The 144,179-nt window shown below is 40.2% G+C and overlaps 8 protein-coding genes across 13 annotated transcripts in view; 6 read left to right on the top strand and 2 right to left on the bottom strand.

Annotated features, from left to right (window-relative positions):
• Window positions 1–13,792: 13,792 nt before the first annotated feature.
• On the top strand, window positions 13,793–21,976 carry ttc8 (tetratricopeptide repeat domain 8). Of its 3 annotated transcripts, none has more exons than XM_061895347.1 (15): window positions 13,793–14,010; window positions 14,225–14,248; window positions 14,360–14,480; window positions 14,635–14,698; window positions 16,452–16,611; window positions 16,691–16,780; window positions 16,856–16,900; window positions 16,991–17,076; window positions 17,909–17,996; window positions 18,074–18,184; window positions 18,262–18,401; window positions 18,576–18,645; window positions 19,379–19,501; window positions 19,781–19,864; window positions 19,937–21,976. In XM_061895347.1, exons 1-15 carry the CDS (start codon window positions 13,852–13,854, stop codon window positions 20,051–20,053), a joined length of 1,482 nt encoding a protein of 493 aa, XP_061751331.1. In that variant the 5' UTR covers window positions 13,793–13,851; the 3' UTR covers window positions 20,054–21,976. The 3 variants fall into 3 exon arrangements, with proteins under 3 accessions (XP_061751331.1, XP_061751329.1, XP_061751330.1); XM_061895345.1 differs by having other exon boundaries at window positions 13,794–14,010; window positions 18,471–18,645; XM_061895346.1 differs by lacking the exon at window positions 14,225–14,248 and having other exon boundaries at window positions 13,795–14,010; window positions 18,471–18,645.
• On the bottom strand, window positions 21,860–33,822 carry LOC133549681 (C-type lectin domain family 4 member M-like). Its single transcript, XM_061895348.1, has 6 exons — window positions 33,665–33,822; window positions 33,458–33,574; window positions 25,067–25,318; window positions 24,823–24,986; window positions 24,604–24,740; window positions 21,860–22,114 (listed from the first exon to the last, which is right to left on the bottom strand). The coding sequence occupies exons 1-6, from the start codon at window positions 33,765–33,767 to the stop codon at window positions 21,973–21,975; spliced, it is 915 nt and encodes a 304-aa protein (XP_061751332.1). The 5' UTR covers window positions 33,768–33,822; the 3' UTR covers window positions 21,860–21,972.
• Window positions 33,823–41,553: 7,731 nt separating this feature from the next.
• Window positions 41,554–46,978, bottom strand: LOC133548766 (perlucin-like protein). 2 transcript variants are annotated; one of them, XM_061893720.1, is made up of 6 exons: window positions 46,822–46,978; window positions 46,627–46,728; window positions 44,361–44,624; window positions 44,122–44,285; window positions 41,863–42,002; window positions 41,554–41,777 (listed from the first exon to the last, which is right to left on the bottom strand). In XM_061893720.1, exons 1-6 carry the CDS (start codon window positions 46,931–46,933, stop codon window positions 41,618–41,620), a joined length of 942 nt encoding a protein of 313 aa, XP_061749704.1. In that variant the 5' UTR covers window positions 46,934–46,978; the 3' UTR covers window positions 41,554–41,617. The 2 variants fall into 2 exon arrangements, with proteins under 2 accessions (XP_061749704.1, XP_061749705.1); XM_061893721.1 differs by lacking the exon at window positions 46,627–46,728 and having other exon boundaries at window positions 46,772–46,916.
• A 3,598-nt stretch (window positions 46,979–50,576) lies between these two features.
• Window positions 50,577–70,234, top strand: LOC133549682 (serine/threonine-protein kinase Nek9). Of its 2 annotated transcripts, none has more exons than XM_061895349.1 (23): window positions 50,577–51,242; window positions 55,269–55,446; window positions 55,525–55,580; window positions 55,657–55,727; window positions 55,848–55,953; window positions 59,791–59,922; window positions 60,002–60,112; window positions 60,187–60,251; window positions 61,974–62,024; window positions 62,106–62,298; window positions 62,366–62,510; window positions 62,594–62,794; window positions 62,935–62,981; window positions 63,067–63,228; window positions 63,335–63,443; window positions 63,527–63,688; window positions 63,757–63,924; window positions 63,996–64,055; window positions 64,147–64,334; window positions 64,446–64,601; window positions 69,081–69,185; window positions 69,254–69,307; window positions 69,384–70,234. In XM_061895349.1, exons 1-23 carry the CDS (start codon window positions 51,057–51,059, stop codon window positions 69,471–69,473), a joined length of 2,796 nt encoding a protein of 931 aa, XP_061751333.1. In that variant the 5' UTR covers window positions 50,577–51,056; the 3' UTR covers window positions 69,474–70,234. The 2 variants fall into 2 exon arrangements, with proteins under 2 accessions (XP_061751333.1, XP_061751334.1); XM_061895350.1 differs by lacking the exon at window positions 50,577–51,242 and adding an exon at window positions 54,822–55,118.
• Window positions 70,235–70,383: 149 nt separating this feature from the next.
• On the top strand, window positions 70,384–80,282 carry acyp1 (acylphosphatase 1, erythrocyte (common) type). Its single transcript, XM_061895351.1, has 3 exons — window positions 70,384–72,495; window positions 72,676–72,757; window positions 79,934–80,282. The coding sequence occupies exons 2-3, from the start codon at window positions 72,677–72,679 to the stop codon at window positions 80,147–80,149; spliced, it is 297 nt and encodes a 98-aa protein (XP_061751335.1). The 5' UTR covers window positions 70,384–72,495; window position 72,676; the 3' UTR covers window positions 80,150–80,282.
• Window positions 80,283–86,759: 6,477 nt separating this feature from the next.
• mlh3 (mutL homolog 3 (E. coli)) lies at window positions 86,760–103,872 on the top strand. Of its 2 annotated transcripts, XM_061895352.1 has the most exons (12): window positions 86,760–89,181; window positions 96,917–97,018; window positions 97,085–97,164; window positions 97,237–97,341; window positions 97,420–97,489; window positions 97,557–97,625; window positions 99,900–100,008; window positions 102,786–102,945; window positions 103,042–103,065; window positions 103,365–103,443; window positions 103,529–103,680; window positions 103,748–103,872. In XM_061895352.1, exons 1-12 carry the CDS (start codon window positions 86,955–86,957, stop codon window positions 103,817–103,819), a joined length of 3,249 nt encoding a protein of 1,082 aa, XP_061751336.1. In that variant the 5' UTR covers window positions 86,760–86,954; the 3' UTR covers window positions 103,820–103,872. The 2 variants fall into 2 exon arrangements, with proteins under 2 accessions (XP_061751336.1, XP_061751337.1); XM_061895353.1 differs by lacking the exon at window positions 96,917–97,018.
• A 9,955-nt stretch (window positions 103,873–113,827) lies between these two features.
• fosaa (v-fos FBJ murine osteosarcoma viral oncogene homolog Aa) lies at window positions 113,828–116,386 on the top strand. Its single transcript, XM_061893723.1, has 4 exons — window positions 113,828–114,118; window positions 114,450–114,665; window positions 114,897–115,004; window positions 115,090–116,386. Exons 1-4 carry the CDS (start codon window positions 113,966–113,968, stop codon window positions 115,762–115,764), a joined length of 1,152 nt encoding a protein of 383 aa, XP_061749707.1. The 5' UTR covers window positions 113,828–113,965; the 3' UTR covers window positions 115,765–116,386.
• Window positions 116,387–134,585: 18,199 nt separating this feature from the next.
• Window positions 134,586–144,179, top strand: part of LOC133549687 (jun dimerization protein 2-like) — a 28,678-nt gene continuing 19,084 nt past the window's right edge. The window contains exon 1 of the mRNA XM_061895360.1: window positions 134,586–134,756. Within this exon, the coding sequence (XP_061751344.1) occupies window positions 134,642–134,756 (115 nt within the window). The 5' untranslated portion in view covers window positions 134,586–134,641. The remainder of the gene's footprint in view (window positions 134,757–144,179) is intronic.

The raw sequence follows: 144,179 nt of genomic DNA on the forward strand, positions 1-144,179 counted from the left end.
GTTTTTTGGATGAAGCAAGCCACCCATTGACTCCCTTCATCACATCCTGGTGGCTCCATCAATGGGTCCGCATTCCCTTTTGACAGAGCTAAGTTCCTGCTGAGTTCTAGGGGAGCATGGAACAATGTCTGGCAGGCCTCAGAAACACTATCTGCCTCCAGTACCTGGACGAAAACCGTGTGCACAGTGGTCGCTTTGAAGAGCACTTAGAGCACATCCGTCTTGTTTTCCAGCGCTACAAAGAGCATGGTGTTAAGATGACCCCAAAGAAATGTGAATTGTTCTTGCGCAATGTCAAGTTTTTAGGCAAGATGGTTACAGGTGAAGGTTATACAGTTGACCCAAAAGATGGCTTTAAAAGAGAAAACAGCTTCAAACATTGGCGAGGTACGTCAGACTCTTGGTTGTCTATCTTATTATAGACCTTTCATCCCCAACTTCTCCTGTGTAGCCCATAAGTATATAAGTAGAACAAATAATCAGTCTACGGCTGGACTTCCGGGAAGGGGGTCCAGACTAAAGCCAGGAAAAAAACAACCCGCCATAGCACACATAAACAAGTTACAAAGAATTCATAAGACTTGCAACAGAAGGGAGGGAGTGGGAGTTAAGGAGGCAGGCTGCTGCTATGTAAGCACTGCCCAGCCGACCATCACCCCTAATGGATTCAATATCACCCTGGACAATATGCCCATTGGTTGTTGAAGGAGGGAGGGAAGTCAGAGCGTCCATCACTAGAGTGTCCTCGGGGGATGTTTACAGATCAGCCTTCTTCTGTTATCAGCAGCGTCAAGGCCAAGCGAGTCAAATTGTAGATTACGATTGCTGTCTTCCAAGCGAGCAGACATTTTAATGGCTTGTCTGTTCTAATCGTCCCTGCCGGCTCTCGGGGCCAATTTTTGCATTTCAGTAAGCCTCTCCATGATGTGATCCAACATACGATTCAGTTCAAAATTGCCACTGTTTGTGATCCCACAGCTCTACCCATGCTTTTTGTTGCAACTGGCAGCCTTTGGGCTCCTTGAATGCCTGCCATCGTCTTTTGAATTTGACGATACACCAGGTCAATGCCCAGCCCAATCAGCAGATGCCCTGCGATCACGGTTCCTAACAGGTAGATGTCTTCCACGTCCTTGACGGACAGCACTGAGAGAGGCACATGATTCTTAATTTCTCCCAGGAGTCCCTCACGTACTCCACAGCAAGTTCCGTGAGGGCAGCCAGTCTCCCCAGAACCTCTTTTCCTCATCTAGAAGATTTTGTCAATTGAGTGGAAAGTCCAGCTAATCAATTTCCTGTCTGGTGTTTAGATTTTGGAGGACAGTAAGAGGCTCTTAAAAAAAGTGCAGACAGGATGAGATAATAGTGGAAGCAGGGAGAGACAGCCACAGAGATGGAGGAAAAATGCGACCAGATTCTAACTCTAACCATCCTTTCACATCAGACCAGATTCACCATGCAAATTGAGTTCTGTCAAGGGTGCCCTGGTACTAGTCACAGAATTGAAGACCAAAAACAGGGCAAAGGTGAAGGCAGAGCAGCCCGCTGTAACTGCACTGCTCAAGCAATGGTTGAAGCCAAGGGAGTAGGTTTGATTTTGAGATTGGTGGGGACACAAAAGTGCTCCAAGGCAGCACTCTGAAAGTTTCCTTTTTTTTTTTTTTTACATTAGCAATCAGAATTTCACGTCATGCAGGTGTTATAGGGTAAAGCAACTAAAATGAAAGCAAAGGACACAACTTGGAAGAGTTCTCATCTTTACTCTTAAGTGTAGAGCTGTAGTGCAACTGTGCATCATACTGTCAATTAACATAGCCTACTGTCCATCAACAACATCAGAAATACATTCATGCAATACAACATTGTAAATAAACATAAATGAACTGTAATAATCTTTTCCCCAACTTGTGTTTAAATCACTCACAATTTTTCCCTTCATCTACTTCTTTCTATTGCTGCTTTTGTACTGTAAATATGTTTGTCACCAATACTCAAATACAAGCAGATTAGTGTCCACTGGTTGTTCCTATTTGAAAGAGCCAAACACATGCCTCCGCCGGTCTGTCACAGAAATGAACTGCTGGCCAAAAATATGCTGATGCATGACAGATACATTAAGGACAATGACCATAGAGCTTGATGGTACATTTACTGCCTGAGCGAAAAGGCTTTTACTAAATATAAATATTACTTCATATTAATGAATTATATTTTGGCATTGTAAAATCACATGATCATCTAGTGAGGTTTTATTGTATTACCACCACATTGGTATTTTCAAACCGTTGCTCACTTCTACACAAATACATGAAACTAAAGAATAATTTCAAAAATAAAACGGAAAGGTGAAATCCGGCGATCTGATTGGCTGTTAACCGTGGTTTAAATATTCTAAAGCCTTATCATAGCGCAGGCTATCACTCCGCCTCAGACACGTATGACTGGTATGAATGGAAGTTGTTGTCATGTATCCATGACAACGGACTGTTGCAGTCCATAGTAAAAGACAGCTGATGATTTTACGCTGTTAAAAAACGGACTAAAGTAGTTGAATTCACATGTTTAAGGTTAACTTTCACCTCCGGGGAGGGTTGACAATGGTGGAGGGGACTGATCATTGACTTTCACCTGAAAAAAAGCGGAGTAAAAGACGAGATGCAGTGCTAATTTGGAGCTAACGTCTGGATAGGTGGGACTATTTTTTCCACAGTGAGGCTATTTTGTTGGATAATATGTATTTCTGGTTGAATAAAACTACATTAAATTGATTGAGTATTCCTATTTCATAATGCCTTTATTTGTAACCGTTTAATAAAAGCAATATATCACTCCAGTCCATGGTATATGCTCATTATAGCCCTCTAAAGGGCGTGACTGGAATGATATGTTTAATTATTCAATATTGTTGAGCCTCTATACACCCTTGAAGTAACTTACAGTTTGACTCCTAAAGAAGTCTCTTATATCAATCAATCAATCAATGTTTACTTATATAGCCCTAAATCACTAGTGTCTCAAAGGGCTGCACAAACCACAACACAAACCACTACGACATCCTCGGTAGGCCCACATAAGGGCAAGGAAAACTCACACCCAGTGGGACGTCGGTGACAATGATGACCCAGTGGGACGTCGGTGACAATGATGACTATGAGAACCTTGGAGAGGACAAAAGCAATGGATGTCGAGCGGGTCTAACATGATACTGTGAAAGTTCAATCCATAATGGATCCAACACAGCCGCGAGAGTCCAGTCCAAAGCGGATCCAACACAGCAGCGAGAGTCCCGTTCACAGCGGAGCCAGCAGGAAACCATCCCAAGCGGAGGCGGATCAGCAGCGCAGAGATGTCCCCAGCCGATACACAGGCAAGCAGTACATGGCCACCGGATCAGACCGGACCCCCTCCACAAGGGAGAGTGGGACATAGGAGAAAAAGAAAAGAAGCGGCAGATCAACTGGTCTAAAAAGGAGGTCTATTTAAAAGCTAGAGTATACAGATGAGTTTTAAGGTGAGACTTAAATGCTTCTACTGAGGTAGCATCTCGAATAGCTCGGTTGGTAGAGTGGCCGTGCCAGCAACTTGGGGGTTGCAGGTTCGATTCCCGCTTGTGCCATCCTAGTTACTGCCGTTGTGTCCTTGGGCAAGACACTTTACCCACCTGCTCCCAGTGCCACCCACACTGGTTTAAATGGAACTCAGATATTGGGTGTCACTATGTAAAGCGCTTTGAGTCACTTGAGAAAAGCGCTATATAAATATAATTCACTAACTGTTACCGGGAGGGCATTCCAGAGTACTGGAGCCCAAACGGAAAACGCTCTATAGCCCGCAGACTTTTTTTGGGCTCTAGGAATCACTAATAAGCCGGAGTCTTTTGAACGCAGATTACTTGCCGGGACATATGGTACAATACAATCGGCAAGATAGGATGGAGCTAGACCGTGTAGTATTTTATACGTAAGTAGTAAAACCTTAAAGTCACATCTTAAGTGCACAGGAAGCCAGTGCAGGTGAGCCAGTACAGGCGTAATGTGATCAAACTTTCTTGTTCTTGTCAAAAGTCTAGCAGCCGCATTTTGTACCAACTGTAAAATTTTAACGCTAGACATGGGGAGGCCCGAAAATAATACGTTACAGTAATCGAGACGAGACGTAACAAACGCATGGATAATGATCTCAGCGTCTTTAGTGGACAAAATGGAGCGAATTTTAGCGATATTACGGAGATGAAAGAAGGCCGTTTTAGTAACGCTTTTAATGTGTGACTCAAAGGAGAGAGTTGGGTCGAAGATAATACCCAGATTTTTTACCGAGTCACCTTGTTTTATTATTTGGTTGTCAAATGTTAAAGTTTTATTATTAAATAGAGGTCGGTGTCTAGCAGGACCGATAATCAGATTTTCCGTTTTTTTGGCGTTAAGTTGCAAAAAATTAGCGGACATCCATTGTTTAATTTCATTAAGACACGCTTCCAACTGACTACAGTCCAGCGTGTTGGTCAGCTCTAGGAGCATGTAGAGTTGGGTGTCATCAGCATAGCAGTGAAAGCTAATACCGTATTTGCGTATGACGTCACCCAGCGGCAGCATGTAGATGCTGAAGAGTACAGGGCCAAGGACCGAACCCTGGGGAACTCCACACGTTACCTTAACATAGTCCGAGGTCATACTGTTATGGGAGACGCACTGCACCCTGTCAGTAAGATAAGAGTTAAACCAAGACAGGGCTGAGTCTGACATACCAATTCGTGTTTTGATACGCTCTAATAAAATATTATGATCAACGGCATCGAAAGCAGCGCTAAGATCGAGGAGCAGCAACATAGATGACGCATCAGAATCCATCGTTAGCAATAGATCATTAGTCAATTTTGCGAGGGCTGTCTCAGTAGAGTGATTTGCCCTGAAACCGGATTGAAAGGTTTCACATAGATTGTTAAACGCTAAGTGTTCATTTAGCTGCTCTGCAACAATTTTTTCGAGGATTTTCAAAATAAAGGGAAGGTGAGACACCGGTCGGTAGTTTACCATGAGGTCAGGATCGAGGTTAGGTCTTTTAAGGAGAGGATGAATAACCGCTTTTTTTGAATGCTTGGGGAACAGTGCCTGAGGAAAGTGACAAGTTTATAATATTTAGCACTGATGGACCTAATAACACAAAAAGCTCCTTGATAAGTTTCCCAGGAAGTGGGTCAAGTAAACATGTTGTTTGTTTTATTCCATTTACACGTTGTAACAATTCTTCTAATGTTATTTCATCAAAACGAGAGAAACTATGTTGGATATTTGCAGTATCCGCCGTATATACAGTCGTATCTGTGTTACTATACCCCAGTTGTAGCTGGGACGCATTGTCTTTAATCTCCTTTCTAATAAGTTCAATTTTCTTAATAAAGAACTTCATAAAGTCATCTGCCGAATGGGTGGAGCTACTGGAAGGAGTCCCTTGTTGGGTTAGCGATACTACTGTACTAAACAAAAATGTTGGATCGTTTTTATTAATGCGGATGAGATTTGAGTAATAATTAGTTTTAGCTAAGGTAAGCATGCGTTTATAAGTTATTAAACTATCACTCCATGCTTAATGGTGCACCTCAAGTTTAGTCGTGCGCCATTTGCGTTCCAGCTTTCTACATAATAATTTCTGAGCTCGTTTTTTCAGTAAACCATGGCGTACGCCTTTTTGGAGCCTTTTTTAACTTCAGCGGTGCTATATTATCAATGGTTTCGCGCAGAGCGTTGTTAAAGTTGTTAGTGAGGTTATCAATAGAGCCCACATACTTTGGGAATGGTGCCATTACCGAGGGCAGTAGGCCAGCAAGAGTCGTCGTTGTGGCAGCATTAATGTTGCGGCTGCTATAGCAGTTATTATTATTTTTAGCTTGCCGGACATGAGTCTGACCTTCGAATTTTATAAGGTAATGATCGGACATTACTTTAGTATACGGGAGTATCATAACTTTGGAAACGGTGATACCTCTGACAAGCACTAGGTCTATCATATTACCGCTGCGATGCTTCGGTTCATTTATTATTTGTGTAAGACCACAGCTATCAATTATAGTCTGGAGCGCCACGCACGGTGGGTCCAATGGGGTATTCATATGGATATTAAAGTCCCCATTATAATTATATTATCGGCGTGCGTCACTAGATCAGCAACAAACTCTGAGAATTCACCAATAAAGTCCGAATAGGGCCCTGGGGGGCGGTAGATAACAGCCAGGCACAGAGGCAGCGGTGTGGCAGACTTCATAGAAAGCACCTCAAACAATTTATATTTATTATTTAAGTTAGGACTAAAGTTAAAGTTTTCGTTGTATATTAGTGCGACGCCCCCTCCCCTTTTAAGGGGACGGGCAATATGCGCATTCATATAGTTAGGAGGGGATGCCTCATTTATCGCAAAAAAAGTCGTCTGGTTTAAGCCAGGTTTCGCTAAGACCGATGAGGTTAAGGTTGTTGTCTCTAATGACCTCATTAACTAATAACGTTTTGGGAGACAAAGATCTGATGTTTAGAAAGCCCATATTATAGGTAGTGGGCTGTTTTAAGGAGTTGTTGATAAAATTATCCGTAGTAGCAATATTAATAATGTTGCGTTTATTATGCGCAGTGTACTTAAAATAATTATGACCATATCTAGGAATTGATATGACGGGAATTTTCAGATTGTCTACTTGGTGCTGCGATAAACTGAACGCATCATAATTTGCCACCTCCGTAGAACGCATGTCTAACTCTGACGTAGTCATAGTCATAGCAGAAAAACCATTATGTGAGTTGTGTATTATTCTAAGAAAATTGCTATGTGTACAGGGATCATCCAGCCTGGCGCTGGCTAGTTCTAACTTAACTGACTCCATACTCCTTTGCTTTGTGTTTTTCCCCAAAAGACGACACCCAGTCATTCTTCCGATTCAAACATGGTTTATTCTGGTGATAACAATCATAGTGAGTCTCCAATCAGCCTTCTTTACATTCATAAACCGTCACGTGGAAGACAACAGACTGACTAACACATTAACATACGATAAAAATAATACACAGTACCTGGTGAAAACAATCATAGTGAATCTCCAATCAGCCTTCTTTACATTCATAAACCTGTACAGAAATAAAACAAAACAAAACTTAACATAAATAACAGCTAGCCTGCTAATAAGTTAGCTGAAATCTAATTCAGAGAGCGCCAGAGAACACAACTTACCGTCACGTGGAAGACAACAGACTGACGACACACACGTGTCTCAGCCTGTAAGTCTGCTGTGACATGTGACGTTCATCGACCATAAAAAATGTAGGAAATGACAGTACTGAACTTAGAATAATAAAAATTGCGAAATAAAGAGTCACATTACATAATGTGTGAATGTAATAAATTAGATAAAATGACATGTGTTTAGGGCACGTCCAGCTGGTAGGAGGCCACGGGGAAGACCCAGGACACGTTGGAAAGACTATGTCTCCCGGCTGGCCTGGGAACGCCTCGGGATCCCCCGGGAAGAGCTAGACGAAGTGGCTGGAGATAGGGAAGTCTGGGCTTCCCTGCTTAGGCTGCTGCCCCCGCGACCCGACCTCGGATAAGCGGAAGATGATGGATGGATGGATGGATGGACATTAAAATAAAATGACATCAAAACAAGAACAGTAAGCAATTGAGATCATCAATTACCTCTGTTACACTAGCAACTAGCATGTAGGCTAGTTTTTACAAGCAGAAGGAGTGACAGCGGAGACAGCCAATCACACGTAAGTCAGCATGAAAGCGGCAACCAATCAGGGAGCGATATTCAGGTTAGAGGCGGGACTTCTAGCAGAGACCGAAATTTAACCCTTTCTGTGCCATAATCGTTGACTAAACATTACGGGCAGCGCTTGTATTGATAGTGACTACACAGTAGCGGCTGGATATTGGTAGGGACGTGTCCCTATAGCGTCCCCTACCCAATTCTACGCCCTTGGTTGAAGCTTCACGATGACCATGATTGTATCCTGCGTCGCCAAACAACACGCCAAGAGCAATTGCTAGTTCCTATAGCCCATTGTCCCCTGGTTTTTAAAGAGCTCAATCAAGAAATGGGCCGTTTGGGGGTGGACTAGACGCTTGACCTCATCCGAGAAAGGAATGTCAGAGTATAAAGAAAAAGCCAAGTCGACAGACCCGTGCACCTTTGATTACGATCATGTCTACTTACCCATTCCAGCTGGTTCATAGACTTCCTCCCCCTGGAAAAGTGTAAGCATGGTTATGAGTATATACTAGTAGTCATGGACAGCTTCACAAGGTTTGCACAGGCCTACACGATGAAGAACAAAGCAGCTAAAACTGTTGCTGACATGCTCTTCAATGATTTCACACTCAAGTTCGCCTTCACAACCAGATAACACCACAACATGGGAAAATATTTTAATAAACAAGCTAATGGAAAGATTGAAAGAACTTTCAGGCACACGACACATTACAACCCGCAGGATAATGGACATATGGAGAGATTCAACCGTAACCGATTGTCCATGCTATGGACCCTGAAAGTCAAGGAGAAGGATGATTGGTAAGAGTCACTGGCTAAAGTTGTTCATGCAAAAAACTGTACAAAGAGCGAGGCAACCGGCTATGCCCCATATTACCAAATCTTTGGGACATTCCCATCTTCCCCATCATCTGCTCTTTGAGTTTAAGAAAAGGGATGCCCTCGTGGACTATGATGAGTATGTCAATTGTTTGAAGAAAAGAAAGCAAGAGGCCAACACGGTGGCTTCTAAAACTGCTACAAAAGAAGCTGCTCGAGGAACAGTCTACTATGACAAGAAAGTTAAAGGAAGAGAGCTTCAATCTGGACATAGAGTCCTCCTGCGAAATCTCACTCCAAGAAGTGAACCCACAAAATCCCATCCTACCAGGACCAAGTCTACACAGTGAAGGAGAGGAAAGCGGCTGACAGTCCAGTGCTTCTGATTCTGATCAGCCCTGAAAACGGACGGCCAAGGAAGAGAGAAAGTGGTGTAGAAGAACCTCTTTTTGCCTTGTGACTTCCTACCCCCTGAAATTTCACCAGCACAAACTGCTCAGCAATGGAAAGACTCTCCAACTGTCATGGAGAGAACATTTCGACCTCCACATAGACAACAACAGCTAGAGAAAGACAACACATTGAATGACAAGGACATTGGTGCCTACCAATGGTACCTCAGGGCTGTTCCAGGAAGACGTCAAAGAAAGACTTCACTCAAACCTTCAGCAGAGCCTTTCCAGCCTCAATCAATTATTTACCACCAAGAAGAGGATTTGCCACAACAGAGCGAAGAGGATGGGCCAAGACAGATGCAAAAGTCTGAACCTGACCTTAACAGACCAGACGGTAGTGAGCCTGAGATTGACATTCCAGCTGCAAACGAAAGTGAGGCTGACCCTGCGAGACAGCGACCTCAGAGATTCAGGCAACAACCCACAGTACTGAGTTATGACACCTTAGGTCAGCCGACTCTCTGAGTCTGCGCACTCCATAGTTCAGAGAGACTATAAGGTAACAAAGACTCATCTTATTGAGGGTAATACTTTTTGGAGACCACGGGCTGTTGAAGTAATTGTTGAATATATGATGTGTGCAGAAATGTCAGGAGAGAGAGTGTGACATTATCTTATAGTTTCACATTTTATTTTTTATATTAAGGTAACTCCTGTTCAGTATTAATACTGTTGCTTATTTTGCTGTAATATAATGTAATGTAGGTGTTCTGCTGCAGAGTGCACCTTGTACCTTCTGCATCATTGAAGCTCACCGGAAGAAAATCAGTTCGTTATGCGGAAGTGTACAAGCAACACGTTGAATCTGCTTCTGTTTCCTGTTTTGCAGGTGCGCAAAGTTTATAAGAAAATGAATGTAATATACAATAGTAGTAGTAAATTGTAGGAGCCATAGAGTGCAAAAGATGTCAAGTGAATGAATGAATGAACTTGTTAGAGTGACGTGCTTTCTTGTGTTCCGAATATGGCGGACGTGTACTTCGCAGCGATCTTTGTTCTTTGCCAAATACATTTTTCATGTTTGTATATGAATTTAAATGATACAGTATAACTTCTAAGAGGTCCATATAACTAGTGTTGAAGCATATGTGGGTGGGAAAGAGCTGTTGAGCAGAGTATGTGTGTATATTGTCATGTAATGCTCATGGCCATTGAAATACGATGCAAATTGTATAGCTAAGCTAACGAGTTCACTGTTTTCTCACCATTGCTAATAAGCCACACTAAGTAATTGCTGTGTACTCACAGAAAGTCTACAATCATATATGTTTATTTCAATAAGGATAAATACACATGATTATAGAAAATACATTATGTTAAAATATATTTAGTTGATAGAAGTCATAGAGAAGATACAAATGTAATTAAAAAGGATTAATAAAAAACACTATTAACAGTATTTTGAGGTCATTAAGGTGTTTGTTGATAAAGTAAAATGTATATTGGGAGTTTGTCAATCAAAAGGACGAATGTGGGTAAACACTGTACAAATAAAGCTAAAGTGATTGTTTCAGTACAATATTGTGTTTTGTATGTAATGTAATACGGTAAAAGAGAAAGTCAGTTTGTGCTGAGGTATTGTACAAGCAACACGTGGAATCTGCTTCTGTTAACCTTTTCCTGCTTTGCAATGTTTAGCAAAAATAGATATGTTGCACGGGAAATGAATCGGCGCATCATTCTCTGCAGTGTAACACTTGCTTTTAATTTGTTTACTTATTTTGCACTGACCAGGTAGTCATTGTGCGTGCATGTTTTAATGTTTTGCAATTACTGTAGGTATGGGATTCATATGGCCCCATTCCTGGGTGGATCTCAGGTGAGAAAAAGGGTAATCATTTTACAATGAAGTCTGTTGAAAATGATGGAAAGTGCCACTCTATGTAGCGACTGGTGCTGTGGTCAAAGTTGGTATTGCCACAAAACACATTTTAAGATATTCAATGGTCTACTGCCTTCTGGCAGTTAAAGTGGATAGTGCCCACCCGTTTCATGTGTCAGGTAAATTGCGATGAATGGGGCTATATGAATCCCCTTTCTTATTGTATTCTGGGGGATTGAAAGCCATGGCCCTCTTTTAGAGACTCTCCTAGGAATATTTTTTTTTTTAAACCATCCATCTATTTTCTACTGGGTTGCGGTGGGGCTGGAGCCTATCCCAACTGCACCTGGGCGGAACACAGCGTACATCCTGGACAAGTGGGCACCTCACTGCAGGGCCAACATGGGTTGATAGACTGGCAAAAAAAGTTCTATAATTTGTGACTGGGAAGCTGTGAAAGTATACTGGCTCAATCTTGGCTTGTGATTGGATGAGCACAAGGAACAAGAAAAAGGAATGGGGAGCCTGTGTTTGTCTGCGGTGATAGATATGTCCGCACAAGAGATATGTTAGCCTTTTGAATGTTCAACCCCCAAAGTAAGCTCATCAAACATACAGAAAAAAATTAAAATGTCAGTAGAAAAACTAAGTTTAATTCTGTATGGACAAATATATTAAAGCCTGTAAAATAAAAAAACAACAACAACATAAAACTAACCTAGTTTAAGGTTACCATCAGGATTCCTCTTCCGCCTATCTGGGAAATCGCAAAAATACGCTGCCTGACCAAGGCTCAGAAAATCAGTAGAGACTCCTCCCACCCCCACCAAGGACTGTGGGGGTGGGAGGATCACTGCTAGATTCTGGAAAGAGGTTCCGCAAGGACCCCTTAACATCTCAAATGGGATGTCGAAAAAAGCGCTCGACCACGTATGTCGATCTGCATCGACTTAAACACTCCAATCTTACTTACATGGTGGTGCTGGACTTGATGAGTTTGACATAAGCTATACCTACTTATGTGGGTAACACTGTACATGGTTTACACCAGATTGATTGATTGTCAATTGTGATAATAGTAATCTGATTACAGAATAAATAGCACTTTGGACATGAAAAAATATTGAGACATTTCTGTTGATTTCTAGCAGCAAGAATATCACACATGGTGAACATAAGCGTTAGATCCTCTAAAAAATCTAATTCTAAATTACACACAGTGCTGAAGCTGCAAAAGCCTTGTGGGGGAAAAATAATCAGGTGGACCCTGAGACACGCTTACCTTATTTGCATAAACAGGCAAACGAAATACATAAATAAAATGCAATCAATATATATAGGTCGCTCAAAATTATGCAAAGTGCACACAATAACAACGTTTATTTTCTTCATTGTATATGTTTTTCCGAGATGGCACCGCTGGAGTGGCCGATGGTTTTGGAGCTCTGTACTCTTTTGTATCCTCCTTTGATGTTCTTGATGTTTTGCTCTTTTTTTCATGTGTTTTTTGCCTTTTGGTTCGGGCTCCTGTGCAACAAGTGGTGTCACTTTTGCGGTGCTATCCGGTGTTTTTTGTTAACTTTTAGATCTGCCACGGGGGAGCCTTTTGGCCATGGCCATGTTAAAGTTAAGTTAACCCCCAATTCCAACCCTTGATGCTGAGTGCCAAGCAGAGAGGTAATTGGTCCCATTTTTATAGTCTTTAGTAAGACTCGGCCGGGGTTGGAACTCACAACCTACTGATATCAGGACGGACACTCTAACCACTGAATATGTTTGCACAGCTGCTGGCTCTCTGCCACACCACAGTCCTCACGGAAAAACCGGAGGAGATGCGAAGGAAGGGACGGGGCTGCGGAGCTAGTGTTGAGCGTCAGGATGGGCAAGCTTCAAGGAGCCTTGGCTGAATGAACAGACACTTTGGTCTTTCTGGACGAATTCTCACTCATTCATGAAGACTGGACTTTGGCCGAGAGCTAGTGGGCAGCCGAGGACAGAGACGTCTCTCTTGGTTGCTTTGTTGGGTCTGGCCGTGCTGCCCCCCACCCCAGCAGAGGATGGCGTGCAGCACTGCAGAGGTCACTACAGTATACGTATGGTATGTAAAAAGTTTTGCTAGAGGAGAAGTCTAGCAAAACTCCTTGCTATTATGGACAACACCTCCCACCCACTACACTCGGACCTTGGCGAGAGAATGAGCACGTTCAGTGGAAGGCTCAGACTCCCAAAATGCAACACGGAACGACACAGGAGGTCCTTCATACCGACAGCCATCAGACTGTATAACGCATATGTTCATTGACTGCACTTAAATGTAGAATATATGTAGAATATATTTATATTATTCATATATTATACATATAATATATTATATTATTTATTATAACTATTTATTATTATCATTTTCTATTGTGAGCGAACTGTGGTGCTGAATTTCCCCCCGGGAAAAATAAAGTATACTTTCTATTCTATTCTATTCTAGGTGTTGAAATTGTTTTGTTGTGTTGTCTATGCATGGTGCAATCGTGTATGCTCATCATGTATTATTCATTGCAATTTTTTTTCTTTTTTGGTTGTTTTGCTTTTGTAGCTGTATGTACTAATGGTGCAGCTAATTGCATCTGCTCTTTTTAATGTATTTTATGTCATTTGTGTTCTTTAATGTTTCCCCTCTTGTTTTCATGCGGAGTTTTTTTACATTATTGTTTGTGGACTTTTTTTTACCTGCACTGCAACTACATAATTTTCCCAATGTGGATTGCAACTTGTCCAGGGTGTATCCCGCCTTCCGCCCGTATGCAGCTGAGATAGGCTCCAGCAGCCCCCGCAACCCCAAAAGGGACAAGTGGTAAAAAATGGATGGATTGGATAAATAAAGTCTGTCGTGTCCTATCCTATTTTAAACAGGAAGTTGCGTGTAAAAGACCCGCCTTCGTCCGTCGTTGCCCAGCAACTGAAGAAGCTTTGGATCCGCCACAATCAGCTTCACTTTAAACCCTATGCTAAGTGTTTTGCCACGACAGTATTTCCCATCTGGCGACGCGATGGAGGTGTCAATGGACCCTCTTTTCCTGGCGTGGAGCTATTTCAGGAGACGGAAACTACAACAATGTTCAGATATTTGTTCGAAACTATTGCAAGACAGCCCATATGACCAGGTAATGTGTAGCATTTAATGGGCTAGCAGCTAGCATAAACCACGAGCTTGGCTTGGCTATTATTGAACGCTACTAAGTCCGAATAAGTGTGTTTTTGTTAAAGTTGAATGCTTTCCTTCTTCACATTTCACCTTTGCTTTTTTTGTTTGCTTTTATCTCTTGTTTTGTTTCTTTTATTTACGTTCCTCTTTTCACATCTTGAACGCTGTCTTAGGATTCCTCCTTGTCTATTGCCGAGGTAACAATGAAAATGTCTCTTAACATTTTTCATCCATTTTATACTTCATCAGCAGTCTACCCGGTGTTTGTCAGAGAAATCATTCCAGGCTGACTACTTGATTTTTCCTAGGCTGCCTGGAGCCTAAAAACACGGGCTCTGACAGAGATGGTTTACATTGATGAAGTCGAGGTTGATCAAGAAGGGATTGCTGAGATGATGCTGGATGAGAACGCCATTGCTCAGGTTGCACGTACGTATAACTCTTTAACTGCCCTAAATTAAAATGAGTATTTAATTAGTTCATGTTACTGTGACTCTTCAGGTTGCACGTACGTATAACTCTTTAACTGCCCTAAATTAAAATGAGTATTTAATTAGTTCATGTTACTGTGACTCTTCGTAAGGCCCTGGAACATCTCTGAGACTGCCTGGAACAAGTCATGGTGGAGGTCCCACACCTGCTGTCAGGTGCGAACAATGCATGTGTGACTAAAACTTATTGAAATTACTTAAAACCAACCAAATCAATTGGTGCCCCCCACACCCAAAGATAAACAACAACAACAACATTTCAACATTAAACATGCATTTTAAGAATTAAAAAACTATATAATAGATTATAGAACAAACAAATTAGCAGTTTTATGAAGTTACGTAATAATAGTGTACAGAATTTACCTTGGAGAGCAGATTTCTGCGGTATCTCCTCCGAGCTGCTCCTCCATCAAACACACCATCAGCAGCTTCTCCATATTTTCGGAAGAGCCAGTTCTGGTTGCTCCGGCGTCTAGTCCGGATGGCTCCATGACGCCTTCCTGGTGAATTTTTGCGGACATGCAAGCTGCAGGGTTTATGTGTTATATGTTCCTCCCTTGAATGTGAAAGAGGTGGCCTGGTTCTGGGCTTCCCAATTCAGACTGCTGCCCTAGTGACTTCAACTCGGATAAACATAGGAAAACGGGTGGATGGAAAGTGCCCCGCGACCCCAAAAGGGAATAAGCGGTAGAAAATGGATGGATGGATGGAAATGTGTGCTGTTTAGAAATAATTTTACCATCCTTGGCTGGTGTCTTTATAGTGCAGACTAGCAGTGCTATGATTGAACTGCTTTGCCATGTTTGCTGCATGGTTGGTAAAGCTGCACGATTCATCATTAAAATATTGTGATCTTGATTCACACATGAATTGATCCTATTTTTAAACATAGATGATTGTCCACGTGCTGCATTACAAACAAACGCAGCACCGGTTCTGCCCATGCATTGTTTTTAAACAAAATGTATATGTTTTCCTTTTCGAAGTTCCGTTATGGGACTAGTATCGGTACAAATATAAACAATACCCATCCCTAGTGTTAATGGTGAGAGTCACCTTCTCGACTTGTGCCCAAAAAAGGTTCTAATTCGGTGCTGTGGAGTAATTTTGGATCATGACGACAAACTGTTTGAGGTCCATCTTAGGTCTTTTTCATTGTTGCATCATAAGGAAATACTACAAAATCAATTAATGCCACCACAAAGTACAGTGAAACCATACAAGACACACAAAAAAAGGAAAACGGAGATTAATAGCCGCAATCTTGTGCAACGCCACACTTTACCCATCAAACTCCTATAGATACGGGATATGCTGAACAATAATAGCAATATGCAAAGTTCCTTCTGCTCATTTTACTTGGATACACAGGAGAATTTTCTTTGTTTGCCTTACAAAGTGAAATAAATCTGTTAATGAACTTTTTGTGAAAATACAAAATGTCAAAAAACCATGAGCCCAATTATTATAAAGAAACTGGTAATTCCCATTGTGCAGACCTAACATTTGATTAAATTTTGATAATTATATATTTAATTAACTGACTATCATTCGCTTCTTCTTCACAGTACTGTCCTTCACATTCCTTTTCTCAGTTCCAATGGTTGGAAAACAGTAATTTATGTCAATGGCTAGCTATAAGCTAATGCTGGCAAATAAGACTGGATGTTTTGGGTGGCTCTTATGGGGTTCACTGTGACTTTCGCTATGCCACCTAACGGCGGGGAGTTTTGTGACTAAATATTTGCTTGCAACATAAAGCATAACAAATAGCCGAGAGACAGCTTTTATCCCGAAACCCTCGTAAGTTGGGGCACTTGTAAGTGGAGCCTCCACTTACAAGTGCCCCAACTTGGTACCATTGTAAATGAATTTGGTCTAATCAGATTTTACCCCACATTTCTAGGCCTATGACTCAGTCAGGACGTCCCGTCACAGGATTTGTGAGGCCAAGCACCCAGTCAGGGCGTCCTGGGACGATGGAGCAGGCCATCAAGAACCCACGCACAGCAAGTACGGCTCGACCAGTCACTAGTGCTTCTGGTCGATTCATTCGTCTGGGAACGGTGCATAAATATGACAAGAGACACATGTGACAGAAATGCATGTTCACAAACTAAAACATTTTGACTTCTGTTACTTCAGGCTTCGATGCTAACCAATCCAGAAGGACCGTTTATAAACTTGTCAAGGCTAAATCTATCAAAATATTCCCAAAAACCCAACCTGTCCAGGGTAAGACATACTTTGTGTACAACATTCTCCAGCATGATGACATAATTTTTAAATAATTTTAATGCTCCTTTTTAGACGCTGTTTGAGTATATCTTTTATCATGAAAATGATGTAAAAAATGTAAGTGACTGGTGAGCGCTTACAGCATTATTGGAACCACTTAAAATATTAATTCTCTTATATTTTTATTTAATTTGTTTCCCTTTCCAGGCTTTAGATTTAGCTGCTCAAGCAACTGAGCATGCTCAGTTCAAAGACTGGTGGTGGAAAGTACAGCTGGGAAAATGTTACTACAGGCAAGTGGCACTAAAACATCTACACACATAATATACAGGGGAAACTTTGTAAGGTCAAACATAAAGTGACCTATGATTTGTTTGGATTTTAAAATGAAACTCACCTTTTTTAGATGATCTATTACTTATTAGGGTTGTGAATATTACATCAACTCAAGATTTGTTTTGATTCCAAATTTGGGGTGACAATACAGAGTTGATTCTTAATTGATTCTCGCAATATATTATTACTTAGAATAAAACCTTTTTGAAAGAGGTTACAGCCTCTTGGCTGCTCACATATTACGTATATAATTTATAATCAGAATAAATAAGAATCTTGATTTTGGTGTAAATATATCGATTTTATTCAGTATCCCTTTTAATTAGCAATTTTTAATCCTGTCTAACATGTTCAATATTTAAGCTTGGCTACATTTTAAACATAAAACCATGTTTTTAGTCATAACAATAAAAAATTGTACCTTTTAAAAAAGGACAGTCATCATTTGTCTATTTCATGTTTTTGTTTTAATGGTTTAATGCAAACTCCTGCAGGTTTATAAACTTTGAAGATAAATACAATTTACATTTATTGGTACTGCTTTCTTTGTGTGTTTATTGTATTCTTCTTCTCTTTGCACATTCTTCCTATCCTAACAAAAAAACTGAATGTAAGTTAATAATATCGTTTTGAAGTTTTGTACAACTCAAGAGGCATATTTTTCAGGATTGTTTTGATAGAATTCTGGAATTGTACAACCTGATAGCTGTTCGACTTTAGATCTTCCACTGTAGTTTTAGTTTTCTCTCTCATAAATCTGCTAAAAGCTGAATACTGTGGCCCTTGCAGGCTTGGTTTGTATCGAGAGGCCGAAAAACAGTTTCGATCAGCTCTAAGCCAACAAGAGATGGTGGATACGGTCCTCTATCTGGCAAAGGTAGTGAAAAAAGCATCCAAGACAAAGTGTGTCACTCAACTAAGTGTAATTAATCAGGCAAATACGTTTTCCATCAGCTGTATCAGCGCCTGGATCAACCGGTGACAGCTCTCAACCTATTTAAACAGGGCCTGGACCACTTTCCTGGTGAGGTCACCCTTTTGACCGGCATAGCACGCATTCATGAGGTATAGTATGCGCCGAGGGGTTCACTCAGCTGCATTAGCTACAAACCTCATGTCCATCCTATAACGTGTTCTCACAGGAGATGAACAACATTGCCTCAGCCACAGAGTACTACAAAGACGTCTTAAAGCAGGACAACACACACGTGGAGGCCATAGCTTGTATAGGCAGCAATCATTTTTACTCCGATCAACCTGAGATCGCGCTGCGCTTCTACAGGTCAGACAAAACCTCTTTGCGTCATGTCGTGGTCATTGCATGTTGATGATGACCCACTTTCCTTGCTAGGCGGCTCCTACAGATGGGGGTGTATAATTGCCAGCTATACAACAACCTTGGCCTTTGTTGCTTTTACGCACAGCAGTATGACATGACCCTGTCGTCTTTTGAAAGAGCCTTGGCCCTTGCGACCAACGACGAAGAGCAGGCTGATGTGTGGTACAACGTGGGACACGTCGCTGTGGTGAGTTCATCATCAACACGTATCTTATTCTAAAGGTCCAAAATGATTACCCTATTTTGAAAAAATATATAAATAAGCCCCAGGCGTCGCACAGTAGTGTATTTGAAAATGTGTTGGGACAAAATCTATCCTTGATGCTGGAATGTGTTTAGTAAACCGTACTGGGAACTAGTCTGTGTCTGTAGCTTTAATGCTAATAAGCTGTGTCAGCTTTTGCGCATTTTAACTGCTTTATACACTGTAACTCCAACCTTGTCCAATATAATAGACGCCATCCAACACATATAACATAACATTTAGAGAGTGGGACTGAAATACAAAGTAGCAGCACTAGCATGTGAGCAACAGTTACTTTTACCAGCTTAACCTATTCGCTGAAGAAAAATTAAATGATTGAATATACAACTCCCACATCTATAGCTGAATGTCGGATTGTTGGTAGAGCTTTATTTCAAGATGTGGTGAAGCCTTTTTTTTGACAGCAATGTCCTGTGAAGTGGTTGGCGTATACAAAAAGCAGGTTCATCAAGCTGGGGCCGGGTCAAAAGTGGTAGTATGTCCATGAGCAAACAAATGAGGGATATAAGAGTTTTTTTTCACCTTTGGTGGGCATACACCGGCTCTAAGAGACATTGCAGTTAAATAAAAAGTCAATTTTGCATTTTTTATAATGAGTGTATCACATGTAGTGAGGGTGATAACAAAATGCAAAGGCTGTATTCTGTGTTTGCAGGGTATAGGAGACCTGACTTTGGCCTATCAGTCTTTTAAACTGAGTTTGGCTTTTAATAATGACCATGCTGAAGCTTACAACAATCTTGCCGTGCTGGAGCTGCGTAAAGGCCGTGTTGAACAGGTAAACACACTGTCTGGATGCATTTAGGTTTGCAGTTTTTAGACCCACCGATGTGATATGACATAGCCATCCAAAAAATATCTTCACTCTGCCTTTTTCAAAGAAATCTATCATTTTATATCTATCTGCTTATCTTGAGCAGAGTACTAAGGGCAGTTTAGTAAAGTGGTATCCAGGCAAATTGCAATTTGATGTCAAGATTGGACATCTATCTCTCACATAATGAAACAAAACTATTCTGAATGCAATCATAATTTGTTTCCGTCCTCTTGGCTCAAGTCTAAAGCCTTCCTGCAGACGGCTGCCACATTGTGCCCTCACATGTATGAGCCACACTACAATCTGTCCATTCTCTCGGAAAAGGTAATTGATATCCTTCCCATGTAGTTTATCGTGTTTTTGTTAAAATTATTAAACGTTTTGTTTGCTTTCCAGATCGGAGACCTTCAAAGCAGCTACATGGCAGCCCAAAAGTCTGAAAATGCCTTCCCGGAGCATGTCGACACTCAGCAGGTCCTGAAGCAGCTTCGCCAGCATTTTGCAGAGTTGTGAATTCTTAAATCTTGTACGTATTAGTAAAGATTTGTGTTACACGCAAAAAGATTAATTAGAATGATCAATTATATTTAGCTATGCTTGAGTCAGAAAGCTGGCCAACATGATCAGCATACTGTATAATACAGTTGTGATCAAAAGTATTCAACCCCCACACAATTTTGATGTTTTAGCAAGTTGGACACTTATTCCGTATTATTTTTGTAGTCATATCATATAAGGATGTGTCAAATAGACAAATGCAACTTAAATTGTAACACTGTATTTTACAAAATACCAAAAAAGGACATTTTTCTTAATATCTCATTGACAAAATTATTCAACCCCCTAGTTACATGCATCTTTAGTACTTAGTAGAACACCCTTTGGCAGTAATTACATCCTTCAGACGTGATACATAACCGGACATAAGCTTCTTGCAACGATCTACAGGTATTTTAGCCCATTCCTCTTGGGCAAAGGCCTCCAGTTCATTCATATTCTTGGTCTTCAAGTCCCACCACAGGTTTTCTATAAGATTTAGGTCTGGTGACTGTGAAGGCCACTCCAGAGTCTTCCAGCCCTTCTTCTGCAACCACTCTGATGTTGATTTGGAGGTATGCTTGGGATCCTTGTCCTGTTGGAAGGTCCAACGTCTCAGAAGCCTCAGCTTCGTCACTGACTTCATGACATTTGCAGTTAATATATCCTGGTAGGAAAAATAATTCATAATGCCTTGAACGCGCTGGAGATTCCCGGTACCTGAGGCAGAGAAACTGCCCAAGAGCATGATTGACCCCCCACCATGCTTAACAGTAGGAAAGGTGTTCTTCTCTTTGTAGGCTTAATTTTTTTCTCCTCCAGACATAACGTTGATTCATAGGCCCAAAGAGTTCCAGTTTTGTCTCATCACTTCATAGAACAGTTTCCCAAAACCTTTGGGGTTTGTCCAGATGATTTTGGCATACTGGAGTCTATTTTTCTTTTGCCTGGTAGTCAGAAGTGGGGTGCGCCTGGGAGTTCTGGCATGGAGGCCTTCATCTCGTAGTGCGCGCCTTATTGCCTGGGACGAAACCTGCGTTCCCCTCTCTGCAATGTCCTGTTGTAGTTCCTCAGCTGTTCCCCGGGGGTTTTTCACCACTGTACGCTTCAAATACCGGACAGCTGTTGCACACAGCATCCTCTTTCTACCACACCCAGGTAGTGTTTCCACTGTGCCTTTAGCTTTAAACTTGCGAATTATGCTCCCAACTGTTTCTCTTGGAATGTGTGATGTCTTTGCTATTTTTTTATATCCATATCCTTTCCTATGAAGAGAAATTACCTCCTCTCTTGACTTCTTTGACCACTCCCTGGACTTCACCATGTGGCAAATACACCATTGACCATCTACAAGAAGCTGAGCGTCACAGTCTTTTTCAATCAGTTTAATTGTTGCTCGTTATGGTTCTAATCACATCTACAGGTGTTTTCAACACGTGATTGAAAAGACCGTATTCAAATTCTGTTCCTAAGAGTTATGATCTTCAAGGGGTTGAATATTTTTGTCAATGAGATATTAAGAGAAATGACACTGTTTGGCATGTTACAAAATATAATGTTGTAATTCAAGTTGCATTTGTCTATTTAATGCATCTTTATTTGATATGACTATAAACAAAATATGGAATAAATGTCCAACTTGTTAAAACACCAAAATTGTGTGGGGGTTAAATAATTTTGATCACAACTGTAACAGCTCCAATGACCTGTATGCATTTTTTGCCTGGTAACACAATATACAAACTTGTAAAGCAGTAATATAATATACACATGTACTGTATGTAGTAAAGAAAAAAAAATGTTTATTAATGAATTGAAATCTATTCACTTTAACTTTTGTAGGTAATTATTTGTATTCCGTGTCAATAAAAATCAGAGATGAAAAAAACAAAACACTAACTGACTGGCTTTTCACAAATCCATTTGAGATTGTAACTGCACGGTGCATCATTCCAGGCCTTAAAAGGGTTGTCTCTCGGGTATGTGGCTGCACAGTCCTCACCGCCACTGTTATTGGGCTCCCCATCATTCCAGTAACTGAAACAAATGACAGGTCATATTGTTCCGTGTTAGAACCCACTGTGTAGCTGCTGGTTATTCTTCATTTCACAACACATGGAAATTATATGGCTAAATTAGTGTTATTGTAGGAGGGAAATATATCAATAAAATATTATTTTTTTAATTTGAGCATCCATTAAAATCAATGGCTTTGCCTTTAGTACCTGACAAATGCAATATTGTGTTTTTAGCATGCACTATAATGGTAAATAAATGGTGGTTATGCAGCACTTTTCTACCTTTTATTTATTCAAACACACACTGTTAGCCCCTTTTTATTTGGTTTACTTATTAAATTCATCATTGTTATTACATCCATCATTCATCTCACTGGCAAAAATTATGTTTTCAGTGCTGCATGCTCACTATGATTGTGAGCGCAAAAAATTAGTTTCACAACAAATTGCAATTATTATAATCGTCAGTCTTACTCGCTGCACGTTTACATCAAATGTCAGCAGCCAGATGGAGCTTTTCTAACCTGTATTGAAAAGTTTTTTTTATCAGTTTCATACCAAATTAATAAGAGAACTGATTTTGAATTGAATCGTCACGCCATAGAATCTAAATCTAATAGAAACATGAGTTATTACAAAACCCAAAGCCTGGGAAGTTGGCACGTTGTTTAAGTCATAAATATAAACAGAATACATTTTTTTGCAAATCCTTTTCAACCTATATTCAATCAAATAGACTGCAAAGACAAGATACTTAACGTTCAAACTGGTAAACTTTTATATTTTTTGCAAATATTAGCTCATTTGGAATTTGATGCCTGCAACCTCTTTAAAAAACCTGGCACAAGTGGCAAAAAAGACTGAGAAAGTTAAGGGATGCTCATTAGACACTTATTTGAAACATTCCACAGATGAACAGGCTAATTGGTAACAGGTGGTGGCCATGATTGGGTATAAAAGCAGCTTCCATGAAATGCTGAGTCTCTCACAAACATGGTTGGCGCAAGGGTCACCCCTTGGTGAACAAATGCGTGAGCAAATTGTTAAACAGTTTAGAACAACATTTCTCAATGAGCTATTGCAAGGAATTTAGGAATTTCACCATCTACGGTCCGCAATATCATCAAATGGTTCAGACAATCTGGAAAAATCACTGCACGTAACAATATTGAATACCGGTGACTTTTGATCCTCAGGCGATACTGGATCAAAAAGCGACATCAGTGTGTAAAGGATATCACCACATGGGCTCAGGAACACTTAAAAAAACACTGTCAGTAACTATAGTTACATCTGTAAGTGCGAGTTAAAACTCTACTATGCAAAGCAAAAGCCATTTATCAACAACACCCAAAAACGCCGCCGGCTTTGCTGGGCCTGAGCTCATCTGAGATGGACTGACGCAAAGTGGAAAAGTGTTCTCTGGTCTGACGAGTCCACATTTCAAATTGTTTTTGGAAACGGTGGACGTCGTGTCCTGCAGACAAAAGAGGAAAGGAACCATCCGTATTGTTCTAGGCGCAAAATTCAAAAGCCAGCATCTGTGATGGTATGGGGGTGTATGAGTGCCCAAATACCGGACAGCTGTGTGCAACAGCTGTCCGGTACACAGCTGCAGGCACAGACGTGTAAGTCTGTGCCTGCACAGACTTACACGTCTGTGCAGGCACCATTAATGCTGAAAGGTACATACAGGTTTTGAAGCAACATATGTTGCCATCTAAGCGCCGCCTTTTTAATGGACGGCCCTGCCTATTTCAGCAAGACAATGCCAAGCCACATTCTGCACGTGTTACAACAGCGTGGCTTTGTAGTAAAAGAGTGCGGGTACTAAACTGGCCTGCCTGTAGTCCAGACCCGTATTCAATTGATAATATGTGGCGCATTACGAAGTGTCAGATACCAAAAGAGAGCCCAGACTGTTGAACAACTTAAGCTGTACATCCAGCAAGAATGGGAAATAATTCAACCTGAAAAGCTGAAAAAATTGGTGGTCTCAGTTCCTAAACATTTACTGAGTGTTGTTAAAAGCAAAGGCCATTTAGTACAGTGGTAAAAATACCCCTGTGCCAAATTTTTTGCAATGTGTTGCTTCCAATAAATTCTAAGTTGATGATTATTTGCAAAAAAAATTATGTTTCTCAAAACATTGAATATCTTGTCTTTGCAGTGTATTCAATTGAATTTAGGTTGAAAAGCATTTGTAAATCATTGTATTCTGTTTGTATTTATTATTTACACAACGTGCCAACTTCACTGGTTTTGGGTTTTGTAGAATCCAAACCCTATTGTGTAGTTCTACTCAATATGCCTTGCTCATGCAACTGCATCAGAAAGAATAAAAATCAATACCGATAAACAGAATGGAATGCGCTAATCTAAATTTATAGTACCTCACAAAAGTGAGTACTCTCCTCAGCAACAGTTATATGTTATCATGGGATAATATTATATAAATACTATATACATTTCACTTAGATGTAACTTGGAAACAAATAAAAGCTTTACCCTTCAGTTAGTCTCATTCCTTCCAACCACCTCCAAACTCCTTCCTCTTCCACATCTGTCAATCCAATCCAGAAGCCGCTCTGGCTCGTGGATCTTGATGGGTCTTGATGGTGGTTTATTAACTGATTAAATGTCATCTTGCATGTGAAAAAAAATATACGCCTTTACTCTGCATATATTGTAATAGTGTTAAATAAAGCTGCTGCAGATTAGTCTTACCTGCTTCTCAGAGGTATCTACCACCGCCAGGTCGGCGTCATGCTTCTTGCAGAATTGCCGGGCTTCCTGCCACGACCTGCGAGAGTATGTGTCAGAGAAGCTGAAGAAGTAACACACAGAGTTTATGAAAGTCCATCCTGGTGAGCAGTGTCTGCAGCCCTCCTCTGCAGCAAAACACAATTGCATTACTATTGCTGCTATGTTCAAAGACTCACTAGTCATTTAAAAAACAAAAAGGTTTTACCTATCATTGGTATGTGAGATTTTAGGACTACAGTGTCGAGTAGAATTTTGTCTGCCTGCTGTTCGTAGTATTTGTTCCTCGTAGTCTGGTGTTCAAGCTGCCACTTGGTCACTTGCTGCTGTTTGATCTCTTTTGCCAAACGTTCCTGGGATTCATCTCGTCTTTGCGAGGCAGCATAGTAGTTCTTGTGAAGTGTGACCAGCTCTCGATTGATGCTTGCCACCTTTTGGGTCTCATCTGTGAGGTTGTTGTCTGTTGTCATGGAAAAGGTACATTATTAAGTGACTGTCTCAGGGCCAGCAAGGCCTTCTTTCCTGACCTAACATGACCAGAAATCAGGATAATAATTAAGAATAAAATTATTTTTTGATGTACTTTCCCTGAATATCAAAGTATTCATATTCTCTTCATGTCACATTATGCTCGTTCCAGCGCTGTTGTTTTTAGTTTTAGTTTGTATCCAATCGGAATTCAGCCAGCTTATGTTGCCATGCTGTACAATATCTACCCGAGGCCTTCAGAATCAACAATGTGGGCGTCTGTGCACTGTAAGTGAACGAGGACATACAGTGATAGACAGTTGCCATAGCCAATCAGATCATGAGTTGTTGTCAGTAATGCCTTCTAGTGGGCCACACATTGAACGTGACATTTACGCGTCCTGTGATTGGATACTCATCGGAACAGTTAGCGAATGACTTTGAGAACACAGAGTTGAGAGATAGTTGCGATAGCCAATCAGATCACAAGTTGTTGACAGTAGCCTCTATCTAAGTAGCCTGATGTTAATGAGATTGTGATTGGATACTCACTTGTTAGTATCCAATCACAAGTTTCAATTTAGCAGGAAGTGTTGCGCCGTAGCCAGACCGGGATAGCAGAGGAGGAGAAGAAAACGTTGATTAGGTGGCAGATATATATTTGCAAGGCCATTTTCAAGAAAGATATTTACAGCGAAATTACATCTTGTGAGACGATGTTGGCCAACCAAGTAAGCTAGCTCAGCTGTTCTGGCGATGAAATGGGGAAATGCTCGCCATTTCCACTTGAATAAGCAGACAACGAGGGGTTCCATTGGCTTAAACATTGTCGAATAGGTGCTATAAATTGGGAGTTCAAATATATATTTTTTCACTTTTAATATGTTTTTTGCAATTTCAATTTTGACAGTACCACAAGAGATATGTTTTAAATTTCTGATGTGTTTTAATTGTTTTTTAAAGTACGCCAGAAAATAACCCGTTTTGTACACTGTTCAATGCACAGTAGAGCGTTGTTCCTGTATAGTATTTCTCCAGCAATGGTCATGTGGTGACATCAATTATGGTATTTTGAGAGGTAATTATTAAAGTCAGACATCACCGAAGGCCTACGTGGGAAACACACGGCCCGCCACTACTATCAATACATACATATTGCCATTTTTGAAAATATTCCAATGCAAGTTAATTCTCGCCAACAGATCAACCTTTTAATCGAGAAATGTTCCGGAATTTTTACAATGGGTATATTCAATTATTATATAATTATCTTCAAAATCAAACAGGACATACAAGTCCTTCAGTCTTTGAAGAGTGTAAAATGCTTTAGAATAATACATTTGGCGCAGTGGCAGAGTGGCCGTGCGCAACCCGAGGGTCCCTGGTTCAAATCCCACCTAGTACCAACCTCGTCACGTCCGTTGTGTCCTGAGCAAGACACTTCACCCTTGCTCCTGATGGGTGCTGGTTGGTGCCTTGCATGGCAGCTCCTTCCATCAGTGTGTGAATGTGTGTGTGAATGGGTAAATGTGGAAGTAGTGTCAAAGCACTTTGAGTACCTTGAAGGTAGAAAAGCGCTATACAAGTACAACCCATTTTCAACTTGTTTTGCTCGAATGTCTTAAATTTCTTCCTTACGACCTAAACAAAAATATAAAACATGTTTTTTTTTCTTATTAATCATGACTCATTTGAAAGGCCTTTTAATCAGATGTCACAGGTTTAAATTAGTAAAAAAAATTGCAGAGTTATACTAATGGTCAAGTGTGACATAATTTGATCAAAGGGCCTTCAAAGGATTAAAAAAAATACAACTTTGGTATTTTTATATGGGGCTGAAGTTGATACTAGATTCAAATACTCAGTGCGCTTTGTTGGCAAGCATGAGCAAGCCCTGAGAGCAGACTCTATGGCGTGGAAACTGCTGGACAGCAGTGACAATGGCTTCTTGAAGGAAGTTAGAAATATAAATCGGGTTAAAGCAGCATTCCCACGTACCATTGAGGGTGTATCTGGTTGAGGAAATATAACTGAACTATGGAGGCAGCACTATGCTGCTCTATTCAACTGTGTCAGAAGTGAGCTATGGTGTACATGCTACATAGAGGAGGAAGTGGTACACATCAGCCCCAATGACATTTCCTAAGCCATTAGGCAACGAGCTGATAACAAATCTTGTGGCATGGATAATAGTCCTGCAGAGCAACGGAAGCTAGCAAGCCCTATGGTAGCTGTGTTGCTCTCCATCTGTTTTATGGTGTTGGTAATGCATGGCATCCTGCCAGATGCTATGCTGACAGTTGTTTTAGTACCTGCCATTAAAGACAAGGCTGGTAAGGTAGGGAGTATGGACAATTATCGACCTATGGCCCTAGCCAGCATACTACTGTATATCTACAGTGCTGGGAAGTGTGATAGTATACAGTGTTGGGGATCTTATTTGCACCACAGACGACCAATTTGGCTTTAAGAGTAAGCATAACACTGACTTGTGCATTTATGCTTTAAAAGAAGCAGCAGAAAAATACAGAGCGCAGGGCTCCACAATGTTAGTAGGTTTTATTGATGCGTCTAAGGAAGGGGTGTCCAAAGCACAGCCCGAGGGAAAATTTGCGGCCCACAGCTCGGTTTTTATTGGCCTTCGACACATTCTATACAGAAACTAAACAGGTCCCAAATTAGAACAAAAAACTGAAATATTAAAAGGGACCAAATCCCCCAACAATGGGACCTGAAAACCAAAATAGCTGACAACCTGAGCGTGTTACTGTATAAGGTCTTTGATGATTTCCATGTGTCCTGTCATGATAGATAGATAGATAGTACTTTATTGATGACATGACTTGTGAGACATGATATGTTTTTGAGTGTACTAAAGCTCTCAAAAGTGTTTTAGTTGACCGTATAATAGCAATTTTAGTAAATACAAGCTTACTTTTGAGCACAGTTAGAATCATCTGAGATAGGCACCAGCGTCCCCCGCGACCCCAAAGGGAATAAGCGGTAGAAAATGGATGGATTAAAATAATCATGAATTATTTCATTGCTTTGTTATCTATAACACAAAGCCAAGATTTAGATTTTTTTTTTCAAATGGTAGCATTTGCCTACATTGTTTTGACTATTTTTCACATAAATACATTTATAAAAGTGGCCTTCGCATCCTTCAATTTTTCTCTATGTGGCCCTTGCTGTAAAATGTTTGGACACCTCTGGTCTAAGGCAATTGACAGAGTCAACCATCACAAACTCTTTACCAAGCTGAAACATAGGGGTGTTCCAAGTACCATCATACCTATTCTGGCATATTTGTACGACAGGCAGACAATGCAGATAAAATGGGGGAGTAGTCTGAACTTTCCCTTTAGAGTTGGCAATGGGGTACGGCAGGGTGGGCTTCTATCACCAGGCCTATTTAGCCTGTATGTCAGGGGGGGTCAAACTCGTTTTAGATCGGGGGCCACATGGAGAAAAATCTACTCCCAAGTCCCTGCACGATAACTTAAAAATAAAGACACCTTCAGATTGTTTTCTGTGTTAAAAAATAGAAAAAGCACATTCTGAAAATGTACAAATCATAATGTTGTTGTTTTTTTACACTTACATGTTGCGGTTAATAGTATTCTATCTTTATATTTTCTGAATGAATGATGTGATAATGTTCATCAGTCAATTCAATGGTGTTCATTTTCAATCCATCAAGATAAAAACATATCAAAATCAAATTACAGTATGCCATGTATGTAGTTTGATCATTTTCCTTGATTGATGTACTAACATCATGTGGTTTATTTTGTACATATGTACCATCATTTACAGCAGGGGTCGCCAACCTTTACCACTCAAAGAGGCATTTTGACCCGTTTCACAAAATAAAGAAAACTATGGGAGCCACAAGATTCTTTTGAAATTTTTAATGAAATAACACAGCGTAAAAAGCTTTTTTTGCTTTGTGCTATGTATTAACCAGGGGTCTCAGACACGCGGCCCGCACCTTAATATGAAAATGTAATATTAGTGCGGCCCGCGAGATTTATTTGAATGCCGCTTGACATCACATTTGCCAACTATCTCAATTTTTCCAGGAGACTATCGAGTTTCAGAGCAACCTTTCTCTCGACTGTCTGCTGGTTTTCACCCCAAAAACAATAATGAGGGCGTGCTATGATAACAATGCGTTTACCGCCCTCCACATCCGTAACAAACAGCTTATCAGACCGTTCGGATACTGTATGAGGCATCTGCAGACACACATAGACGACTGCAAGGCATACTTACTCAACAGCCATACAGGTTACACTGAGGGTTGTGACATAAACAACTTTAACACTCTTACTAATATGGGCCACACTGTCAACTCACACCAAACAAGAATGACAAACACATTTCGGGAGAACATCCGCACTGTAACACATTATAGACGCAACATCACAAATACCTAGCTAGCACCAAACCTGGCCCCCCCAACCCCGCCCACCTCAACCGACGCACGGTGCCATCATGGGAAGAAAAAAATGTAAAAAGAAAAAAAATTGTTTTATTGTTACATGTATCCAGTGATTACCGTATACTCCATCCATCCATCCCTTTTCTACAGCTTATTCTCTTTGGGGTCGCGGGGGCGCTGGCCCCTCTCTTAGCTACAATCGGGCGGAAGGCGGTGTACACCCTGGACAAGTCGCCACCTCATCGCAGGGCCAACTCAGATAGACAGACAACCTTCACACTCACATTCACACATTAGGGGCAATTTAGTGTTGCCAATCAACCTATCCCCAGGATCATGTCTTTGGAGGTGGGAGGAAGCCGGAGTACCCGGAGGGAACCCACGCAGTCACGAAGAGAACATGCAAACCCTGACTACTCAGGACCTTCGTATTGTGAGGCAGACGCACTAACCCCTCTGCCACCGTGAAGCCCGTGATTATACTATAAAGTTATTTTCCATTTAGCTTCACCAGTTTTAAATTATGTTTTATTCAAAATCGCTTAATTTTCACATTTGCCGTTCAAATACTGAGAATTACTTTTGGTGAGTCACAACCAGCTGAGTCTCCCGTGGATTGCGCAATAACTCGGCTAACTGCTGCCTGCTGTGCAGTGAGACCGTATTGCTATATGAATTATATTATAAATTTCCATAGTTTAGTTAGCTAAGGTATATAATGTACAGTGTATTTTGTCAACAACTGTATGTGTGTAACGTATTTCCTGTGCTGGGCAATCATAAAACTGCTGCGAAGACGTACAATGTGAGGCTCCTGTTCCCCGGCCTCCTGGTAGTAGAGGGCGCTAGTGATCCCAGAGATCATTCTTGCACTACTCGGCTAGGCCGAAGCCGGTATGTTTAAAGTTTTTGCTTGCCTGCATATCGTAAAAACAACCGTCCATAATTTTACAACTAATTGTAAACTCTTAGGTGCCGACCATCAGGGCCGAGTTGCGACGAAAGAGTGTGTCGATGTTGAGATATTAAGCCGAGTTGGTAAGTGAATTTGTTTGCTAATAGTAGCTACTAGCCGTACCCATGTATTTTCTATGGGCGGTTAGCATTGCGTTTTAATTCCGTTTCCTCCAATGTTTCTGATCTTATATTTATGTCAAATTTTTATTTTGGGTACTTAAATATGGTGACTTAGTATTTTGGTGTTTTAAGGCCATCTTCATTTTTTATGCTACAATAAAGACAATGAATGAACACGGCTGCTGGAGCCCGGTTACACCTGTCATAGTGCCAACACTGTGTACTGTCATGTTTGTTACTTTCTACATACATGTGATTATTTAATATTGTTAATGTTAGCAGTATTATAGCTAATAATGATAATAATAAGTGTAATTTATTTATACTATACTATACTAGCTAAAGTACCTGCTACATTAAGTTAAAGTACCAATGATTGTCACACACACGAGGTGTGGTGAAATTTGTCCTCTGCATTTGACCCATCCCCTTGTTCACCCTTGGGAGGTGAGGGGAGCAGTGAGCAGCAGCGGCCGGGAATCATTTTTGGTGATTTAACCCCCAATTCCAACCCTTGATGCTGAGTGCCAAGCAGGGAAGAATGCTGGTATGAGCTTGTAAACATAACCAGTTAACTGCTACCAATCAAATGGTGAATAAGGTACTCTATAGGGTTCATATGTTTATAAATCTGACTGTGATGAAGCCAGTGCATCACCAGCCATGAACCTCACCGCACGTCACTGGATCTTATTAAATAGATAAGCAATCCTAGGTGTAGGTTTATTATGTACAGGCTCAGGTACACTTCATAAAACCACTGTCAGAAACTACATTTGGTCGCTACATCTGTAAGTGCAAGTTAAAACTGTACTATGCAAAACCAAAGCCATTTATCAACAACACCCAGGAAAGCCGCCAGCTTCGCTGGGCCCGAGCTCATCTAAGATGGATTGATGCAAAGTGGTAAAATGTTCTGTGGTCTGACGAGTCCACATTATAATTGGAAAGTGTGGACGTGGTGTCCTCCGGAGCAAAGAGGAAAATAACCATCCGGATTGTTATAGGCGCAAAGTTAAAAAAGCCAGCATCTGTGACGGTATGGGGGTGTATTAGTGCCCAAAGAATGGGTAAATTACACATCTGTGAAGGCACCATTAATGCTGAATGGTCCATACAGGTTTTGGAGCAACATATGTTGTCATCCAAGCAACGTTATCATGGACTCCCCTGCTTATTTCAGCAAAACAATGCCAAGCCATGTGGTACAACAGCGTGGCTTCGTAGTAAAAGCGTGCGGGTACTTTCCTGGCCCGCCTGCAATTCAGACATGTCTCCCATCGAAAATGTGTGGCACATTATGAAGCGTAAAATACGACAGTGGAGACCCCGGACTGTTGAACGACTGAAGTTCTACATAAAACAAGAATGGGAAAGAATTCCACTTTCAAAGCTTCAACAATTAGTTTCCTCAGTTCCCAAACATTTATTGAGTGTTGTTAAAAAAAATATGATGTAACACAGTGGTGAACATGCCCTTTCCTAACTACTTTGGCACGTGTTGCAGCCATGAAGTTCTAAGTTAATTGTTATTTGCATAAAAAAAAAAGTTAATGAGTTTGTTACATCAAATATCTTGTCTTTGTAGTGTATTCAATTGAAAATGGGTTGAAAAGGATTTGCAAATCATTGTATTCCGTTTATATTTACATCTAACACAATTTCCCAACTCATAAAGAAACGGGGTTTGTATATATATATATTAATATATATATATACATATATATTTTTTTTTTGAAGAAGAAGAAATTGCTTATTATATATATATATGTGTATATATATATATATATATATATACACATATAAATATATATGTATTACCATATATGGTATATATATATGTATATATACACATATACATATATATTTATTACCATATATATATATATATATATATATGTATTACCATATATGGTATATATATATGTGTATATACACATATACATATATATTTATTACTATATATATATATATATATATATATATATATATATATATATATATATATATATATATATATATATATATAGAAGCAATTTCATCAAATTATGCTATTGAATAACAAAAAAACTGGATTAAATAAAAATAAAAAAATTCCAGAAAAACCCGATAATACCATGCTCTTTTCTCACTTTGTCAGAGGTTGCCAGAGCAAGTCAAGCACATCAATGTTTTGGGCTTAGTTTTTACACCGAATGCCCTGGCCTCTTCCTGACGCAACTCTAGCAGGGAATCGAACCCATGCCATCTGCCATGAAAGGCAGACGCGTTTATCACTGCACAACTAGTAATAATACAATGTTTGTTTGACTCTCATAAGTTGCTGTAAATATCTGATATATCTCATACAATCCTGGTAAATTCCTGGAATCTCCCAACCAGATATCCAGGTTGAACTGACAATGAGGATCTAAACTGTTAGGACAACAATCCCACTGAACTTTAAACTGAACAAGCTTGACCAAAACATAGCAGCTGTGTTGTAAGAGCATAGTTACTGTAAGCCTAAAAGATTGCTTGATTAGAACAACTTTAAATGCAATGTTTTGCCTTTACTCTGTCTTTTATTGGTCACTTCCAAGATGTTGTTGGTGCATTGGGACTTACAAAAAACTCCCAGGCCAATGACTACAGCCAGAAGGACTGCGGCAAGCACAGCCAGGGTGATTTGAAGCACTCTTTGTTGGTTCCAAGTAGACGCAGGCCTCACCATTGACAGGGATACTCCACAGCGACAGCAAAGAAACAGTAAAAGAAGCTTTGAGTAAAGTCTAAAACAGAAATTGCCACTTTTGTATTTATCACTCAGCATACCTTGTTGTTTCTCCTGGTTTGAGAAGTTTGACGACTCGTCCTCCCTCAAGTCCTCCTGACTTATCAGCTTGTTGTAGGTGCTGTCAAATGCGTTCGTCTCCATGTTAGCTGTCGTCTGTAAGGATTATTTGGGAGGACATTGCCACATTGCTCAACATTACAAACAAACGGTTCATTTGGTAAATATTGACATGGGATGGAAGAGGGGGGACTTTTACCTGAATCTTGCACAGGTAATGTTCTTAGATGTTTGTGTGTTTGGGACATGCTTATCAAGTTACATTAGGGCAGCGTTGTTCAACCTTTTTTGAGTCAAGGCGCATTTTTTTCACTGAAAAAATCCGGAAGCACACCACCAGCAGAAATCATTTAAAAATTAAACTCAGTAGACAATAAAAAGTTGTTTTCGCAATTGTTGGATATGAATTTAAACCATAACCAACCATGCATCACGAAAGCTCTTGTATCAAAGTAAATTAAATTATTAAATTGGTTGTACTTTGTAAAGCGCTTTCCTACCTTCAATGTACTCAAAGCGCTTTAACGCTACTTCCACATTTACCCATTCACACACACATTCACACACTGATGGAGGGAGCTGCCATGCAAGGCGCTAACCAGCACCCATCAGGAGCAAGGGTGAAGTGTCTTGCTCAGGACACAACGGACGTGACGAGGTTGGTACTAGGTGGGGATTGAACCAGGTACCCTCGGGTTGCGCATGGCCTCTCTTCCACTGCGCCACGCCGTATAGTAGGTGTATCTGTCACGGTCTGTCACATCACGCCGTGACTTATTTTGAGTTTTTTGGTTGTACTCCTGTGCATAGTGTTTTAGTTCTTGTCTTGCGCTCTTATTTTGGTGGCTTTTCCAGTTTTGTTGTTTTTTACCTTTTGCAGTTTCATGTCTTCCTTTTCGCGCTATTCCCAGCACCTGCTTGGTTTTCGCAATCAACAATATTTAATTGGTTGCTATCTTTTTTTTGCGTGGACTTTTTTGATTGTCATGTCATATTTAGATGTACTTTGTGGACGCCGTCTCTGCTCCACACGCTGTAAGTCTTTGCTGTCGTCCAGCATTCGGTTTTTCTTTATTTTGTAGCCAGTTCAGTTTTAGATTTGTTCTGCATAACCACCCCTAAGCTTCAATGCCTTTTCTTAGGGGCATTCATCTTTTGTTTATTTTTGGTTTAAGCCTTAGACACCTTTTTACCTGCATACTGCCTCCCGCTGTCGCCTGCATATTGTAATCACGACACACCATCGTCGTCTCACACGACGTGTTCCCGACATCTACAAAGCAACTACCTACCGGCTTCCACCTACTGATATGGTATGGTATAACATGGTTACTCTGCCGAGCTGTAGACAGCACAGACACTCAACAATGGCACATTATTTGCAGATTATAATTACTGGTTTGTAAAAAATATTTTTAACCCAAATAGGTGAAACTGCATAATTTCCCACGGCACACCAGACTGTATCCCACCGGACACAGTGTGCCGCTGCACAGTGGTTGAATAACACTGCATTAGAGAACAGGCACATGCACAAATAGACCCCTATAGTGTTACTTAAGCCCAAAATGACACTTTCTGCTGGGGCCCAATTTTCTTCTTCATTCATTTAAGAATAAAAAAAATATTATGTTTCATCAATTCACGACAATTATGTTTTGATATCTGATGGGGAATATATGTGAGTTCTTGGAGAATTCCTCCCCAAACAGCTCAATGGCGCTCAAAAGCACCTTAAGTCTTCCCTGTGCTTGTGTGTGCTGAGTACCAGCAAATGGCTGTAGTCTACATTAAGTACAGGCAATAACAATGTTTGTTCAAATCAACCACAACATTCACACATTGGTCCAACATTTCCTAAACAAAATAGAAAAACAAGCTTAAAAATAACAACTTCAACGTTTTAAAAATAATTTTGAAAGCAATTATCTTGAAAACTACTAAGTCTAGATCAATGGAATTGAACAGTTTAGATCAGGGGCCTCAAACATGCGGCCCGCGGGCCAATTGCGGCCCGCGAGACGTTATTTTGCGGCCCGCAGTTTGAAATGACAATTTAATGTATGTGCGGCCCGCGAGTTTAATATGAATGGAACTTGGCAGCGTCATTCATCCCAACGTTCCCAATTTTCACAGGAGTCCTCTTGATATCAGGGTATCCATTTTCTGGTAATCCTTGCCGATTTTTACCCAATCAACAATACTCAGGGGGTGACGCAATGGCACTGTTCTTAACGGCCTCTGAATCCTGTACAGACAGCGTGCAAGCCTATTTGATTGTTACATTTGGCAGAGCAGTACACATGTGTGATGTTGCAAGACATATTTGGTCAACAGCTACACAAGTCACACTGAGGGTGGCCGTAAAAAAAACTTTAACACTGTTACAAATATGTGCCAGACTGTGAACCCACACCAAATAAGAATGACAAACACATTTCTGTAGAACATCCGCACCATAATACAACATAAACGCAACAGAACAAATACCCAGAATCCCATGCAGCCCTGACTCTTCCGGGCTACAATACACACACCCACGCCACCACCAACCGCCCATGCCCCCACCCTCCCTACTTGCGTTGGTTGAGGTTGTGTATATTGTAGCCCGGGAAAGTTTGGGCTGCAAGGTGTTCTGGGTATGTGTTCTCTTGTGTTTAAGATGTGTTAGGATGGAGATTTTCTCCCAAAATGTGTTTGTCATTCTTGTTTGATGTGGGTTCAAAGTTTGGCGCATATGTGTAACAGTGTTAAAGATGTTTATACGGCCACCCTCAGTGTGACATGTATGGCTGTTGAGTAAGTACTGTACGTCTGGCAGCCACTAACGTTGTTCTGCACAAGTCTCACACAACATGATTTAGAGTTGTTACTTTAGTTGTGTTATGTGCGCAATGACGAGTTGTAGAGCATTAGTTCTCTTATAGATTGTACGCTATGTGAAGGTAGTATGCCAATGGTTAAGTGAGATTTATCAAAAACATTCTAAAAAAAAAAGGAGTCAGTAATAAATACTTAATAAATATATTTATTGGATAACACTTCAACAAAATATGAATGTAAGTCCACAAACTGTGAAAACAAATGCAACAATGCAATATTCAGTGTTGACAGCTAGATTTTTTGGTGGACATGTTCCATCAATATTGATGGTAAAGATTTCTTTTTTTGTGAAGAAATGTTTAGAATTAAGTTCATGAATCCAGATGGATCTCTATTACAATCCCTAAAGAGGGCACTTTAAGTTGATGATTACTTCTATGTGTAGAAATCTTTATTTATAATTGAATCACTTGTTTATTTTTCAACAAGTTTTCTAGTTATTTTTATATCTTTTTTTCCAAATAGTTTAAGAAAGACCACAACAAATGAGCAATATTTTGCACAGTTATACAATATAATGAATCAGAAACGTATGACATAGTGCTGTATTTTACTTCTTTATCTCTTTTTTCCAACCAAAATGTTTTGCTCTGATTAGGGGGTACTTTAATTAAAAAAATGTTCACATGGGGTACATCACTGAAAAAAGGTTGAGAACCACTGTTGTAGAGGACGTTAAAGGCAGTGCAGTCACGGCAGCCCTTAATAATGTCGGCAGGGTGAAAATTGGGACCAATTGGGTAAAATGGTTGCACCGGTAGATTGTCGGGAGGTGCACTGAAATTCAGGAGTCTCCCGGAAAAATTGTGAGGGTTGGCTTTCATTCATAGAAGGTGAATGAATTAAAAAGTGCATGTTAGATTTTTTAAGAAATCTTTTCTTGCGGCCCAGCCTCACCCAGGTTCTGCGTCCAGTGGTCCCCAGGTAAAATGAGTTTGAGACCCCTGGTTTAGATGTTGAACATCATATATTTATTCTGAAACCTATGTCCCACTCTCCCTTGTGGAGGGGGTCCGGTCCGATCCTGTGGCCATGTACTGCTTGCCTGTGTATCGGCTGGGGACATCTCTGCGCTGCTGATCCGCCTCCGCTTGGGATGGTTTCCTGCTGGCTCCACTGTGAACGGGACTCTCTCTGTGTTGGATCCGCTTTGGACTGGACTCTCGCGGCTGTGTTGGATCCATTATGGATTGAACTTTCACAGTATCATGTTAGACCCGCTCGACATCCATTAATTTCGTCCTCTCCACGGTTCTCATAGTCATCATTGTCACCGACGTCCCACTGGGTGTGAGTTTTCCTTGCTCTTATGTGGGCCTACCGAGGATGTCGTAGTGGTTTGTGTTGTGCTTTGTGCAGCCCTTTGAGACACTAGTGATTTAGGGCTATATAAGTAAACATTGATTGATTGATTGATTGATTTCTTAAAGTGTTTAACAGGTGCACTGCCTGTGACATGGCACACGTCAAGTGGGTAGTTAAGCTCTTGCCAAAGACTTTGTAGCATGTCCCCAGTAACATTTACGAACGCGGAAGAGGGAGGACATAGTCCAAATATCGATCTGTTTACACATTCTGTAAAAATTTGAGGTTATTTTAGCTAAAATTTTCAAAATGATTGGCCTGTGAAATTATGTCATTTTTTCTGGGAACCCTGTACATTTAGATACAATATAAAGTTTTAAACTCCAACTGTATTAAGCTGGCAACAGACTGTCTTTCTGGACTTGCTGACCTGTCACCCGGAATTCTAACAAGATCTTTCTTGCCGTAAAAGTAATGAAACTGTTATGGCCATATCTAAACACTGTACAGGACTGTAAGAATGGGGACGGTGTGGCAACACTAAATTGGCCCTAGTGTATGAGTGTGAATGTTTTCCGTCTATCTGTGTGGCCCTGCGATGAGGTAGCAACTTGTCCAGGGTGTATGCCGCCTTCCGCCCATATGCAGCTGAGATAGGCTCCAGCACCCCCCGCGGCCCCAATAGGGACAAGCGGTAGAAAATGAATGGATGGATGAATTTTGTTTTCGTAAACTCAAAACTAAAATTAATATAATAATTACACATCTTTAAAGGCCTACTGAAACCCACTACTACCCACCACGCAGTCTGATAGTTTATATATCAATGATGAAATATTAACATTGCAACAACACATGCCAATACGGCCTTTTTAGTTTACGAAATTACAGTTTTAAATTTCCCGGGAGTTTCGTCTTGAAAACGTGTAATGATGACGTGTACGCAAGACGTCACGGGTTTTAAGGAAATATGAGCGCTGCACACACACACAGCTAAAAGTCGTCTGCTTTAACGGCATAATTACACAGTATTTTGGACATCTGTGTTGCTGAATCTTTTGCAATTTGTTCAATTAATATTGGAGAAGTCACAGTAGAAAGATGGAGTTGGGAAGCTTTAGCCTTTAGCCACACAAACACATGGTGATTCCTTGTTTAAAATTCCTGGAGGTGAAACTTTACTATGGATCAGAGCGCGGTCAAGCAAACATGAATCACGACGGAATGTCAACCAGCAGGTTTCGGTGAGAAAATTGTAGTAAAAAGTTGCTTCTTACCGGAGAAAAGCTGAGCTTGTGCCTTCCATAAAGCTGCCGTCGACTCCCCTGAGACACTGGCGTCAAGACACCCGTGGACGTACACCTCCGACAATCAGGTACTATTTAACTCACTAAAACACGAGCAACACAATAGAAATATAAGGGATTTCCCAGAATTATCCTAGTAAATGTCTCTAAAAACATCGGAATCCGTCCCATTGCAATCGCGTTTTTTTTTTTTTACTTATTTTTTATAATCATTTTTTTTTCTAGTCCGTCGCTATCAATATCCTCAAACACAAATCTTTCATCCTCGCTCAAATTAATGGAGAAATTGTCGTTTTCTCGGTCCGAATAGCACCTTTTGTTGGAGGCTCCCATTAAAAACAATGTGAATATGTGAGGAGCCCCCACACGTGTGACGTCATCGTCTGTGACTTCCGGGAGAGGCAGGGCATTTCTCTTGGGACCGAAAGTTGCGAACTTTATCATAAATGTTCTCTACTAAATCCTTTCAGTAAAAATATGGCAATATCGCAAAATGATCAAGTATGACACATAGAATGGACCTGCTATCCCCGTATGAATAAGAAAATCTCATTTCAGTATGCCTTTAAGTTTTAATTGGATACACAAGTTCCTCTTATCAATCGATGGCTCCCCTCTGACGTACAGTATCTGGATGGCTTGCTTTGGCACATCTCTTCATGTAGTATTGTTGCTTTTTCCCCTACATTCATCCCTTGCTTGACCATGAATGTGTTTTTTTGGACCACATAGACTTTTTTTTTTTGGTCATTAACTATAAGAAGAACAAATAATTATTGATTGAGGCTGACTTTTTGCAGGTCTTCTGTGAGAGAGAGACCAGTGCTGAAACATTTCCCTGTGACCTTTGTGGAATAAATGTTTAAAATATGCAGAAAGACCTGGACTCTGACTGTTCAGTTGAAGACCGCACTTAGAGTCTGAATCTTTGCCCAGCTGTTACTGATGCTTGTCATGTTTAGTGATGGGAGAGACGGCAAACCTGTCAAGATTTCTATATTGGATATATTTTCGGCTAAAAATGGGAAAACAATAAAATGTATTAAAGTTATTTAAATCAATCAATCAATCAATGTTTATTTATATAGCCCTAAATCACAAGTGTCTGAAAGGGCTGCACAAGCTACAATGACATCCGCAATACAGAGCCCACATACGGGCAAGGAAAAACTCACCCCAGTGGGACGTCGTTGTGAATGACTATGAGAAACCTTGGAGAGGACCGCATATGTGGGCAACCCCTGAAAGCAATGGACGTCGAGTGGGTCTAACATAATATTGTGAAAGTCCAGTCCACAGTGGATCTAACATAATAGTGAGAGTCCTGTGGGGCCAGCAAGAGACTATCCCAAGCGAAGACAAGTCAGCAGAGCAGAGATGTCCCCAACCGATGCACAGGCGAGCGGTCTGGACAGCCAGCACTTCATCCATGGCCACCGGACCTGTGCCCCCCCATCGCCCCAAAAGGGAGAGGGGGGCAGAGGTGAAAAGAAAAGAAACGGCAGATAAACTGGTCTAAAAAGGGGGTTTATTTAAAGGCTAGAGTATACAGATGAATTTTAAAATGGGACTTGAATGCTTCTACTGAGGTAGCATCTCTAGCTGTTACCGGGAGGGCATTCCAGAGTACTGGAGCCCGAATAGAAAACACTCTATAGCTCTATAGGCCAGAGCAGGCAGGGGTGTGTCCTGGTACGCTTACAACGGAGGTGTCAGCTCAGCCTCCAGCAGAAGGCTTGAGGGTTTGCGCAAGCGCCGTGACTAAAACAAAGTGTGACCTGTACACATTTATTTTTTTGTCAATTTGAGTTTGTATTGGTTGGTTGTTATCATACTTCTAATAGTAATAATAATCTTATGAGTAATTTTCACGATGGGTGCCACTTTTTTCTGGCTTTATCTCATGTCCCCCAAAATGTGCATTACTTGCACAAGTCAGCATGTCCGAAAAGGTGTAGAAGGAAGCAGGATTTATGTAATTCTACCCCTTTTCTATCGCTCAGCTAGTATTGATTGTTTGTCCACCTCATGCATTTGGTCATGTTCACATATTCTCCTTGGGAAAAACAAAAAAAAAAGAATGTAATCCATCCATCCATCCATCCATTTCTACCATTTGTCCCCTTTTACATGTAACAATTAGGGATGTGTAAAATAACTAATTTAATTTATTATGCTCCACCCAAAAAGGGACAAGCGGTAGAAATGGATGGATGGATGGATTTTAAAACAAATTTGAACGTATTTCGGACAAAGTTGCAAATGCTATTTAATCTTGATTAATTAATTTGTATACTGTGATTTGATTATTCGATAACCCTTTCAATAAAAGAAAGACTGCAGTTAATTCCTTGATGGAAAAAAAAAAGAATGACAATAATGCAGATATGTTTATTTTAACATTTTTCCTGGGCGTAATGTTTTAAAGTTGAGTTTCAACTACTCAAAAGGCTTTGCCAGCATCTCGCATATCCAGTTGAACTGGTGCTCCTGGCACTTTCCATTATACCATACTTTGCTGGTATCGGTATAATAAAGAAAAGCTGCACAGTTCCCAGTCTGAGGTTCACTGCTGCTTGGCTGATCATTTCTCCAGTACCTGAAGTACATAATGCAAGATGGATTGTGACAACTAAACTGTTGTGTTGAAGAAAAGTGAGCATTTACTGTAGCTATTTGCATACCCTGTTTCAATCTCAGTCGTATTGTTAATCCACATCCATGTTCTCTGGGACCCCATCACTCGCAGGCCCATCCAATATCCGTTCTGCCACCATAAAACTGAACTGAAGCTGGTTTTCGGAGCATTTTCGCTAACAAGTACCTATGAGACACAAACATTGGAATTGAGTTGAAATGTGCTAAAAACTAGAAAATAGGATTTTCAGGAGAAATTGTGTGTCAATGCTGAAAAGCGGACACTAAACTGAAACACCAAATGTTAGAATGCTCGCCAGATAGTGCCAAGTAGTAAAAAAATATGCGGAATATGTGCATATTTGTGAAATTTACTAAAATAGCAGTTACCGATAAATTAAAGTACCACTGATAAGTCACACTAACACAAGTTAAGCGTTATCATGTGTCAAATAGCAAAATATATGTACAGTATTTGAGGTGAATAACGACAGAATTAGCATTAGCATGCTAACATTTGTATGGCTCAAGTTACAAAATATTGCACTTTGAGATGTATGACTGTAAAACTAGCTATCAATATTAGCATGCTAAAAGTTAACATGCCCTATTGGTATACACTCCATTTGTACTGGGAAGTCAGAAATTTCAACTGGAATGCCCCCAGAAGTAGGATTTTTCCTACTTGGATATATAATAGAATAATAGTAATAGAGGGCAGCACGGTGATACAGGGGTTAGTGCGTCTTCCTCACAATACGAAGGTCCTGGGTTCACTCCTGAGCTCGGGATCTTTCTGTGTGGAGTTTGCATGTTCTCCCTGTGACTGCGTGGGTTCCCTCTGGGTACTCCGGCTTCCTCCCACCTCCAAAGACATGCACCTGGGGATAGGTTGATTGGCAACACTAAATTGGTCCTAGTGTGTGAATGTGAGTGTGAATGTTTTCTGTCAATCTGTGTTGGCCCTGTGATGAGGTGGTGACTTGTCCAGAGTGTACACCGTCTGCAGCCCATTTGTAGTTGAGATAGGCTCCAGCGCTCCTCGCCACCCCGGAGGGAATAAGCGCTAGGAAATGGATGGATGGATAGTAATAGAAGCGTCTGTAATATCTGTTTTAGCACTTTTAACTATTTTTGTCGCACTACATCAGCCATCTACTATATCTTGTTGTACGTTTGAACGTACATGGTATGTAATGGTAGCATAAGGCATCGTTTACACTGGAGGTCAATTCCAATTTTTTTGGCCACATGTGAACTGTATCGATTTTTGTAATGTCATTGTGAACATTGCAATTCCAAAGTTTTCATATCCAATTGGGCCTCTGTCATAGGTGGATATAAATCGGATATGTATGCAATGTGATGCGACTGCAGTGTGAATTAATTCAAACAGAACATCATCAAAAAGTGTCAACCGTCATACTTCTAAACATTTCTCTACCTTGGGGGAAACATGACAGAAGGATAATTGAGAACCCTTAATGGAATGGAACTAATTAAGACAGATTTCAAACTGAGGGGCGGGGTCCCAGTTTTGGCCTGCCATATCTTTCAATGTGCCCCATAACAGTCTTGAAATTACATGCATCAATACAGTATTTTTTATCTTTTCTTACAAAATGTATTCGTCCTTGACAGTCTGAGAGAAAAAAAACATATATTGCATGCAGTTCAAATTTTCTTGATTGAACTCTGCTAAAGGAATCAATAAAATACTATCTATCTATTTATTGCATATCTTTTAAACTTACTGTAATATTATCTAATAATGCAACAAATACCATTACATACAAACTTTTTGTCAGCTCAAGTAAAAATTATAAGATCAAATATCTGCTTGACTTATGATTTCAAACCAAGTGATCAATCAAATTGTACAAAAATGACAATATATTTTATGGTAAAAAAAAGGGCAGCTCAGCTGCCAGAATTTTACTGTAAAAAAACTATAGTATCGTTTTTCCACTAAGAGTAATATGCAGTAAGAAAACATTATGGTAAAAGTGTGGTGACGGAGCTGCCAGTTTTTTACTGCAAAATCTAAAAAAAAGTGTGTACAGTGTATGTAAAAAATATATAATAATTAAATGCATATTTGAATTGTATAATAATATGACAAGGTAAATCCCGATACATTTATATTCATGAATTATTTACTCTGAGGGCAGCCATAACTGTGATGTGGCCCTCACTGAAAACAAGCTCGACACCCTTGAATTAAGGTAAATGTTTAAAGTACCTCACAGTATGTTGTGGTGCACTTTTACGCAGATCATTTTAAAAGGACTTATTTGTCTTCTGACCTGTTCCTGCAAGTTATCGATCACCAGCAGGTCTGCACCCCGACCAAGACAGTTTGCTCTGCTGTCTGGCCAGTTTTTCTTGGAGTCGTGGTCAGGGAGAGAGAAATAATAGCAGGTAGATTTAAGGAGGGTCCATCCTGCAGGGCATCTGCCACAGCTTTGCTCTGTTACAGCAAGAAACAACAAAGATCCTAAAGGTCGACTGTTCGAGAATTCCTTTAGAATGGTCACGGACTTACCAAGAGCATTTTTTTTAGACTGCAGAATTGCTTTTTCACTTTGAAGCACTTCAATCTTGTTCTGAAGGATGTCACTAAGTCTCCTTTGCTGCTTCAGTTGGAGCTTCATTTGAATGAGGCTGGTCTGGTGCTTGACTATTGCTGACTCAGCCTCCCGCTCTGCTTTCAGGATGTCAGTATGGTTGCGGAGATAATTACGCTCGATGATAAGGGCAGAGACAGCTGAATGAGGAGTCTGAAGGTGATCGTCGTTGGCATTGGCACCTGAGGGCCACAAACACATCCCATTATTGGTACATTTGCTTAGGTTTAAATTCTTGTTGATGTTGGTCTACAAGTTTGAGGTAGCACATGTTTTAGCAATACATTATACGTTATATTTCAATAAGTTAGCCACATTTCTGAAAAAGTGCAGGGAACCTCTGAAGGTCACAATGAATGCAAACGCCACAACATAACAGTACGCCACAAAACAACAACATAAAGCCACAAAAGAACAACATGAAGCGACAATGAAAGGGACAGTGGACCAAGTGGACCAGAAAGTGACAACACTCAACCACAACAGCTTACTTTCACTTACTTTTGCTCCTTCTTTATTTAAATTTCAACTTTCCGTCTCAGTCACTTGGTCCGTCAGCAAAACTTGGTCCGCTTTTGTTGTCGCTTAATGTTATTGTGTTGTGGCTTTATCTTGTTGTGTTGTGGCCTAATTTTGTTATGTTGTGGCTTTATGTTGTTGTGTTGTGGCTGAAAGTTGTTGTGTGGTGGCATTTGCATTTTTAGTGGCTTTTGTAACTGTGTTGTGACTGAAAGTTGTTGTGGTAGGGCTATAGGAATATGACGAAAAGAATAATTCAAACTACAGTTATTGTGACAAAAAATATCACGGTAACCATTATTATCATGGTCATGATGACTTTGCTCAAAAAGGACTTATACATTCTAAACTATTTGTTGTTCGTAATGGGGAGAGACGTTAATATCTCTTTGTGGAGAGGGGCGTGGTCCACGCGTTCCCTGCGGGCGGGGCGTGTGCAGAGGCCGGCCATGAAGCAGCAGACAGGGGAGTAGACACCTCAGCTGGAAACGAGTTATCTTATCACCTGTTCTCTTTATCAGCAGCGTTGGAAACCATGAGACGGGGCTGGCAAACAAGAGTGAGGGCCAGACGAAGGAACACGCTGATGAGAACCACATGCATGAGCTGAAAAGCTAAAAAGGACTCTGATCATTTTGTATATTGTGAACTTGAATTAAAAGATTGTAACCACTGCGCCAGGGTGTGGTGTTTCCTGCAACGCAACCGAGGATCTGGGTCGGAGACCTTCCACACTCTTGTATCCATGTTAACCTTTATTGAATTGCAAGCTAGCGCAAACTTGCTTGTCCAGTCAAAAAGCAGTGTCAACAATCTGTGAGTTTATCAAAGTTTGGTACTCATTTACGGTTTTATCATAATTTTAGGTGATGCTAACTGTCCAGATTTTTATCACCATTTATTGTTACATCCCAAGTTGTAGCTTTATGTTGTGTTGTGGTTCTAAGTTGTTGTGTTGTGGCTTGATGTTGTTGTGTTGTAGCTTAAAGTTGTTGTGTTGTGCCTTTATGTTGTTGTGTTGTGGCATTTGTATTTGTTGTGACACATCCCGATCACCGTGGTTTTTAATGCTTTAACAAAGTGTTTTGATGCTGCCGGATTTTGATAAATCCTATAAAGGTTGTTTACATCTACTGTATGTAAAAATCACTCGCATCTTAAGTGTCGACAATTGGTCGCCAAATTAAGAGACCACGATTCTATTAATTTCCAAACTTGCAGTAGTTTGCAATAGACCAACAAAGCAAAAACAATCAGAACTGAGCATTATTATCTTTGTAAAGACATACAGTAATATTTAATGCATATTTTAAATTGGATCTGATTGTGTGTGTACCTAACACTGTGGCCGGTGGGTTTATGTCAGAAATTTGCTCTAGCCAAATGGCCCCTTAGAATCAAAACTACACATTATTTATGATTATATAATACTATCTTTAATTGGTAGAATTTACGATATTTGTCAATTGGTTGATCACCAATTAGAATTGGTGCCTCTGTTAAGTTTTCCCCCCTGCGTGATACATCAGAAATGCCAAGCATTTGTATTGCTTTTCCAGTTTAATCAATGAAGAATAAGGTTTACGACCAAGCAGCACAGCATACACATGCAATGTATGTACTGTATATATGTGCTCTGTCACACTTATCCATGGATTTACTCACAGTAAATGGCGATGACAACCGCCGCTATTAGCAGAATAGCAGTGAGCATGCCCAGAAGCAGGACAGTTAAGCGGTGGCGTGGAATCCCACATGCAGCTCCCACTGAGTTGGCAAACAAAGCCACAGTCAGACAAAATGTACTCACAGGTTGTGTCCAGAGAGTGCAGCATGTTTAAATGTCAGTGTTACTTATACTTTGTTGAAATTTCTGAGCATGTGAACGCCGATTTCTGTTGAAATCCTTGACAATCTTTTGATCCACTGGAGTTTCTTCTTCTTGTTCTGGGTGCGACTGAATGTTCTCCATTGTACTTTTATGCAAGTGCTGTTTATTGATCGGTGCAACTCTTGTTTATACTTGTGATAAGGTGTGTGTGTGTGTGTGTGTGTGTGTGTGTGTGTGTGTGCGTGTGTGTGTGTGTGTGTGTGTGTTCATACAATGCAGCACAGTCCTGATGATCATTAATATTTGATTCTGCATCTACCCAAAACTTAGATGTCAAAACATATGCATACATTTTTGGTTTTTAGAGTTTAAGTGGGTAATATTGATCATTTACAAACAAAGAAAAATTATTATACATTTTGAAATAAATTCTGCTTTGAACACAGTACATGCCGCTTCTATACTTATTTGTTTGGATTTACAAAGTATATTTCCATCAGGAAAAATAGTAATACAAAATAAATGACCTGTAATCAGCCTCTTGCTTGATTTGGCTTGGAATGTGTCCACTCGAGATGCAGACGTTGGCGAACAACTCAAGTCTTTTGAATGGCTCTTTTGAAGTGAACGACAAGAACCGCAGTTGTGAGCTGTTCATTTGCAAGCTGTATGTAAATGCAAATGTGTGGGCCACCTGACTGGACTGGAGTCACACTGTCTGAAAAACTCCACAAAATGAGCCAGCGTCAACAGAAACGTAGCAACATGTGGATGCACTTTTTTGGGTCATTGTTAGTGTGAATGTTGTCTGTCTATCTGTATTGGCCCTGCGATGAGGTGGCGACTTATCCAAGGTGTACCCTGCCTTCCGTCCGATTGTAACTGAGATAGGCTCCAGCACCCTCTGCGACCAAGAAAGGGATAAGCGATAGAAAATGGATGGATGGATGGATGTTTTGTTAAGTAGGGTGGGGTAGTGCAATTTTGCATTTGTTAATATGCATGTGTTTTTTTAATTTAGTCATCTATATATTTTATCCACAGAGTATAATCAGCTTGGATTTTTCCCCTGTATTGTTAAAATGCTCATATATGGAACATTTTACAGTAAAGTTGGTTTGCATTAATCATATCTGTAGCCTGTGGAGTTTCTATTGTACCACAGATGTTCCTAGATTAGATACATTTCAAAAATAGTGATCTCACTGTCAAAGTATTGGTATGATTATAGATTGTTAACAATGAGACTACAACCCGGATTGAATTATGATGAACATTTTACAATATTTCCTACAAATAGTGTAGAAATTGGTAGAAATTAGAATTATTCAGATCCAAATTGTATCTTATAATTTACATTAGCGATGATCTCCTTCTTGAAAACAAGTAACTTCGGAAAAAGAGAAATTCAACAATGAGCCAGTCTTTTAACGACTCTTTTAGTGAAGTGAAGTGAATTATATTTAAAAAGCGCTTTTCTCGAGTGACTCAAAGCGCTTTACATAGTGAAACCCAATATCTAAGTTACATTTAAACCAGTGTGCGTGGTACTGGGAGCAGGTGGGTAAAGTGTCTTGCCCAAGGACACAACGGCAGTGACTAGGATGGTGGAAGCAGGAATTGAACCTGCAACCCTCAAGTTGCTGGCACGGCCACTCTACCAACCAAGCTAAGCCGGTTTTTACTGGGACAACTCCTAAAGATCCGGCTCCCTTCAGAGATCCATAAATCCCACTAGTCGTGTCCAGTACCTAACAATTGCGGTCAGATGCAGGCTAAAACTAGTGATGATAACATGAAAAAATATAATTTGTCAATTGAACTGTGTTAAATGTATTTTCTTTTACGATCCTAATATTTTTTTTTAACCATTTTGTTGAATTAAAATTGCTGTGTGTGCACATTTCCTGATCAAACACTGGGCAGAAATAAAACTGAGATGAGGCTTTACTTGCTGATCCGACCCTCGGATTGCGCAAGGTTCAATGGCTTGTGCCTGTTTGTTTGTCATCAAAGGACACAACTAATTTAATGTTAATGTTAATGTCAATGTTAACTATTTATAATAACTTTATTCATTGTTAATTTATGTAATATTTATTTACTTAGTCATTTGTCTATTTATTCATTTACTTATTGTTTTATTATGTTGTAATGAGAAACTGGAAAAATGTGTATGTATGGATATTCTAAATAAACTAACACAATAACCATAACTGTAACTTGCAGTTTTTAAACAAAACCATAAAACAACTATGGATGGATAGATAGTACTTTATTGATTCCTTCAGGAGAGTTCCCTCAGGAAAATTAAAAAAAATGCATTCATTATTGCATTCATGTTAGCATTTAAAATAGCAACCAATTAGGACTCTAGTTGCAAACTAGCAATTAGCACTCTAGTTGCCAGCTTAGGATTTGTGCTATAGTTGCCAGCCAGCGATGAGTCCTCTAGTCGCCAGCTAGTGATTTGCGGACTTGTCGCCAGCTAACAATTACCACTCTAGTTGCCAGCTAGCAATTAACATTCGAGTTACCAGCTAGCAATTTAGTACTGTAGTCACCAGCTAGCGATTTGCAGACTGGTTAACAGCTAGCAATTGGCGCTCTAATTTCCAGCTAGCGATTTGCGCATCATTTGCCAGCTAATGATTTGCGCATTAGTTGCCAGGTAACGATTCACATTCTAGTTGCTAACTAGTGATTAGCAGGTACTGGCTAGCTACAGTAGCGATTATCAGTCTAGTTGCCAGCTAGCAATTAGAGCTCTTGCCAGCTAACGATTTGCGCATTAGTGGGCAGCTAGCGATTTCACGTTCTAGTTGCTACGTAGCAATTAGCAGTCCACTTGCCAGGCAACATAATGTTTGAACAAGAATGTACTTGAATATTTGTGTGTATTAATGCACAGCATGCTCTGGACTGTGAGTGTGCATGAGACAGCGGTTAAGACAGCCCGAATGTTTGACAAATTACTTGGGTCGATTGGCATATTAATTTCAATATACCGTAGTTCCTTGAATTGCCGCAGGGCATATAGTATGCGCCTGCTTTAAATTACTGCCGGGTGAAACTCGCTTCCCAAAATAATTAGCGCATGCTTAGTATTACCGCCTGGTCAAACTCGTGACGTCACGAGTGACACTTCCCCTGTCATCACTTTCAAAATGCAGGAGGCTGATTTCAATACCGGTCATTTGAAATCGCAAAAGGGAAGAAGATTAAGAGCTATTCAGTAGGATTAAAGGTCCAAGCTTACATCACACTCAATTTTTTACTGCGTACCTTTGGTAAGTGCCAGAGTGAGAAGAGGTTTTAAAATAATTAACGCATGCTTACTTTTACCGCATGCCTTTGGTAAGCGCAGGAGTGAGAAGAGGTTTTGAATTAATTAGCGCTCCGGCAGCAATTCAAGTAAATACGGTAATTAGTCATTGTAAAAAATATAGAACTTTCCTAAAAATTCATATGTTCTGTTAAACCGCTAATGATAAAATAACTTAGCCGTTGGTGTTCTTGGTATATTTAAATTGCAAAAGGCCCTTTTAATTGATTTTCTAAGAGTTTTGTATCATTTTACCAATAGAACCAATTAGAAGACTTGTGAATGGAAAATAAAAAAGTCTATTTTTAGGAAAAAGTCTTATTTTAAAAAAAAAAAGTTTAATTTTATGTCCATAGGAAGTTACCTTTCATAACGGATGTTAACCAAAAATCAACTTCCGGTTACAAGTCAAGTTGAGTTGTTGAGCAAAGAAACCGTCTTATCTTTTTAGACTCGAGATATATGAGTGCGCGTGATCCTTACACTGCCACATTTCTCTTCTTAAACACTTTCAGCATTTAAGCTAGTGAGGGGGAACTATCAAGTTACAAATACAGAGGTACCTACTTAACAGGAAATGCATTTATCTTCCTTTCATCGTAAAAGAAACAGAAGTTGATCGAACGTATTTTATTTTGAAAGCAAACATAAGTTGGTCTAACTTATTGTTTAATGTGTCACGCTTGATGCTTGTGCAACTTCAACGCTTTATTTTACTACGTCGTTTCCTCCCTTCGGTGTTGGGAACTGTAGAAGTACTTTAGCGACAAAGTTCTACTTGCTACAGTACGTTTCGAGGTTTATTGTCGCCGTCGAGCCGGATGACATGTCCGACTAACGTTTCAGTGGGAGTCTTTTAGTCAATAGTTTTCAAGTCCGGCCTGTGCGTGTGTTGTTCCCCATCAGTGCAGCTGGTGGCTAACAAGACACCAAGCAGAAATGTCACTGACAGAATATGAGAGACATTTCGACTCGCTAAATTCAGATTTGGCCGGCGGCTCCGTGTTGAGCGAGCGAACGGGGTCGGCCACGTTTAATGGCGAAGAGGAGAAGTTGCATTACATTCCCATCCGGATCCTCGGGAGGGGTTCGTTCGGTGAAGCGACGCTGTACAGAAGAACTGAGGTGAGCTTGAAAACTTTAACAAGTTTTGAATTGTCACTAAAGACATGTAGTCAACATGTTGCCAGGCAACAATCACGCTTGCTGTCAAAAACCCACGGAGACATCCGCAGGACAGGTAAATAAACCTCTGTTTTTATACTCCCAATGCAGAGGTGCCCAGAGTGCGGCCCGCAGCTGTTTTTTATTTCATAATTCTGAATAAAAAGGTTCAAGAAACCCTCATTTAGAGCAGTGATTCTCAAGGGCTCCATCTAGTTGTATGCCAAACAAAATATCATTGATTAAAGTTCAGAGTCTTATTTTCCTATATTCAAGCACAGTGTTAATGTTAAAACTGTGTAATGTTACAGTGGCCAATCATATTTCATATAAATGTTAAATAAAACCTCTGCCTTTTTTAATGAATACTAAGAACCATTGTTGGTCATTATGGTGGTACTTGGTGAAAAAAGTTTGAGAACCACTGTATAGCTCAGGGGTCGGGAACCTTTTTTGCTGAGAGAATGTATTTCCATGAGAGCCATATAATATTTTCTAACACTGAATACAAATAAATGCGTTCATTTTTAAGGAAGACCAACATTTTTAGTGTATAATAAGTCTCTTCTTGTTTTAATAACATTGTTATTCTAAAGCTAACCAATAATAAATAAAATACTTCTTACTATTATCCGCTTTGGACTGGACTCCTGCGACTGTGTTGGATCCATTATGGATTGAACTTTCACAGTATCATGTTAGACCCGCTCGACATCCATTGCTTTCCTCCTCTCCAAGGTTCTCATAGTCATCATTGTCACCGATGTCCCACTGGGTGTGAGTTTTCCTTGCCCTTATGTGGGCCTACCGAGGATGTCGTAGTGGTTTGTGCAGCCCTTTGAGACACTAGTGATTTAGGGCTATATAAGTAAACATTGATTGATTGATTGATTGATATTAATGCGACTTCTTGAACAGGTGCGGTAGAAAACGAATGGATGGATTAAAATGCTTCACGGTGGCAGAGGGGTTAGTGCGTCTGCCTCACAATACGAAGGTCCTGCAGTCCTGGGTTCAAATCCAGGCTCGGGATCTTTCTGTGTGGAGTTTGCATGTTCTCCCCGTGAATGCGTGGGTTCCCTCCGGGTACTCCGGCTTCCTCCCACTTCCAAAAGACATGCACCTGGGGATAGGTTGATTGGCAACACTAAATTGGCCCTAGTGTGTGAATGTGAGTGTGGATGTTGTCTGTCTATCTGTGTTGGCCCTGCGATGAGGTGGCGACTTGTCCAGGGTGTACCCTGCCTTCCGCCCGATTGTAGCTGAGATAGGTGCCAGCGCCCCCCGCGACCCCGAAAGGGAATAAGCGGTAGAAAATGGATGGATGGATGGACTATGTTTTTGATGTCGATTTTAACACTGTGATTACCAGCTGAATTATTTATTACTTATTATGTTAAGCAATGTCAGCTAAGATTTATCTGAGCGCTAGATGCAGTCATCAAAAGAGCCACATCTGGTTCAAACGTTCCCTATCGCTGGTTTACAGGTGCTGTTCATATTATTACAATATCATGAAAAAGTTGATTTATTTCAGTAATTATATTCAGAACGTGAAACTTACATATTATATCAATTCATTACACATAGTGATCTATTTGAAATGTTTATTTCTTTAAATTTTGATGATTAGTACTGACAATTACTGAAAATCCCAAATTCAGTATCTCAGAAAATTAGAATATTAGTTACGACTAGTACCAAAAAATATTTTTTAGAAATGTGGGCCAACTGAAAAGTATGAACATGGAAAGTTTCAGCATGTACGGCAATCAATACTTAGTTGCAGCTCCTTTTGCCTGAATTGCTGCAGCAATACGGCGTGCCATGGAGTCGACCGGTCTGTTGCACCCCTCAGGTGTTATAAGAACCCAGGTTGCTTTAATAGTGGCCTTCAGCTCTTCAGCATTGTTGGGTCTGGCATCTCGCATCTTCCGCTTCACAATACCCCATAGGTTTTCTATGGAGTTAAGGTCAGGTGAGTTTGCAGGCCAATCAAGAACAGGGATACCATGGTCCTTAAACCAGGTACTGGTAGATTTGGCACTGTGTGCAGGTGCCAAGTCATGTTGGAAAATGAAATCTTCACCTCCATAAAATTGGTCCGCGGCAGGCAGCATAAAGTGTTCTAAAACTTCCTGGTAGACTGCTGCATTGACCATAGACCTCAGGAAACACAGTGGACCAACACCAGCAGATGACATGGCACCCCAGACCATTACCGATTTTTGAAATTTGACACTGGACTTCAGGCAACTTGGATTCTGTGCCTCTCCTGTCTTCCTCCAGACTCTGGGTCCTTGATTTCCAAAGGTGATACAAAATTTACTTTCATCTGAAAACATAACTTTGGACCACTCAGCAGCAGTCCAGTCCTTTTTGTCCTGAGCCCAGGCGAGACGTTTTTGACGTTGTCTCTTATTCAAGAGTGGCTTTACACAAGGAATGCGACAGCTGAAGCCCATATCTTGCATACGTCGGTGTGTGGTGGTTTTTGAAGCACTGACTCCAGCTGCAGTCCAATCTTTGTGGATCTCCCCCACATTTTTGAATCGGTTTTGTTTGACAATCCTCTCCAGGGCACGGTTATCCCTCTTGCTTGTACACTTTTTTTCTACCACATCTTTGTCTTCCCTTCGCCTCTCTATTAATGTGCTTGGACACAGAGCTCTGGGAACATCCAACCTCTTTGTCAATGACCTTTTGTGAGGGAAATCTCATTTAAAACATTTGTATGCATGTACAACTCTTAAAACCTCTAGCATATCAGTATGTAAAATTAAATTATGGAATGGATTATGCAAAGAATAGTTCTAAAATGATCCAGTTTAAGATTAGAAACTGTTCAAACTCAATGTGTTTGCAAAGTACAAATAAGAAGAATCCTAATAAACATCCTGAACCTTATTAAAAAATGACATAATCTTATCAGTCTCATTATGTGAACCGTAAATGACTTAACTATTTATTTATGACAACTTTATTCATTGATTATTTATGTAATAATTATTTACATAGTCATTTGTATATTTATTCATTTACTTATTGTTTTATTATGTTGTAATAAGAAACTGGGAAAATGTTGTATGTATGGACATTCTAAATAAAATAACACAATAACCATAACTGTACCTTGCAGTTTTAAAATAAAACCATAAAACTATTTTTGCATTTATGTTTGTATTTAAGATAACTAGCAATTAGGACTCTAGTTGCAAACTAGCGATTAGCAATCCAGTTGCCAGCTTTTTCATTGATTGATTGATTGAAACTTTTATTAGTAGATTGCACAGTACAGTACATATTCCGTACAATTGACCACTAAATGGTAACACCCGAATAAGTTTTTCAACCTGTTTAAGTTGGGGTCTACGTAAATCAATTCATGGTAGTGTTCATGTGCTATAGTTGCCAGCCAGCGATGAGTGCTCTAGTCGCCAGCTAGTGATTTGCACTCTAGTTGCCAGCTAGCGATTAACTCTGTAGTTGCCAGCTAGTGATTACCACTGTAGTTGCCAGCTAGCGATTTAGTGCTGTAGTTGCCGGCTAGCAATTTGCGGACTGGTTGACAACTAGCAATTGGCTCTCTAGTTTCCAGCTAGCAATTTGAGCAGTAGTTGCCAGCTAGTGATTAGCGGTCTAGTTGACAGCCAGCGATTTGTACAGTAGTTGGCAGCTAGTGATTCATGTTCTAGTTGCTACCTAGCGATTAGTGGTCCACTTGCCTGGTAGCGATTAGCCGTTTAGTTGCCAGCCAGGGATTTGCACGGTATTTGTCAGTTAGCTAATAACGGCTAAGTTATTTTTTTTAATATCTTAGTATTGCTTAATAACAAGGTACTTTCATGACCAGTTTAATATAATACACATGTTTTTGCAAGAAATATACGTGTGGGTTCTCCGCTATATCAGTTTGGGGTTCCTTGGCCTAGACAACGTTGAAGACTTCTGCTTTAGTTGCAGCTAACTTGCATTGTGTTTCGTCAGGACAACTCCCTGGTAGTGTGGAAGGAGGTGGAGCTGAACTCCCTGTCTGAACGTGAACGCAGAGATGTCATGAATGAAATAAGCATCCTCTCTATCCTGGAACACAACAACATCATTGCCTACTTCAATCACTTCATGGACAAAAACACTTTGCTCATTGAGCTGGAATACTGCAATGGTAAGAGTAGAAGTGTGTATTTGATTTGATATCCGTGTTAGTGTGTGAGAGGTAGGCTTAATGACATTGTTGCCCCAGGGGGGAATCTGTATGACAAAATCGTCCAACAGAAAGGGAACCTTTTTGACCAGGAGGTAAGAGCGGAACAAATAATTCATGTGAACTGCAATTTTCTTCTAGATTGCGTTCACCCTTGATCTTTCTCTGCAGGTCGTTATTTGGTATCTGTACCAGGTCTCTTCAGCTGTGGCCTACATTCATAAAGCTGGCGTTTTACACAGGTGAGTGAGATCAAAATCCTTGTGTGGTAAACATACTTGGCCAATAAATCTGATTCAGATTTTGATGAGGCTCTGTCCGTGATCTCCATATTGTGTCGTCACCATTTCGTATTTTTATAGGGATATCAAAACGCTGAACATTTTCTTGACCAAGACTGACCTCATCAAACTTGGTGACTATGGCCTGGCAAAGAAACTCTGCTCTGAGTTTTCAATGGCAGAGACGGTATGTGTTTATTTGTGTTAGTACCTGGGGGAATACATTAGGATTCTCTCTGCTGATCAAATAAGTTTTATTTGGGACATGTTGAAATTTTAATGAAATCCTTTATATGTCAACATAGACCATAAATTCTGTCTTTCTATATCTTCAATTTTGATCCGAGAAGTTTAATTTCCAATTTCCTCATAACAAATTTTGCTCTGATCCATTTGAATGCTTAAGAAAATCCAACAAGTTGTGCTTATTTAATTGTACTCTGTTCTAATTACAAAATCTACTGACCTGTCACCCAACTAATATACAATTTTGACTTTATCATATCTACTTAGCTTGCCGCTATGGACGCTATATGGGTCATATTATGCAAAACTAAAAATCTTTACCTGTTTGCACCGATTTTGTTATGTTATTGTTAGGGGTGTAACAGTTGATCGTTACTGTTATATATCGATATTATATTATATTCCTAAATTTCAAGTACATCGATTTGTCTTCGGCAAGTTTGCCTTCCAAGAGATAGGTATTGATCCAAGATCATTCAAAAAGGTAATTGATCAATTTTTTTTGTTACTAGAAAAAGGAAAACGTTTGGTTTAGGAACGGCAGATTTTGTATAAGGTTTAGCACTACTAAAAAAAAAGCTCTTTTAAACGTTGACTTTATTGTCACGTCTATGGCGTTATCAAAACATAAATGGGTGGGGGATATCTACAGTGGTTGAGAAAGGTCATAAATGCACCTAAAATAGACCGTGCGACTTGAAGAAAAAAAGGCTTGTCGCACATGTAGGGCTTTCAACTCTTTCATCGCGTTTTGCTCCTAAAATAAGTCCATCCAAATTTGGTCATTTGAGAGTAAAATTCTCGCCCATCTGTATAGCATATTTGAAATAAAGTTAAACCATAACACTTAACAAATGGACAATTGATTGACATAGAAGTGTCACCCTGTGTGCGTCTCTCCCTCCTGCGCCATGCACAGAAGGAAGAAAGGCTGCAGCACACCTCCTTGCCCTCACACTCAGTCTTCCAATGCGGAAGATACAAGATCTTAGTTGAAAGAACTGGTCAGTAGAAGACAACGGTTTTTTTTTACCACCTTAAAACCTGACACAAACTACACAGCGCCCTAGTAACTACAAGAGCCGGAGGGAATATTGAACAACAAATCAATGATTGAAGTGACAAACTTGCCATTCAAACAATAACCCGTTTGTTGACAAGAACATACAGCCATGGAAGCACATTCAATCTATTTATTAATCAGAGGTAACACAAACCAGTGAAAGATTCAGAGATGACAATCTGTCACTGCTAGCCTGCTAACAAAAACAGCCCAAGCTAAATGCCTGTGAGACTCAGACTGAGCGTGGACTCACTGACGCACACGTCATTAGGCAACAAGCACAGTCTTTTAAAGGTACACAGACTCACTGACTGCTCTCATATCTATACTTTTTATGAAACTTAATCTCAACTGCATTATGCCAGATGTTTCCTTTTTAAAAAAAATGTTTTTAAGTAATGCATTAAATACTTTCCTTAGTAATTAGTTACATTTTTTAAAGAATAACTTTGTTAATAATTCAATTACTTTTTTGATAAAGTAAGGAGTAACTATGATTAATTACTTTGTGAAAGTAATTTTTAGAACACAACTTGTCACACAGTATCCTGAAGCAGTTGGCAGGTTGGCGTTCCTGGCTAAAATCTTTGTGTGTATGTCCTATAATAATGCTTACCTGTAATAACACCAACATTAAAGGGCAATTATTTTCATGTTGCTGCTGATGTTTAAACATGTCCTCTTAAACCAGGGCCCTTTTTTCACCTTTTGTTCGTTTGTTTTTGTTAGCTGAAAATTGAGCACAGTTAAATGTTTTTAAAGAAAATTGGAGATTATATTTGACTTTTCTTCCATTATTTTCAATTTTTTTTCTTTTTTCTTGTCTTAAACACCCCAAGTTGGGATCCTATTATGCAGAATTAATCATTAATCATGATTAAGCCGCATGCACAAGTAAATATGTCTGAAATTTTCACTATATTGGACATAATTATATATATTTAACATTAGTTTTGTTTGTTTATTAACAGCTCTAAATCAAATCAAGCAAAAACATACTACTCATTAGTGCTGTCTCTGACTAAAGATTTTCATAGTCGAATCTGATTCATTAGATTTTCCCATCGTCAGCGATCAGTCAAATCTACACCTTCGAAGCAAGGCGGTGCGTGGCGGCATCAGTACCATTTCCAATTTCCGGTGATCCATCCCACCTGGGCCAACGGCAGGATGGCACGGCGAGGTCTGTGTGTGACAGCAAAGTGGACAGTCAAATCAGAATCCCTGCAAATTAAATCGTTGAATCTTTGACTTCTGGCAATGACTCTTGCATGTCTTTCAGCAATTCCTCTGAACCATTCTATAGGTTGGACTTAGGGGTATTTAGAACATTGTTCTAATTTACAAACTCAGTATGGTAGGTATTGTCAAACCCAGACATACCACACTTTAAATCGAACATAATTAAATTGGGCCATATCTACTTTTCTTACTTGTTGGTACCAGTTTTTGTAAATTTGAGTTCCCCATTAGTCTCGGAAATTTTAAATCAAGGCAAGGTATTAAGATATGTCAACAGATATTTCCATTTAAGGGTTAGTTTATGGGCCAAACTATGTTGCCCTGTCCTGCACCCATGTTACCGGCAGTGCTAACACAGTTTATGGATGTTATGTGTTTAATTGAGCATTACAGTAGACCTTAAGATGGCGATTGTGTTTATGTGTATAAGTGCACATGTGTATATTGTTTGTTTCAATAATGGACTGGACTCTCACACTATTATGTTAGATCTACTATGGACTGGACTCTCACAATATTTTGCTCGATCCACTCAACGTCCATTGCACTGGTCGCCCATCTGCGGTCCCCTCCAAGGTTTCTCATTGTCATCCCATTGGGTTGAGTTTTTTCGTGCCCTGATGTGGGATCTGAGCCGAGGATGTCGTTGTGGCTTGTGCAGCCCTTTGAGATACTCGTTATTTAGGGCTATATAAGTAAACTTTCATTGATTGATTGATTGAATTGTGATATTTATGACATTTCATATTGCTACCAAATGTTTTCTGTCCAACAACAAATTGTCTTTTCTAAATTAAATTTGAATACATGACTAGTTTTGCCTAGTTAGCCTCCCCGGTTGCGACGGGCCTGCATGCACATGCTTCCTAAAAACCCAGCTGTTACCATTGCTAATAAACAAAATAGCAAATAATTCTAACTTTTATATGTCAGTAGACCCGATTTGAAAGCGCTAAAAATTACAAAATGTCTGACGCAGTCGAAGGAGGCATGGCCTGAAGGACTACTTCAGCATGTAAATAAGACAGCCCACAAAATGCAGCACTCTGAAGAGACAGTCAGAAAGCGGCTTGAAGATGACCTGTAAAATTAAATGTATGCAACATTTTGACCAAAGCACCAACATTACATGTTATGTAGACCACAAAGGAGTGTTTTGTAAATGTAAAAAAATATATAATATGACCCCTTTAACGCAAGGGTGTCAAATGTTTTTCTACCGAGGCCATTTAGGAGTCTTTAGAAATGGCAGGGAGGATACTGATAAGCGTGGAGTTGGTCAGATCTTGACACTTGCCTGATTTAAAAATATATGTTTTATAAAATATATGTTGTCATATATGTTGTCAACATTATAATCATTGGTGTTGTCACACGTTATCATCTTGGTTACAACCAGTTGACGTTGGATTGATATGGTTAAGCTTACTTGCACATGATTCTATTTCACCTCTATATTTTAAATGCATCCAGTGCGTTGGAACTCCATATTACATGTCACCTGAGCTGTGCCAGGGAGCGAAGTACAACTTCAAATCAGACATCTGGGCCATGGGCTGCGTGATTTATGAAGTTTTAACCCTTACAAGAACGTTTGATGCAACGGTAAGATTAATTCCTTGTTTGAGTGAGTCATCAAAATTATTAATAAGTGTAGTTACATATGCTGTGTGTGTCCTTACAGAATCCTTTGAATCTGTGTGTAAAAATAGTCCAGGGAAACTGGACTAAGGATGTGAACCCTGCCGTTTATTCCCCTGAGTTGATCAAGCTGGTCTATGAGTGTCTTGATCCAGTAGGTCATTGTTTGCTTTAGAAATGATGCTATGATGAGCAGGTGTTTCAGTCAAGTTTCTGTGATAATTTCAGGATCCAACAAAGAGGCCAACGGCAGACCAGATTCTTGACCAGCCAGTCATCTCCTCATGCCGACAGTAAGTTATTAGTTTAGAGATGTCTCCATCACGATCATATTATATCTGATATTTGCCTTTTTTAAACTATCGCTACCGCTATAGCTACCAACCCGAGTCGATCCTTACCGCAGCTCTGTCCCAATGTTTACAAGGCCAAAGATTGTACTCATGTGAAATATTCCTTTTAAAAAGGATGCATTCTCACTGAGACACTATTACATTTACTGTGTTCTTTGTTACATATATACAAGTGGTGTGTGTATGAATTCTAGGAGGGTGCATGTCTTGCCAGAACACCGGCTCAATTTTTTGAGCAAGATGCATGTGTCAAACGTGTCGTCGATTCAAAGTGCAAAGCCACTTCTAACATACTAATCCTCACCGCCATGGCGGAAAATAAACTAGATTTCTTTCAAGTAGCATTATCATTGCAGGACTAGAGAAAAAGGAATAGCAATGCATGCTACAAACACACACTTAGCAGGACGACACAAAAAGCTAATCGCTAAAACCTCAATGTAAATTTGGGGTGATCAATCCAGGTGTTGATACTAATCTATCAATCTATAAACGATACTAAAGTGATCAGATCAATATTTTTTTCTTACTGTTATTACAAAATTATTTTCTGGGTCATTTTTGTTTACAAACTTAGGGAGTAAGTAAATAAGTCTAGCAAATTCTATATAAAAATTTTACTTTGACATTAGATTATGGAACTGAAAATGTTTTACAACAAAGTATAGGATCATACCTTAAAATTGGATCGGATTTCAGGCCAAAAAACCAGATTGGGATCGAACGCCAGAAAAATTGATCGGGACATCCTATTTAAATTAATCAGAATACAGATTAAATTAATTATGATTAAGCCACATACACAAGTAACTGTCTGAAATGTTCACTGTATTTATATTTTCACTGTATTAGACACAAATATATTTAACATTAGTTTTGTTTGTTTATTTACAGCTCTAAATCAAATAAAGGAAAAACATACTACACAATAGCGGCGAGTTCTGTGTGTGACAGCAAAGTGGACAGTCATATCAGAGTCCCTGCTCATGAAATTGTTGAATCTTTGACATTTGGCAATGACTCTTGCATGTCTTTCAGCAATTCCTCTGAACCAGTCTATAGACTTAGGGTATTTAGAACATTGTTCTAATTTACAAACTCTGTATGGTAGGAATAGTAAAACCAAAAGATACCACACTTTAATCGAACATAATTAAAGTGGGCCGTATTCACCATTGCCCTTGTGTGTGCAAAATAAAAGATTGCTTGAATACATTTTAGTATTTATTGTGGCTAACCGACGTCCAGTGTTCTTTACAATGACCTGCTTGTGCATCTTGCGTTTTTGGGACCTTGTTTTGTCCCTAACAGGATGTTAAGTACCCAAGGTTTCTTTTGAATATAGGGACCACGCTGCTACTCAAACATGAAAGAGGAGGGGTCGTTGCGAGTGTCGAGAGGATGGAGAGCGGTGTGTGCGAGTTGCTAATATGTGGGTTAGGACTGAGTACTGCTGTTGATGTATTAAGAACAGAGTATCACACTTTGTGTGACTTTGTCAGGACGCTACATTATGCTACGTCTGTCGTCATGCCAGAGAGATTTTAATTACCTTAAAAATGTTAAATATTTTTTTTCCCCGCCATAATGTGTTATTTTTGACAGCCTTAGTAAAAAAAATACACCCACAATACATTTCTAACAACATTCTCTTTTTGACAGGGAGCTTAAAGAACGAGTTGCTTTGCTGAATTCAGTAATGAAGAAACCAAAGTAGGTTTCTTTTTTTTTCTCCTGTAGAATCTTTGTCCTCTTCCTGCCTCAAAGTGTCCAACTGATGGTTCTTTGTTGTAGGTTTGGTACGGCGACGGAGACTCCTGTTGCTGTAGTAACCACACGCTCGAGGGAGGTGTATTTCTGGGGCGGTGGCAAGTTCACGCCCCAGAAACTGGACACCTTTAAAGGGGGCAGCAGTGCCCAACACGTCTGTGCCGGAGAGTGTCACTTTGCGGTGGTGACGGTAGAGAAAGAGCTCTACACTTGGGCTGTGAGTTCTGGATTAAGTATAGAAGATCCACTCTTTTTCCTGTTATAACTAAAAATAATCTTCTCAGAATGTTCAAGGCGGAGCTAAGATGGTGGGCCAACTCGGGCATGGTGACCAGGCTTCCTACCGACAGCCCAAGAGGGTAGAAAAGCTGCAGGGCAAAGCCATCAGACAGGTGACGTGTGGCACCGACTTCACTGCCTGTGTCACTGGTGAGTGCAAAACCTCCTTACAAAAAAGGGAACATGAGAAATAAACAGCCACTCCTGTTCGTAATGTGTTCTCTTTAATGCAGATGAGGACCAAATGTACATGTTTGGTTCAGACTATTATGGCTGTATTGGAGTGGAGGGCGTAATGGGCATGGAAATCTTGGAGCCAGTGCTTCTGGAGTTTTTTGAGGAACGGCCCGTCCGTCAAGTTTCTTGTGGAGACAACCATGTTGTAGTGTTGACCCACAGCGGCGACATCTTCTCATGGGGCTGCGGCGAGTACGGTATGGACTGATGAGGCAATTAGGTATCTGCCAGCAATTGTTTTGGCAGCTAAACATTTTGCCAGCAAAACAAGCTCATAACATACAAAAAATCACCTTCCTCTAAAAATTAGCATGTTTTTTTTATTTTTTATCTATAGGGCGTCTGGGTTTGGAATGTGAAGACGATTTTTCTTCTCCAATGCAAGTAAGTCTTTGGTCCCTGTACAATTATTATATATCTGTTTGTGATCACTGTTATTACATCCTTTAAATGAATATATTTTCCGCAGGTGGACCTGCCCAAGGGCGCTGTCATCTCTTCTGTGTCATGCAGCAGTGACGGAACCTTCTATTTGACAGACACTGGCAAAGTCCTGGCTTGTGGAAACAATGAATTCAACAAGCTGGGTCTGAACCAGGAATTTTCGGGTCTCAAAAACCACACTGGAGAGGTATTTGCACTTGTAGAAAGTCAAACTATCATAGTTAAAACACTTTTTTTTCCAAAATTAATGTGACCTGAGACACGGCACAATTTTTTTTTTTGTATAACATTAGGGTTATCAGGGAATCCCATACATCACCACACTGACGTTGGCGAAGCAGCTGTCACGTTTCAAGATTCAGACCATAGCGCCAGGGAAGTCCCACACCGCTGCGATTGACGGTACTCCAGAAAAAGACAAACACTCACTTGTTATTGGAAATTATTACCAGGTTGTTGAATCGCCTTTCAAACTAACTTTATAGAACGTGGTCGCCTCATCACTTTTGGCTGCAACAAATACGGTCAGCTTGGTGTTAAAGATTTCAAGAAACACCAAGGTGTACAACTCCTGGTCGGTCCTTTTGGGGGGAAGATAGTCACTAAAGTGTCTTGTGGGGATGGCTTCACCATCGCAGCCACTGAGGGTAAGCACACATGCTCATCCATTTTGACACAGAAGGCGTGTGAACAATTAAGATTCATTTTATTGCAGACAATCAGATCTTTGCATGGGGAAATGCAGGAAATGGACGACTTGGAATGCCCGCTGATAAAGGATTTGGTTCGGAGGTTTGTCCTGCTATGCCAAGGCCAATCTTTGGATCTCTCCACCACGTACCAGATCTTTCTTGTCGTGGGTGGCACACCATCATCATCATGGGTTAGTCACTGTGACCATTCACATCAATGATAGAGACGTTTTGGTAGCTGTTTGATTTGTTTTCTTCACAGAGAAAGTGCTTAACTCCAAGACCATTCGCTCTAACAGCAGTGGACTCTCAGTTGGTAGTGGTAAATACTTCTTAGCTACTGAAATTATACCTTGTAATGAATTTTTCCTGGTGAGAAGGATGTCTGTAAGTATGTTTGTGTATAAATATAGGGATGGAACAGGACAGTTCCATGTCTAGTGGGTATCTGGAAATAAATCCGGGTTCAGAGACGGAGTGTCTTGACAGAGGCCTTGGTGGTACAGCGGAGGTTGATCCGGAAGCTTGCAACTTGGAGACACCAATGATGTCCATGGCAAATCAGACTGGAGACAGTTCATGTCCTCTGTGGCTAAGAAAGGTTACCTTATAATGCAATGCCGCATGTTTAGTGTGATTAACAGCTTTTGGTCTTTCCATCTTCATGTGGCTTCCAGAATTTAATTTGTTCTTGTTGATTCTATTCCAATAGGAGCTGGAGGACGCGGAGTTCATCCCAATGCCGGAGGGGTCCGAGTGTCCTCCCGATCTCCTCCCATCTTTTTCAGAGAGCACCACTCAACCGTACGAAAACCTGAAGGAGCTAAAGGCTGTGGCAGCGGCTGTCAGCAGTCAACATGACTTATCGGTAATGTCAGTGTTCCTTATTTTCCGCCTGTTTTTTTTTCAGCCTACATTTTGGTTGTGGTGAAAAAGTGATTGGACAAGCAGGTAGCCAGTTTATTTTTCCTGAATGAAGGTGGTCATTAGGCAGTTCTGATAAAACTGCTTGTCTTTGTGAACCACCCTCTTTACAATCTTGCATGGCTTGTATAATTTTCTTTGTATAGACATAATGCTTGAATGTGAATTATCAAACATAAGCAGCAAAAAAGTCACTATACACATATGTATGTATGTATGTATATATATATATATATATATATATATATATATATATATATATATACATATATATACATATATATATATATATATATATATATATACATATATATACAGTTGTGATCAAAATTATTCAACCCCCACACAATTTTGGCGTTTTAGCAAGTTGGACATTTATTCCCTATTTTGTTTATAGTCATATCAAATAAAGATGCATTAAATAGACAAATGCAACTTGAATTACAACATTATATTTTGTAACATACCAAACAGTGTAATTTCTCTTAATATATCATTGACAAAATTATTCAACCCCTTAAAGATCATAACTCTTAAGAACAGAATTTGAATAAGGTCTTTTCAATCAGGTTTTGAAAACACCTGTAGATTTGATTAGAACCATAACGAGCAACAATTAAACTGATTGAAAAAGACTGTGACGCTCAGCTTCTTGTAGATGGTCAATGGTGTATTTGCAACATGGTGAAGTCCAGGGAGTGGCCACAGAAGAGAGGAGGTAATTTCTCTTCATAAGAAAGGATATGGATATAAGAAAATAGCAAAGACATTACACATTCCAAGAGACACAGTTGGGAGCATAATTTGCAAGTTTAAAGCTAAAGGCACAGTGGAAACACTACCCCGGCGTGGAAGAAAGAGGATGCTGTGTGCAACTGCTGTCCGGTATTTGAAGCGTACAGTGGTGAAAACAGCTGAGGAACTACAACAGGACATTGCAGAGGGGGGAACGCAGGTCTCGTCCCAGACAATAAGGCGCGCACTACGAGATGAAGGCCTCCATGCCAGAAATTTCAGGCGCACCCTACTTCTGACTACCAGGCACAAAAAAATAGACTCTAGTATGCCAAAAATCATCTGGACAAACCCCAAAGGTTTTGGGAAACTGTTCTATGAAGTGATGAGACAAAACTGGAACTCTTTGGGCCTATGAATCAACGTTATGCCTGGAGGAGAAAAAATGAAGCTTACAAAGAAAAGAACACCTTCCTACAGTTAAGCATGGTGGGGGGTCAATCATGCTCCGGGACTGTTTCTCTGCCTCAGGTACTGGGAATTTCCAGCGCGTTCAAGGCATTATGAATTCTATTTCCTACCAGGATATATTAGCTGCAAATGTCATGAAGTCAGTGAAGAAGCTGAGGCTTGGGAGACGTTGGACCTTCCAACAGGACAACGATCCCAAGCATATCTCCAAATCAACATCAGAGTGGTTGCAGAAGAAAGGCTGGAAGACTCTGGAGTGGCCTTCACAGTCGCCAGACCTAAATCCAATAGAAAACCTGTAGTGGGACTTGAAGAAGGCAGTTGCAGCATGCAAGCCCAAGAATATGAATGAACTGGAGGCCTTTGCCCAAGAGGAATGGGCTAAAATACATGTAGATCGTTGCAAGAAGCTTGTGTCCGGTTATGTATCACGTTTGAAGGATGTAATTACTGCCAAAGGGTGTTCTACTAAATACTAAAAATGCATGCAACTAGGGGGTTGAATAATTTTGTCAATGAGATATTAAGAAAAATGTCATTTTTTGGTATTTTGTAAAATACAGTGTTACAATTTAAGTTGCATTTGTCTATTTGACACATCTTTATTTGATATGACTATAAACAAAACACGGAATAAATGTCCAACTTGCTAAAACACCAAAATTGTGTGGGGGTTGAATAATTTTGATGTCAACTGTATATATGTATGTTTTTTACATACATACATACATACATATATATAGAGAGAGAGAGAGAGAGAGAGAGAGAGAGAGAGAGAGAGAGAGAGAGAGAGAGAGAGAGAGAGAGGAACAAAGGGGAATGTGCAAGGGTTTTCTGCAGAACTATTAGCACATTCTATCGTACAATCTCAGCAGAAATTGAAAATTGACACACAAATGGTGTTTGCAAGTTCTTTCTACATGCAAGAATTGTGTATTACAATAATTAGATAAGCATAATAACCTGCTTGTGGTATGTTGTTTAAAATTCCAATGATGAATACACCTCGCTGTGAGCGTGATTGGAGGATATTCAGGAAGTTAATAAAACTGAGCACTGCTCTTTGTGTTTTGGATCAGTGTAGGTGCAAGCTAAAGTTATTCGTATTATTTGTGATATATTTTCTTTGCATGACTGATTGGCTTATCATAAGTGTATTGTGATTGGTGGGGCAGGTGGGATGTGGTACATCAGCAGTAGTATTATCTGCTGTTCAGTTGGCATTCTAATGGAGGAAGTGAGAGGGGGACAGGGGATTTCCTACTTTGCTAAGTGCATTTAGAACGCATTTACAAAACCCAAAACCAGTGAAGTTGGCACGTTTTGTAATTAGTATATAAAAACAGACTACAGTGATTTGCAAATCCTTTTTAACTTATATTCTATTGAATATACTGCAAAAACAAGATATTTAATGTTTGAACTGAGAATTTTATTTATTTTGCAAATAATCATTGACTTATAAATTCAATGGCAGCAACACATTGCAAAAAATTTGGCACGGGCATTTTTTCTAGTGTTACATGGCCTTTCCTCTTAACAACACTCAGTTAACGTTTGGGAACTTAGGAGACCAATTTTTGAAGCTTTTTACGTTTATTTCCCATTCTTGCTTGATGTACAGCTTAAGTTGTTCAACAGTCTGCGGTCTTCGTTGTCGTGTTTTACGCTTCATAATGCTCCACACATTTTCAACGGGAGACAGTTCTGGACTACAGGCAGTCCAGTCTAGTACTCTTATTCTATGAAGCCACGCTGTTGTAACATGTGGCTTGGCATTGTCTTGCTGAAACAAGCAGGGGCGTCCATGATAATGTTGCTTGGATGGCAACATATGTTGCTCCAAAACCTGTATGTACCTTTCAGCATTAATGGTGCCTTCACAGATGTGTAAGTTACCCGTGCCTTGGGCACTAATACACCCCCATACCATCACAGATGCTGGTTTTTGAACTTTGCACCTAGAACAATCCGGATGGTTATTTTCCTCTTTGTTCCAGAGGGCACAATGTCCACAGTTTCCAAAAACAATTTGAAATGTGGACTCATCAAACCATAGAACACTTTTCCACTTTGCTTCAGTCCATCTTAGATGAGCTCGGGCCCAGCGAAGCCAGCGACGTTTCTGGGTGTTGTTGATAAATGGCTTTCGCTTTGCATTAGAGAGTTTTAATTTGCACTTACAGATGTAGTGACGAACTTTAGTTACTGACAGTGGTTTCCTGAAGTGTTCCTAAGTGCTTTACACGCTGATGTTGCTTTTTGATGCAGTACGACCTAAGGGATCCAAGGTGACAGGCATTTAATGTTACGTGCAGTGATTTCTCGAGATTCTCTGAACCTTTTGATGATGTTACATACCTTAGATGGTGAAATCCCTTAATTCCTTGCAATAGCTCGTTGAGAAATGTTGTTCTTAAACTGTTGGACAATTTGCTAACTCATTTGTTCACAAAGTGGTGACTCTCGCCCCATCCTTGTTTGTGAATGACTGATTGGCACCCACCGGTTCCCCACCTGTTCCCAATTAGCCTGTTCACCTGTGGGATATTCCAAATAAGTGTTTGATGAGCATTCCTCAACTTCCTCAGTGTTTTTTGCCACTTGTGCCAGCTTTTTTAAAACATGTTGCAGGCATCAAATTCCAAATGGGCTAATATTTGCGAAAAATAACCAAGTTTTCCAGTTCGAACGTTAAGTATCTTGTCTATGCAGTCTATTCGATTAAATATAGGTTGAAATTGATTTGCAAATCATTGTATTCTGTTTTTATTTAAGATGTACACAACATGCCAACTTCACTGGTTTTGGGGTTTGTATATTGATAGACCCATTTAATCTGGGAAGTTATTTTCACTATTGTTTCAAGCAAAGAAATACTTGAAATTCAAAACTTTGACGCGATAATTTTCGGACAAACCAGTGTGTCTGGCAGGTACTGGTTTCCCACCAATTGAGTCTATCTGCAACTATATTTGCCTTTTTTGTGGATAGTCGCCTAACTGTCAGCAATAAATTTAAGGACAAGCGTCAGACTCTCTCTCTCTGTGTGTGTGTGTGTGTGTGTGTGTGTGTGTGTGTGTGTGTGTGTGTGTGTGTGTGTGCGTGCGTGCGTGCGTGTCTTTAGGGACGCTTGAGTACTCAAAAGCGTTTTTTTCACAAAATATTAACATCCTGTTCTTTCGCTGCGGCTTTGTGTATGGTTATTTTCACACAGACTACACGAACTAGTGATGATAATCTAAGCGGACTGGAGGTGGCAGAGCTGTACAAAAAAGAAGCATCGATCACATGCTGCAGTGCAATGGCAGAGGTCGCACAGGTAAGCCATCAGCCCGCTTTAAAGCGTTTGCACAAGATTCCTATGTAACACCAGAATTTGCTTCCTAGCTGCGAATGATGGTCACTCAGCAAGAGGTGAGGATCCAGATGCTGGAGAAGCAGGTAAGATCTGAGACATTTCTTCTGTACCTCAGAGCAAATGTATGTTCTATGTGAGTGAGTTCATGTTTGCGTTTAGGTCAGTGGCCAGCAAATGGAGCACGAGAGGTTGTTGGCGGCATTTAACCAGCTGATGGAAGCAAGAGGCGACAGTAATGGCAACCATTGAGCCGGTCATAAGTCTGAGGATGGAGGAGGAAGAGGGAGTGGATTCACACTGCATGGGGAAAGATCTGCGGGGGGCATTATTTGAGGCTGTAAGTTGTGTAGTTGAACTGGCTTGTTAGGGGAGAATTGACTTGCGGTTGAGGTGGCTGCCTCACACAAAACAACCTACAGTATTTATTTACCAGAGCACCAGGTTGCATCATAATGTTTTGTCAATGCACACTGGTTGTTTGCCGGTTTTCTACAGACTGAAATGTTGGCTGGTTTCAACATGAGGCGTTACACACAGTCAAACAATCTTAGTGTTATTCCGCAATGTGAATATGAAGTCCTTGTTTTAGTGATGTCATGGCGATGTCATCATGAGGCACTGTCTTTTATTTTGAATCAGGTCTAACCTTTTTTTTTCAGCGGGAATTTGTGGCCTTCAAACCGAGGTTTGTGTTTGAGCAAGATTACCCAATAACAAGTTAACCAATGTTAATAAACTTTGTTTGCATATACAGAATAGATACCTGATATTGGCTAGGTCTGCACTCTTTGAGTGCTTGAAGTTATATATGAAAATAGCGGTAATTCTTCAATAGTTTCCAGAGTACATAATTTATTTTGTAAACTTGTCAGAGTCTCATTACAGTATATGAATGTGTTGTGAATACGTTCACCCTTTTAATGAGTTAATGGTTTCCGAGCCTAATTCACTGTTCTCATAAATGTGTGATATTTTAAACTTGTAATGCAAATATATGCTTTTAAAATGTGCATGTATTATTTTTATGTATTCTTTTGTGAGACTACTGATGACTTGTTTCCCAAAAGGTTTCTCTCATTGCCCTTGTGCGGCATGTTTAAGTATGTCGTATTTAGGACATACCATGACACTTGAATCGTGTTTGTCTTTTGTCTTTGTGTAGCCGGGGCGGGTCTGCCGCATCCCGACTACGCTGTTAGTGTGTAGTACTCTGCGTTCATTCAATGACATGGGACACGGGGCTGGTTCAACTTCTGACATTCACTTTATTCCTGTATGACAGTGACATGAGACACAATATGAGTGCAATGGTCATCTCCTCTCCACATAACTCCTCTCGCAGTGAGGAACGGCGAAGACTGGCTACTCACTACTACATTTCTCATTCTTTAAAGTAAATAACATTTTTAACATGGCGGCCAATAACACACATACCTGTATGACAGTGACATGAGACACAATATGAGTGCAATGGTCATCTCCTCTCCACATAACTCCTAACACACACACAAAAATATAAAACACATTGAGAATGTAGGCTACAAAATGGAAGACCCACGCCCACACACGCGCACGCACGCACGCACGCCCACTCATTCATTCACGCACATACAGGTAAAAGTCTCGGCCAAACAAACTTTCCTTCTCTCGCTCAAAATGGCTCTTTAAAACACGCCACTACACAAAGACCTCCATAACACATCTCTAAACATTTGCACACCAACATTATTCTGTTAAGTTTGCATTTAAACTCAAGAAATATGATTTGTTATTCCCATACCTAAACAACATACCTCTCGCAGTGAGGAACGGCGAAGACTGGCGGGAGCGGCAGCTACGCAAGGTCATATCCTCAAACTTTCAAAATAAAAGCTCAGATTTGTAAGAATAAAGGAAATACAACATTAAATCCACAAAAACTTGAATTATATTACTGACAATCCATATTTAAAGTAAAAAGAAAGTAAAACACATCATGTGATGGATTTTGGTGAAATTAACAATATGAAATAAATAAAAAATACCAGAATATGCTGTTTCCTTTTGTATCGGTTACATTTGCTACTTGTAGCGGTAAAGTCCTATACTATTACTGCTACTGGTTGCCGAATATAAATGAAGCTAGTTCAGACGTGTGCAGCCGGCTAATAATTGATGTCCAAAATTGTGTCCATATTTAACAAAAATATTTAATTTCATAAAGTCACATTTATATAACACAGGTTGTACAAAAACAGAAAATACACGAGAGCAAACAAACTAGGCTGGCACAATCAAAAACTGTTGCGCCTCTACTCAGCAACCCCTGAGCAAGATCCTGACTCCTCCCTAAATAGACAGGCACTTGGCCTTGGAGCCAACCCCTTTAATGACGTCATCAATTTGACAGAAAGTGTATTTGGCTCTAACACTACTTAATGTGTGGGCTTCTCGGTGGCAGAGGGGTTAGTGCATCTGCCTCACAATACGAAGTTCCTGTAGTCCTGGGTTCAAATCCAGGCTCGGGATCTTTCTGTGTGGAGTTTGCATGTTCTCCCCGTGAATGCGTGGGTTCCCTCCGGGTACTCCGGCTTCCTCCCACTTCCAAAGACATGCACCTGGGGATAGGTTGATTGGCAACATTAAATTGGCCCTAATGTGTGAATGTGAGTGTGAATGTTGTCTATCTGTGTTGGCCCTGCGATGAGGTGGCGACTTGTCCAGGGTGTACCATCTTTGAAAGCAAACTGTTTATATTGTTGGACTGTTTTTGTGTCTTGTAGCAAATTGACATAATGTCTAAACACAGCTATATTCCGTTTTTTGTGTTCTATAATTCGTTAAATTTTGGTGAACAGACAAATGTAAAAAAAAAAAAAAAGAAGTAATGTTTTAGCATGACACAGTACTTGCAATGTAAATATGAATTTTGTGCCGGTACATGATTTTTTTTTTTTTTTTAAACAGTGGGGTTGCATTAAATGAAGAAACCCACTTGTGTAATCCCTTGATGCTTATAAAGCGCATGTAATATACATCAATACAAACTTTATATCGTGTTAATAATAAAGCTGATATAGTTTTCTGTTTTTCTGCATTTTGCAATTGATAAATGTCGATAAACTTATTTTCTACCTTAAGGCACCTTTGTATCGTCTTGTGTGGATTTGTTGTCAGGACACTGAACGTCGCGATTTAATGACGTCATCAGCGTCACAACCGGTAGATGCCGCTAAAACAGCTGGAGAATAACAGGTTTTTCCCACCACGTCCTGTCAGTTGTAAGATTCAGGTAAATATGAGCGGTCCCAGACACACTGTTTCATTGTTAAGCTTTAGCTACATAACGCTAACACTTTCATGTCATGTATGTTTTTGTACGTGACGAAACAAATGTAAACATGCTAGCCTAGCAGGCGGCAATTCCTAAATTCTATAACTTAATGCCATATCTTTGTTTTGCTTTGTCCAGCATGTCCGATGGTGACTTATTTTCTGTTGATTATGAAGTATTTGGAAAAGTCCAAGGTGTCTTTTTCCGGAAATACACACAGGTAAGTTAGCGTTGCTTTTTTAAGGTATCGTACTCCTTGCAGGGGTGGACAAACCAATAATTTCGATACACAAAGTGTGCCTTAAGTTTTGGGTTGACTTGAAACCGGTGTTATTGCACAATTGACTTTATTGTGCTCAAACAATTGTTTGTAGTAAAATTGTATAATTGTACTGTGTAATTGAGTTGTTATTGTTATATTGCCTTGTGACGTGATCCAATACATGTATTTTAAAAATATGACATTTTCTTTAACTGTAAGAAGCTCATGGGTGGATGGATGAATACATTAATAAATGAATGCATCTGATACCTATCGTTGTTTTGGTTTTAAGAATTTTCAAACTGAACATTCACAAATAACTTTACCAAAAGTACCCGAAGTACCAGAGATGGAGTTATGGTGGGGGTCCATTTTCAGTGAAGAGTTGATTCCAGCTGCCTGAACATCTATCTATCTCTGGCTAGGATGGTCGTAGAGACATGAAACTCACCCTGGTGACTCATCCTTACCCCCCCCCCTGCATACTGTGAAAACCATGTGATGATTGGACCTCCACAGGCGGAGTTAGGGGGGGGTGCTTTTTCAGGCAGCACCAACAGCCCACCTGCCGGGAAATGCACCCCCTAGCTATCTCTGGCTAGGATGGTCGTAGAGACATGAAACTCACCCTGGTGACTCATCCTTACCCCCCTCTATACTGTGAAAACCATGTGATATTTGGACCTCCACAAGCAGCACCAACAGCCCACCTGCCGGGAAATGCACCCCCTAGCTATCTCTGGCTAGGAAGGTCGTAGAGACATGAAACTCACCCTGGTGACTCATCCTTACCCCCCCTCTATACTGTGAAAACCATGTGATGATTGGACCTCCACAGGCGGAGTTAGGGGGGGGTGCTTTTTCAGGCAGCACCAACAGCCCACCTGCCGGGAAATGCACCCCCTAGCTATCTCTGGCTAGGATGGTCGTAGAGACATGAAACTCACCCTGGTGACTCATCCTTACCCCCTCTGTATACTGTGAAAACCATGTGATGATTGGACCTCCACAGGCGGAGTTAGGGGGGGGTGCTTTTTCAGGCAGCACCAACAGCCCACCTGCTGGAAAATGCATGTTTTTCCCCTCTAAACTCTCTCCCTTTGTTTATAATGCCAATTTTTTTGCTGGATTTAGTCTCTATAAACTCCAAGGAAAACAATACCCGCCGGGGGACTATTTTTGAAATTGGTCTCCAAACTAGGGCACGCGGGCCGAAAGCGGCCCGCCGGCATCCAAAATCCGGCCCCTGGATTTTTATTCATTTTTTGAATTTTTGGGACAACGGGGACTTGTGGGAATCCATCCCAGGTAAGATTTTTGAACATTTTGAGGACTTTTGCCTACTTTCCCCCCCCCACTTCCAGTGTGACTTTGCGGTGTGCGCTATGGACATGCTGGGCATCCCTTGACTCAGGTGGCCAGCTGCGGGACTTGTGTGATTGATTTTTTAAAACTTTGAGGACTTTTGCCTACTTTCCCAGCTTTTCCCCCACTTCCAGTCAGTTGTGGTGTATCGCTATACATGGGCTATTATTAGGAGGAGGCGTTTATTTGGTAATATACAGTATATATATATATATATATATATATATTAGTATATTACCAAATAATCGCCTCTTCCTAATAATAGCCCATGTATTAGGAAGAGGCGTTTATTTGGTAATATACTATATATATATATATATATATATATAGTATATTACCAAATAATCGCCTCTTCCTAATAATAGCCCATGTATAGCGATACACACACACATATATATATATATATATATATATATATATATATATGCATATATATATATATATGTATATATATATATATATATATATATATATATATATATATAGTATATTACCAAATAAACGCCTCTTCCTAATTATATATATATATAATTAGGGACGGCGTGGCGCAGTGGGAGAGTGGCCGTGTGTAACCCGAGGGTCCCTGGTTCAAATCCCACCTAGTACCAACCTCGTCACGTCCGTTGTGTCCTGAGCAAGACACTTCACCCTTGCTCCTGATGGGTGCTGGTTGGCGCCTTGCATGGCAGCTCCCTCCATCAGTGTGTGAATGTGTGTGTGAATGGGTAAATGTGGAAGTAGTGTCAAAGCGCTTTGAGTACCTTGAAGGTAGAAAAGCGCTATACAAGTACAACCCATTTATATATATATAATATATATATATATATATATAGTATATTACCAAATAAACGCCTCTTCCTAATAATATATATATATATATATAATATAATATATATATATAATATATATGTATATTATTTGGTAATATACTATATATATATATATATATATATAGTATATAGTATATTACCAAATAAACGCCTCTTCCTAATAATAGCCCATGTATAGCGATACACCACAACTGACTGGAAGTGAGGGAAAAGCTGGGAAAGTAGGCAAAAGTCCTCAAAGTTTTAAAAAATCAATCACACAAGTCCCGCAGCTGGCCACCTGAGTCAAGGGATGCCCAGCATGTCCATAGCGCACACCGCAAAGTCACACTGGAAGTGGGGGGGAAAGTTGGGAAAGTAGGCAAAAGTCCTCAAAATGTTCAAAAATCTTACCTGGGATGGATTCCCACAAGTCCCCCATTTCCCAAAAATTCAAAAAATGAATAAAAATCCAGGGGCCGGATTTTGGATGCCGGCGGGCCGCTTTCGGCCCGCGTGCCCTAGTTTGGAGACCAATTTCAAAAATAGTCCCCAGGCGGGTATTGTTTTCTTTGGAGTTTATAGAGACTAAATCCAGCAAAAAATTGGCATTATAAACAAAGGGAGAGAGTTTAGAGGGGAAAAACATGCATTTTCCAGCAGGTGGGCTGTTGGTGCTGCCTGAAAAAGCACCCCCCCCTAACTCCGCCTGTGGAGGTCCAATCATCACATGGTTTTCACACTATAGAGGGGGGGTAAGGATGAGTCACCAGGGTGAGTTTCATGTCCCTACGACCATCCTAGCCAGAGATAGCTAGGGGGTGCATTTTCCGGCAGGTGGGCTATTGGTGCTGCCTGAAAAAGCACCCCCCCCCTAACTCCGCCTGTGGGGGTCCAATCATCACATGGTTTTCACAGTATACAGAGGGGGTAAGGATGAGTTGCTAGGGTGAGTTTCATGTCTCTACGACCATCCTAGCCAGAGATAGATAGATGTTCAGGCAGCTGGAATCAACTCTTCACTGAAAATGCACCCCCACCATAACTCCATCTCTGGTACTTGGGGTACTTTTGGTAAAGTTATTTGTGAATGTTCAGTTTGAAAATTCTCAAAACCAAAACAACGATAGGTATCAGATGCATTCATTTATTAATGTATTCATCCATCCACCCATGAGCTTCTTACAGTTAAAGAAAATGTCATATTTTTAAAATACATGTATTGGATCACGTCGAGTGAAGCAGCAAACATTTGTTCTCCTTGATGTCTCTAAAAAAGTACATATAGAGGCTTACTTTGGTGTATATACTCTTTAATACAATACTTCAATACATTTTCGGGACAGCAAATATTCCTATATTAAATGGTTATTGTTTTCGCCTTATCTGAATGGTGGCGAAATCATTAAAGGCTCACAATTAATCCATCCATTAATAAATACAAAGTAAACACAACTTGGATTATTTTACCTTGTTATGTACATTTTTCTGCCGAAAGAGGCGATTGAATGACGACGAAATCATTAAAGGCAATGACGGCGAAATCATTAAAGAATCACAATTAATCCATCCATTAATATATCCAAAGTAAAGACAACTTGGATTATTCACCTTGTTATGTACATTTTTATGCCGAAAGAGGCGATTTTAGCCGAGTTTAGCTACTTTTCGAGACGGGTGACGCAACCGAGTGACGTAAGCGCGCTCCCGCCAGGGGGTGCATTTTACGGCGGGGGTGCATAATTCGGCACAACACCGGCGTTATACCGAAATCTGTTACCCATCGGAATTTGTAACTCCAGGGGGCGATGTTCCCATGGCGTTTGTTTGATGTTTAAACGGCAAGGCCAAAGAGGAGAAGAAGAACGCTTGCGTAAATGGCGTAAACTATCCTTAATGCTGAAACGTCAGTTGTCAGAATTTCAGCATTAATAAATTACACATATTCTTGAAATCAATGACGTGCTTTCATTATAGGAATTGGGAACATACAGTCATAACAAACAGAACAACCGCATGTGCATGTATAGCCTTATTTATATTGGAAAATGTATGTGTGTGAGAGAGAATCAACAGCTGATGCAATAGACTCATACTATATAGAAAGTAAGTCATTGATTACCAGAATATGTGTTATTTATTTATGTTGACATTCTGACAACTGACGTCTCAGCATTAAGGATAGTTTATGCAATTTACGCAAGCGTTCTTCTTCTCCTCTTTGGCCTTGCCGTTTAACCATCAAACAAACGCCATGGGAACATCGCCCCCTGGAGTTACAAATTCCGATGGGTAACAGATTTAGGTACACCTGTTTGCCTGTGACGCTGCTGTGACGTCACATCTGGTTGCTGCTGCCTCAGACAAGGGTTTTTAATCTCTCTGCCTCAGACCAGGGTTTTTAATCTCTCTGACCTAGGGACCTAACTTTTCCACTACAAAGGGGACCAAAGCCCACTCAAATATTAGCACTGAATTAGTAATTTCACTCATAATTTTAATCATATTCAATAATTTTATCTAATTTATACTTACAGTTTACAACCTTGACAAATGATATGAAACCATGTTTCAATCACAAAGACTATTTATTTTACACATAACCCTTAGGCATAGGGGAGGCTGATTAGAAAAATAAGTACGAAAAAATATACTGCATAAGAAGGGATTACAGAATAACTGACGAAAAATACATTTACATACGATTATCCATCCATCCATTTTCAACTGCTGGTCTTATCAGGGTCACGGTGGGGCTGAAGCCTAGCTCAGCTGCACTCACCTGGACAAGTTGCCAGCTCATCGCACCATAGATGGACAGATACTATGTTGTGCTAAAATGAGTAGACTAAATTAAACTGTCAATTAAATTTAAAGTGCAAATTAAAATACAGCTTCACCACCTTAGTCATCATTTTTACGCTTAATACAATTTTCTATGACTTTAGTGCTAGACTTCTTTTTTTTTTTTATATTGTCATTACTGCCACAGGTTTAGAATCCTTGCACTTGAACATGGTGGGCAAACAAGTGTATTCCTAGCAATAAGTAATTTGGAAGCAGAGAGAGAATGCCATAAAGATGCACTGTCCTCTTGTGTTGAAATGGTTCCAATTGGGTTTTTGGTAAAGGTTATTTTAGAGTTAAAATAACATTTGAGGTGCGAGCATCCCCCGCAATTAGTTGGCAGAGCAAATGCCACAGACTGCCCAAAACAGGTCATATACGCGAGCATTAGGTAATAGCTAAAGATTGCTATACCTTTGTTTTTTAACCATGGTAAGGAAGGAAGTGAGTGTGAAGGACAGTGCTAAAATGGAGTGGATGTCATTCATTGAAATAAAAAAATAATTATCAACATGAGAGAGCATGTCACCAACTTGGTGAAGCAATTCAAGCGTATCACTGCTAGTTTGCACCATAATGAATCCAAATGAGTCTAATGCCAGCTAATGTTAAAATAATATTTAAATGGAGGACATTTATCCATAAAAATATAGAAACGCTGAGATTGACAAAAAAGCGTCTGGAAGGAGATACTGTTGATGTACGCTCTTCAATGTAAATTTTGTACATTATTATTACATTACTCCATACAACTACTTAAATTGTTAATAGTACATTATATATTATTGTTTTTATGCAATGTTTCTCTTCTAAAAGTTTTTTGAAGGCATCTTACATGTTAAAATTGTGCAATTGGGGGTGAAAATCACCAATTAAATGTATTTAAATTAATTTAAATGGGAGATGTTGATTTGAGATACATGTTCTTTGAGTTAAGAGCTCTGTAACAGAACCAATTAAGCTCCTAAATTGAGTCACTACTGTATAAGCGAATTGGCAACACAAAAACTTACGTTGATAAACAACTATCACACAGCACCCCTGTGATCCAATGTGACTTAATAATGCTTAATGTGTCCACCCATCTAGATGTAAAGAAATTATGCACCTCCATTTTTTTGCAGTTCTACTTTTTTTGAGTGTAGAAGGAAGTGTGGTCAACCAGATATCTTCAATAGTCAATTTGAGTGATGTAAGTGTATGGATCCACTTCATCCATCATATTCAGCTATTTTTTGATGATATCTGGCCCACATCTGCACTGCTACCGGAAAATAAAGAGAAGCCATATTGAATGTTGTTGAATTCCATATGGGAACATTAAGTCAGAGGGATGGTCTCTCGGGACGTTGTAGCTTGGTTGGTAGAGCGGCCGTGCCAGCAACTTGAGGGTTGCAGGTTCAATCCCCGCTTTACCCAATCCTATTCTATGCCGTTGTGTCCTTGGGCAAGACACTTTACCCACCTGCTCCCAGTGCCACCCAAACTGGTTTAAATGTAAAAATTAGATATTGGGTTTCACTATGTAAAGCGCTTTGACTCACTAGAGAAAAAGCGCTATATAAATATAATTCACTTCACTCTCGGTCCCGTGGTTGCAGCGTAGCAATTGTTGTATTTACGTAGTGTTGAACTGTTGTTTTTTTGCTTAGAAATTTTGTCCAGCGTTCTATTTGGATTTTAACCATAGCCAACAAATAAAAGACAAAATACAAGTAAAATGCATTTGTATGAGTACGGGCAATACTGGAAATTTTCCCACTCCTACTTTGTAGGTCAACAGTATCTAAAGTTATCGACTCACGGTTAATTTTTGTTGGCTCTCAGCATATTGTGAAAATAGAATGAAATAATAATAAGATATACTACATGATGTTACATTCATTTGCTTTGTTTGAGCCACAATAAGGTCAATAATGATTCCATTTAATTTACGAATAAAGCGTTCCATTTTAATGTGATGCATGTATAAAGATTATCATTACTCATGTAAACATTAACAAGACTTGGAAATTTTCCTGTACAATAACTATTTCATTGAGCAGGTAATTTATATTTACACATCCATCCCAGTTCTTTTGTGTGTTAATGAACCACATGTTTGACTTTACAGGCTCAGGGGAAGAAGCTCGGTCTTGTAGGGTGGGTCCAAAACACGGGCTCAGGAACCGTGCAGGGTCAACTCCAGGGTCAACGTAAGAAGGTGAAAGAAATGCAGGAATGGCTTAAAACAACCGGGAGCCCCAAGTCGCACATCATCAAGGCAGAGTTCAAGAACGAGAAAGCAGTTTCCAGTTTAGAGCACTCAACTTTTACCATTGTGAAATGACATAATGGGGTGCTATTAACATACTTATTTATTTTGTCTGTGTTATTTTTATGTGTTGAAAAGTATTGCCGGTAACACATTCCTTAACATGTATAGAATGTGGAAAGGCTTTAATAAACAAGAAAGCAAAATATATATATAATTAATTACAAGCTATTATCATAAGTGTGCATACTGTAATTATTGATGTAAGTTGTAAATTTTTAGTCTTGCATCCACACTTTTTATGGGAATTAATGTTATTATTTTTGGACACTTGATAGATAGATAGATAGATAGATAGTACTTTGTTGATTCCTTCAGGAAAATTAAAATTCCAGCAGCAGTGTACAGAGTTGAGATCAATTTAAATAAAAGTAAAAAGTAAATAGTGGGGGTTTAAATGGAAACAAAATAGAGAAATATTAGAATAAAAACTAAAAAGCAACAATGGGAATAAAAATATAACAGTAAAATAAGACTATAACAAGACAAAGTAGGCAGTAGTGACAATGTTATGAAAACGATTTGCACTGTTATTGTTTTGCATCCCCTGTCATCCTAGTACCCCCCGCTCCCCGCCCCAGAGAGGAGTTGTGCAGTCTAATGGCGTGTGGGACAAAGGAGTTTTTGAGTCTATTAGTCCTGCACTTGGGATGAAGCAGTCTAGCACTGAACAGGCTCCTCTGGCTACTGATAACGCTATGCAGTATGTGACTGGCATCATCCAGGATGCTCACTAGTTTGTCAACAGTCCTCTTCTCTGCCACCGTCACCAGTGAGTCCAGTTTCATTCCGATTGTAGAACCGGCCCGCCTGATCAGTTTCTCAAGTCTGAAGCTGTCCTTCTTAGATGTACTGCCCCCCCAGCAGACTACCATGTAGAACAGAACACTGGCAACCACAGACTGGTAGTACATCCACAGGAGTTTTTTGCAGATGTTGAAGGAGTGCAGTCTCCTGAGGAAGTACAGCTTGCTCTGTCCTTTCTTGTACTGATGGTCCGTGTTAACAGTCCAGTCCAGCTTATTGTCCACCCAAACCCCGAGGTACTTGAATGAATCCACGGTCTGTACCTCAACTCCCTCGATCACAATAGGTTGTGACCGTGGATTCGACCTCCCAAAGTCAATGGTCTTTGATGGATTGAGCTGCAAGAGGTTCGTGTGGCACCAGACAACAAAGTCCCTCACCAGATTCCGAAACTCCTCCTCTCTGCCGTCCCTGATGCACCCGACGATGGCTGTGTCATCCGCGTACTTCTGGATGTGACACAGCTCTGAGTTGTAGCAGAAGTCAGCGGTGTACAGGGTGAAGAGAAACGGGGCCAGCACCGTTTCCTGCGGTGCTCCGGTGCTGTTGATCACAGTGTCAGACGTGATGTCCTTCAGTCTGACGTACTGTGATTGATTGAAATGCCCTTTTTCTTGGGTGGAATGATATAGAATTTAAAAACATGCATTAAGTAGACAATTGAAAATGAAACTTGTCAAATTTACCCAGGTTCAAAATTACATATATAGCCTCGTATGTGTGTGTGTGTGTATGTATGTATGTATGTATGTACATATATATATATATATATATATATATATATATATACACACATACACACACACACAAACCCCGTTTCCATATGAGTTGGAGAATTGTGTTAGATGTAAATATAAACGGAATACAATGATTTGCAAATCATTTTTAACCCATATTCAGTTGAATATGCTACAAAGACAACATATTTGATGTTACAACTGATAAACGTTTTTTTTTTTTTGCTAATAATAATTAACTTCTTCCTCCAAACACGAGGAGTTGAGTTTACACCAAAATGGATACATGGATGATACAGCAGAGGATTGGGAGAATGTCATATGAAATAGAACTTTTTGGTATAAACTCAACTCGTCGTGTTTGGAGGAAGAAGAATACTGAGTTGCATACCAAGAACACCAAACCTAATGTGATGCATGGGGGTGGAAACATCATGCTTGGGCTGTTTTTTTGCTAAGGGGACAGGACGATTGATCCGAAGTAGAGACAAGCAACAGACAAGTTGAAGTTATGTTGTTGCTATTATACAATATACATTCAAATATTGGTATATTTAGTATCAAACGTTATTTACTTAGCAGTTTCCATACACAGACAAGTTCAAGACGAACACAAAGTGCTTTACACACAAAAAAAAAGGAAGAGAAGAAAAACACTGATACAAACGCTCGTGCGCACACATCACTTCTGACAATAACAAAACAAAATATATACATATGTATATATATATATATGTATATACACGTGTGTGTGTATATATATATATATGCACTTTTGTGTATCTATATTGTATGCACATGTGTATATACACAAAACTATATTTATACGTGTGTGTTTATACAAACCCCATTTCCATATGAGTTGGGAAATTGTGTTGGATGTAAATATAAACGGAATACAATGATTTGCAAATCCTTTTCAACCCATATTCAGTTGAATGAACTACAAAGACAAGATATTGGATGTTCAAACTTATAAACTTTATTTTTTTTTCCAAATAATAATTAACTTTGAATTTCATGGCTGCAACACGTGCCAAACTATTTGGGAAAGGGCATGTTCACCACTGTGTTACATCACCTTTTCTTTTAACAACACTCAATAAACGTTTGGGAAGTGGGGAAACTAATTGTTGAAGCTTTGTAAGTGGATTTCTTTCCCATTCTTGTTTTATGTAGAGCTTCAGTCGTTCAACAGTCCGGGGTCTCCGCTGTCGTATTTTACGCTTCCTAATGCGCCACACATTTTTGATGGGAGACAGGTCTGGACTGCAGGCGGGCCAGGAAAGTAGCCGCACTCTTTTTTTTTTTTTACAAAGCCACGCTGTTGTAACACTTGTCTTGCTGAAATAAGCAGGGGCGTCCATGATAATGTTGCTTGGATGACAACATATGTTGTTCCAAAACCTGTATGGACCTTTCAGCATTAATGGTGCCTTCACAGATGTGTAAGTTACCCATGCCTTGGGCACTAATACACCCCCATACCATCACAGATGCTGGCTTTTGAACTTTGCGCCTATAACAATCCGAATGGTTATTTTCCTCTTTGTTCTGGAGGACACCACGTCCTCTGTTTCCAAATATAATTTGAAATGTGGACTCGTCAGACCACAAAACACCTTTCCACTTTGCATCAGTACATCTTAGATGAGTTCAGGCGCAGCGATGCCGGCGGCGTTTCAGGATATTGTTGATAAATGGGTTTGGCTTTGCATAGTAGAGTTTTAACTTGCACTTACAGATGTAGCGATCAACAGTAGTTACTGACAGTGGTTTTATGAAGTGTTTCTGAGCCCATGTGGTGATATCCTTTACACACTGATGTCGGTTTTTGATGCAGTACCGCCTGAGGGTTTGACAGTCCGTAGTATCATCGCTTACGTGCAGTAATTTCTCCAGATTTTCTGAACTTTTTGATGATTTTACGGACCGTAGATGGTAAAATCCCTAAATTCCTTGCAATAGCTCGTTGAAAAATTTTCTAAAACTTTTCGACAATTTGCTTACAAAGTGGTGACCCTCACCCCATCGTTGTTTGTGAATTACTTAGCATTTCATGGAAGCTGCTTTTATACCCAATCATGGCACCCACCTGTTCCCAATTAGCCTGCACACCTGTGGGATGTTCCATATAAGTGTTTGATGAGCATTCCTCAACTTTATCAGTATGTATTGCCTTTTTTCCCAACTTCTTTGTCACGTGTTGCTGGCATCAAATTCTAAAGTTAATGATTATTTTTAACAACAACAAAATGTTTATCAGTTTGAACATCAAACATCTTGTCTTTGTAGTGCAGTCAACTGAATGTGGGTTGAAAGTGATTTGCAAATCATTGTATTCCATTTATATTTACATCTAACCCAATTTCCCAACTCATATGGAAACGGGGTTTGTATATATATATATATATATATATATATATATATGTATATGTATATGTATATATATATATATATATGTGTATATATATATATATATATATATATATATGTGTATATATATATATATATATATATATATATATATATATATGTATATGTGTATATATATATATATATGTATATGTGTATATATATATGTATGTATATATGTATATGTGTGTATATGTATATGCATGTATATATATATATATGTATATATATGCACGCATATACACACACACACACGTGTGAATATATGTCATTATATAGACACTTAACTGTACAATATATTTTTAAAAACCAAGTCAAAAAGAACGGGGAAAAGACCTATTCAATATTCCCTATTACTACTCAAGTTCTTACTGTGGGAGTGGGAACGGGACAGTTGTGAAAATTCCCTCCCTTGTCACCCTCTATTTTGCAGCAGTAATTGTTTCTCACATGAATTGGTTAATGTGGACCCCGACTTAAACAAGTTGAACTTCGGGGGTTACCATTTAGTGGTCAATTGCACGGAATGTGTACTGAACTGTGCAATCTACTAATAAAAGTATCAATCACTCAATCAATCACAAGTAATGAAGCCATATCAACGCGCAGTATTACCATTTGGCCAGTAGATGGCGTGCTTGGACTGTGAACGTGAATCCCTCAGTTCCTACCGACAGTGCTGCCAGAAGTATGATAAATATTTCATTCTGCACATGTGAAAATTCCATAAAGTAACTTGACCCGACGTGTATATGACTATCATTAAACATACAAGAAACGTCCTTTTTTGTTTAAAGTGCCTCTTTAAAGCCAGGTATGGTCAACTGCAGTGTAAGTTACCATAGTATAGCATATGTCTGTGGTTATTTTTTACTGTAGCAGATGGTCATAAGCAGTGTAAAATTATATGTATGTGTATGTATGTATGTATGTATGTATGTATATGTATATGTATATGCACGCTTTGTTTGTTTTGTGTTTGTCAGACACACATTCAAAGTAGGAACTACGCATGCCTGCGTTTCACCAATCACATGCAGTCACTGGTGACGTTGGACCAATCAAACAGAGGCAGGTGGTCACGTGACCGTCTCACGTAGAACCCGACATGTTGAAAAACTTATTGGGGTGTTACCATTTAGTGGTCAACTGTACGGAATATGTACTGTACTGTGCAATCTACTAATAAAAGTTTTAATCTATCAATGAATCAATCAAAAGTGTAAAAGAAAAAAGACACTTTTTATTTCAACCGTACTTCCAAACCTAAGCCAAAAACTGATCGCACAGTTCCTGTCTTCACAATAAAAGTGCGGCTCCATCGCGCCTGCGCTAACAAAATAAGAGTCTCCGAAAGCCTGCACTAACAAGCGAGCAAGCTACGGAGTTTGCCGCCAATGTATTTCTTGTAAAGTGTATAAAAACGAATATGGAAGCTGGACAAATAAGATGCCAAAAACCAACGACTTTCATGATGTATTAGACAGGAAGGAGGAACTTTTCTTCTCCTCCATTTGAAAACCGGGACGTTATCAGCACTACTGTCAGGTAATACACAAACTTATATTTTTGTCTTCATTAAAGATAGGAATCTATATGTTAAACATGCATGTATATTCATTAAAACACCATTAACATGTCAACAAAAACGGCAAAATAAATAAATATAAATTATATACTGTATATATAAAGGTATGTATATATATGTGTGTGTATGTATATGTATATATGAGGCAGATCACCTCGACTTGGTCATTTATCAAGTAATTGATAAACGTTGAAAATCTTATTGGAGTGTTACCATTTAGTGGTCAATTGTAGGGAATATGTACTGTACTGTGCAATCTACTAATACAAGTTTCAATCAATCAATCAATCAATCAATGCCTACTGAGCCTATGGTGCTGTAAAGTTATTGTGGCTCAATTTGCCTTAATTTTTATTTTGTTTTAATGTATTATTATTTAATATATAATATTGTTTTAGTTGCTTAAGAGATATTCCTGGCTGTGAATTTGCTCATTGCTATTTTTATGTTTTTGTGCATTATTTGTTGCCGTAATCATTAAACAAACAGGTGCCTATCTCAGCTACAATCGGGCGGAAGGCATTGTACACCCTGGACAAGTCGCCACCTCATCGCAGGGCCAAGACAGACAGCACTCACATTCCCACACTAGGGCCAATTTAGTGTTGCCAATCAACCTATCCCCAGGTGCATGTCTTTGGAGGTGGGAGGAAGCCGGAGTACCCGGAGGTAACCCACGCATTCACGGGGAGAACATGCAAACTCGATCCACACAGAAAGATCCTGAGTCCGGGATTGAACCCTGACTACTCAGGACCTTTCATATTGTGAGGCAGACGCACTAACCCCTCTGCTACGGGTTAAAAAAAAATATATATATATATACACACAGTATATGTATATTCATACAGTATACATGTATATATATACAGTATCTATATGTATATTCATACAGTATACATGTATGTATATATACCGTATATATATATGTGTATACATACAGTATGTATATACATATACAGTATATATAACTGTGTGTATACATACATTCTTACACACACATGTATATGTGTGTAAGAATATATGCAGTATATGTATGTATGGCAACGCTGACTCCCCAACACTAGATGGCAGTAGCTTTGGCTGTTAGCTAACAGTGGAGACCGTCTTCTGTTTACGTTGACACCCGGTATTATTTGGTGTGTTTTAAAGGGAAATATGTTACTGGCACCGAATGATGGCGGTAGGATGCATCATGCTCGAGTAATAAGACGTAAAGAAGCCGCGCGAAAGCTTATTAGCGACGTTAATAATGTCAAAATGAACGACCGTCATGATTAAATGTCTGCCTGAGGATGTTCGAGTGAAACTTCGCTCCGGTGTCGCCATCCCTTCTCTCCAACAATGCGTCGAGGAGCTCGCCCTCAACAGTATCGACGCCGGGGCGACCTGTGTAGGCGTCCGGATGGACCTGGAAGCCTTCAAAGTCCAGGTGATCGACAACGGCGCAGGGATGAACGTCGAGGACATGGCGTGTGTTGGGAACAGATACTACACTAGTAAATGTAACTCACTGGGAGACCTCAACAACCTCCGCTTTTATGGCTTCAGAGGTGAGGCCATTGCCAGTATCGTTTCTTTAGCCACTCTTGTTGAAATCTCTTCAAGAGCTAAAGGCACAGGCAAGACCCTCGTAAGGATATTTAAGGATGGCAAGGGGATGGATGTTTTTGAAAAAGACACATGTCGACCCGCTGCTGGTACCACCGTTGTCATTTGCAACTTCTTTCACAACATGCCAGTACGCAGGAAAAGGATGGACCATGTCCTGGAGGGTGAGAGGATCAGACGCAGGGTGGAGGCCATCTCTCTAATACACCCCTCCGTGTCCTTCACCTTGAAGAACGACTGCACAGGAGCCATGTTGGTGCAGCTTCCGAAAGCAAAAGATACATACCACAGGTTCGTCCAAATACACACGCTCGCCAGAGCGCAGAAGCTGGGAGAAATCCAGTACACCCGTGTTCAGTTTGAGGTGATCGGTTACCTCGGCAGGGAGGGCCATTACAACAACAGCTTGCAGTTTTTGTACATAAATGACAGGCTGCTTTTAATGACACGTATACACAAGTTGCTAAACTCCCTCTTGCGTGGAATTAGTAGTCCTAATCAGAGGAATGACATCCAGGACAAACTGTCAGCCACGAGGAGCCCAAAGCAAAAACGCAGTCAAGAGCTTCATGGGATTTACATCATTAATATTAAATGTTCTTATGCGGAGTATGATATTTGTCTTGAGCCTGCCAAAACCCTAATAGAATTCAAAGACTGGGATGGTGTTTTGCTGTGCGTAGAGGAGGCCGTAAACGCGTTCCTGCACAGGGAAAACTTGGTACTCTCCCAAGATGACTTGCAGGAGGCATCACCGAGATTATATAAAGCTGACGGTACCGAACGAGAAAACAACAGAGATGATGGGTGCGTCCATGCGGCACCTATACCGCCACTGGCGTCGTCGTCTGTTCATCGTAAAGAGAAGGGCCACATTGCTTCTGATATGGGTGTTTGTCAAAAGGCATCTCAAGAGGAGATAAGTGGACAGAAAGGATGCTTTGATTATCAGTCTACACTGGATGCTGATTACACGAAAAGTGACAGCATCATGAAATACATTAAATTGTCCAAGAGAAATGTAAATTCATACGCCAGCCTCAATCAAACAAGTGATGATTCTAACGTTACAAACCAAGTTGACTGCCAGGTTGCTGCAGTAAAAGAAACGACGCTGACCGCTAACAAAAAGATACGTCTGTCTTGTCCATTCATTCACAAATGTCTGCAGGAGCCCTCCTTGAACAGTAGGACAGATTTTGTCCAGCTGCATTTAAAACGCAAGATCTCACTGGGCGCAGGCAAAAATGGATCCTTAAAAGGAACGCATACAATTGATCCTCCTGCTGTCTGCTTGAAGATTCCTAAAGTGGTATCTAAAGAATTGGGATCACTTGACAAGTTCAGGGGAATTCTTGGAAAACCTGCTGAACCGAAAGTCCCCTCATTGGACAGTCAAACCCACACTACACTGCTTCAGACAAACTTTGTAGCGGATCACCGCGAGGAGCGACTGCAGACTGACTTCAAAGACACACAGGAAGAAGAGGATGGATCTCAAAGCATAACAACGCACTCCGAATTCACCAAGCTAAAAAACGCCTCTGGTCAAACTGAAGCCAAGCAGTCTCTTGCGGGGAAACTCAACCATCTGAAACAACGCAGGAAAGAAGATGCAGAAGTAGAATCCTGTTCAGTTTCTCAGGAGGATTCCAGTCTAATTAGTAACAAAGGCTTACAAGACATCCATAACAACGCCTGTGAGATGGTGTCTGAGGAAGGGCCATGTATGGACTGGATCCATCACTATGATGCGAGCTCGGGAAAAACTGTTTACATAAACAAAGTGACGGGTATCAGCAGATATGAGGAACCATCAACAGAGGAAACGCGGGCCCGCTGTACATCTGATGTCACCAACATGGCCATCAGTGTTGTCTCTAAAACAGGTGAGTTGTTATCCAGCACACTGTTACTAGCCCAGAAAAATTTGATGTATAGATTTTTAAAATCGTCAATTGTGGAGCAGTGTACACATGGTAAACAGAAATTAAACCAGTGCACTGAATGCTGTACAATATTAATAGTGCAGGGGTTTCCAAAGTGCATTCCGGGGGCCATTTGCAGGCCCACAGCTGGGTATCTATTGTCTCTCGACATATTTTAAACAATACACTAATTGGGATATAACAATTACAGTCGTCATGATAAGCCGTGGTAAAATTCTTGACGGACTTTATTAATGTTTAAATTTTTGGTTTGAGTAAAAGCGTGATTGATAACCTCCAGTTTTAAAAACTGACGGAGAACTATCTAGCGCTAATCGCTAGGGAGCTTAAATGCTACCATAAATGAAAGACTCATTAACATCTTTCCCAATCAGAAACAATTTTTACATTTTGTCTTTATCATTAAGAATCATTCGTAAACCTTTTGCGAGTTAAAATGGGAGAAGATAGATTAGATTAGATTAGATTAGATAGTACTTTATTTATTCCGTCAGGAGAGTTCCTTCAGGAAAATTACAATTTTCAGCACAATCTCATTCAAGATCAGACAAACATTACAGGGAGACAGAACAGGATCGCTGACGGGTCTGCCGGCTTGCAGCGCCCCTTACAATAAAGATGACATACAGGTAAACGGGGGGGGGATGGGAGAAAAGAATAGAAGATTAAAATAAAATTTAAAAAAAATCGGTTTTAGCCTGGGCCCTGGAGTGGGGGTGCAGACTGAGGCCAAGGGGAAAAAAATACAAAATAAAAAAAAAATAAAAAAAACAACTCATAGCCATAGTACACATCCCTCTTACATGTGTGTAAGAGGGAAACATCAAACATCAAAGAACACAGAGGACATTAAACCAGCAGATACAACCAGACACTTCTACATAAAGCTATGAATAAAAAGTAAAATAAACATATACACTGTGGTGGCCTCTGCGGTGTTCCACGCCATTGTCCGCTGGGGAGGAGGGAGCATGGCCAGAGACAGAAGCAGACCCAACAAAGCAACCAAGACAGCCGACTCCACTCTCGGCCAATGTCCAGTCCGCATGGATGAGCGAGGATGTGGGAAAATAATAGATTTTTAGATGCATTGCAATTTGGACTCGAACGATTATAAAATTGATTTGCAAACATCAATAATTGATAATCGATTTACTTATTGGAAATTTAAGTAATGCAGACAGTTCTAAATCTGAACACTTTCTAGTAATGGAGATGCCTAAGTATACCAAGTTATCTATAGAGACTTTAAAGGGAAGGTCCGAACGGGCATATGTCGTAGCTGCAGAATTGACAGGCATAACTTCACTTTTTTAGATATTTAGCTTATAACATCATAACTTCCCGAACTTATCCAAGAATATCATCAGTGGAGGAATGGATCTACCAGGTTTGGACATGAACAATAAGAGGTTATCCGCCCCCTATAGTTTTTTAACAGTATTATCCACAATACTGGACTTGGACCTAATTTTTCCCCAAAACAATTCATTAACTCCCATCATCATCTCTAACAGAACAATACAGATCACATTTACACAACATTGAAAAATATAAATAACTTTAAACAACTTTCAAAAGATCACTACCCATTCATTATAGTCACAAATACGCCAATCACTATTAACATGGCACTTTTTAATCCTTGTTCTCTGGTCAATAGGTCTTTTATTATTAATGATTGGATTTTACACCGTAAACTAGACTGCTTGCTTTTAACTGAGGTATGGCTGGGTACAGATGCATCAGTTGTTCTCACTTAGGCCTTTCTATCCAATTTTAAAACATTGCTTTTTCAGCCAGAAGTGGTGATCACTACACCAGTTTTTAATGTCATGCAATTGTTTTTAGCAGATCCCCAGTCTTGTGCATCACTGTTTATAAATCCACCAAAGAAATGTGCTGCTTTCATGAAAGATTTTTTTGAGTTTTTATCAATCATTCATTAAACATATAATATAAGACATTTTAGCTCGGAATTTTAATCTATACTCTGATAATGTTTTAGACCCTGTTTCAAGGGAATTTTTTCAAATATGTTAGATTTTTATGGATTTTACCAAACATGTCACACAGCCGGAGGTCGCTGGTGCCTATCTCAGCTATAATCGGGCGGAAGGCGGCAGCGCCCCCCGCGACCTCAAAGGGAATAGGCGGTAGAAAATGGATGGATGGATGTCACACAGCCAATTCACAACAGAGGACACACTCTGGATTTGGTCATTACTTATGGTCTGTCCACCTGTGTCCTCTGTGGTCGACTTGGTTGCGTTTCAGTATCACAGCTTTTATCCAAAGGGAGACTTCAGTGCGAACTGTGATTAACCACTATCTAACTTCTGAAATAGCTGCAAATTTTATTAGAGTTTTTAATAAAAGTTTTACCTGCAACCTGTGATTTTACTGTGGATAATTGTAATAAAAACTTCTAAAATCAAGAAAGGCCATTTTAAAATCAATACCCTCATGAAGAAATGATGAGGAAATCAAAAAAACTAAAAAAAAAAAAGGCTAACAGAGAGGAAATGGAGGAAATATTTACTAATGAATAACCATCAAATTATACGTGAACAGCAAAAATTATACAACACGGCTTGTTAGAACGCAAGAAACACTTTCTCCACAGTAATTGCAAACAATAAGAATAACCCCAGACTCCTTTTTTGCTATTAATCATTTGTTTAACCCTGATTTTAATAATACACCTCTCACCTACAGACTCCCTTTGTGAGCAGTTTGCAGACCACTTCATAGATAAAATAAACACCATCAGATGTGACATTTTATATTCTCACAGGGCTTTTAATCCATCTTAGTGTCTGTTTTACCTGAGGAAACACCGGACAGTTTTGTCCTGGTTAATACTGAGAGAGCTTGACAGTTTTTTTTCCACAATAAAACCCACCACATGTGTTTTAGATTCAATTCCAACCAAATGTTTTGTAATATTTTATTGTTCTTTGAGAGAGGAAATTTTAGACATCTTAAAGTGCTCACCTTAAACGGGGATCTTTCTTGCTGCTTTTAAAATAGCGGTGGTGAGGCCCCTGCTCAAGAAAATCAATTTGGATGCTGACAAATTTAATGATTACGGACTGGTATTAAACTTACCATTTTTAAGTAAAATTTTAGAAAAACTTGTTTTTAAACAACTCTTTAATTTTTTAGATAAGAGCAATATTTTAGAGAAGTTTCAGTCTGGTTTTTGGGTGAACCACAGTAATGAGACGGCCCTTTTAAAGATCATGAATGATCTCAGGTTGAGTACTGACTCTCGGAAGCTCTCAGTCTTGGTGCTACTGGATCTTAGTCCTGCCTTTGATACTGTATATCACCTTATTATATTAAATAGGCAGAAAACCTTGGGGCAGCACGGTGAAAGAGGGGTTAGTGTGTCTGCCTCACAATTCAAAGGTCCTGAGTAGTCCTGGGTTCAATCCAGGGCTCGGGATCTTTCTGTATGGAGTTTGCATGTTCTTCCTGTGACTGTGTGGGTTCACTCCGGGTACTCCGGCTTCCTCCAACTTCCAAAGACATGCACCTGGGGATAGGTTGATTGTCAACACTAAATTGGCCCTAGTGTGTCAATGTTGTCTGTTTATCTGTGTTCGCTCTGCAATGAGGTGGCAACTTGTCCAAGGTGTACACCGCCTTCCCCCCGATTTTAGCTGAGATAGGCTCCAGCGACCCCAGCGGTAGAAAATGGATTGATGGATGAAACACCTGGCGGGTGTCTCTGGTACTGTTCACAAATGGTTCACTTCTTATATCTCAGACAGAAAATGATTGGTAAGTATAGATACATGCTCCTCAAAGACCCATGAAATCACATGTGGTGTGCCTAAAGCAGGGGTCGAGAACCTTTTTGGCTGAGAGAGACATGAAACCAAATATTTTAAAATGTATTTCCGTGAGAGCCATATCATATTTTTTAACACTGAATAGAACTAGAGTACAATAAGTCTCTTATTCTTTTTAATAACAATTTTATTCTGAAGCTAACCAATAATAAATCAAATACTTCTTACCGTTAATGCGACTTCTTGAACAGGTGCGGTAGAAAACGGATTGATGGATTAAAATGCATGAGAATGATTTATATTTTGAACATTATTTCTAAAACTGTGATTACCAGCGGAATTACTCATTACTTATTGTGTTAAGCAATGTCAGCTAAGATTTATCATAGAGCCAGATGCAGTCATCAAAAGAGCCACATCTGGCTCTAGAGCCGTAGGTTCCCTACCCCTGGCCAAAAGGATCAATTTTAGTTCCTATTATTTTTAATATTTACATTATTCCACTTGGCAGTGTCATCAAGAGACATGGAATTAATTTCTGTTATGTTGATGACGCATGTACAGTATATCTCCATGTCCCCCGATGACACAAGACCAATTGATACTTTTTTTAATTGCATTTCAGATATTAAGTCCTAGATGGCAGATAACTTTTTACAGCTTAACCAGTACAAGACTGAAGTTTTAGTCATTGGCCCTGAGGCTTTGAGAGAGAAACACATATCAAAACTACAATCATTGTCTTTAACTCCATCACTACAAGTGAACAATCTGGGTGTTGTTTTCGACTGTGACCTTAGTTTTATACGACATATAAAATAAATATAACAAAAACAAGTTTTTATCATCTCAAGAATATATCCAGAGTTCACCCAATTCTTTCTCAGGGCAACACAGAGACGCTAATGCATGATTTTATTACAAGTCTTATAGTTTATTGTAACGCCCTGCTGTCCGTTCTTCCTATAAAGATTATTGCACTTTTGCAATTACTCCAAAATTCAGTGGCACGTGTCCGGACGACGATCAGAAGGCGGGCTCACATTCACCAGTTTTAAAATCTGTGCATTGGCTCCCTGTGTGTTACAGTATCCATTTTAAGGTTATTCTTATGGTTTATAAATGTTTTTTATGGTATTGGGCCTCCTTACATTTCTAATTTGCTTTTACCCTAGAAACATTCACGGGCCCTGAGATCCTCTGGCACTCATCTCCTAATTATTCCAAAAGTCAGGACACAAAGTCAATAGATGCCATCTTTCCACCATTATGGCCCCCGTCCATAGAACAGCTTGACGGAGAACCTCAGGGCTGCGGAACATGTTTATGTTTTTAAGAGCAAGGTTAAGACACAACTTTTTGATTTGGCTTTTATCTAATATAAATTATTTTATTCAAGTCATTCGTACTTTACTTTTTATCTTATTAGTCATGCAATATTTTATTTACTTTATACAAACCCCGTTTCCATACGAGTTGGGAAATTGTGTTAAATGTAAATATAAACAGAATACAATGATTTGCAAATCATTTTCAACCCATATTCAGTTGAAAATGCTACAAAGACAACATATTTAAAGTTAAAACTGATAAACATTTTTTTTTGCAAATAATCATTAACTTTAGAACTTGTTGCCAGCAATACGTGACAAAGAAGTTGGGAAAGGTGGCAATAAATACTGATCAAGTTGAGGAATGCTCATCAAACACTTATTTGGAACATCCCATAGGTGTGCAGGCTAATTGGGAACAGGTGAGTGCTACGATTGGGTATAAAAGCAGCTTCCATGAAATGCTAAGTAATTCACAAACAAGGATGGGGCGAGGGTCACCAATTTGTAAGTAAATAGCCAAACAGTTTTAGAACAACATTTCTCAACGAGCTATTGCAAGGAGTTTAGGGATTTTACCATTTTCTGTCCGTAAAATCATCAAAATCTTGAGAAAATCTGGAGAAATCACTGCACGTAAGCGATGATATTACGGATCTTTGATCCCTCAGGCGTACTGCATGAAAAAAAGACATCAGTGTGTAAAGGATATCACCACATGGGCTCAGGAACACTTAATAAAACCACTGTCAGTAACCACAGTTGGTCGCTACATCTGTAAGTGCAAGTTAAAACTCTACTATGCAAAGCGAAAGCCATTTATCAACAACACCAAAGAACACCGCCAGCTTCGCTGGGCCCGAGCTCATCTAAGATGGACTGATGCAAAGTGGTAAAGTTTTCTGTGCTCTGACTTGTCCACATTTCAAATTATATTTGGAAACCGTGGACGTGGTGTCCTCCGGAACAAAGAGGAATATAACCATCCGTATTGTTATAGGCGCAAAGTTCAAAAGCCAGCATCTGTGATGGTATGGGGGTCCATTAGTGCCCAAGACATGGGTAACTTACACACCTGTGAAGGCACCGTTAATGCTGAATGGTCCATACAGTTTTTGGAGCAACATATGTTGTCATCCGAGCAACGTTATCATGGACGTCCCTGCTTATTTCAGCAAAACAATGCCAAGTCATGTGTTACAACAGCATGGTTTCGCAGTAAAAGAGTGTGGGTACTTTCCTAGCCCGCCCGCAGTCCAGACCTGTCCCCCATCAAAAATGTGTGGCGCATTATGGAACATAAAATACGACAGCGGACACCCCGGACGTTTTAAATGACTGAAGCTCTACATAAAACAAGAATGGGAAAGAATTTCACTTTCAAAGCTTCAACAATTAGTTTCCTCAGTTCCCAAACGTTTATTGAGTGTTGTTAAAAGAAAAAGTGATGTAACACAGTGGTGAACAGGCCCTTTCCCAACTACTTTGGCATGTGTTGCAGCCATGAAATTCTAAGTTAATTATTATTTGCAAAAAAAAATAAAGTTTAGGAGTTTGAACATCAAATATGTTGTCTTTGTGTGCATTCAATTGAATATGGGTTGAAAAGGATTTGCAAATCATTGTATTCCGTTTATATTTACATCTAACACAATTTCCCAACTCATATGGAAACGGGGTTTGTATTTATTATATTTCTACTGTATATTCATTTTATTTTTATCTTTATTTATTTATTACTATGTATATATATATATATATATATATATATATATATATATATATATATTTTATCTTCATAGGTCTTAATTGTATTTGATCGTTTACTCATGATTCTAACTATTTTACAGGTTTTATTATTTTTACTTTCCAACAAGCCATCTGCATCATGGGTTATTAGCAGTGCTGGTGCCCATGGTCTGATGACCTCCTGGTGCAAATGGTTCCTGTGATAGTGTTTTCTCACATGTCTTCTCTGTACTCGGCCATGCATTTATTTGTTGATATAGTTGCGTGCGTGCGTGCATGTGTGGTATTTGTGTACATGCGTATGTGTTAATGGAGTATCTGGGTCATCGGGGTATTGTTTTTAAGTAAAGCACTTTGCGTTGCATTTCCTTTTATGTATACAAAGCAATTTATAAATTAAGTTTGATTGATTGATAATGTGTGCAGCACTTTGAATAACATAGAAGTGTAGAAAAACAAAACATTAAACCTTTTAAATAGTAAATTGTTGACTCACTATCAAATTGCTGCTTGTGCTGGAAGTAAATCTTTTCACTTACAACTTTTATTTTGTTTCTCTTTTGGGACATCTGAGCTATTTTTTTACTGAACAGCCAGGACAGATTGCTTTGTATTGCATTTTTTTTTACTATGGCACAACATTCTGTGGTCATAGCGAGTACCTATAGGTGATAATATCACTTTATGAAAACAAAAATAAGTTAGGTTGAATTCTTATATGGTGATGTCCCACAAGAAATGTTGAAGTTTTCTGAAAGTCTGTGATTATTATTGTATCACTGTGTGATGCTGCAGGGATAGAGTACAGGTGTTACCCCTTTCAGGCAGACCTAGTGCTGCCCTTCCTGCCTAAAACCAGAAGTCAAAGAGTGCTTAGTTCAGCAGCAGATGACGCAGGTACCTCACTAACAAAGTGCTTGTATATTGTACTATATTAAGTCCACCATTTTATGTTTTTTCCAGCTGACAATGTCAACACCAGTGACTCACTCTCTTCTATGTACTCAAAATGGAACAACCCGGTATTTGTGTGTCCTCCCGAGGTAAACCAACGTCCTGTGTTCTTTTTGGATTGTTTGAGGCATCTACAGATTTATTGTGCCATGTAATAAAAGGTGGGCGTGGACATCTCAAGTGGGCAAGCTGGCGGGCTGACTGTGAAGGTCCACAATATCCTCTTTCCTTACCGCTTCTCTAAGGCCATGATACACTCAATGAAGGTAACTTTACCAACACTAAGCTGCTTTAAATGATGCAGCATTAAAAGAATATTAATACAACTTTATTTAAATTTGAAGGTGATAAACCAAGTCGATAACAAATTCCTTGCGTGTCTTATCAACACAACAGATGACATTGATGGTGAAGGTACAGCTAGAGGTTTTTATTATACAATATTGTTGTGGGTCTCACAATAATATGGTTTGACTCTCAGGAAATCTTCTGGTGATGTTAGACCAACATGCTGCACACGAGAGAGTGCGTCTTGAAAACTTGATAGCAGGTAAATATAAAAGGAAAAAAGACAAATACACAGTAGACGTATGTTGGTAATCAGGCATGGAAAAATTCCTGTAAACGCGGAAATCCACGGTTTTAAATATGAATTATTACGACAAAACATCAAATGCACGTTAAAAAAAAAGAAGATAAATATCAATACAAATACGAGCTAAACACAATTTGTTGAACGCTCTCCTCAGCCGCAGGTACTCGCTGTTCCCCTTGCCTGAATGCCGCATTGAGTTGCAGGACGGAGAGACGATCAGAAGCGCCCAAACAAGCTCCCTAGCTAGCTAAACAACTAGCTAGCTTACAGTACTTGTCATCTCCATTCTCTGAGCCACAACGTTCACAGCTGTCTGCTTTTGCTGCTGATCATATTTGGATGATTACAATCCGAACACTGTTAGTTCCAAACCAATTGTAGTTTTACAGTATTTATTTTTAGCCAGCGAGAAGGTGTATCTTTGACCTGACTGATTGTAAAAAGAGGTCACAACACCTGAAGTATATTACCCAAGGGGGCGCGGCTACAAGATAGAGTTGCCAAACGGGTAATGTTTTCTGAGGTCTTTGAACGCTTGTCTTAGAATGTCACATTAGACTTTCAATGATATTGTTAATTAAGTTACCTACTAAAAAAACAACCCCTGTATGATCAATGTCAGAGCTTGGTCCGCATTGCCGGCAGTAAGTCGGACCCGTTTCCAGTCAGGGTTGGACTCTGCCAAGGCTGCCCTTTGTCACCGATTCTGTTCATAACTTTTATGGACAGATTTTCTAAGCGCAGTCAGGGCGTTGAGGGGATCCGGTTTGATGGCAGCGGGATTAGATCTCTGCTTTTTGCAGATGATGTGGTCCTGATGGCTTCATCTCGCCAGGATCTTCAGCTCTCACTGGATTAGTTTGCAACCGAATGTGAAGCGACTGGGATGGGAATCAGCACCGCCAAATCCGAGTCCATGGTTCTTGCCCGGAAAAGGGTGGGGTGCCATTTCCGGTTTGGGGAGGAGGTCTTGCCCCAAGTGGAGGAGTTTAAGAACCTCGGAGTATTGTTCACGAGTGAGGGAAGAGGGAATCGAGAGATCCACCGGCAGATCAGTGCGGCGTATTCAGTAATGCGTATGCTGTATCGATCCGTTGTGGTTAAATAGGAGCTGAGCCGAACAGCAAAGCTCTCAATTTACCGGTCGATCTATGTTTCCATCCTCACCTATGGTCATGAGCTTTGGGTTATGACCGAAAAGACAAGATCACGGGTACAAGCGGCCAAAATTAGTTTCATCCACCGGGTGGCGGGGCTCTCCCTCAGAGTTAGGGTGAGCAGTTCTGTCATCCGGGAGGAGCCTGAAAGTAAAGCCGCTACTCTTCCACATCGAGATGAGCAAGGTGAGGTGGTTAGGGCATCTGGTCAGGAGGCCAGCCAAACACTTCCCTTGGGCACGTCCGACCAGTAGGAGAACACGGGGAAGACCCAGGACACGTTGGGAAGACTATGTCTCCCGGCTGGCCTGGGATTGCCTCGGGATCCCCCGGGAGGAGCTGGACGAAGTGGTTGGGGAGAGGGAAATCTGGGCTTCCCTGCATAGGCTACTGCCCCCACGACCCAACCTCGGATAAGTAGAAGATGGATGGATGGAAAAACAAAAAAAAACAAATCTGTGGTACAGTACATGAGATATGTAAGTGTCAAAAAGACAGCCTAAAGAGGTTGGTAGATGATAATGTATTCGAAAACATTTCTATGCATCGTATAACAGAAGTTGTTTTAGTCAGGAACGAACCTAACTTAGACTTAGACTCAAACCTAATATATGACGCTCTAATCTTAAGAGAACTTCATGTACAAATGTACAATGCTTTAGTCTTTGAAGGTTGTTCAAAGTCCTCGACATCTGCTTAGTCATTTGTTCAGTGATTACTCCCTTCCTCTTGCTTGAATTGTATAAAAGAATGACACATCTGTCACTTTGTGTTTTTTGCCTTTCATACCTGCTGTGAATGCGAACTGTGTCTTTTGAGATTCCCGAGCTTCTCAAAGTTTGACTGTACTTAATTAGAAAATGTCCAATACAACTATAATTATAAGGGTAAAATATAGTGTTGAAATGCTCTATATTTCTGGAAATGTAGTCTTGATTTTCAACATTTTATTTCGGGGGTTGCATGGCAGCACTTTGTGCTGATAGAAATGTTTTGTTTTTTTTCTTAAATTTTCCTCTTACCTGTAAGGGTGCTCACATCCTTGGTAATGCAGCACTTTCTACCATTATAGATTCCTTTGAAGAGAATCCAAACGCACCTGGGGAGAGACTGCTTTGTTCATCCACCATTTTACCACCTATTCACGTCTGTGTGACAGAAGAGGAACGAAGGCTCCTGAGGTATTGTATATGTTATTGGACAACATAGTCAATGACACTGGACAGTTCATTAGGTATCAGGGAAAGGAAAAACTCAACCCAGTGGGATGACAATGATCAGAATTTATGAAACATATTTCTCAGATGGCCCACACTTGGACGATTCTGCTTTAATGATGACCGTTCTCTTAGAATGTGTCAAAACTTCTCCTCTGCTGTTTGTTAACTTCCACAACATCTCAATCGGTTGGCTTCCTCCTTCCAAGGACCTAGCCCATGCGGTCAAGGAAGTGTGGGTCTTGGAGAGAGTCCTCCAGTCGCAGCTGGAGTGATGTGAATTGGGACAGTCTAGCCTTCGCCACACTTCATAGTTGTGTCACGTGTTCACAACCTCAGGCTTTCGATATTGCAGTCAGGTCCACAAAGTGGAAACAAGAAGACATAGACCTAACAAAATATAAAATTATGAAGCAAAATGATTTTAGATTTATCATGTGCCTGTGTGTTGCTGTCGACAGATTTATCTCCTGCTCAGATAGAAATCTTGTATTTTTTAACCACAATATAGTGAAGCACTTTATTACTTTAAAAATTATTCCACAAAAATTACAATTTTATATATGGTTTATAAAGAACAACGTTAAACAAATTAGAACTTTGCCAAGAGTAAGATACACCGTATGCATTATAATTTCAAACTACTAGTTTTTGATTAAATTAAAAAAGCTTGTTGTTTTTCGTACAGCATGGCAACATATGCTAGCTGAATTCTGACTGGATAAAAACTCTATAACCTAAAAACAACAGCACTGGAAGGAGCATAATATGACATTCAGAGAATATGATTACTTTTACATATTTTGGTAAAGTAAATCAAGAAATACTTTTAATTATGATCATGATTTAGGCCAGCAGAGAAGGCATTGCTGACTCTGACGGCACACCACTGCTATATACAATATACTGTAAACCACATCAATTTGGCAGACAATAGATATTTTAATACTATCATTATATCGTGATAACACATTTAGATGAAAAATTTTAGCTGTGTCCCACAAATTTGACAAGGACAAGCGAACGTCCGTGTCCTCAACGCAATGTAGTATCTTCGCATAAGCTCGCGGCTAATCTTCCTGTGCAGTGCAAAGCTGCTTCTAAGTTACTAATCCCCATTTTCATGGCATTAAATAGACTGTTTTTCTTACGAGTACTATTGTCATTAGACAACGAGGAATAGCTTAACATCCTATTCCTAACCGCTAAGATAGAGCTCTTGAAAGTAAACAGAGGTGGGCGGATTGATACAAATATCGACAGTAACAATACGAAGTGTAATATCCATGTAATGTTGACACTACTTATTTTTTTTATCATCACAAAATCTTTTGTCCTTTTCGCTATTGTTTACTAACTAAGGAAATAAGTGCCTGGACACAGGAGGGCTTAATGGACAAACACCAAAGGAATTAAATCCGATCCAATATTAGAAAATAATTTCAACATTAAATTCATATTGTTACACCACCATCCTGTGTTTATGTATGATTAGAATTGTGATAAATTTTGGAAATTTTAAGTATAATTGTCAGCATTGGTATGACCAACATCGCACCTATAATTATTGGATCGATAAACAAATTTGTCATATTGCCAAAAACTAATGTAAAATATCGAAGCAACAGAAGAATAAATGATAAATAAATGATAAATGGGTTGTACTTGTATAGCGCTTTTCTACCTTCAAGGTACTCAAAGCGCTTTGACACTACTTCCACATTTACCCATTCACACATACATTCACAAACTGATGGAGGGAGCTGCCATGCAAGGCGCCAACCAGCACCCATCAGGAGCAAGGGTGAAGTGTCTTGCTCAGGACACAACGGACGTGACGAGGTTGGTACTAGGTGGGAGTTGAACCAGGGACGCTCGGGTTGCGCACGGCCACTCTCCCACTGCGCCACGCCGTCCCATATATAGGTGCTTATTACATTTGAACATCATTGTAAATACAATCATGTTACAACCGAAAGTAACCAGATATTAACAGTAAATGCGCAAGTAGATAAATAATAGTTTTGCTAAAAAAATACAACCGGGAATGAAGTATTATGTTATTGTCAGCAGCCAAAGTGGAAGCCTTTGTAACTTGTTTTGAAGTAGTTTTATTACTATTTATATACAAAAAAATATATTCTGATATATGCCTTTGTTGCAGGATGCTGCAATATATTTTGCGATATAGATTTTAGGTGATATTGCCCATCCCTACCTTAAATATAAGATGACCAGTCTATCAAATTGTTATCTGGGAAAAAATGCCATCTTATATTCGATTCAAAACAAAACACTGGTACATTGATTTTGGTACGTCCCAATTTTCATTGAGTTTTCATATTGCATCTTACAGCCATTGCGCATATAAAAAAATATTTTTGCCGGCTTGTTATTCCGCAAGATCAGGTGCCCAGACAAAGATTCTCACAGGTTGGTGAGTTGCTAACCTTTTTTTTGGGGGGGGGTTTACATAATTTAGTTTCATAAAAATGGTTTCACTTTTCGTACGATTTGTTTTTTGTCCGTCCTTTTGGAACAGATCAGTAACAAAAACTGTATACAAATGAAATCTTACTGTTTCAACAAAAATTGTATATTATTTTGTGTACTGGATTTCGCAGGTGTTACCTAATTCTGTGCCTGAGTTTGTACTGTACGTGTTATTGAAATAACCATAAATTCAAATGTAACGTAACAAACTAGCTGACCTGAGGCTCCTGTTCTTCCATCGTAAACAGGTCTTGTCAGACTCATTTGCGTAACTTGGGCCTGGAAGTGACTTTCTCACAGTCGGAGGATGCCCACGTGCTTGTGGGCAAGGTCCCCGTGTGTTTCGTGGAAAAAGAAAATAACGAGCTACGGCGGAAGAGGCCATCTGTTATCAAACGTGTTGTCGAGGTGGGGGGTTTGTTTAACTTTGGTGTTAAAGTTAATCAGATTACTGTGAGTGTCTCACCATTTGTGTTTTTTTTTCTATTTGCAATCATACCACAGGATTACCTTCAAGAGCAGATTGAGGTGAGACTGGAATGTACAGTATGGTGGTACAGTTCCTGTGATGTTGCACACATTCCGGTACAGAAACTATTGTATTTTGAAACTTTTTAAATTGTTCCATAGCCAACAAAGAATTATAAATAGGAATAACTATATGTTTTTGGCAGAATTTCCCCCTGGGATCAATAAAGTACTTTCTATCTATTCTTTATTATCGTCCATCCATGATGACAGTTTTGCGTGACTTTAGAGTATATTTTTCACATTTTGGTGGAAAGAAGTGTTGGAGTATAGAAATATTTCTGTATTCTTTGCTTCAGTTACTACGCTCCACTGGCAGAGCGAGAGGAACTTTGCCTCTCACGGTGCTGAAAGTCCTTGCCTCTCTAGCATGTCACGGTCAGGACAAACTCTTCTTCATCTTATCATCATCATCTGGCAAGTGTCCGTTTTTGAAAAAAGAAAGCTTTACACTTGTCAACAGGCGCAATTAAATTCAACGACCGTCTGAACCGAGATGAGTGCCACAGCTTGGTAGCGTCCTTGTCTTCTTGCCAGCTGCCTTTTCAGTGCGCACATGGTCGTCCATCCATCGCTCCCCTTGTTGACGTCGTCCATTTGGACCCGAACCAGAAGGTACCAAAATGTAGTACTGCTTCTAACATTACGACTTGATGGTGACTAAGCATTTTTGTCCCTGCAGGAACTTCAGAAACCCAACCTGAGAAAGTTAAGACGGATGTACAAAGCATGGGAACTCTACGGGAATAAATAACTTAAAAGACTAAGGAAATATACATGTATTTTTAATAAAATATATTTATTATATTGATGACTTTAAAAAATTATTTCATCAGTGATTGGCAGTAACAAGCTACATGTTATTTTTTAACAAGTAGCGATTCCTGTAGCTTAGCTACTTTTAGACCTAGGCAGCGACGTAGCTTACATCAAAGCTACAAAGAGAGCAAATGGTCTGCGAATCCAGCCCCCCCAAAAAATACAATGACCTGGATGAATGAGAACATCCATACATATGGGGAAAATCCATGATGATTATTGGTTGGGGTTTGTATAAGTCACAATTGGCTAAGGTTAGGGTGAAACATTCAGCCTAACATTCAGATGCAACATAAGGCGGGTCATCGTAACCAAGAAGAAGAATCATAACAGACACGCAATCATGTCACATGACGACTAGGGAGTCAGAGATAGAGGGACGCTTCAAGCTGACGACTCAAAAAAAGAAACATACTTGAAAAAGCTGAAGGAGTTTATTTTTCCTTTGTTGATGAAGATGACGTCCAGAAAACCCAAAATAATGTGTGTCCTTAGCCATATTTTGACAAATGTATGTGTTTAGAGAAAACAAAGCCCAACACTTTTGTCTTTACAAACCCCGTTTCCATATGAGTTGGGAAATTGTGTTAGATGTAAATATAAACGGAATACAATGATTTGCAAATCATTTTCAACCCATATTCAGTTGAATATGCTACAAAGACAACATATTTGATGTTCAAACTGATAAACATTTTTTTGCAAATAATCATTAACTTTAGAATTTGATGCCAGCAACACTTGACAAAGAAGTTGGGAAAGGTGGCAATAAATACTGATAAAGTTGAGGAATGCTCATCAAACACTTATTTGGAACATCCCACAGGTTTGCAGGCTAATTGGGAACAGTTGGGTGCCATGATTGGGTATAAAAGCAGCTTCCATGAAATGCTAAGTATAAACCCCGTTTCCATATGAGTTGGGAAATTGTGTTAGAGGTAGATATAAACGGAATCCAATGATTTGCAAATTCTTTTCGACACATATTCAATTGAATGCACTACAAAGAAAAGATATTTGATGTGAAAACTCATAAACTGTATATTTCTTTGCAAATGATAATTTACTTAGAATTTCATGGCTGCAACACGTGCCAAAGTAGTTGGGAAAGGGCATGTTCACCACTGTGTTACATCACCTTTTCATTTAACGACACTCAATAAACGTTTGGGAACTGAGGGAACTAATTGTTGAAGGATTGAAAGTGGAATTCTTTTCCATTTTTCTTTTATGTAGAGCTTCAATTGTTCAACATTACGGGGTCTGCGCTGTCGTTTTTTAAGCTTCATAATGCGCCACACATTTTCGATGGGAGACGAAAAGGCGGGCCAGGAAAGTACCCACACTCTTTTACTTGGCATTGTTTTTGCTGAAATAAGCAGGGGCGTCCATGATAACGTTGTTTGGATGACAACATATGTTGCTCCAAAACCTGTATGGACCATTCAGCATTAATGGTGCATTCACAGATGTGTAAGTTACCCATGCCTTGGGCACTAATGCACCCCCATACGATCACAGATGCTGGCTTTTGAACTTTGCGCCTATAACAATCCGGATGGTTATTTTCCTCTTTGTTCCGGAGGACACCACGTCCACAGTTTCAGAATATAATTTGAAATGTGGACTCTAATAATATGATCAATTAAAGGCCAATTTCAATTTTACCAACTTTTTCAAAAATATTTGAGAAAGTGGTTTGTAACCGACTGAATGACTTTCTAGAAAAACTAAATATCCTTGTCCCCTCCCAATATGGTTTTAGTAAAAAAAGCAACATCTGTATGGCTATACATGACCTCTTGGAAAAGGTCAATGACTGTTTTGAAGAAGGAAACTCCGGTATTGGCATTTTTTTGGATCTGTCCAAGGCCTTTGACACGATGGACTTTGAGATCTTATTGTACAAGCTATATCACTATGGTGTCAGAGAGGTACCTCTCGATTGGTTCCGTTCTTACCTTTACGGAAGGCAACAATGTGTATGCATCAATGATCACAATTCACCCTGTATGACCATAAATTATGGGGTTCCCTAGGGATCCATCTTGGGGCCTCTCCTTTTTATCCTATACATACATGATTTCGTAAACTCCTCCGAAACTTTTCATAAAATAATTTTTGCTGATGATACAAATTTGTTTACCTCACAAAGGAGCCCACACGATCTGCAAGAAACTGTCAATTCAGAGCTTGTGAAAGTGGATTCCTGGTTCAAATGCAATAAGCTCTCACTTAATGTAAATACAACTAATTGTATTCTATTTCGTTCTAATAAAAACCGGACAAATACTGAGCAATGCCATATCAACATCAATGGGCAGGAAATACAGAGAGTATATTCCACAAAATTCCTGGGTGTCATCATTGACTCATACCTCAATTTCAAATGTCACGTTAGCCATCTGTTAAACAAATTATCCAAATATGTTGGCCTGTTCTTTCACCTTCGTCATTATCTTCCCCCTTATGCTCTACTTACCTTGTACAAAACTCTCTTTGAACCACATCTAAACTACTGTAATATCATCTGGTGTAACACCTTCCCTACCTACCTTCTCAAATTAGAATCCATGCAAAAGAAAATCATACGGGCCCTGTCATGATCCAAGTTTAATGCCCCCACTTGTCATTTATTTCATAAATATCATCTCTTAAGACTGACAGAGTTCAATATTTATCAAAATGCTTGTTTAACCTATCAAGTCATTAACAGGCTGAATCTTAGGCTCTGTAGCTTGGTTCCTATCTACCATCCCCGGCATGCCCACAACACTCGTAACTTAGATCTGATAACAGGTAAACATTGTTAACTGGCTTGTACCCCTCACAATGTCGTATGCAGGGGACCAAAGATTTGCAACCAGCTTAATGAGAGCCTCAAGATGCTATATCCATTCTCCAACTTCAAAAAGAAACTGAAAACTTACCTATTAACCACCTATCTTTAATGCCTCATGTGGGGTCGACTGCTGTTGAGTTTTGCATGGTTGAATGAATGTATGTATGTATGTGTATGCTTGCTTTAGTACTATTATTTTGTGTTTATCATATAGCGTTGTTGTTGTTTTGTTTTTGTTTTTTGTTGTTGTGCTTGCTACTATGTTGCATCTTTCCATGTATATACTGCCCTTTGGACCCCCTGTCAAAAGCTTCTTCTAGCTTATTTGGGGGACCCTTTCACGTACCAACATCTTTAAATGATGACATTCACCACTATTGTAATTGTTATATGGTATTGTGAATAAACTTGAACTACTACTTGAACTACTACTACTCGTCAGACCACAGAACACTTTTCCACTTTGCATCAGTCCATATTAGATGAGCTCGGGCCCAGCCAAACCAGCGGCGTTCCTAGGTGTTGTTGTAAATGGCTTTCGCTTTGCATAGTAGAGTTTTAACTTGCACTTACAGATGTAATGTGCAACTGTAGTTACTGACAGTGGTTTTATGAAGTGTTTTTGAGCCCATGTGGTGATATCCTTCACACCAGGGGTCACCAACGCGGTACCCACGGGCACCAGGTAGCTCGTAAGGACCAGATGAGTAGCCCGCTGGCCTGTTCTAAAAATAGCTCAAATAGCAGCACTTACCAGTGAGCTGCCTCTATTTTTAAAATTGTATTTATTTATTAGCAAGTTGGTCTCGCTTTGGTTGACATTTTTAATTCTAGGAGAGACAAAACTCAAATAGAATTTAAAAATCCAAGAAAATATTTTAAAGTCTTGGTCTTCATTTGTTTGGATAAATTCTTTTTTTTTTTTTTTTACTTTGCTTCTTATAACTTTCAGAAAACATTTTTAGAGAAGAAATACAACCTTAAAAATGATTTTAGGATTTTTTAACACATATACCTTTTATAAACCTTATAAATTCCTTCCTCTTCTTTCCTGACAATTTAAATCAATGTTCAAGTATTATTTTTTTTTTTATTGTAAAGAATGATGAATACATTTTAATTTAATTATGCATTTTATCTTCTGTTTTTTCGCCGAAGAATTTTTGTGAAATATTTCTTCAAAATTATTATGATTTAAAATTCAAAAAATTTATTCCGGCAAATCTAGAAAATCTTTAGAATCAAATTTAAATCTTATTTCAAAGTCTTTTGAATATCTTTTAAAATTTTTGTTCTGGAAAATCTAGAAAAATAATGATTTGTCTTTATTAGAAATATAGCTTGGTCCAATTTTTTATATATTATAACGAAGTGCAGATTGAATTTTAACCTATTTAAAACATGTCATCAAAATTCTAAAAATAATTTTAATCAGGAAAAATTACTAATGATGTTCCATAAAAAATGTTTTACATTTTTTCAAAAAGATTCGAATTAGCTAATTTTTCTCAATTTTTTTCGACTGAATTTTGAATTTTAAAGAGTCCAAATTGAAGATAAACTATGTTTATAAATTTAATTTTCTTTTTTTCATGTTTTCTCCTCTTTTAAACCGTGCCATTAAGTGTTTTTTTTATCATTTATTCTCTACAAAAAAACCTTCCGTAAAAGGAAAAAAAATGTACGACGGAATGACAGACAGAAATACCCATTTTTTATATATATATAGATTTATTTATTAAAGGTAAATTGAGCAAATTGGCTATTTCTGGCAATTTATTTAAGTGTGTATCAAACTGGTAGCCTTTCGCATTAAAAAGTACCCAAGAAGTAGCTCTTGCTTTCAAAAAGGTTGGTGACTCCTGCTTTACACACTGATGTCAGTTTTTGATGCAGTATCGCCTGAGGGATCAAAGGTCCATAATATCATTGATTACGTGCAGAGATTTCTCCAGACTCTCTGAACCTTTTGATGATATAACGGACCATAGATGGTAAAATCCTAAAATTCCTTGCAATAGCTTGTTGAGAAATGTTATAAAACTTTGTGACAATTTGCTTACAAATTGGTGACCCTCACTCCAACCTTGATTGTGAATTACTTGGCATTTCATGGAAGCTGTTTTTATACCCAATCATGGCACCCACCTGTTCCCAATTAGCCTGCACACCTGTGGGATGTTCCATATAAGTGTTTGATCAGCATTCCTCAACTTAATCAGTATTTATTGCCACCTATTCCAATTTCTTTGTCATGTTTTTCTGGCATCAAATTCAAAAGTTAATGATTATTGGCAAAAAAAAGAAAAATGTTAAACAGTTTTAACACCAAATATGTTGTCTTTGTAGCATATTCAACTGAATATGGGTTGAAAATGATTTGCAAATCATTGTATTCCGTTTATATTTACATCTAACACAATTTCCCAACTCATATGGAAACGGGGTTTGTAATTCACAAACAAGAATGGGGCGAGGGTCACCACTTTGTAAGCAAATTGTCGCAAAGTTTTAGAACAACATTTCTCAACGAGCTATTGCAAGGAATTTAGGGATTTTACCATCTACGGTCCGTAAAGTCATCAAAACGTTCAGAGAATCTGGAGAAATCACTGCACGTAAGCGATGATATTACGGACTTTTGATCCCTCTGGCGATACTGCATCAAAAACCTACATCAGTGTGTAAAGGATATCACCACATGGGCTCAGGAATACTTCATAAAACTACAGTCAGTAACTACAGTTGGTCGCTACATTTGTAAGTGCAAGTTAAAACTCTACTATGCAAAGCCAAACCCATCTATCAACAATATCCTGAAACGCCGCCGGCTTGGTTGGGGCCGAGCTCACCGAAGATGGACTGATGCAAAGTGGAAAGGTGTTCTGTGGTCTGAACAGTCCACATTTCACATTATATTTGGAAACAGAGGACATGGTGTCCTCTAGAACAAAGAGGAAAATAACCATTCGGATTGTTATCGGCGCAAAGTTGAAAAGCCAGGATCTGTGATGGTATGGGGGTGCATTAGTGCCCAAGGCATGGGTAACTTACACATCTGTGAAGGCACCATTAATGCTGAATGGTCCATACAGGTTTTGGAGCAACATATGTTGTCATCCAAGCAACGTTATCATGGACGCTCCTGCTTATTTCAGCAAGACAATGCCAAGCCACGAGTTACAACAGCGCGGTTTCGTAGTAAAAGAGTGCGGGTACTTTCCTGGCCCGCCTGCAGTCCAGACCTGTCTCCCATCGAAAATGTGTGGCGCATTATGAAGCGGAAAATACGACAGCGAAGACCCCGGACTGTTGAACGACTAAAGCTCTACATAAAACAAGAATGGGAAAGAATTCCACTTTCAAAGCTTTAACAATTAGTTTCATCAGTTCCCAAACTTTTATTGAGTGTTGTTAAAATAAAAGGTGATGTAACACAGTGGTGAACATGTCCTTTCCCAACTACTTTGGCACATGTTGCAGCCATGAAATTCTAAGTAAATTATTATTTGCAAAAAAAAATTTTAAATTATGAGTTTGAACATCAAATATTTTGTCTCCGTAGTGCATTCAATTGAATATGGGTTGAAAAGGAATTGCAAATCATTGTATTATGTTTTTATTTACCTCTAACACAATTTCCAAACTCACATGGAAACAGGGTTTGTAGTTGTTTACTCTGTAAACTAAAAATCACAATTGCGCTCTACATTTAAGATGTTCAACACAAATTTAGCAACACACATTAAGGCAGACCTGGGCAAAATTGAGGCCCGGGGGCCACATGCGGCCCGTTAAAGCTTTTCTATATGGCCCGCCGGACATTCCCAAATCATTTTTTAGATTTTAGCTAAGAAGGGCGGGGCGATATCCTACGTCGCCCCCGGTCTAAATTGGCCCTAGTGTATGAATGTGAGTTTGGATGTTGTCTGTCTGTCTGCGTTGGCCCTGCGATGAGGTGGCGACTTGTCCAGGGTTTTCGCCGCCTTCCACCCGATTGTAGCTGAGATAGGCACCAGCGACCCCAAAGGGATTAAGCGGTAGGAAATGGATGGATGGATTTTTTAGATCTTAAAGATGGAAACTGTAGCTGCCATTATGATGTGCAGTGATGTTTTCTAATGACCGTAGGTCTTCAACTATACAAAGTATTTCAATGGTTGGAATCTGCGCTTCTGCATGACATACTAGTTACTATGGTAATCTAATGAGTTACTATGGTAATCTATTGAGTTACTATGGTTTGATTGATTGATTGAGAAGTTTATTGACTTCTTAAATAATTTAATCTATGTAATGCTTTAAAAAGGCAAATGCTTGGCACAAAAAGCCAAAAGGCTTGTTTCCATTGTGGTCCATGGTAATGTAAGTCACAGCAGCTCATACGAGTCACCAAGCAGTGTAGGTAGGGAGCGTTTCCACAGAGTGTTTCCAGAGTGGCCAGCCTGAAATGCGGGTGTAAAAAGTGTAAAAAGTGTTTTGCTTCGGTCATGAAATGATGATAATGGTGTGTCAGGGCATACATACATTTTATATTTAACGCTTAAATCTCTGGAGTCTACATCAACTTCAGATCTATTCCTCATTTCAAAATGTTTTAGTTTTTTTTATGTTGTTTTTTTGTTTGTTTGTTTTCCGCCCTTTTCTGTCAAACAAAACTGTTTTTTTATGGCAAACACATAAAAAAAAGTAAAATCTCCCACCAAAATTACTTTTCAAATTGGAATATTTGATGTGACTTAATCGGGGTTGAGGTGGGGGGTAGGGGCTTGCGGAGGGGGGTGTAGAGCAGTGGTTCTCAACCTTTTTTCAGTGATGTACCCCCTGTGAACATTTTTTTAATTCAAGTACCCCCTAATCAGAGCAAACCATTTTTGTTGAAAAAAAGAGATACTGAAGTAAAATACAGCACTGTGTCATCAGTTTCTGATTCATTAAACTGTAAAGCATTGCAAAATATTGCTCATTTGTAGTGGTCTTTCTTGAACTATTTGGAAAAAAATAACTAAAAATAACTAAAAGTGTGTTGAAAAATAAACAAGTGGTTCAATTATAAATACAGATTTCTACACATAGAAGTAATCCTCAACTTAAAGTGCCCTCTTTGGGGATTGTAATAGAGATCTATCTGGATTCATGAACTCAATTCTAAACATTTCTTCACAAAAAAATAAATCTTTAACATCAATATTTATGGAACATGTCCACAAAAAATCCATCTGTCAACACTGAATATTGCATTGTTGCATTTCTTTTCACAGTTTATGAACTTAAATTCATATTTTGTTGAAAGTATTATTCAATAAATATATTGATAGAGGATTTTTGAATTGTTGCTATTCTTAGAATATGTTTTAAAAATCTCGCGTACCCCAGTTGAGAACCACTGGTGTAGCGTCCCGGAAGAGTTAGTGCTGCACAGGATTCTGGGTATTTGTTGTTTTGTGTTTATCTTGTATTATGGTGTGTATGTTCTCCCGGAATGTGTTTGTCATTCTTTTTTGGTGTGGGTTCACAATGTGGCGCATATTTGTAACAGTGTTAAATTTGTTTATTAGGTCACCCTCAGTGTGACCTGTATGGCTGTTGGTCAAATAAGCCTTGATAAACTCCCGATCCACCATTTCGATCTCTCGCTCTCTCTGACCCTCCCTCAGTAATTCTGCTGTGTATGCACACCTTCACAATTTGTTTTGTTTTCTTCAACCCCTTCTTAACTTTGTACTTACATTGAAAATACATGCAACACTGACTCAAAACACCGGACGTTAAGGCATGTAAAAAACCCCGCCCGGACAGGCACGTAAAAGGGGACATGTCCGGGGAAACGAGGATGTATGGTCAGTCTGCTTTATCTCCGGTGCCAAGCGAAATAAGTGCTCTCTGCGAAATAAGTCCCCAAGCGTGTCGGAGCATATTTTTAGCGCCTTAAGTGCGAAATATATGCCCACCCTATTGTATACAGTGTGTATGGGACGGCTTGCCAAATAATTGCCCCTGTGGCCTCAGTGAGAGTGCATACGAGGTATACTCATTAGTTAAACTTGGATTTGCAGATATTTTTAGCTAAAAGAAAAACCGTATCATACCAAAGTTACTGTGATATATAAGGTTGTCAGTCCACACAAACAAACAAATCTTCAGTCTCGCTAAATCACTACTAGGATGGTCTCTCTCTCTCTCGCTACACACACGTTGGTTTGTCAATGACGCGGCCCTGCCAAAAAACTGCCCGGCTGGTCACTGCGCACTGGACTGCGCACTTATTTCGCTGGGCACACATTTGGCGTCACACCGGGATTGACCCCAGATCCTAATTCTGTAAAATGTTTACGCCACAGACTTGGAGCTTGGCGCCCTCTGGTGGCGAGATATAATGAGTGTGGCAACCAATCCCAATCTCTTTTTCAATCAATTCTTATTCATGCTGAGCCGGCAGCCCTCATAAACATGGAACAAACGATGCATTTTAAACCCCGTTTTATTTGACACTACAGTCCACACAGCACGTACGCCAGCTCACAGGCCGCCTGTCCTTGAAAAGAAGGAGGAGGAGGAGGAGGACGAAGCTCGTTTCCTCCTGTCCTTCAGCACATGCGTCACGTGACTTCGCCCTCACGTTGGTCTATTATGACCCCACGCCTGATAATACACTGCAACGTTACTACAGTCCTCATTTAAACAGTACGTTAGTTGTCGATAATGGGATTTAGGGACGCACCTTGTCGTGTTAATTAACGGTATACGTATGTGTGTGTGTGTGTGTGTGTGTGTGTGTGTGTGTGTGTGTGTGTGTGTGTGTGTGTGTGTGTGTGTGTGTGTGTGTTGGGGGGGTGAACACGCCCACCCAATGACACTGCGTGAATGGTCACGTGCGTTGATGGCTCACGTTTTCATGAGGCCAGTTTAAAAACATTTAAATGGCGAGAAACGTTACATTTGCCTTCAATGTCACTAAACACACACATGTAACGCCATAGGCATGAACACAATGCGACGAAAATGTTTTGTTGCTGTCATTCGGGCCCCCTCCGCCCCCCTTTCCTCCCTTGAATGGTACAGTCCGAGTTCATTCATAAAATTGTAGCAGGGCTGAAAAGGCGGGGCTTGTGTCCAGCTCGTGCAGTTACCAGGTAGACTTTATACCTGGACGACTCAGCCTCAGTAATTCGCAGCAGATTTTTTCCCTTTTTTTTCTTTTTTTTTTCTTTTTTGGGAAATACACTTTTTTTTTTTTCAATGATGCTTCGTAACAAGATGCCGCCTGACATGGAGGACGTGCCCCCCAGCCGCCGGGCGGACTCCCCTGCCGGGACAAGGTGCCAGGACACGGCGGAGGAGGCGAGCTCTCCAACCTCCTCATTCTCTTCCTCCACGGGGTGTAATGCAAAGGTATGAGTGTGTGCCTCCAATCAACATTCGACATGTGTATATATGGATGTCATTTGGACACCATTTCAATCAAATTTCTCCTCTTTTGTTTACCACTGAACCGGGTTTGTGTTTTCCGAGCGTGTCGACGCAGCGCTTCATTGAGGAAAATAGATCCATTCAGGAGACTCCACAGCATCCCTGCGTCAGCGCTGACGTCACCAGCAATGATAAAGTCAAATATTGATCCGGACAGGACTATTTCTGTTTGGCTGCATTTCAACAAGTTAATTTGACTCTAAATGTATAATCAGAATAAATCACATTATTTTTATATGTTTTTCCTCTGCAGGACATCTGCCAAGATGCAGCGTTTGTTCCGACAGTCACCGCAATTTCCTCCAGCCCAGATTTTCAGTGGATGGTCCAGCCTACAATCATTACATCCGTCTCCTCGTCTCCGGGCAGCAAGCAAGCCAATCAGGCGCTGCAGAGCTCTGACCAGGCGACACCCAAAGAGGGCAGGAGCAAGGGGAAAAATGTGGCGAGGAAGGCAAAAGCAGAACAGGTATTGTGACTATTTGTGCATGGAATATAGAATAGCATGCTCCTCTGGCCTTGTGTCTCCCATCGATATTCAGGTCACAGCAAGTCTGCAACAATCGTCTATTTTTAGCCGCGTGAAACATGCTTGCGCCGTTCTTCAGAGGGGCAGCACTGGCATCAGATGTAGCAGACTGGCGGATGAGAGGGCTGGAGTCTTGGAAGTTCTCACTGAATTATTTCTTTGCCGTGCCAGCTGTCTCCAGAGGAGGAGGAGAAGAAGAGGATACGGAGGGAGAGGAATAAAATGGCCGCGGCCAAGTGTCGCAACAGACGGAGGGAACTGACGGATACGCTGCAAGCTGTAAGTAAACACTGATGCGTTTGCTCAGCTGTCATTCGCGCCGTCTAATGGGTGTTGGGACTTTTTTTTTTCTTCCGCCCCAAAGGAGACGGACACGCTGGAGGAGGAAAAGGCATCCTTGGAGACAGAAATAACAAACCTCCTCAAAGAGAAGGAGCGACTGGAATTGATCCTCGCCGCGCATAAACCGCTGTGCCAAATGTCCGAGGACATGGAGACCATTTTAAGCGAGTCCACCGGATCGCCGGGAGTCGCGTCCAGTCCGGAGGAGGACAGGCTTCTGGACGACAGCACTCAGGAAGCTCCTTCGCTCCTCCAGGACATGGACATCCCGAGTGATCCGGCCACAGCCATCTCCGGGAATTCCGACATCCTCTTGTGCGCCAGCGCCGAGATCCACATCTGTGACCTGGAGCCCTCTCTGGACATGAAGGAAGGGCTCATGCACAACCTACTGCCAACTTTGGAGGACAAACCCCCCACGGAGACGGCCCGGTCCGTTCCGGACATCGATCTGAGCAGCTCCCTCGGGGTCTCTGACTGGGAGACCCTGTACAAGTCAGTTTCTAATGACCTGGAGCCTCTCAGTACCCCCGTGGTGACCTCCACACCCACCTGCAGCAGCTACCTGTCCGTCTTCACCTTCGCCTGTCCCGAGCTGGACTTGCTCACCGAGGGTCTGGACAGCCATAAAGGGGGAGGAGGAGGTAAAGCAGAATCTGTTGACCTCCTCAACTCTCCAACTCTGCTGGCCTTATAGAAGGAAGGTCTGGTGGGAACCATTTGCAGGCTCCTGACTTTAGCTTGAGGATCCCACATAACCAACAGAGTGATGTAGCATGGCATTTATTTTGACAGCTCTCCATTTAAATGCATGCATTTTCAAACCTAAAAAAAAGAAATACATGTGTATGTATGTATATATATATATATATATATATATATATATATATATATATATATATATATATATATATATATATATATATATTGTATATTTATATCAATATATGATCTGTTATAGATCTAGTATGTTATGTGAGATTTGATGTGATTGTGTGGTTTTGGTGTCAATAGTATATTGATTGCTATTAATGATGTATTCACACACACAAGGCCGACTCCTGGCATAAACACTCAATCTTGTCTTGGGCCTCAAAAACACATTCATGCTTACCTCAATGTCATCGACTGTGGTTTGACCTCATTGTTGAGAAAGTTTTCCATGAAAACATCCAGTGCTTATATACTATATATCTGTCAAGATGTAACTTATGATTTATTTTTATACCTATTTGTTAAAAGAGTGAGATGATAGAGCATTAAGTGCTTATTATCTTTGCTGCAGAATAACAACCACAATAAATTTACACTGAGTTGTCTGTTTTGTGTCATGCTACAATACATTCCACAACAATGTTGGACATATTTACCCTTGGGTGTGCCGGATGCTTACCCCAGCTCACTTCAGGTGAATTGGTCACCATATATCTTCCTAAAAAACAGCCTCCTCTGCAGTGGACATTTATTTATTTTCTCAGATATATACTGTACATGTTTTGGGGGGGAAAAAATCGCTTGTTTTATGCAAAACACACATTTTCACTGCAGACAGGTATAATGTAATATAACTGGAACATTGTTGAATAAGTTATAAAAGTTTAGAGGTTGACGTTAGGAAGAAATTGAATGAATTGCACATGGGTAATTTCTGAATAATGAGAACACTGATAGATAACATATTGACCATGTTCAATAAATGAAATGTGGAATTTTGAATAATCTGTGTTATTGTTTTAGAGAGAAAGGGGAACTTGTGACAGTGCAGCGGGAGAAGAAGACAGCGTATTTATTGACAGCTTGTAATGTGAGTGAGATGTGTGCGTAATCCAAATATAAGAAGTGTGACTATGTGGGGTAATTATATGAGAGTGGTAACTAGTGGGTGTTGAGGGTGCGTGTCGCGATCGAGGCGGAAGTCCAAAGAGGGCAAAACAGGCTCAGAAGTTAAAAAACAGGCAGATGGTCAAGGACTGGAGCGAGGCGTCGTTGTCAAGAGAGGCAAGAGAAAGTCCAGAGGGGATCCAGGGAGACGAGACACACTGCTCGACAACGAGGAAGGCCGACGGAAAGCTGGAGAACGACACAACACGAAAGAAAATGAACACGACGTGGAGGGAACGCAGTGAGAGAGATAGCACATGCAAGAAGGCTGGAGACGTGTTGGCTTACGAGAAGCTATGTTCTGGCACTGGATCTCAAGACTTACCTCTCAGCTCCGGCGCGTGGCCCGCAGTCCGCTCAGCAGTGCGTGCAGCAGAACCAGAGGCAACAGGAGTGTGACCCACAACAGAACAGCAGTTTTTTTTGGAATTTTGCCTATCAATCATAACCATTATCGAATACAGCAACACACATGTTTTTAATTTTATTTAGGGTTTTAAAGATGATAATAAAAGCTTGGAAGATACTGCTAAAGGGAGTCACTGTTGTCTAAAAAAACAAACCCTCTAAAAAAAAGTCAAAACCCTCCATCAATTTGTATTTATTTACACACTGCAAATCTATATATAATGTAGTAACAGACACGCTCATAACAATACGTAACATGTTAAATATTTACCATATTCTGATCATTTTAATCATTACCTGAACTGACCTCTCCCAGACATTGATTTCTGTTTCCACAGCAACGCACATCCGACTTCTGGCAAAAACTTGTGTTCCTACTTCTGGATTCAAACGTGAGTGTGTTCTAATCAGGGAAGACGTTGTAATAGACAACAAAGACGACTAGTCTTGGGCAAATGAAGATTCACAATCTTATACTTTTGAAGCTGAATGAATGGAAGAAGAATTACTGCTTCTAGAAGCGAGCACAAAGAAAAGGGTGAAATGTTGTAGCAGGCGGAAGCAGAGAGAGTGAGGTAAAAGTCACTCGAAGCTGCAAAATGTAGAATTTGGAGACAAGCTATTTCCACATAAATGTAATGCTGACCCAAATATTAAATCCGGAAAAACGTCCCCAGCCAGCTGGACCAAACAGAACTGTCCATTGCGTGAGTCACATTTTAATATTGTTCATGATACACATGTAGCATGTCATGCTCGTTATTACAACTGCAGTACATACGCTGTCTGGCTAGCTGTGTACAAACAAAACATGAAATGTGGGCTAATACTTTACAGATACTGTAATATGACTGTTTATGTTTTTCAGTCAGTACAAATCGGTGTTCTATTGCATTTTGTTGTGTATTACAAACTTAAACCTGTTTCACGCTGACGTATAAGATAGCTTATTTCTTGCCGTCGCTAGCTTTTACGGCTAATACCGTTGCATGCCAATGTGTTACCACGCTAGAAAAAGAGTTTCCTCAGTTTTTGCTCATGCAATAAAAATGTCGCTACTGCTAGTTTGTTCATTCTAAGTAGTAATGTCGCAATGGCGCTGTATTTTCTTCCAACTTCGTGCTGGTCCATGTTGACAAAAAAGTAAAAATGTTGTGGACAAATGAACACAAATATATTTATTTTATAGACATAAGAGCAGGTGGGAGAGCATGAAACAGGAAAAAATAAAACTAAGGGCTGCAGGAATCTTTGAACTGGACTCTCGCGACAGTGTTGGATCCATTGTGGATTGAACTTTCACAGTATCATGTTAGACCCGCTCGACATCCATTGCTTTCCTCCTCTCCAAGGTTCTCATAGTCATCATTGTCACCGACGTCCCACTGGGTGTGAGTTTTCCTTGCCCGTATGTGGGCCTACCGAGGATGTCGTAGTGGTTCCTGTTGTGGTTTGTGCAGCCCTTTGAGACACTAGTGATTTAGGGCTATATAAGTAAACATTGATTGATTGATTGATTGAAGAGAGCAGAGCAGAGAAGAGGGTCCTGGCACAGAGATTGATTTGGAAATGCCCACAGTAGTACATCTGTCAATCTGTGACGTCACAGATGGCCCAATGTTAAAAAAGACAGCATTCAGACACTTACAAAACTGTGTGCAAGCTCACGCCAAAATGCATGAACCTCATGATTTGATGCTTTGGCATTTTTTAACGCGAGCATCTAACAGTTTGAATTCAGAAAAGAGGAAAATCACAATAGATCGCTTTTAATTGGGATGTGTCTTTGTTTTGGTATTTCATCATGTAGTTTTATAGCAACTATGGTAAGTATGAACATAAAGTCGTATACAAAAATAAAAAAATCATATTATTACAATATATTTTTACATTCAAAGTTAAAGGGGAACATTATCACAATTTCAGAAGGGTTAAAACCAATAAAAATCAGTTCCGAGTTACAAACAAACTATGGCGGATAGCACAGCAAGATATAGCGACATTAGCTCGGATTCAGACTCGGATTTCAGCGGCTTAAGCGATTCAACAGAATACGGATGTATTGAAACAGATGGTTGGAGTATGGAGGCAGATAGCAAAAACGAAATTGAAAAAGAAACTGAAGCTATTGAGCAAATAGCTATTGAAGCTATTCGGCGATTGCCTTCTAACCAACGATTGCATCTTTTGACCAGACCACTGGAGCAATTTAAATCTGTCGATTGGTAAGTGTTTGTTTGGCATTAAATGTGGGTGGAGGGAAAGGCTGGATGCAAATATAGCTACAAATGCGCATAAAGCTGGCCTAAATAGCATGTTAACATCGATTAGCTGGCAGTCATGCCGCGACCAAATATGTCTGATTAGCACATAAGTCAATAACATCAACAAAACTCACCTTTGTGATTTCGTTGACTTTATTGTTGGAAATGCATCTGCTTTGAGTGTCGCAGGATATCCACACATCTCTGTGCCATGTCTGTCGTAGCATCGCCAGTAACATGTGCAGGCCAAACAAAGGACTTTCGCATCTTTTGACACTGGTGCAACTTAAATCCGTCGATTGGTATGTGTTTGGCATTAAATGTGGGTGGAGGGAAAGGCTGGATGCAAATATAGCTACAAATGAGGCATAACGATGCAATATGTACATACAGCTAGCCTAAATAGCATGTTAGCATCGATTAGCATGCCGTGCTAATCTTTGATTGATTGATTGATTGATACTTTTATTAGTAGATTGCACAGTTCAGTACATATTCTGTACAATTGACCACTAAATGGTAACACCCGAATACGTTTTTCAACTTGTTTAAGTCGGGGTCCACGTTAATCAATTCATGGTACAAATATATACTATCAACATAATACAGTCATCCCAAAGTTAATCATCATAGTATGTACATTGAATTATTTACATTATTTACAATCCGGGGGGTGGGATGAGGAGCTTTGGTTGATATCAGAACTTCAGTCATCAACAATTGCATCAACAGAGAAATGTGGACATTGAAACAGTGTAGGTCTTATTTAGTAGGATATGTACAGCGAGCAGAGAACATAGTGAGTTCAGATAGCATAAGAACAAGTATATACATTAGAAGTACATTTGAGTTGTTTATAATCCGGGGAGATGGGATGTGAATGGAGGAGGGTATTAGTAAAGTGTTGAAGTTGCCTGGAGGTGTTGTTTTAGAGCGGTTTTGAAGGAATATAGAGATGCACTTACTTTTATACCTGTTGGGAGTGCATTCCACACTGATGTGACATAGAAAGAGAATGAGTTAAGACCTTTGTTAGATCGGAATCTGGGTTTAACGTGGTTTGTGGAGCTCCCCCTGGTGTTGTGGTTATGGTGGTCATTTACGTTGAGGAAGTAGTTTGACATGTACTTCGGTATCAAGGAGGTGTAGCGGATTTTATAGACTAGGCTCAGTGCAAGTTGTTTTACTCTGTCCTCCACCCTGAGCCAGCCCACTTTGAAAAATTGGGTTGGATTGAGGTGTGATCTGGGGTGGAGGTCTAAAAGTAACCGGACTAGCTTATTCTGGAATGTTTGAAGTCTAGATTTGAGGGTTTTGGAGGTGCTGGGGTACCAGGAGGTGCAAGCGTAATCGAAGAAGGGTTGAATGAGAGTTCCCGCTAGAATCCTCAAGGTGCTTTTGTTGACCAGAGAGGAGATTCTGTAGAGGAATTTTGTTCTTTGGTTGACCTTTTTGATCACCTTGGTTGCCATTTTATCACAGGAAAGATTAGCCTCTAGAATGGAACCTAGGTAGGTGATCTCATCCTTCCTGGTGATAACAATGTCACCCACTTTAATAGTGAAGTCACTGACCTTCTTAAGTTTGATATGGGACCCAAATAGGATGGATTACGTTTTACCTAAGTGTATGGATAGCTTGTTGTCAGCGAGCCAGGTGCAAATATTGAGGAGTTCAGCACTGAGGATTTGTTCCACCTGTGACTTGTCCTTGCCGGATACCAGCAGGGCCGAGTCATCCGCAGGAACAATTCACAGTGGCATGCTGATAGCATGTCATTTACGTATATTAGGAACAGTAGATGTCCTAGTATACTGCCTTGGGGGACTCCACAGTTTACTGAGAGGGGAGGGGACATGGTGCCGTTCACCTCTACCACCTGTTTCCTCCCCTCCAAATAAGATTGCATCCAGCTCGATGAGGTTTCGTCGAATCCGATTGCTCGGAGCTTATCCAACAGTATAGCGTGGTTAACGGTGTCAAAGGCCTTCTGAATGTCCAGCATGACCATGCCGCAGTATTTGCCCACGTCAACCTCATGTTTGATGTGGTCGGTCAGATAGAGAAGGCATGTGTCAGTGGAGTGGTTAGTTCTGAAGCCAGATTGGAATCTGTACATTAGTTTATTAGTAGCAAGGTATCTATCAACCTGTTCATAAACTATTTTCTCCATTACTTTCGAAATGGAACTGAGAATAGAAACAGGTCGGTAGTTACCAGGTTCTAATTTGCTTCCTTTTTTTTATAAAGGGGGGTTACTCTTGCTATCTTGAAATCCTTGGGTACTTGGCCTTGTTTGATTGAGAGGTTTATTATATGAGTGATTATTGGGGCAATGGTGGTGGCAGAGTCCATGAGGAATCTGGAGGGGATATTGTCAAGGCCGGTGGCCTTGTTTGGGTGGAGCGCGCTCAATTTATTAAGCACCTCGTTAGCTGAGACCATTTCTAATTTGAAATTGTTGTTGACTACTCCTAGCTTTCTGTAGAAGGCTTTAATGTGTTCTACACCAAAGCAAACAGAATGTTGGGATAGCTTGTTTACGAGAGTTGTGGCTATGTTGGTGAAAAAGGTGTTAAGTCTGCTTGCTACCTCTATTTTGTCTGTAATGAGGGCGTCACCCTCCTTGATGTTGATGTTGGTGAGTCTGGTTTTAAGTTTCTGGCTGCATCCAGGAAGCTGGTTGTTGAGAATTTTCCAGAGCTCACGTGGCTTATTTGTGTTTTCCTCTATTTTGTCATTGATATAATTTTTTTTAAAGGATTTAGTCAGGTTGTTTGTCTCATTTCTTAAATTATTGCATTGCTTTTTGAGCGTTGAAAGGAGTGATTTGAGGTTATTATTATTGGATTGTTTATTTACTTCGGTTTTGCACTTTTGGTATTTGAAATATTTTCTGTCCCTGTCTTTTATGGCAGCTAATAGGTCTGGATTGATCCATGGTTCAGAGCGGGCTTTGATCCTGACTGTTCTCATGGGAGCCATATAATTTAGTATAGCTAGGAACGCTGTTTTGAAGCGATCCCAAGCATCCTCAACCAGGTTGCTCGTGAGCACAGGAGACCAGTCCCACTCATCTAATTTGAGGTTGAAATTATCACTGTGGTATTTTTTAAGGGATCTGGATTGAGCTGTTATGTGGCCATTGGCTTTAGGTGCACACAATCGATGCACACTCCACGTAAATCAACTTGTATCCGTCCCTGATCGTGTTGTTACACCCTCCGACAACACACCACCGAGGCATGATGTCTCCAAGGTACGGAAAACAGTCGAAAAAACGGAAAATAACAGAGCTAATTTGACTTGTGTGTGTAATGTGTTTGAGAAAATGGTGGATTGCTTCCCATTGTGACGTCACGGGTGAAAGGTCATCGCTCCGACAGCGAACAAATGAAAGGCGTATCAGATTGCCAAATTCACCCTTTTAGAGTTCGGAAATCGGTTAAAAAAACATATGGTCTTTTCTCTGCAACATCAAGGTATATAATGACGCTTACATAGGTCTGGTGATAATGTTCCCCTTTATTGTTTCATTTATTTTGGTAATAAATCAATTATGCAACACAAAAGTCTGAGGAGCCATTTGGAAGCTAAACGAGCCGTTTTCTGACGGGCACAAAAACATTCCAAGAGAGTGAGTTTCACTCGTTGAATAAATAGATTTTTGACATCTTTATATGACTATCACACTTAATAAATTGTAAATGTAATTGTTTAATAGGTGGTAATTAAAGGGAAAAAAACTACTGCACTCTTCAGCAATTCATATTTTGTTTAATAAAGGGCATTAAAGCGGCTGTCAATTTTCAGATTCACTGGTTTTAATGTATTTTTACAGTGTGATTATTAAAGTTGTTTTTTTTTTTCAAATATTGGAGCGGTCCTTCTAAGGTGGCGCGGCGCGATGGCACAGGGGAAGGTGTGATCACAGGGAACAAGCTGGGAGTCGGGAGCCTGGTGCTGGGCGGATGGTGGTTTACACCATGGACAAGTTGCCGTCTCATCACAGAGCCGACACAGATAGACAACATTCACACTCACATTCACACACTAGGGCCAAAATAGTGCTGCCTAGTTTTACAAACCCCGTTTCCGTATGAGTTGGGAAATTGTGTTAGATGTAAATATAAACGGAATACAATGACAAAAATTTTTTTTTGCAAATAATCATTAACTTTAGAATTTGATGCCTGCAACATGTGACAAAGAAATTGGGAAAGGTGGCAATAAATACTGATAAAGTTGAGGAATACTCATTAAACACTTATATGGAACAACCCGCAGGTGTGCAGGCTGTTTAGGAACAGGTGGGTGCCATGATTGGGTATAAAAACAGCTTCAATGAAATGCTAAGTAATTCACAAACAAGGATGGGGCGAGGGTCACCACTTTGGAAACTAATTGTCGAACAGTTTTAGAACAACATTTCTCAACGAGCTATTGCAAGGAATTTAGGGATTTTACCATCTATGGTCCGTTATATCATCAAAAAGTTCAGAGAATCTGGAGAAATCACTGCACGTAAGCAATGATATTACGGACCTTTGATGCCTCAGGCAGTACTGCATCAAAAACCGACATCAGTGTGTAAAGGATATCACCACACGAGCTCAGGAACACTTCATAAAACCACTGTCAGTAACTATAGTTGGTCGTTACATCTGTAAGTGCAAGTTAAAACTCTACTATGCAAAGCCAAACCCATTTACAACAACACCCAGAAAAGCCGCCGGCTTCGCTGGGCCCGAGATCATCTAAGATGGACTGATGCAAAGTGGAAAAGTGTTCTATGGTCTGACGAATCCACATTTCAAATTTTATTAGGAAACTGTGGACATGGTGTCCTCCGGAACAAAGAGGAAAATAACCATCCGGATTGTTATAGGCGTAAAATTCAAAAGCCAGCATCTGTGACGGTATGGGGGTGCATTAGTGCCCAAGGCATGGGTAACTTACACATCTGTGAAGGCACCATAAATGCTGAATGGTCCATACAGGTTTTGGAGCAACATATGTTGTCATCCAAGCAACATTATCATGGACACCACTGTTTTTTTTAGCAAAAAAAATGCCAAGCCACATGTTACAACAGCGTGGCTTTGTGGTAAAAGAGTGCGGGTACTTTCTGGGCCCGCCTGCAGTCCAGACCTGTCTCCCATCGAAAATGTGTGGCGCATTATGAAGCGTAAAATACGACAGCAGAGACCACGGACTGTTGAACGCCTGAAGCTGTACATAAAACAAGAATGGGAAAGAATTCCAATTTCAAAGCTTCAACATTTAGTTTCCTCAGTTCCCAAACGTTTATTGAGTGTTGTAAAAAAAAAAAAAGTGATGTAACACAGTGGTGAACATGCCCTTTCCCAACTACTTTGGCACGTGTTGCAGCCAAGAAATTCTGAGTTAATTATTATTTGCAAAAAAAAATAAAGTTTATTAGTTTGAACATCAAATATCTTGTCTTTGTAGTGCATTCAATTGAATATGGGTTGAAAATGATTTGCAAATCATTGTATTCCGTTTATATTTACATCTAACACAATTTCCCAACTCATATGGAAACGGGGTTTGAATATTATATATATATATATACATATATATATATATATATATATATATATATATATATATATATATATATATATATATATATATTTTTTTTTTTTTTAATATATACTGTATATATTAAAAAAAAAAAATATCCATCCATCCATCCATTTTCTACCGCGTATTCCCTTTGGGGTCGCCGGTGCCTATCTCAGCTACAATCGGGCGGCATACACCCAGGACAAGTCGCCACCTCATCGCAGGGCCAACACAGATAGACAGACAACATTCACACTCACATTCAAACACTAGGGCCAATTTATTGTTGCCAATCAACCTATCCCCAGGTGCATGTCTTTGGAGGTGGGAGGAAGTCGGAGTACCCGGAGGGAACCCACGCATTCACGGGGAGGACATGCAAACTCTACACAGAAAGATCCCGAGCCCGGGATTTAACCCAGGACTACTCAGGACCTTCGTATTGTGAGGAAGACGCACTAACCCCTCTGCGACCGTGAAGCCCTTATATATATCCATCCATCCATTTTCTACCGCTTTTTCCCTTTTGGGGTCGCGGGGGGGGGGGCTGGCGCCTATCTCAGCTACAATCAGGCAGAAGGCGGGGTACACCCTGGACAAGTCGCCACCTCATCGCAGGGCCAACACAGATAGACAGACAACATTCACACTCACATTCACACACTAGGGCCAATTTATTGTTGCCAATCAACCTATCTCCAGGTGCATGTCTTTGGAGGTGGGAGGAAGCCGGAGTACCCGGAGAGAACCCACGCATTCACGGGGATGACATGCAAACTCCACACGGAAAGATTGAACCTAGGACTGCAGGACGTTCGTACCCAGAGGCCTGGGAGTTTGAGGGTTCTTTGCATTATCTTGGCTGGTCCTAAGACTGCGCTCTTCTGGACTGAGGTTTCAGATGTTGTTCCTGGGATCTGTTGGAGCCACTTTCCCAGTTTGGGGTTTACTGCTCTGAGTACCCCCACTATCACGGGGACCACGCTAGCCTTGACCTTCCACATCCTTTCCAGCTGCTCTTTCAATCCTTGGTACTTCTCAAGTTTATCGTTTTCCTTCTTCCTGATGTTTGCATCAGCTGGGATATCCACATCTATCACCACCAAACTCTTCTGCTCTATGTCCACCACCACAATGCCTGGTTAGTTAGCCAGAAGCTGTTTGTCAGTCTTGAAGATGAAGTCCTACAGAACTTTGGCCCTGTTGTTCTCATCCACTTTCTGTGGTATGGCCCACTGGGATTTGGGTACTTCTATTCAATACTGGTTGAAAGATGTTCCTGTATACCAGGGGTCGGCAACCTTTACCACTAAAAGAGCCATTTTGACCCGTTTCACAAAATAAAGAAAACAATGGGAGCCACAAAACTCTTTTGAAATTTAAAATTAAATAACACTGCATACTGAGTTTTTCTTACTTTGTGCTATGTATAAACCAGGGGTCTCAGACATGCGGCCCGCACCTCTATATGAAAATGTAATGATAGTGGGGCCCGTAAGTTTATTATGAATGCCGCTTGACAGCATCACACTTTATACCCTCCAGAATATTCCGAGAGACTGCCGAATGTCTGATCAACTATTCTCACGAATGTTAACAGGATTTCCCTCAACCAACAGTAAATAGGGCATCCTATGAAGGCGCTGCCTTTGGCAACCTCTACAACACGTTCAATCAGCTTTCCAGCCAGGTCACATGTTGTATGAGGCTTCTGCAGACACACGTAAATAATTGCAAGGCATACTGGTTTAACAGCCATACAGGTCACACTGAGGGTGCCCGTTTAAACAACTTTAACACTGCGCCACACTGTGAACCCACACCAAACAAGAATGACAAACACATTTCAGGAGAACATCGGCACTGTAACACAACATAAACACAAAAGAACAAATACCCAGAATCCCATGCATCCCTACTCTCCAGGGCTACATTATACACCCCGCTAGCACCGACTCCCCCCACCCCCTCCGTGAGTTGGTTGAGATGGGCGGGGTTGGAGGGGGGATGGGGTTTGGTGCTAGCAGGGTTTGGTGCTAGCGGAGGTGTATAATGTAGCCCGGAAGAGTAGGGATGCATGGGATTCCGGGTATTTGTTCTTTTGTGTTTATGTTGTGTTACAGTGCCGATGTTCTCCCGAAATGTGTCATTCTTGTTTGGTGTGGATTCACAGTGTGGCGCATATTAGTAAGAGTGTTAAAGTTGTTTAAATTACAACCCTCAGTGTAACCTGTATGGCTGTGGACTAAGTATGCGTTGGAGTCGCTTTCGTGTGTTAACAGAGGCTAGATATAAAATGTGTTCGGTCTACATGCAGATCGCGTGGTGTAAAAGCCGGCGCGACGACATGTTGTGGAGGAGTTTAAAGGCAGTGTAATCACTGCTCACTCTCAAAATTGAAGAATGTTATCCCCGGGTGATTACTGAGAGAGAGGGACTTAAATCCGGAAACCTCCCGGAATAATCGTTGGGATCGGTAATTTAGCAGCTGAGCCACATCAGAGTGATCAAAGAGCCGCATGCGGCACCGGAGCCACGGGTTGCCGACCCCTGCTGTATACTATCCCAGCCACTTGGTTGTGCCTCTCCATGTACACTGATCCAGCTAGCATCTTAAAGCCTGATACTATGTGCTGGACTGTCTCAGGGGCTTCTTTGCACAGTCTGCATCTTGGGTCTGATCTACTCTGGTATATCATGGCCTCTATGGCTCTTGTGCTTATGGCCTGTTCTTGTGCTGCCATGATTATTCCCTCTGTGCTGACTGCTAGTCCTGCAATTCCCAGCCACTGGTAGGATTTCTTGATATCAGCCACTTCTTCTATCTGACGGTGGTACATGCCATGTAGTGGCTTGTCCGTCCAGGTTGTCTGCTCCTCCTCCTCTGCACTCTCATCAGGGTTCTGCTGCCTGAGACATTCACTTAGCAGTTGATCCTTCGGGGCCATTTTATGATGTATTCTCGAATTTTCGAGGTTTCATCCTGGACTGTGGCTGACGCTCACTAGCCCTCGGCCTCCCTCTTTCCGCTTAGTTTACAGCCTCAGGGTGCTGGACTTGGGGTGGAACCCTCCGTGCATGGTGAGGAGCTTTCTTGTCTTGATATATGTGGCTTCTATCTCCTGCTTTGGCCAGCTTATGATACCAGCGGGGTAGTGGATACATGTTGATGGTGCAGACATTGTTCTTACCATTCAGCTGACTTTTCAGGACCTGCCTTACTCGCTAGAGGTATGGTTGACTTCCTTGTGGCCTCTTCATGGATTCCATTAGCCTGTGGGATGCCAAGGTACTTGTGACTATCTTAGATATCAGCTATGATTTTCCTCTGGTAGGTCAATCCCCTCAGTCCTAATCATCTGGCCTCTCTTTGAGACCATCTGGCCACACTTGTCCAATCCGAATGACATCCCTTTGTCAACGCTGTAGATCCTGGTGGTGTGGATCAGTGAGTCTATTACTTGCTCGCTCCTGGCATACAACTTGATGTCATCCATGTTGCCCTACTACGGAATCGGTACCCGTAGCAGCTCTTTGTAATGATCTGACTGACGGGGTTCAGGCCTATGCAGAACAGCAGTGGTGATAGAGCATTTCCCTGGTATATGCAGCACTTGATGTTGACTTGGACAATCGGCTTTGAATTGGCCTCTGTGGTTGTCTTCCACATTTTCATCGTGTTCTGGATGAAGGACCTGAGGTTCCTGTTTATCTTATACAGTTCCAGATATTCCAGTGTCCATCTCTGCGGCATTGAGTCGTAGGCTTTCTTGTAGTCTATCCAGGCAGTGCACAGGTTGGTCTGTCTCTTCTTACAGTCTCGGGCAACTGTTTTATCAACCAGTAGCTAGTGCTTGGCTCCTTTGGTATTACTACCAATTCCTTTCTGTGCCTCACTCATGTACAGAGCCATACGCTTACTCATTTTTTCCAGCAATGATGCCTGACAGAGCCTTCCATGTTGTACAGAGACAGGTAATTGTCTGGTAGTTGGATGGGATGAGTCCTTTCTGGGGGTCCTTCATGATTAAGACGGTTCTGCCCTGGGTTAGCCCCTCTGGGTGGCTCCCATCCCACAGCAGCTGGGTCATCTGTACTGCTAGGTGTTCATGGAGTGCAGTTAGCTTCTTCAGCCAGTACGTATGAATCATATCTGGGCCTGGTGCTGTCCAGCTCCTCATCTTTGACACTCTTTCTCTGATGTCTGCCATTCAGACTGGCTCTTCTTCTGAGAGGTTATGGCCTGTATGTTACTCTAGTAAAGCACTGTACAAGTACTAAGTAAACAGTGAATGATATGACTGGGCTAGATCAGAAGAAACTAAATTCAGCTCTACGAATGGAGAGTATTGGAGACTGAACACAGGATTTTAGTTTAAGTGGTACCAAACTATAGTAAAGAATAATAGGAAAAATAAACAAACAATAGACATGTAAATTCAAATGGCCATTCACATATTCAACAAATTCACAAAACATTCAATATTTACAATGTCAGTACTTGATTCAGTCCTTGTCTTTACCAATGATGGTATAAGCGCAACACGAGTTCAGAGTTCTTTAAACGGCCCCGCAAAGTCCACGTTGTGGTGGCAGTGTACAGAAGGGTTTTAGTGAAGGGACGGGGGAAAGTGAATGTTCAAAAGGACCGACATGAACACGTTGCGTTTTGGTAAAAAAGAAGGAAAAACAGAGTGCGGCTGCTGAGGAGCCTCCTACCCGCCCGGGGCTCGGTTGGGTGGATTCAGTTCAGTTGGTTCGGTTCCAGGTATAAAACTTCAGACTCTAGTTCAGGGTCTAGCTCGCCATCCAAACTGTCCAATTTCGCAGATAAATCACACTCAAACACTCCCGCACGACGACCCATGGCTCCGGTAGTCGGCTCCTGCAGCAACCTCGCCCAGCGTGTCCCTCTCGCTCTTCCTGGGAGCAGCCCACTACCGGGTTTATGCTTGCCGTGTTAGGTCCCTTGACCGCGTGACGTAATGACGCACGCAAGGACAGCTTAGACGATGAAAATAAATAGGATATTTAATGGGGTTTTGAAAGGCTATTTAAATAGAAAGGATATTTAATGGGGTTTTGAAAGGATATTTAAATAAAAATAATATTTAATGGGGTTTTGAAAGAATATTTGAATAGAAAGGATATTCAATGGGGTTTTGTCACCCAGGTCACAGGTTGCTGTGGTCAGCTCTCAGGTCCACTAACCATTGGGCATTGGTGTTGTGTGACGCCTCACTTTCCCATATGTCTTTCCAATATTTTTCCACCTCAGTTCTTGGTGGGTCTGACCGGTTGTTGTTTCCCTGCCACTGAGAGTACACCTTGGCTGATTCAGTGGAAAACAGCTTGTTTATTCTCCTGGCCTCTCCCTCCTTGGTGTATCTTTTCAACGGGTGGTCAGAGCTGTTAGTCGTTGCTTGGCAGTTTCGAGTGCCTCTGGTATGGACAGTGAGTTGTACTTCCTGGGTGCCCCTTTATTCACCACGTTCCCTTTCTGTACTTCTGCTAGCTGGCTAGCTTCTCTCCATGTTGCCTTTATCTTGGCCTCTAACTGTACCCGTAACCGCATCCCGGTGGGTACTGCTTTTTATGTCCTGAGCCCACCTTGTACCCAAGCATCTTCATGATCAAATCAAATCAACTTTATTTATAAAGCACATTTAAAATTTACCACAGGGGTAGCCAAAGTGCTGTACAATAGGCAGGTTAAAAGATAACACAAGGAAAACGAGCAAACACAACACGACACGAACAGAGCACGAAAAATAAATAAATCAATAAAACATAAAAACGGGTTCACAGCAGGTGCAAAATGGGATGCCATAACAGGATGGAGATCACAGAATGTTCATAGCAGGATGGAAATCACAGAACGTTAAGTACTTCTGCTAGCTGGCTAGCTCCTCCCCATGTTGCCTTTATCTTGGCCTCTGACTGTACCCGTAACTGCATCTCGGTGGGCACTGCTTGTTATGTCCTGAGCCCACCTTGTACCCAAGCATCTTCATGATCAAATCAAATCAAATCAACGTTATTTATAAAGCACATTTAAACTTTACCACAGGGGTAGCCAAAGTGCTGTACAATAGACAGGTTAAAAGATAACACAAGGAAAACGAGCAAACACAACACAACACAAACAGAGCACAATAAATAAATAAATCAATAAAACATAAAAACGGGTTCACAGCAGGTGCAAAATCGGATGCCATAGCAGGATGGAGATCACAGAATGTTAAAGGCCATGGAATTAAAGTGTGTTTTTAAGAGTGATTTAAAAACAGGAAGAGAGGAGGCCTGTCTAACACTCAAAGGTAAGTCGTTCCAGAGCTTGGGAACAATCCATATAAAATGTCACAGACAACGTCACGCTAACATCACGGAACACCTCTGATGAAGGTTGCAGAAGCAAGGTAGCCGAAACTTGTCAGGTACAACACTTTAAACCTTACTAGCATATATAAATCCATTTTCTACCGCTTATTCCTTTTTGGGGTCGCAGGGGGCGCTGGCGCCTATCTCAGCTACAATCGGGCGGAAGGCGGGGTACACCCTGGACAAGTCGCCACCTCATCGCAGGGCCAACACAGATAGACAGACAACATTCACACTCACATTCAAACACTAGGGCCAATTTATTGTTGCCAATCAACCTATCCCCAGGTGCATGTCTTTCGAGGTGGGAGGAAGCCGGAGTACCCGGAGGGAACCCACGCATTCACGGGGAGAACATGCAAACTCCACACAGAAAGATCCCGAGCCTGGATTTGAACCCATGACTGCGGGAACTTCGTATTGTGAGGCAGACGCACTAATCCCTCTTCCGCCGTGAAGCCACTAGCATATATAAATCAACCATTTATAAAAAAAATTGAATTTATTGTCACTATATTTCCATATAAAGAGATTAAGGACTCCAACTTAAAGTGCGATACTGGAAACAAATATGGGATAAAAATAAATTATACAAGAAGTAATAAAGATAAAGTATAAGAATTGAAATAAACAGACTACTATTTAATAAAAATAATAAGCAATCCTGTACAGTATACAAAACAATATAACAAATATGGTACAATATACAGAACAAGACAAGCGTACCGGAGTAATAACAATTAGTGTTGGATGTAGTATTGCACTCGAAGGGTAATATTGCACAGTAGGGTACTAGGGTAGGATATTGTATAGGAGTGAATTATTTATTATAAGTTTGAGTTCAAGGTGGTCGCAGCTCTGGGAAAGAAGCTGTCTCTGAGGCTGTTTATTCTGGCTCTGATGCACCTGTAACGCCTGCCCGACGGTAGCAGGTTTAACAGGTGGAAGCCAGGGTGTGTGCTGTATATATAAATAAATATATATATATATATATATATATATATATATATATATATATATATATATATATATATATATATATATATATATATATATATATATATATATGTAGTGAAGGGACGGGGGAAAGGTCTGGTGTGTCTTGACCGCTGCTGCGGAGGCTCTGCCTAACCCCTGAGGCCGACTCACCGAACCCCTAAGATTTGATCGAACCCAGGTTGAGAACCACTGATATATATATATATATATATATATATATATATATATCAGAAAAGGGTTCTGTGGTCTGATATATATATATATATATATATATATATATATATATATATATATATATCAGACCACAGAACACTTTTCCACTTTGCATCAGTCCATCTTAGATGATCTCGGGCCCAGATAAGCCGTTTCTGGATGTTGTTGATAAATGGCTTTCACTTTGCATAGTAGAGCTTTAGTAGAGCTTTAGCTACATGCACGTACAGATGTAGAAACAAACTGTATTTAGTGACAGTGGTTTTCTCAAGTGTTCCTGAGCCCATGTGGCGATATCCTTTAGAGCTTGATGACGATATTTGATACAGTGCCGTCCGAGGGATCAAAAGTCACGGTCATTCAATGTTGGTTTCCGGTCATGCCGCTTACGTGGAGTGATTTCTCCAGATTCTCTGAACCTTATGATGATATTATGGACCGTTGATGTTGAAATCCCTAAATTTCTTGCAATTGCACTTTGAGAAACGTTATTCTTAAACTGTTTGACTACTTTCTCACGCAGTTGTGGACGAAGGGGTGTACCTCGCCCCATCCATTCTTGTGAAAGACTGAGTATTTTTCGGGAAGCTGTTTTTATACCCAATCATGGCAACCACCTGTTCCCAATTAGCCTGCACACCTGTGAAATGTTCCAAATAAGTGTTTGATGAGCATTCCTCAACTTCATCAGTATATATTGCAACCTTTCCCATCTTCTTTGTCACGTGTTGCTGGCATCGAATTCTAATGTTAATGATTATTTGCCCCCCAAATTTTTTTGAACATCAAATATGTTGTCTTTGTAGCATAGTCAACTGAATATGGGTTGAAAATGATTTGCAAGTCATTGTATTCCGTTTATATTTACATCCAACACAATTTCCCAACACATATGGAAACAGGGTTTGTATATGTTTTTAATTTTCCTGAAGGAATCAATAAAGTACTATCCATCTATCTATCTATCTATCTATCTATCCATCTATCTATCTATCTATCTATCTATCTATCTATCTATCTATCTATCTATCTATCTATCTATCTATCTATCTATCTATCTATCTATCTATCTGTCTGTCTGTCTGTCTGTCTGTCTGTCTGTCTGTCTGTCTGTCTGTCTGTCTGTCTGTCTGTCTGTCGGTCGGTCTGTCTGTCTGTCTGTGTCTGTCTGTCTGTCTGTCTATCCATCTATCTATCTATCTATCTATCTATCTATCTATCTATCTATCTATCTATCTATCTATCTATCTATCTATCTATCTATCTATCTATCTATTTTGCATTTTCTACCGCTTATTCATAATATATTATTTTGTCAAAAGATTCTACACATGGGAATATTTTTTCAAAAGATATATAGAGTTGGAATGATATATAAAACTAATTTCCTTACAGTTATGTTTAGTCCAAGTTTTACGCATGCGCAGTAGCGCTAGATGATGGGCACGTTCACGACTTGACAGAACATCGACTAATTTGGGGAAGTTCCACTACTGTAAAACAATAATGATAATAATAATATTAATAATAATAATAATAATAATAATAATAATAATAATAATAATAATAATAATTATTATTAGTATTACTATTACAGAGTGAACCATCCCTTACGCCCGAATCCAGCTGGGATTGGTTCCAGTCATCCCCGCGAACCTGAGAGGGACAAGCGGTAGAAATGGTAGGATGGATTAAAATAATAATTCTGCTATGTGCGCGTTCGCAAAGAAAGGTCTCCTCGCGCTTGATGGGAGGAGCTTCATGACTTCCCTCCATGTATTTTTTTTTTAACGTCCCCGCTGGCATCGCCCTCATTTCCGCATTCCCAAATCCTCCCAAATGGGGATCACTTTCAGAGCCGGGCTGATGCAACGGTTTCCACTTTTTAAAATATACTCTCGACCCACTTCCGAGCAGAAGAAAGGACATTTGTTCCACCTGGGCTCCAAGTCAGGTCTGTGGACTTGTTGAATATGAGGACTGAAGTAGTTTTGGTTTGCTTATTGTCGTTGGTGATGTCCTGACTTTTGCATGTTGTGCTGCACAAACATTAATTCATCATCTTGCGTGCGCACGGCGGGAACAACATATTCGTTTTGATTTATTCATGGTGCGGTGCACTAAATTCACCAACACTCACAAACAGTCCATTTAGTGTTGTAGCCCTCTTATGAAAAGACAACGTTGCTTAAAAATTACATCAGAACCAACAACTTCCGCTTTGCTACTTTCTTTTGAGATCCCCACGTATTCACAGATTTCATTTCGCTGATTTTATTGAGTTATGCATGTACAATACTAAATACTGTAAACATGTAATTGTTTCCTGTGGTGTGAAACTGCATATAAAACGTGTTTCATAATTGTGAGATGTATTTTATACGGCAGGGGTCTACAACATACATTTCTGTCCATTATCTCAACATTATTTTAACAAAGTATGTCTAAAAGTTAAGATACATACATAAAAAATTTAATTACAACTTATATAAGACCAAAAATATGTATCTTTGATATTTAAGGGCCTACTGAAATGAGATTTTCTTATTTAAACGGGGATAGCAGGTCCATTCTATGTGTCATACTTGATCATTTCGCGATATTGCCATATTTTTGCTGAAAGGATTTAGCAGAGAACTTCGACGATAAAGTTCGCAACTTTTGGTGCTGATAAAAAAGCCTTGTCTTTACCGGAAGTCGTAGACGATGACGTCACAAGGGTGAGGGCTCCTCACGTCCTCACATTGTTTTTAATGGGAGCCTCCAGCAGCAAGAGCTATTTGGACCGAGAAAACGACAATTTCCTTATTAATTTGAGCGAGGATGAAAGATTTGTGGATGATGATATTGAAAGCGAAGGACCAGAAAAAATAAATAAATAGATAAAAAATAAAGTAAAAAAACAAAAAGGCGATTACATTGGGATGGATTCAGATGTTTTTAGACACATTTACTAGGATAATTCTGGGAAATCCCTTATCTTTCTATTGTGTTGCTAGTGTTTTAGTGAGATGAAATAGTACCTGATAGTCAGAGGGGTGTGTCCACGGGTGTTTTGAGGCCAGTGTATGAGGGAAGTCAACGGCAGATACAAGGACGGCGCAAACTCCACAGATCTCCGGTAAGAGGCGACTTTTTAACACAATTTTCCCACCGAAACCTGCCGGTTGACAAGTGGTCGGGAACCATGTTCGCTTGACCGCTCTGATCCATAGTAAAACTTCACCTCCAGGAATTTTAAACAAGGAATCACCGTGTGTTTGTGTGGCTAAAGGCTAAAGCTTCCCAACTCCATCTTTCTACTTTGACTTCTTCATTATTAATTGAACAAATTGCAAAAGATTCAGCAACACAGATGTCCAGAATACTGTTTAATTGCGCGATGAAAAGAGACGACTTTTAGCCGCAAATAGTGCTGCGCTAATATTTCCTGAAAGTCCGTGACGTCACGCGCACGCGTCATCATTCCGCCATGTTTTCAACAAGAAACTCCGCGGGAAATTTAAAATTGCAATTTAGTAAACTAAAAAGGTCATATTGGCATGTGCTGCAATGTTAATATTTCATCATTGATATATAAACTATCAGACTGCGTGGTTGGTAGTAGTGGGTTTCAGTAGGCCTTTAAGAAGGGCTGAACCAATTAATAGATTAGCAAAAAGCTTTGATATATATTCTTGTTGCTTATAATCATTTAATGAGTGTAACTAATAAAAATGTATAAATGCCCGGAGCTTTAAATACGCTTACATAGTTTCCACACGGCCGCTGCAATAGAGCGCACATGAGAGTGGTAGTCTGTGGGTGCCAGTGTTTGTGTTGCAGCAAAGGGTGGAGAGTTTTAAAAATCAATGTTTTTATGACTGCACCAATGTTAAAAGTGCAATTCTAACTTGATGTGCCACTTTCCAAACATGTTTGACTTTTTCTTTATGAAGATAAAAGAAAGCAAAGAACAATTCTCTCCAAAATATAATAGGAAGAGGATTGTGCTGAGTTGCTTTCCAAGCAGCCAATCACTTTGGCTCTGATTTTATCTGTCATGCTGCCCAAAGCCTCTAGGGGGCATTATTTTTAGGATAAGATAGGTCTTTATTGTCATTGCACAAGTACAACGAAACTTTGTTTTCAGCACAAACCTGTTCAAGTTTAGACAAACAAACAGTTTACAGGGTTACAAAACAAGAACGCTGATGAGTCGCCATAAGGTGCCCCGTAAAAAAAGGGAAAAAGGTAAACGCTGGGGAAGGATGAGTAAAAAAATACAACCCAGACTGGGCTTCTAAGGGGGCCCAGTCTGGAGTGGGAAAAAAAACCTCCATAGCAAAGCACATATACATATTACAAAATACATCTCGAGATATCTAGCAACAGAGGGAAGGAAGTTCAAGGTGATGGTGGTAGACTGCAGCTCTTAGGCGCTGACCATCCATTCATCACCCCTATGGGATTTGCGTCGAGGGCGTTGGGTTGGGGGGATGGGGTGTGTATGTGTGGCGTATATTTTTGTGGATGTGTATGTGTGTGTGTGTGTGTGTGTGTAAGCCCGTAGTGTGTCTCTGTTCCGCGGCCTTTCAATGTCACCTGATTATGTAATCTGACTCTTGCCAGATCGTTGTAGTTGGCAGAGCTCTACACAAGGATATGGGCTCGATGACAATGCAAACTCCTTCAAGATAGCAAAAAATAATGAACCAATCAGGATCGCCGGGCGGGATTATATCGTTAAAATTAAAGTACCAATGATTGTCACACACACACTAGGTGTGGTGAAATCTGTCCTCTGCATTTGATCCAACCCCTTGTTCACCCCCTGGGAGGTCAGGGGAGCAGTGGGCAGCAGCAATGCCGCACCCAGGAATAATTTTTGGTGATTTAACCCCCAATTCCAACCCTTAATTGTTGCTGAGTGCCAAGCAGGGAGATAATGGGTCCCATTTTTATAGTCTTTGGTATGACTCGGCCGGGGTTTGAACTCATAACCTACCGATCGCAGGGTGGACAATCTAACCCAGTGTTTCTTAACCTCGTTGGAGGTACAGAGCCCTACCAGTTTCATATGCGCATTCACCAAACCCTTCTTTAGTGAAAAATAAAACTTTTTTTAAATTCAAGACAAAGTTATATGTTTCTGGTAACACTTTAGTATGGGTAACATATTCAACGTAACAAAGACTTAATTTAGAGTTATTTGAACACTAGGGGAACATATTCTAAGTAATAAAGACTTGATTTAGAGTTATTTGTTTTGGGTTAGGGTCAGGGTTAGAGGGTTAGTGTTATAGTAAGGCCATGCTGAATAAGGCATTAATAAGTACTTAATAATGACTAATTAAGAGCCACTATGCTACTAATTTGCATGTCAATAAGCAACTGATTAATGGTGAATATGTTCCCCATACTAAATTGTTACCATGTTTTTTTTACTGGTGCACAAAATGAACCGTGCATGAACATCACCTTGTTCAAACAACAAAACCAACACAGTGCATAAACCCACAACAAATTACATACCTCAAATCAGTCAGCTGTTGCCGTATCCGTGATACACCGATAGGGAGAAGTTTGTATTTACACGATGAGTCGGGTGTGTTTTGACCTCCACCAAACCCCTGAGGCCGACTCACCGAACCCCTAGGGTTCGATCGAACCCAGGTTAAGAACCACTGCTCTAACCACTAAGCCACTGAGTAGATGTGACGTAGCGCTGTTACGACTGTTTGATTCAAACCACAATGGCAGCACGCAGCAAGAAGTTGTGGGCTGACATTGATTCTGCATATTTTCTTTGCACAAACGACATCGATCATCTACTGACATTGCTGCATTGTTTCAGTGAAAGTTCTCAGAACTTTTCGCTCTGTTGTTATCCAATATGTGGGCTGTTCTGTTTTGGATTTCCCAGTGTCGCTCTCATCAGCGTCACGGGTTGATTTCGATGTGATAACAGACAGTTTGTTTATCCAATCACATACAATACTTTTTTTTACAAGGCCCCGCCTTCTAGAGATGCACGGTTTGCGGGGTCATCCGCGGAGTCCGCGGATAAACCGCGGGTCGGGCGGGTGACATGACGAAAAAATAGATTTTAATTAGATTCGGGCGGGTGGCGGTTGAACCATTCGGAAATATTTGATATACAGGGTTCTGGGATCGGTATCCTTTACCATTCAAAGAGCAATTCAAGACCCGTGTCACAAAGCGAAGAAGACAATAGGAGACGCAAACATTCTCTAGAATGACTGCCGGCAGTCACCCAGTGAATAAGTATTAGGGCCTGCTATGAAGCCATTGGCTTTGTCGCCTTCTACAGCATGTACGATCTGCTTGTCAGTCCAGCAACATGTTTTGTGTGGCTTCCGCAGACACACGCACACGACTGCAAGCCATACTGGGTGACACAGAGTACACTAATGGTTGTGATATAAAAAATTTTAACACTCTTAGTAATATGCGCCACGCTGTGAAGCCACACCAAACAAGAATGACAAACACATTTTGGGAGAACATCCTCCCAGTAACACAACATAAATGCAACACAACAAATACCCAGAATCCTTTGCATCCATGACAATTCCTGACTAATTTGTACACCACGCTAGCAGCAAACACCGCCCCTCCCCCGTGTGTCGGTAAGGTGGGCGGGGCTGGGGGCGCGGGGGTGTAAAATATATTCAGGAAGTGTCACGGATTTTGAGAGAGAACATCGACGATAAAGTTTGCAACTTTTGGTGCTGATAAAAAAGCCTTGTCTTTATCGGAAGTAGCAGATGATATGCGCGTGACGTCACGGGTTGTGGAGGTCCTCACATCTGAACATTGTTTACAATCATGGCCACCAGCAGCAAGAGCGATCTGGACCGAGAAAGCGACGGTTTCCCCATTAATTTGAGCGAGGATGAAAGATTTGTGGATGAGGAAAGTGAGAGTGAAGGACTAGGAAAAAAAAAAAGAACAAGAGGTCAGCGAGGGAGCGATTCAGATAGGGAAAATGCTGTGAGAGGCGCCGTGGCAGCCGTGGGGGTGGCAGGACCACTTGGCCAGGCCCAACCGCAACAAGGGATAGAGCCATACCGCTTTGAACCCGACGCTGACGGTGACGGCCAGGAGGAAGCATATTAATGCTGGAGTAGCACACGACATAGATCGCCTTCAGAATACAGAATGGTAAAATGTTTTTGATTAATACACATGATACACTGTACTTTGTGTGTGTGGTCCAATCCAACTGTGTTTGCTTGACCGCTTTGTTCCATAGTAAAGCTTCACGGTCATCTTTCGGGAATGTAAACAGAGAAACACCGGCTGTGTTTGTGTTGCTAAAGGCGGCCGCAATACACGGCTTCCCACCTACAGCTTTCTTCTTTGACATCTCCATTATTCATTGAACAAATTGCAAAAGATTCAGCATCACAGATGTCCTTAATACTGTGGAATTATGCAATGAAAAGAGACGACTTATAGCTGTGAACGGTGCTGGAAAAAAAATGTGTCCTACAATGCGTGACGTTATGCGCACGCGTCATCATACCGCGACATTTTAGCATGATACTTCCGCGCAATTTAGTGAACTAAACCGGCCGTATTGGCATGTGTTGCAATGTTAAGATTTCATCATTGATATATAAACTATCAAACTGCGTGGTCGGTAGTAGTGGGTTTCAGTAGGTCTTTAAAGCCCCACTTAGGAACTTTCAGTTTTGGTTGAGTTTGGCGACGCAAGGGGAACCAAAGCGGTAGTGTTTTGCCTGAAGAAAGACCCCATTTCCATTGAGGACTAACGCATCCCGTCGTAAATAGTCAGAAACTACTGTCACATATGTACAAACTGAGACGATAATACCACAATGATTCAGTATGACTGATCTTTCCGCAGTAGGAACATGCATATTTTACTCAACCTTTATATTTGTACTTTGCAGTCATCGCATATTTTTTCTTGATACAGTACTTTTGAGTTTGTTGTGTGGCTGGTTGTGTCAGTGTGGAACTGCCAACTATCAAGCTGGTGGCTATTTATTGCAACCATGCACATTTCCAATAGCTAACATCAGCATTATCATTTTGATTTGGGCATCGAAAGGTACCCACTAGTCCAGCAGGAATAGAGCCAAGGCAGCATTGGTCGAAAATTCCTCCTTGTCTTTGAGCTCACGCGAGCAAGTGAAAACCGGACCAATGTTGATCTTGGATTGTGTTTTTATCCGTGTATCCTTCTTTTTCTTTTTTTTCCAATCCTCAGACAAAGCGTTTTTTTTTTTTTTTATTTGCAGCTTCGGCCGTGATTGCAGTAAATGCACGTAGGCGTTCGCATCGACTTCTGTCTCCTTAACGAATGGGAAAAGGGGGAGTGACGTATGCTGTAAAGCAGTCTGCACATTCGTAGTTTTTTGTGTGGAAGGGTTCCTGCTAGGGCTGGGCGATATATCGATATACGCAATGTATCGCGGGTTTGCGATACAGAAAATGACTATATCGTAATATTCAAGTATATGTTCTCACACAGTTGTTTTTAGCTGCGGGCATTACACTACAGGCTCTTCCCCCTCCTTCGCGGGTCTCCTTCTCACAGACAGCAAGCACACAAACTTACACACGTCACATACTGTCACGTCACATACGTATACACCCTTGCGGAGCAGAGAGGTAGCAGCGTGGCTAACGTTAGCTGTGATGCTAGCGGTAATACGAGAGAAAGAAGATTGCGAATCTGGTATCAAATGAAGGAAGAATTAATTCCCAAGAAAAACAGCACGGGGTCCATCGTCTGGCGGTGGTTCGGCTTCAAGCAGGATAATGTTGAATAGACAACTTTAATTTGTCAAGTGTGTGGCACAAGCTTTGCTACCAAAAGTAGCATTACTGCTAATACTGTATGTAGCATCATTTGAAAAGTCACCTGCTAAAAACTGTTTAATAAATACAGTTTTGGTCAATTGACTTAGTTGTGATTTCCTTCTCTGCATGAAAGTTTAAAATGAGCATATATTAATGCAGTATGAACTAGAATGTTTTATTGTAGACACATAGAATCACCACACTGGTGTGATTATATGTATCAAGTGTTCATTCAAGGCTAAGGCAAAGTACCGAGATATATATCGTATATCGCGATATGGCGTAAAATTACCGAGATATTAAAAAAAGGCCATATCCCCGAGCCTTAGTTCCTGCCGCCCTCCTCAAAGTTGCTTAGTTCCAGTGAGAGCGATACAGTCTCCCTCAGGCCATGACAGAGGTGTCATGTAACTTGGTATAAGTCAATGTATCATCCCAGATGTTATACCAATATTTTATAAAGGTTGAAAAGTTACTTTGTGCTGTTTGAAAGCAGATCCTCTGAGCAAAGAAATGTTTTGTTTAACATAAGCAGTGTGTATATATTGTATACAGTTCTTACCTGACTGACATGACAAGTGACAATCAGGGGTTGGACTGGGTCAAATATTTGGCAATTTGGCCATGAATTTTTTGATCCAGAATGGCCCACAGTCCCACTACCACCCACGTGCAGATAGTGTGCCGACTCCCTCCATCGATGTACATATCACAAACCCCTAATAAGACTACTATGCTCAACATGTCCCTTACATTCTGGAGCCGTGAGTAAACTAACAACTACACAGTGGGTTGCTTATTTGTCCTTAAATAGGTACTGGAGTAATTGATGTAAGATTTAGGACCGTTTATTCATCATACATCCATACTGAACACATTGCAAAAAGCATGTAGATCTCTAATGTGGCATTATTTCAGGAAAGTATAAAATATCGCTTAAATAGTTAATTATAGGGGCAGCACGATGGAACAAGAGTTAGTGCATCTGCCTCACAATACGAAGGTCCTGACTTATCCTGAGTTCAATCCCGGACTCGGGGTCTTTCTGTGTGGAGTTTGCATGTTCTCCCCGTGAGACTGCATGGGTTCCCTCTGGGTACTCCGGCTTCCTCCCACCTCCAAAGACATGCACCTGGGGATAGGTTGATTGACAACACTAAATAGGCCCTAGTGTGTGAATGTTGTCTGTCTATCTGTGTTGGCCTTGTGATGAGTGGCGACTTGTCCAGGGTGCACCCCGCCCTCCGCCTGAATGCAGCTGAGATAGGCTCCAGCACCCCCTGCGACCCCAAAAGGGACAAGCGGTAGAAAATGGATGAATGGATAGTTAATTATAAAAAATAAAAAAAAAGTATACTGTTGTTATTGTTTTCCAATACTTTAGATAACTATGTTTAATTATAACTCACCACACCGTCATGTTCGCTATTTATTTCATTTAAAGTTTAGTAAGTAACCTTTTTGACCCATTTATGAATGTTTTATCCACATATATGCCATGCTGGAAGAATATCGCCTCTTTATTATTATGCAGTTGAGCTTTTATCAACATTAAATATTTTATCCTCCTATCTCCTCATGCGTTGTTGTCTGAGCAATGCAGAGAGCAGCCGTTGCTGTGACGGAGACGCTGAAGTAACTGCTGTCAAACATCTTAATTTTTTTGCTTTTAGCTGTCCGTGTCACAAAAGCTTTTTTTCTTCATCTTATCATTTTCCATACACCACATTTTTAGTTTCTACTTGGAAACTGTTATTTTCGTTTTGTGGGGGTTGTTTCTTTTTGACCCGTGGTCAATTACTGATCACCACGAAAGATGTTTGGACGAGGAAGGGCTACTAAAGTGGCCAAGATCCCTGGTCTCAAGATCTACCCTTGCATCAACTACATTTGTGTGTGTGTATATATAATTGTTTTATGTATTTATGTTTATATTATAAATATATGCATGCATATGTACATATAAATTATATATACACACACATATATGTATGTGTATGTGTATATAGGTTTATATATGAAACATTTAATGTTTTAGTTTATTTCAAAGACAAAGCTATGTGTTGTTATTAGCTGATGTTAACGTTTTGTTTTTTTCTCGCTGTGATTTTTGCTATTTAACCAATTTTTGCTGGTGTCCCTATAGTGCGGTTGCCATGGTAACCTTATACAATTAGGTTCAGGTGGGAGCACTCGGGGGCGATTGCATGGAGGACACAAACAGTTTTTGACCGTGTCGTGCGGGCCGTGTGTGGTCAGGTCTCGCTGCTGTGACAATGTTCCAATCAAGGTCAGCATACATTATGTTCTATAGCGTACATTTTATTTTATTTTGGTAGCTTAAAATAAACGGCTTGTCATATCCAAACATATTTCCCCAGTACTGGACATTCAATCATTTGCACGCGTCAAACTAGTCAACACAGTCGCCCTCAGTATCAGCCCAAAGGTAAAGCTGTACACAGAGGCATGTCGGTCTCCGACTCTCCTCGATAAGATACACTATATTGCCAAAAGTATTTAGCCACCCATATAAATG

This window comes from Nerophis ophidion, linkage group LG03 (assembly GCF_033978795.1).
Source record: "Nerophis ophidion isolate RoL-2023_Sa linkage group LG03, RoL_Noph_v1.0, whole genome shotgun sequence".
Taxonomy (NCBI): domain Eukaryota; kingdom Metazoa; phylum Chordata; class Actinopteri; order Syngnathiformes; family Syngnathidae; genus Nerophis; species Nerophis ophidion.

Excerpts from the sequence above, each read along its gene's own strand:
- ttc8 (XM_061895345.1), top strand. The coding sequence starts at position 13,852 with ATGCTAAGTGTTTTGCCACGACAGTATTTCCCATCTGGCGACGCGATG. Across the intron at positions 16,612-16,690 it reads GATTCATTCGTCTGGGAACG|GCTTCGATGCTAACCAATCC; the intron begins GTGCATAAATAT and ends CTGTTACTTCAG. Across the intron at positions 19,502-19,780 it reads GTAAAGGCCGTGTTGAACAG|TCTAAAGCCTTCCTGCAGAC; the intron begins GTAAACACACTG and ends TCTTGGCTCAAG.
- LOC133549681 (XM_061895348.1), bottom strand. The coding sequence starts at position 33,767 with ATGGAGACGAACGCATTTGACAGCACCTACAACAAGCTGATAAGTCAG. Across the intron at positions 25,319-33,457 it reads CATTGGCCTGGGAGTTTTTT|ACAACAACCTCACAGATGAG; the intron begins GTAAGTCCCAAT and ends CCATGACAACAG. Across the intron at positions 24,987-25,066 it reads ATCTCACATACCAATGATAG|AGGAGGGCTGCAGACACTGC; the intron begins GTAAAACCTTTT and ends GTTTTGCTGCAG.
- LOC133548766 (XM_061893720.1), bottom strand. The coding sequence starts at position 46,933 with ATGGAGAACATTCAGTCGCACCCAGAACAAGAAGAAGAAACTCCAGTG. Across the intron at positions 44,625-46,626 it reads GGTTGTCATCGCCATTTACT|GTGCCAATGCCAACGACGAT; the intron begins GTGAGTAAATCC and ends TGTGGCCCTCAG. Across the intron at positions 42,003-44,121 it reads TCGATAACTTGCAGGAACAG|GTACTTGTTAGCGAAAATGC; the intron begins GTCAGAAGACAA and ends TGTGTCTCATAG.
- LOC133549682 (XM_061895349.1), top strand. The coding sequence starts at position 51,057 with ATGTCACTGACAGAATATGAGAGACATTTCGACTCGCTAAATTCAGAT. Across the intron at positions 60,113-60,186 it reads TCTATGAGTGTCTTGATCCA|GATCCAACAAAGAGGCCAAC; the intron begins GTAGGTCATTGT and ends TGATAATTTCAG. Across the intron at positions 69,186-69,253 it reads CAATGGCAGAGGTCGCACAG|CTGCGAATGATGGTCACTCA; the intron begins GTAAGCCATCAG and ends TTTGCTTCCTAG.
- acyp1 (XM_061895351.1), top strand. The coding sequence starts at position 72,677 with ATGTCCGATGGTGACTTATTTTCTGTTGATTATGAAGTATTTGGAAAA. Across the intron at positions 72,758-79,933 it reads TTTTCCGGAAATACACACAG|GCTCAGGGGAAGAAGCTCGG; the intron begins GTAAGTTAGCGT and ends TTGACTTTACAG.
- mlh3 (XM_061895352.1), top strand. The coding sequence starts at position 86,955 with ATGATTAAATGTCTGCCTGAGGATGTTCGAGTGAAACTTCGCTCCGGT. Across the intron at positions 102,946-103,041 it reads TTATCAAACGTGTTGTCGAG|GATTACCTTCAAGAGCAGAT; the intron begins GTGGGGGGTTTG and ends ATCATACCACAG. Across the intron at positions 103,444-103,528 it reads TGCCTCTCTAGCATGTCACG|GCGCAATTAAATTCAACGAC; the intron begins GTCAGGACAAAC and ends ACTTGTCAACAG.
- fosaa (XM_061893723.1), top strand. The coding sequence starts at position 113,966 with ATGATGCTTCGTAACAAGATGCCGCCTGACATGGAGGACGTGCCCCCC. Across the intron at positions 114,119-114,449 it reads CCACGGGGTGTAATGCAAAG|GACATCTGCCAAGATGCAGC; the intron begins GTATGAGTGTGT and ends TTTCCTCTGCAG. Across the intron at positions 115,005-115,089 it reads TGACGGATACGCTGCAAGCT|GAGACGGACACGCTGGAGGA; the intron begins GTAAGTAAACAC and ends TCCGCCCCAAAG.